Source organism: Engystomops pustulosus, chromosome 4 (genome assembly GCF_040894005.1).
Source record: "Engystomops pustulosus chromosome 4, aEngPut4.maternal, whole genome shotgun sequence".
Taxonomy (NCBI): domain Eukaryota; kingdom Metazoa; phylum Chordata; class Amphibia; order Anura; family Leptodactylidae; genus Engystomops; species Engystomops pustulosus.
In genome coordinates this window covers 179057485-179201663 of record NC_092414.1, presented here as the reverse complement: position 1 = coordinate 179201663, position 144179 = coordinate 179057485, and the positions used below count along the sequence as shown (strand labels likewise).

Genomic DNA, 144179 nt, shown 5'->3' with positions numbered 1-144179 from the left:
CCCATCTAAGGAACCGTACATTGCCGCACTGTACCACTCGTGCGTCTATTGCTGGCCTATAGGGGACGTATATATGGACGCAAGTTTGCAGCCGTACATATACGCCCCCCCCAACGGTCATGTGAACGTAGCCTTATACGGGTCCTACTCTGGCAGTGATCTTCCTGGGTGTTCCTTGCCTAAGGCACCCCTGGGAAACAGCTAGAAAGTAATAATATGTTGCCTCAATTCTGTCCGAGCCGCTCATAAAGAAGGCTCCCAAATGGGGAAAAACATTTATGTTGGCATGCTTTAATAGGGGCTAGAAGTAGTCATTTTGATACCATTCTAGTCAAGGAAGGGGGGTGGTTGATCTACCCCATTTCCTATTTCTTAAAGGAGTTTCCATATTACACACAACATAATAATAATAATAATAATAATAATATACTTTCTCTGCGTTTCACCTCTGGCCTCTGTTTATAGGGGCTGGTGTTAATGTCACAGCCGCGTACCTGCTACAGTCTAAAACTCCTGCTGTAGCAGAGCCATGTAGACAAATTGTCCCGGGTGGCAGCGCTGCTGCATGGGAGCGCAGAGAGGGAGATGAATATAAGTGGTGTTGTATTTTTACGGGCCCCCACACACAATATGTTAAACGTTTTTATTCCCCGACAATCCCTTTAAGAAAGAAGACTCCCACTTTATGCAGAACTTTCACCTGATGTGTATATCACACTCTTCTTTGTTTTTATACATTATGCATTGAAGTGCAGCCTTTGCTTAATAAAGGCTCTATCTTGATTTTTTTTTTGTATCTTTTTATTGCTCTTTGCTTTACTAATAATCCCATGATGCCTCAGCACAGCCTCACTTTAAGGGTGAGCTGGTGCCGGTGCTTAGTTTCGTTAGTGTTATAAACCGCGGTATCGCGGTTTTAACACTTTTTAAACTTTATAGCAGAAGCTGCTTCGGCGCTGCACGCGACGATCGTGCGCACGCAGCGCCGAAGCAGTTTCTGCTATAAAGTTTAAAAAGTGTTAAAACCGCGATACCGCGGTTTATAACACTAACGAAACTAAGCACCGGCTGGTGCTGGTGCTCGGTGTTTACAGCTTACACCGACGATTTGAAATGGTAGGTTTCCTTTAAGAGTCCTGGACAGTGAATAGCGTAGGGAACATTTTCTTGCTTCCCCCCAACAAAATTGGTTGCCATAAAAGGAATTGGGGTGTTAAAGTAAACCATTTACATTGTCCATATTCCTTTGATTACTTTTAGGGTATTCTAGTATTTTAATGCGTACAGGGACCTTCCAATGGCCTCCTGATGGCAGATGTCATATGAAACAAGTATTGGGCAGCTGGGTGTCTACATGCTTGAATGCTACATCTTCTCGGACTATACATAGATGTGTGTGTTTGTTTAGATGACAGCTTCTGTAAATAGGGCTATGTTCACACACCCACATAAGTCTTTTCCATTGCTGGAAGGGAACCAACTGAGTCTAAAATATCACTTTAACTATGGGTCTATAGGGATGTCCTTCTTTTTTACCAGGCAAAAAAAAAGTGAAGGTCATTTTCGTCTTGGAGTTTTGTGGGATTCTGATTTGGAGGGTCTGTATAAAGTACATCTGAAGACATAAGTTTTAAGGTGTATTGGGGCTCCTCCACGAAACTAAAGGGGAATTTGAAGTCGCATATATCATAAATTTATGATATTTAAGATTTAAGAGTACAAGGAATTCTGCTTAAAGGGACTTTCCTACTTGATAAAACTCTGTCTAGTACAAGTTTGTCAAAGTGAGAGCTTCTGTCATAGGACATTCTTTTCCTAAAAGAGGTGCCTAGATAACAGCCTGTGATCTCTTAAAGAAAATCCACTATTCCTTGTAGGTGGAGACAGGGAAGACTGACAATACGGCAGTAGGTGACATTGGACAAGACAGTAAGATGCACACAGTCTCTGCCATAGCCAAAGAGGAACACGCTGAGGACCCTTCAAGTAACCGTCTGCATTTTGATAGAGGTAAAGAGCTTTTTGTACCTGTATATCTGGCACTTCGCATATTTGCTTTATTAAAGGTTTGTAATCTTTCCCTGCCATATATTGTTATATTGTTCGCATTTTTTCAACATTTTATTATATAATTTTAATAATAATTAGAATTTTGAGGTTTCTAGTATATATAATCTTCTGTGTGTCTCCTGACGCGCACATAACCAAGATAATAGGCGCCACATGTAATACTTCCCCAGATCCTATAGTCTTTAAAGGGAAACTGTCACCAGGGTGCTATAGATAAGGTACTGTATATACCAAATATGTTTTTTTTTTTTTAAATGTTTGTGTTATACGGCGTTTAAAAGTAAAGTATGTGAAACTTTACCTGGCTCCCTGCCAGATGTCTCAGCCGAGTCTCGGAGAGGAAAAGGACAACTTCCATCTGCTCTGCAATATATTCACTGCTCTCTACCTCACTCCTGGCTCCTGCCCCTTTGGACCCTTGGTATCAGAGACGGCAACATAGGCTGGTGGGTCACAAAATCACTTGTTATAAGAAAGAGATTCTATATATCCTTATTTTAAAGGAGGTCAAATGAGGCTGACAGAGAATCCTCATTCTAATAACATGTGAACCACGGTATGTTACTGCCTTAGATTTCAAGGGCCAAATCAATAAAATCTAGAAGTTCTTTTTTTAACATGACCTGGTCATATATCACTAGTAGATATTATTTAGTTAGGTTGCAGAACTGTATGTAATTATGAATTGTAATGATAATTATCAGATGCTGCCAAAGCTGGAGGAGATGCAGGAATGCCCGAAATAGAAGACAGCGAGCCAGCCAAACCAGACGTGGTCCCCACCGGTGAGTCTGCAGAGGCCAGGATGGGGCTTTAGTGATTCAGTGTGTCCTGAGTCTTACTATTATTACGTCTTATGTAGTTGAGAAGAAGGCAGATGGTGCACTGGTAGACGAAATTGGGGAGTCTGAGAAACAACCCTCTTTACAACCGGACTCCATTGCAAACACTCAAGGTAAGTGATTTTCACTCTAGCGTATATAGGGTATTGTGTATGGTAAAGTGTGAGGAGCCCCTCTACATAAGTCCTAATAAAAGGGTTTTCACGAAAAAAGTAGGAATTATTCACCTATGATCCTACCCCACACCTGATAATATAGTGATGAGCAGGGCTGAGGAGTCGGGCTCAATTACTCTTCGACAACACAAGCATATAATAAATTATAAAAATTTGCTTTAAATGTCTGTTCTACTCCTAATTTAAGGATTTAGGCCAGAGGTGAGCAACCTTTATTGGTCCAAGGGCCATACTGTAATACTTCCTAACTTTAACCGGGCCGAGCCCTCTCCATAGCCGGTAAGTGTCTGCTGCATATTGCAGCAAAGGCTTACCGGTAACACCCGCGATCGGTGCCGGCAAAGCTGCCGGCGGCTTCAAACAGATCCGTCATGGTTGCTTCGGGTCTCGCGAAGACCCGAAGCTACTTCGGGTTAACCCATTCATTACAATGTGCTATCAGCACATTGTAATGTATGAGGAGTAAAATTCCCATATACTGCCATACTGTAGTATGGCAGTATATAGTAGGATCGATCAGACAACCTAGGGTTAAAGTACCCTAGGGCAGTGGTGGCGAACCTATGGCACTGGTGCCGGAGGTGGCACTCGGAGCCCTCTCTGTGGGCACCCAGGCGATCACCAGAGAGGACTCTAGGTATCTTCCTGCAGTCCCAGACAGCCCAGGACTTGCTGTGCACAGAGCTATTTTAAAGTGACAGCTCTACCTGGGACTACTAGAGGAGTAGGAAGGTGTGGACAGATCTGGATTATCATTGTAGCTGTGACAGAACAGGGAGTATAAATCACTAATTACATTTCTGTGTTGGCACTTTGCGATAAACAAGTTGGTCTTGGTTGTAGTTTGGGCACTCGGTCTCTAAAAGGTTCGCCATCACTGCCCTAGGGAGTCTGAAAAATAGTAAAAATTAAAATTAAAAAAAAGTAAAAAAAATTATAATAACCTAAAAATTCAAATCACCCCCCTTTCCCTAGAACTGATATAAATATAAATAAACAGTAAAAATCATAAACACATTAGGTATCGCCGCGTCCGAAAATGCCTGATCTATCAAAATATAATAACGGTTTTTCATTGCGTTTAACACTGTAACGGAAAATCACGTCCAAAGTCAAAACTGGCACTTTTTTGCCATTTAAAAAAAAAATTTAAAATTCAATAAAAAGTGATCAAAAGGTCGTACAGTCCTAAAAATAATATCATTGAAAACATCATCAAAAGTCGCAAAAGATGACACCACCCTCAACTCCAAACAACGAAGTATGGAAAAGTTATAAGCACAAGAAGACGGCAAAATAAAAAAAAAATTTTTGTTCATGAGGTTTTAATTTTTGTAAATGTATGAAAACATTATAAAACCTATACAAATTTGGTATCCCTGTAATCGTACTGACCCAAAGAATAAATTAGATGCGTCATTTGTGGCGTGAAGTGAAAGCCGTAAGATCCAAGCCCACAAGAATACGACACAAATGCGTTTTTTCACCAATTTCACTGCATTTGGAATTTTTTTCCCGCTTCCCAGTACATGGCATGGAATATTCAATGCGATCACTATGAAGTGCAATTTGTTACGCAAAAACGAGCCATCACATAGCTTTTTACGTGTAAAAATAAAAAAGTTATAGATTTTTGAAGGTGGGGAGTGAAAAATGGAAATGAAAAAACGGGAAAGGGCCCGGTCCTTAACCGGTTAAGGAGCCACATAGTAACCAGCACCCTTGTTGCACCAACAACCACAGTGCAGCACAAGATGCCAACCCAGAAATCATAAATACAATAGTAAAGCAATAAATATCACCCCAGCATCAGGCCCCAGAGCAGAGCTGTGCTAGGAGATAGAAAGGACCTGACCCCTGGGTCGCTCTTCTCTGTGTCCTTATTTGCATATAACCAGTGTCAGGAGTCAGGACCCCAAATGGAGCGGGAGGAGAGGATTCAGGAGCAGTGAGGATTTCTCAGCTTTGCTCACTGATTCCCGGCCTACTGAACCAATGATCTGCCATCAGTTGTGGAATCACTCATAAGACTGTGTGTCAGCAGAGTGCAGACTGCAACTCATAGCTTGACAGGCTGCATGTGAATGTGCGTCATCTTCTAAGCTTTTAGTTGAGATGAATGTGGCTGCACTTTATGTACATGCTCAGTGATGAAGCTCCAACACTACAGATCATAGGAATAAGGCGCCGGTAAGGAACGGCGGCATTCATCTCAGTAATTCTAGTGACCAGTAAAACACGACTGTGGAGTAAGAGTTGAAGTTGGGGAAATTGAGGAGTGGTGATGAGGCTTTGCTGTAGCCAGTCTCAGGGTCAGGTATGTTATAAATGCAGAGACCAGGACTGCAGCAATCGCTGCACAGGTCCATGCTAGGGCACCAGAGACAAAGCCTACTATTGGGACCCCCTTTAAAGTATTTGGACATAGTATAGGAACCCCTCTGCTGGTAAATATGTAAATGAATGATTGTTGGATATGTTAGTAACTTGTACACAGGGTCATGTCGATCACTCACTATAGGGCAGGAATAGGGCTACATGCACACGAATGTATGCCTGCCGGGCGGGCATACGTCTGCCGCGATGGAGAGGAGGAGGGGAGACCCTCCTTTTTTCTCCATAGTGATTAATTGTCCACGGCCTGTAACAAGGGGAAATATAGGTTATGTCCTATCACGTATGGAGTGGTATGGTGCCGCACATGTGGCTCTGTGCGCCCATTGCCGTGTATGGGGGGGGGCATATGTACGGCCACAAGCCACCGGCCGTACGCATGCTCCCCTGACAGTTGTGGTCATGGGGCTTAAGTAAAGCTGATGTATTTTCTGTGAAGTTTGTTTTCTTGTGGAAGGATCCGATCCTATCACTATTCCTGCAAATAATCGCATTCCTCATTACACAACAATTCTGCAGTGTGTACATGTGCTTTTCCTCTGTTAATCCTCCTGCAAATGTATGAATAGGCTTATAACTGGATTTTAACATTCCCATTGTCAGTATGTGCCTTTACATCTTTTGACACTCTCCCATATTAGCTGAGAAGAATATATTGGGGAAGCAGGAATACCTATTTACAAAGACTATGTGATTTGGGCAGGGGCAGCTCTAAGGGGCAGAGCTGTAATTTGTCTTTTTATCCCCGTAATAGCTAAATATCTCCCACCTGGTGCCAAGAAAGACTCCGCATCCCCAGCAGAGGACAACGCTATTCACTTCGGACAGCTGCCACCGAAGCCAATCCCCAAAGAGCCTAAATCCATGATATTCCCAAATATTAAGCAGAGTGAGTATGAAGTGGCATAAAAGTGTTAGATGAAGTGGCAACAAAAACAGCATAGTTTACAGAGATTTATCATTGTTCCCTACTAGTATTATTATACCACCGGTTTTATCATGGTCATTTTTCAGTATTGTCGCCCATGGCAAGTGCTTTCTATCTTATAGTATAAAGGTGATGTATGGGGAGAATAAGAGAGTATGTGCAAGACTATGGAGCGCTAACCATTGAGGCAGATGGACGAGCTGCCATCCTGTGGTCTGATCCGGTATTACAATTGCGTAACCTAGATTGCACAAATACCAATACACAAAATGGGTCAAATGTATCTCCTTTCAATATCCTGTCACACATTTCCTTCTTTTGTAATTTTATATACACGTAATACACAAAGTTGTTATTATGTAGAGAAATGGCCCAGTAGAAATTCTCAGTATTTTTTTTTTTGCTGCTGTTTAAAAAGTCAATATATTTTGTTAAAGGGCACTAACTTGCTGATCGGTGGGGGTTTCGGTGATGAGACCCCCACAGATCACAAGAACATGGGATCCCACGTACCTCAGTCGGACCCCTCTTTGCTCCTGGAGAGTAATGGAGCAGACGGCCGTGCATGACCGCTCTGCTTCATCATCTCTATGGAGCCGACAGAGATTTCTGAGCGTGGCGCTCTGCAATTTCCGTCAGCTCCATTGAGATGTATGGAGCAGAACAGTCATGCGCAGAACTCTCCTGGAGTAAAGAGGGGTCAAACTGAGGTACCTAGGACCCCATTGGACCCCTCGTTCTTGTGATTTGTCCATGAGACCCCCTCCGATCAGCAAGTTTTAAACAACATTTTATTTGTCTCACATTTGTACATATAATGAAATAAAACATCCATGAAAATGTTCACTAAATACCCGACCCTTTTTTATTTTTATAGCCATCTGACCTTTATCTGGGTTGTCCCGGAACCAATTTATTATATTTCTATGTAGTGAACATCTGATATCTCCTTTTATTATGTATAAAAATGGGTTTTCTCATGAACACTCGTCATGACCCTTGATTGGATAAAGAATGAGAATGCAGGTCCCCCTATAAGTTAAAGCCACAGTCACACTTGTACATTCTTTGTGTTTTTGGGGTCACTCCTCTATAGAGACATGCCATCAGTATAATGCTAGACCGCTGGTCCTTCCCTCTGTACTTAGGCTCAGTATAATCCCCTCTCCCTTATGGCTACGCATGTAGCACCTGTTTTGAATTAATTGATTAAACCTTTGGCCTCTTAATAATTTACGTCCATGGAAATAATATATGAAGTGTGGAGTTACCCTGTGGATTGATGGAAACTGATGCCATGTTTACCACTCCTCTTATAGAGGTGATATCTGTATTTGAGGGTTATTGCCAACAATGGGACATTCTGGCATGGCTCTCTCATAGGGCAATGGAGGATTGTCATTTAAGGAGCAAATCAGTTGTCTAATTGAAATTAAGAGACAAAGTAAATCACACAAAGTAGCTTACCCTATATATTGCGTAAAGGCATTTAAATGGCATTTACCCAAAAAATGTTACCATGCAAAGCTGCATATAGTGTTAGGCCCTTGAGCGCTGTTTATTGTTAGTAGTAGTAGGTATGTGAAAAATGAATGTATACCCTGGGTTATAGCATATCACAGGGTCATTTCCTGACACTGCTGTGCTCTGTGCATTGACCTGTCAGGTTTTCTACAGGTTATTGAAGTATAGCTGCCACACCGCACCTTTTCCTGATCTCTGACACCCCACCATGACTTATACCAAAGATTTGCGTCAGATGAACCTTCACTGTTACAATATCATTGTAATTCTTCTCCCAGTGATACTTCTCATCCCTTTTCCAATAAGCAGCCTGTCTCTATATGTATGTAACTTTTCCTAGCTGTGACAGGGTCTTGCTGATTTGCTTCTTAAATTAAATCTACCATCAAAATCCATCATGATAAACCAGGGACACTTACTCATAGATCCAGGCACTGTGACTGTGGTAATCTTCTTATATGTGTTATCCATGGCCTCCTTCCTTCTAAAATCAACTTTTAAAATTATGCTAAAGAGCCAGTAGGGCTGGTGGGGGGGCTCCTCCTTGGTGTAGCTTCACAGAACCTGCAGAGGCTGCCTGTGAAGCTGCAGCACAGAGGGGCTCAAGTAACGCCTCTTCCTGCCCCCTTCTGGCTCCTAATATAATACAAGTTGATTTTAGAAGAAAGGAGGCCATTGATTAGAAATATAAGAAGATTACCACAGTCACAGTGTCTGGATCTATGAGAAGTGTCCCTGGTTTATCATGATGGATTTTTATGGTAGATTTTAAAAGGACCTTTTGCCTCTCCTGACAAATATGTAGTAAAATAGAATTATTTCCATTGAAATAAGAATGATGACTCCTCTGTGTTATGATATTCTTCTGTTATTCCTCCTATATCCACTGTTCTCAGGGGTGTGACTCCTCTAGGTGGCATTGGTGTATATTTTTTTAAAAAGAAGTCAATTCTAGGAGGAATAACAGAGAAATGGCATAACATGGTTAGAAGAAAATATGTTCCAGAATAGTTACTTAAAGGGAAATGCCCAGGCCTGTCTTGAGACGTCGTTGGTCCTACTTGCAGCTGTTCAGGGTCATTCTTGACTATTTTAGAATATGAATGAAGTTTGTCATGTATTTTCTGCATTCTCATGATTATATTATTAATACTGTGGTTGTATGAACCATTTTTAATATATGTCTTTATCTGATTATCACTTGGATATAGACTCGTGGGATTGCCAGAAGGCTAAGGAGGAGATTTATTAGCAGCGTCTGAGAGAAGAAATGTTCCAGTTGCCCATGGCAACCAATCAGAGCTTAGATTTTATTTTACTACGGCAATTTATAAAATTAAAGTGAGGTCTGATTGGTTGCTATGGGCAACTAGAATAGTTCTGCTCTGACGCTTTCGATCGACATCATATGTGTTAAGGCTGTGCTTTTGCCATGGATTTGCAGGATCAAAACCACAGTATGAAGACCAAGTTTACTGTATGTCTCCCTTTTCAGCTAAAGACCCAGGGTGGCCCTCCCCCGAAATATTCTCAGATGCTTTCACATGCCAATCCTATGCATCCTTTGCATAGTAGAGGTTGAAATCTGTAGCAGTGTAGCTGATGTTTGTGTCTCTCACATGTGTATTAGGAGGATGCAGCATGTCAGATACTTGTGTAGCTGATGTGTGTTTCTCCCACATGTGTATAGCAGAACATGTCGGGTACTTGTGTAGCTGATGTCTGTGTCTCCCACATGTCGGGTACTTGTGTAGCTGATGTCTGTGTCTCTCACATGTGTATAGCAGAACATGTCAGGTACTTGTGTAGCTGCTGTCTGTGTCTCACACATGTGTATGGAAGGACAGAGCATGTCGGCAGATAAAGCACACATACTACCAATGCGTTACTATACATTACACACAGACATGAGCAAGGCAGTGATATGTTGTGCGCGAACGAGGAGACCCCTCCCCCCTTAAGTGAGCCGATGGATCACTTAACCCTGCCCCTAAGAGGCTCACCACACCGCCTTTAACCCGATACAATCGGGTTAAAAGTGGTGTGAAGTGGGGGTACTTGCTGGCTTGCGGCTCCCTATTATATATTTAATAGGGAGCTGTTCAGGAGCCAGAAGAACCGGCCCTTCTTAGTAAGCGGATCCTAATGAGCTAGCTCATTAAGAAGAGCCAGAATTCCAACTCTAGAGCAGGGGGAGGAGAGGGGAAGGGTAACAGGAGCCTCTACCTGAGTGAAGTTGGCCCCCCCACCTTGTTCAAATCAAACAAAATTGGTGTCAAACGTTTGTGCTACGTTTGTGCTGGTTTGTGCAGCAGAAATTTTTGTTTGTGCCGCTATCGTTTTCGAGATTTTAATGAAAGTTTCCAGAGGTCATCAGAGGTCAACCAGCCCCCCCACATTGCCCAAATCAAACAAAACTGGTGCCGAACAATTCTGCTACGTTTGTGCTGGTTTGTGCTGCGCAAATTTTTGTTTGTGCTGCTTTTGTTTTGAATATATGAACAAAAATTGAAAGTTCAAAAGTTCAGCCAGCCCCCCCACATTAACCGAATCAAACAAAACGGGTGTCAAACGTTAGTGCTACGTTTGTGCTGGTTTGTGCAGCAAAAATTTTCGTTTGTGCTGCTATCATTTTTAATATATTCATACTTTTTTGCAGAGGTCATCAGAGTTCATTTCTTCCAAAGTACAATGTGTTTGCTAGCTCCCCCTGGTGATCAAACCAGGGAAGTGTCACTAAGTTTGTTTTTTACCAGTTCATCCTAAACACCTCAAACACCTGAACATACCTTAAAAATTATAGCAGCACAAACAAAAATTTTTGCAGCACAAACCAGCACAAACGTAGCACTAACGTTTGACACCAGTTTTGTTTGATTCCGTTAATGTGGGGGGGCTGCTTGACCTTTTGAACTTTCATTTTTTGTTCATATATTCAAAACAAAAGCAGCACAAACAAAAATTTGCGCAGCACAAACCAGCACAAACGTAGCAGAATTGTTCAGTCCCAGTTTTGTTTGATTTGGGCAATGTGGGGGGGCTGGTTGACCTCTGATGACCTCTGGAAACTTTCATTAAAATCTTAAAAACGATAGCGGCACAAACAAAAATTTCTGCTGCACAAACCAGCACAAACGTAGCACAAACGTTTGACACCAATTTTGTTTGATTTGAACAAGGTGGGGGGGCCAACTTCACTCAGGTGGAGCCTCTCTCCATGTGCCCAGCATCATTTACATAATAAAGAAAATATTATTTTAAAGGGAACCTGTCACCAGGAGACCCATTTTTAGCACTCCCCCAGTCCCCACAGAGCATAGTACATACACTGCCAAAGTGTTTTTGTATTAAAAATAGGTTTTACAGAAAAAAAGATATGTTATATTGTACCTTTCATTAGCATGTGCTGTGTGACTAGGCAGTTGCCAAATGGGAGGGGCTGGAAAGGAGCAGCCCCCCCCCCACCCTTGGGGAACAGCTTCTCCATGACCTTTTGAAATATATGAAAACACCCATCACTGGGCTTAGCGACGCCCCCTGCTCCTCTACAGCCAATCCCGAGTGAGGGGAGTTATTCATATATTTGAAAAGGTCACATGTTTCCCAAGGGGGGGGGGACTGCTCCTTTCCAGTACCTCCCATTAGGCAACTGCCTAGTCACACAGCAGATGCTAATGAAAGGTACAATATAACATATCTTTTTTTCTGTAAAACCTATTTTTTATACAAAAACACTTTGGCAGTGTATGTACTATGCTCTGGGGGGTGCTAAAAATGGGTCTCCTGGTGACAGGTTCCCTTTAAAATGATTCATCTATGAATGAACTAGATAAAGGGTGGGATGGATCCTTCGGAGCTGCTCCAACAGGTAGAGGTGACATAATTGGTTACAATGACCTGATGACAGGTGTCATTTAACTATTTACAGACGGTGCTTGGATAGTCTGATCTCTACAGGGTGTGAATAGATGGAGTGACATCAATTAAGGAGTTGTGATGCTAATTCATGACAAAATTATTATTTAGTGACAGTTTCATGTACAGGCAGTCCCCGGGTTATGTACAAGATAGGGTCCGGAGGTTTGTTCTTAAGTTGAATTTGTATGCAAGTCGAAACTGTATATTTTATAATTGTAGATCCAGACAAAAAAAATTTTGGCCCCTGTGACATTTGGAGTTTAAACATTTTTTGCTGTAATGGGACCAAGGATTATCAATAAAGCTTCATTACAGACACCTTACAGCTGATCATTGTAGTCTGGGACTATAGTAAAGCATTCAGAGACTTCACCAGAGGTCAGAGGGGTCTGTCTGTAACTATGGGTTGTCTGTAAGTCGGGTGTCCTCAAGTAGGGGACCACCTGTACTGGTAACATGAAGCTGTTACTAAATAATAATTTTGTTGTGAATTATTGTCATAATTCCTTAATTGATTAAGCCAGCCGCATCATAGACATTTCCTGGCCCCACTGCTGAATTGCAACCTTACAGAGCTTAATGGTCAAGGGAAAAATTGGGTGCGGAAAGAGTTAATCATTCGGTAGTAGATGGAGCTCAGAAGGCTTTCTCCTACACTGCTCAGTACAGGAGAAAGAGCAGAAAAAAAGCCACAGAGAAGCCGCTACACTTAATGAATTATATTACAACGGTTACTGTTTTCATCTGCTCTATTCACTTCTGAAATAAAATGAATTCAAATGTTTAGTTATGCTTTTAGTATGATTGATTTTGGAAAAAAGATGAGATTCCTGACCTCTCTTGGGTGTCGCCTGCACAGTACAGGTGACCAGCGTCCTGTATCCTATGAATGGTTTATCTTGTCCTGATGATGTAAATGTTGCAGCTTTTTGCCTCCTGCATCTACAAGACAACATCCATGGTCCTCGTAGGATTACACTTGGATACACTCCTGCCCGCGAAGGAGGAGATGAAGCTGCTAACATTGTATTGACTCCATTATAGATCTCCTCCTCATCTTATAGCGTTGCCTTTCTTTTTCTCTTTGCCGTGCCTTGATCCCATTATCAATATTTTGGGGGGACTTCTGATTTATTTTGTGTAATTTTATTCTTTGATTAAAGTTTCTGAATACTATGATCATGGATTCTGCTCCCTTTTCATCCTGTATCAGGCCATTTTCTCTTCCTAATATGATAAAGCTGCTGTGGATCTCCTGTCCTTGTCTTTGCTGGCTAATTTCTAGGTCTCGGTATTGTAGTAGATCTTGAAATGACCCAGTCTGTGGGATAAAAGTCCTTTCCTGTCTATACTGATGTTTCCTAATTTTCTCACATTTTCCTTCCTTCTCTCCCTCTCTTCTATCCCTTCCTGCTCCTTCCCACTCCCGACTTCCCAGGTCGGTTTTTTGATGAGAATGAGTCCCCTGTAGATGCGCAACATGGTTCTAAAGTGGCAGATTATAACGGGGATGATGGTAACGTGGGTGAGTACGAGGCAGACAAGCAGGCAGAGCTGGCCTACAATGAGGAAGAGGATGGTGATGGGGGAGAAGAAGACGTACAAGGTGAGCGTGGGCTCTGCCTGCGTCAAATTATCCCCATGTTGTATACAATCCAGCTCTGGATTATCCGAGTCTCGTGACTCCGTTCACCAGGAGTGGCTGCTATTTATAACCATTTCACAGCTATGGCTTTCAATACATTTATTGCTGGAGACGTTAATAACTATGGGGTGTTGTGCTCCGTTCTGCATGCCCGACTTCTGTGCATGAATTCTGCTCCATAGGCTTGATTTTATGAGCTGCGCAGCTATTTAGTATCAGACTGCATGTATTTCATTCCGTATTTGCTGAGCTACATATGTTGCTTTTTACTCACTTCGGCGTGGAGGGTTCATCTGCTTCGTAGTGTTACATTCATTTTATCTTTCTTAGCATGGGGACTTCTGCTTTTGTTGCTAATCGTGTTACATAATTGTTGCTCATGTTTTTTTGGGACAGTACTTAAACATATTCTAAGGTTGCTAGCATGTGGATCTGATTTTGCTATGAGATTTCCTTGCCCAGCACATTGTGACTTTGTGGAGGTGGGATGGTGATGTTAAAGGACATCTTTAAGGACATCTTTAAAAATGATGCAAATGAGTCGGAGGGGCTACAGGCTCTATTAACACCTACGAAGCCCAAAGCCCCTCTGGCTCATTTACATAATTTTAAGCCTCTTTTATAAGAAACTATAGAGCATAAGAAACTAAAAGAAGAACATATCATGTAAGTGTGCTTCGTTTACAGTCCTTGATCTTGATGGTAGATGTACATTTTCCAGCTAAGGCCGCGTTCACATGTGACGTTTGCTTTGCATTTTGAAACGCAACAGCTCCTTCACGTTGTGTTTCCATCGCATTTACCAAGTGCAAGTAGAATGCCTCGTGTGAATGCGGCCTAAAGGAACCTGGCAGGAAGAAATGAGATGTTAAACAACCCACGTGTCCTTGTGGACTTCTCCAATCTAAGCACTATCTGAGAGTATGGTATATTAAAAAAGTATAAAACAGAAACACTTACACTTATGTTTTAATTATGTTTATTTTTACTGCTCCTGGTTTGGTGAAGGTGAAGTAATATACCCCACCTTCAGAGACAGAGCTAAAATGCATGCACAGTGAAGGCAGTTCTTACCTCCCTGGTTTCATGAGAGTTTTGTGCTGGTACCAGAAGTGCTAGAAATGAGTCTGATGTGGCTCATAATATTTGTTTTTTAAACCTGGCTGATTTTAGGTGGAACACTCCAGTCCTCACAAATTAATTGAATAATACAAGGGCGGTTCAATAAGTACTCGTGTTTGACTACAGAGGGCGTTCCTGAGGGAAGTTGGTGTTATCATTGTGTGCTACCATCTATCAAACGACGGCAAAACAAATTGCAGACTCATTGATTGGTTAGTTTGGATTTGGCAGCCATTTGAGAGACGTGTTTCGTGATTTTCTCTAAGATGGAAAAAGCGCAGTATCGTGGGTAATTCACTTTTTGTTTTTGGATGGGGGAAAAAAATGCGAGAAGATAAAGAAAAGTTTGATGCTGTTTATGGGGACACTTCACATTTATGACCACGGTTAGATATTGGTTCAATGAATTTAAATGTGGGAGAACCAGGACGCCCGGCAGGCGTGGTTACCGAGGAAATCGTTCAAAAACTCCACGACATGATACTCGCTGATCGCCGAACGAAAGTTACCGATGTCGCAGAGGCCGTAGGTGTGTCGACCGGAACGGCAAATAATATTTTACATGATAAGTTAGCGACCACAGTTGGCGAAAAAGAAGGTGCTGTTTCAACACGATAACGCACCACCGCATTCATCCGGAGTTGTCGCCGTCAAACTGTGAATTGCATTATGAATTGCTGCCGCACCCCCCGTATTCACCAGATTTGGCTCCCTGCGACTTTTTCTTGTTCCCTAACATGAAGAAATGGCTTGCTGGAAAAAAATTTAGCTCAAACGAGGAAGTCATCGTTGAGACAGAGGCTTATTTTGGAGAGTTCAACAAATCCTATTTTTTGGAGGGGTCAAAAAAAATGGCAGGACCGTTGGGAGAAGTGTATCTTTCTAAAAGGGGACTTTGTTGAAAAATAAATAAAAATTTAAAAAAATGGTGTCTTCATTTCTAACATGGGTACTTATTGAGCTGTCCTCGTACATTGTGCGTGGCCTTAAGGGAGGAGCAGGACTCATTTTCTGTGTATTCTCAGAACCCGGAGTCCTGCTCCTCCCTTCATGCCCTGTGCAAGATATAATTAATTGAATCCACTGTGACTGGAGCGTTCCTTTTTAGTAGTAGTATATAAAGTGCTTGCACATATACAGTAAATATAGGTCATTTAAGTTTAGTTTCATAGGGATCCGACTCTCAAAATCTCCACATATTAGGGTAGGAAGAGTTTAGGTTCTATTGAACAATATTGTGGTGAATTTGTCCAACCTGATGAGTTCTGCCTGAGCCCAAACTTGGACAAACCAATCAAGAAAGCATGTATTGACTGAGAAGACTAAGATGCTCTGAGATAAGGAGCACCTAAAAACCAAAGAACACTCCTGTAACATGTTGAAAGAATTATAGGGATGGAAGAAAAAAAATATACAACATGGAGGTAGAATATTGGCAGCCCCACCTAGGGCCCGGTAAAGAGTAGTTGACCTATCCAACCACTAACCAAAGGTGAACAGAAAGAAGTCTGTCCCTAGTTTTAGCAGAAATGCCACATCCTGAATGCTGTGTGTGAATAAGATAACAGACAAGACATGGCTTGTGCACTTATCTAAAAATCCCTTTCCTGAGAGTAATAATTGCCTTAAAAATCTTTAAGGAAACTATTTCCTTAGGACGTGTGTTGGGTTTCTTAGCTCAGAAGTTTTCTGCTAGCTTGAGTTTGTCCTGCTTCACTCACGTTCTGAACAATGTTCGGCTCATGCTACAGGAAACCTTGTTTTAGATCATTGTTGGTAAGGGACGGTCCCCATACTCTATACATAGTTTTCCTCTGTGGTGTTATTTGGAGATCTAATAGTGTTAGATGTAGTATTAGAGTAAGATGAGCTGAGCAGATTATACTTTGTGTCATTTCTACATGTAGAATGTTGTAGAGAAGTAGGAGCTGAGCAGATTGTACATAGTGTCCTCTCTGCAGGCAGCATGTTATAGAGCAGGAGAAGCTGAGCAGATTAGTGATGTGACGTCTAGCCGGCTCTTTTATGTAAATGACTGGAGTCTGCTTCCTGCAGTGAGCTGATGGTTCGCTTAACCCCTTCCCTATCGATCTTACCACACCCCCATTAACCCGATACAATCAGGTTAAAAGCGGTGTGGAGTCTGGGGACTGGCTGGACTGTGGCTTCATATTATACATATAATAGGGAGCCGTTCAGGAGTCAGAAGAGCCTAATGATGCAACTCACTAAGAAGAGCTGTAATTCCCAACACTAGAGCAGATTGTATATAGTGTCCCATCTGCAGGCAGCATATTATAGAGCAGGAGGAGCAGAGCAGACTGTGCATAGTGTTCTATCTGCAGGCAGCATGTTATAGAGCTGGAGGAGCAGAGCAGATTGTACATAGTATCTTATCTGTGTTCATTCTCCTAGACGAAAGGTAGTCATAGAGTAGGCCCAACCACTTGATTCCGGAGGTTTAAATGACAATATAACTAATTTATAATTTTAGTTAGGACAATATGTAAATACCATTTTGATCCGCAGAGGGTAGTTTCCTTCATCTCTGTACACATCCAATGCTCCTGTGCAGTAGTTAGTGGTTATGCAAGTGACCAAAGAAACATGGATATCACTTGCTTCAATAAGCCCAAACTCATGTGCATGCTACCTTTCTTATATGGGTCACTGTATTTTATTGCATGTATAATCCCAGTCTTCTGCTACCAGGAAATAACACTTTCCTTTCTTACTGTAGATGATGAAAATGATGGACAAGTTGACGCAGCCGAATACAGAAAAGATCATTTTGGTGAGACCCTGTAACCCGTGGCCTGGAAATATAGAAGAATGGAATCAAACGTGCCAAGTGCTGGGGTCTTACTCTAGTCTATCATTTGTACTGTAAGAGGAGGCTCAAAGACCAGGACCAGATGATGATCATAATGGTGCAGGGGAGGATCGGACCTCTTCTATAGTTACTTGCCCCTTTCTTTGTCGGACGGGGCATTAGGAGGCTCTCGTAGGGCTCCACCTACAGAGGCCGTCACACAGTCCACTTGTGGCTGTAGAAGTTGAGCCTCCTCCTTGATTGACTCTTTAATCATCTTCTCCCTTGGGGCTGTAAATAGGAACTTTTTTCTGGAAATATTGTTCTGGATTCAGTTCCCACTTAGTGAATTTATAAACTGCCCAAAAAATGCCTGGACGTTGATGACTGTAATGTACATAGATATTTCACCTGTGGAGGATCCGCTGCACATATGATTACAGTGTTGGATACATTAGGATTTGTACACTCCCAGAACATTCAATGTCTCCTATGGATTCTGACTTTCTGCTCCAGGTCACCATATCCTCGGGTTTCTATAACCGGTTCTATGTGAATGAACGGGCTGTGTCTTGGAAAAGTTTCTGAAGAAGGGTCCAATCTTCCCTAGTGTAAGCAGTGCAGCCAAGTACCAGTTTCTCTGCAAATATATTTATAAAATCTTTGTATTTTGTATGTAATATGTGTAAATAGACTCATGCACTGTAATATGTGACACGTAGGACGGTCAAGCAGATCCTGCACCTTCAAATGGAGTCCAGATCACGCACCGTACTCTACATATCATGAAACATTACTAGGGTTTCTTAGGGTTTTACTGTTGGCTGATTCAACACAGATGCCCACTGATGGACTGTCCGCTCCGACCCTATTACTGCTTGTATGTATAGTAAACGTTTTTTGTATTCACCCAAGGGGGTCCGATGGCACAAGTAAGTGTGGTAATTTTTTTTTTTTAAGCAGACATCGCATACAGCCTTAATTTACTCCAGTCCATGAATAGAAACTGATTTAGAAATCCTATACTTAAAATGGAATCAAATTGGTTGGATGTGACGTTGCTCCTCTTAGTGGACATGGACCACTGAGTGCCCGGCTTGCCATTGGCACCCGTAAAATGGAGTGGCACTTATTGTCCACATACAATGATCAGTCACTTACATTATTCAAAAAGTTTGAAAAGTTTTGTATTTATTACAGCTGGTCATTTACTCCATAGATTTAGTCTGGATTTCCGTGGTAGGGAAAGGAAAGACTTAATTTAAAAAAAAAAAAAAAATTTCCTACACTCTCTATATTGGGATGTAAAAAAAAAAACTGAGATGTGTGAGTACCGTAGTTATCAGGAAGTTAACTGGTGCTCAGTGGAGCCATCTACAGGCCTGAGTCTACACTACAACTCACTTCACCTCTTGGGATATTTTAAGCCCTTTAAATATTTCAATACCTCACATAATAATTGGTTTGCAGGAAATATTTAGGTACAGGAAACGCGCAAGGAACATGGCCGCGTCATTGTAGGCTCGAGCACAAGGACACTTTCTTATATGCAAATATTGAAGGAAGCAAAGACTAAATCATCTGCCCTGTTTTATTGGAGTTGGTTTGACTCCTGTATCTAACATTTGATTATTGTCTATCATTCCCTATTGTAATAAATGTTCTTCCTGTATTGTTTGGAGGAAAGATGAGTGACAAGAAATAAAGGCCTCTAATTTTTTTTTTTTTTTTTTTATGAACCCTTTTAAAAAAAAACAAAAGTAAAATTATTTACTTGCCCTGTATTCCAATTCCCATCCTTTAATGTCATTTTTAAGCCTCATGCACATGACCCTATGGGGCCGGTGATGTGGCCGCATAATTTGTATATCACCGCCCCCATAGAGGCCTATGGCACCCGCTCTTGGTCCGTGGAGCACATGTCCACCTGTACTGTGACCTAACTGGAAACAGAGGGGCTGCTGCAACAGAATTGGGAGTGATTCTAAGAGGTGAGGTTTTTTTTAATGTTAGTCTTTATTGCCCCTTGTAAAAGTTCTAAAATGAGTTGGACATCCACCTTTTCACATGGTGCAATTGCGGTCATTGTAATTGTCACACAACTTTTCCTGAAATGTGTACAAGAACTGTTTGAATAGTGTCTTAGAATGGCAGGATTTTTTTTTTTTTTTTTAATGTTACTTTTTCAGGGACTCGGATGTGATCATGTGTATACTGTTTTTCGGGTCCCTGACAATGCCTATTTTAAAATGACATATTCCTTCTGTTAATTTCATATTTCCAAAACAAGAACATTTCTTATCGGTTGTTTTAACATTTGTATATTTTGTGTGGGAGTGTATGAGCTGCCTTTTGGGGCATTTGGTTGAGTCTACGACTTGCCCTGATACCTGTGTCCTTGTCCTGCAGTGTGGGAGAGAAACCTGTCTGGGACGTTCATAATAAAGGTAGTAAAAGGTTCTTGGTGTGTGTCTATTATTCTAGGGCATCAATTCCTGTAAACTTTGCTTTTGTTTCTCCTAGAACCAGAGGTGGACTGTGTTGTTGCACTGGCCTAGGGCAGTGGTGGAGAACTTATTGCACGGATGCCAGAAGTGACACTCGGAGACATCTCTGTGGGCATTCAGGCCGTCACCCCAGCACAGCTTTTTCTAGACTGGTTGAGTGAATCACAGCCTCCTCCTGCAGTCCTGGGTAGTTGCAAGAGGAGCGCAGAGGTGTGGACAGGCCTTGATTATCATTGAAGATCCTCCTCCACAATTCTTTCTGTTCAAAGGGACCCTAGAGGGAAGCTACAATTATAATCCGAATCCCCCCTTCTCCTTTCTGTCGTATTGGTGCCCTCAAAATGCCAATACGATTGAAAGCTGTGGCAGAGCAGGGAGCTACAAGATGCTGATTAAATTGCTGTGTTGGCACTTTGTGTTAAATAAGTGGGTTTTTGGCTGTAGTTTCGGCACTTCAGCCTCTAAAAGGTTCACTGGCTTAGGGTCTAGAAAGGGAGAGTAGCAAAGGTATCTTCTATCCATCATAAAGATGATGGTCCTTGACTGTAGACCTCTGCTTGAAGTCAAGTGGATTGTGTCCATATTATTATTTTTTTTTTAATAAGTCTCTTCCCTTCTCCTCAGGCTAGACCAGAAAAGCCTTAAATGTCTTTATAGATATGGCCGTATCTACGTGAGCTGCAACAAACGCCTCAGATTCCCAACGGGTGTTATAAAGATAACGCTCTGAGTGTTGTTGTATCCAGTACTCCTATAGAAGCAAGTGAGAGTTGCAGAATGAGCTTAGATTATTAAAGGGAGCCTGTCATCAGAAATTGGCCTAATAAACCACTACAAGTATATTGTCGATCAGTTGAACAGCTTCTAAATCATGTTTCTCTCTTGCCTCAGTGTGGTGGCATCATCTAGAAAATCAACTTTGAATTAAAAGTCAGGAAGGCGGAGAGTTTAACACTGAAGTCAAGCTCTCCATGCCTCGGAACACCACCTCATACACCAGATTTAAGGACATCTGGTCAATGATGCCCATGGACGCAGGACCATAATTCCAGTGAAGAGGGCATTCTAAAGCATGGAAAGTTTCACTTTGGTGTTAAACTCTCGTCCTCCTCGTTGACTACACAAAACCAATTTACATAATTATAATAGTGGTTTATTAGGCCAATTTCTGATGACAGGTTCCCTAACATTTTGTTTTAATACATTGTGAATTAAACATACTTTGAGAATGCAGTAGCGACACCGATGCAGAAAAATATCATCTTTAATCCATGAACTGAGCGGTTTTGCTGAAAAACTGTTATAAAATTAAGATAATGAGGGAGTAGAGACAGGTGCAAGGGTCTGTCTTGTAACTTTGAGACATTTGTAGGATATACTGTGGATATGTCTGAAATGTCCCCTTTATTAATTGGGTTTTCCTGGAATGCAGAAAAAACCTAGTGGGGGGTCAGGAATAATAATAATAAAAAATTATAATGCAATCTTAAATTTAAACAAACAGAAAAAGAGGATACGACATGCCAAATATGATAGTAAAAAGTAATTTTTATTAATTGCAAAATTCATTAAAATGTCGTATAAAATAGCATCTCAGAAGAGACGTAAAATATGACGCACAACAAAGTATACTGTCCATACAATAGTATATTAGCAAACAGTGTAAACAACGATAAACTGCAATGCAACATGTATACTATTGACAACATATTGCCTATATCGGCCTGTAGTTAAACTACAGTATCGTGCCTTAGTAAATGGTTACAAAGTTAAATATTGCATGACATGTAATGATTGGACATACTACCTGGCGTGCCTCTAGCCCCCAACGCGCGTTTCAACCCGCCTGGTCTTTCTCAAGGGGTAGTGTTAATGCACACGCTCCAGGATTATATGTACCTGGGGGCCAATCAGCCGCCAGATTCAAATTAGGGGTCCACGTTCACCTGTGTGTGTGGCGCATGGTCCACCTATCGGCCCCACGTCATCGGCGGGGACGGGCCCGTGACGTCAGAGGGGCAGAGCCTAAGTTAATTTTGCAATTAATAAAAATTACTTTTTACTATCATATTTGGCATGTCGTATCCTCTTTTTCTGTTTGTTTAAATTTTGCATGCATACCCAAGAGGGCAGCCATAGCGTTCCTTGTGCTATTTTTTCAGTAATGGATTAGCTGAGTCTTGTTTGATCAGTTTACTGTTAATCCGTATATGGTACATCTACTTGATTTTTGATTATAATGCAATCTACTCCGGCTCCCACATCCCTCTGGTCCATACAACAGTGTATTACATGGACAGACACTATGGGGCAGATTTACTTACCTGGTCAATTCGCGATCCAGCGGTGCGTTCTCTGTGGTGGATTCGGGTCTTCCGGCAATTCACTAAGGCAGTTCCTCCGACGTCCATCAGGTGTCGCTGCTGCGCTGAGGTCCGCCGGAGTGCACGATCCATTGCTGGGTGAAAGTAAGTGCGTGTCCAGCGAACCTTTTTTTTTTTTTTTTTTTTTTTTTATGCGGCTGTTTCTCCAAATCTGTTGGGTTTTCGTACGGCCACGCCCCCCGATTACCGTTGCGTGCCTGCCGATGCGCCACAATCCCATCGCATGCATCGAAATCCTGGGGCAATACAGGGAAAATCTGCACAAAACGGAAAAATTTGGTTAGCCCGTCACAAAAACGCAAATCGGGCCCTTAGTAAATGACCCCCTATATTTCCCTTGCTGCATCCTGCATTTATTTATCTGCTTAAAAACGGCCCAAAAACTGATTCAAACCGCCATGTGTGCCATCGGCCTTAGGCCCCAAGGAGACGAACGTATGGCACCCGGTTGTGGTGTGCACCATGACCGATCCAGAAGGCGGCATGGAAAAATTTTATTATGGTGTATTATTATTACATTACATTATACATTATTATGTATTATGGTGCCGGAAGCTCTGCCCTCAAAAGAGAATGGAGGTGGCCTCTCCACCTGGTTGTACGCTCGCCCAGGCAAGTATCCATTTGTGTGCATGAGGCCTTATCTTTAGGCTACTAGCTGAAGACGGAACCCGGGTGTAGGAGGGAAGGGGGAGTGAGCGCTCCTTACCACTCCCATCTCTATTGAAAGATGAGCAGCAACCCGGCCGAATTAATCAAATGCATGAATGTATTTTCCATTGAAAACAAAGCTGATAGCCGTGAAATAAAAAAAAAAATGTTGCGGTACATTGAGCACACGGCCAGAATATACAGTTATGTGCATGTAACCTTAGGCCTGTGTGTCATTGGGGTGTGAGGTCCGCTGCTGCACTGATAATTAGAGTTGAGAGGACTTCATGTTCTGGTTCGGTGTTTGGCCGCTGGACCCAGATGTAATGCCGGATTGGCAATCTGTCAAAAGAGCGCTGCTAGCCATGGCTATGGAGTTCCCGTGGCCATTCATAGCCATGGCTAGTTGCTAGGGGCATTAATTTCGCCATTGTTTGGGTCGAGCAGCCGAACCAGGATATGAAGTCTGCTCATCTCTAATGATGACTGTACAATAGACTGCCCCTGGCAGAAATACTCTAGTCCAGTGATGGCGAACCTTCTAGAGTGCCCAAACTACAACCAAAATCCACTTATTTACCATTAAGTGCCAACACAACATTTTTAGCAGTAACTTATAGCTACCTGTTCTTCCTCATCTTTCAATCAGTCCCCTGAGGCCACCAATACAGTTGAAAGAAGGAGGGCAAATGCAGACTCTCGTTGTAGCTTCTCTCCAGGGTCTCACTGTAGAGAAGAATGGTGTTTCCAGCAGGATAAGCTCCAAAGACATTGCACTTCTGTCAACACATTCTCACTTTTCCAGCAGTTCCAAAAAGCCAATGAAATGTCACTTAAAAACATCACTTAATTTTCTTAGGACTGCAGGTGGATTTGGTCCTATTTGGTTAAATCTGACCTGGAGCGATGGTCTGAGTGCCCACAGAAATGGCTCTGAGTGCCACCTCTGGCACCCGTGCCATAGGTTCGCTACCACTGCTCTAGTCCTTGGCTTGGGCAATCATCTCATACACAGATCCATGTGTATGAGCCCATAGAAATGAATTTATCCATGTTCTATTGGCTGATTCAATCTTTTTTTTTTTTTTTTTTTTTTATATATGGCGCCATCCTATTCCACAGCGCTGTACAGATCATCAGGGACATGTACAAAGAATATTAGACATTACAGGGCAATAACTTGCTCAAATAAAACAACGAGTGCCTGGCTCCTAAGAGCTAACAATCAATGTTTTGTTCAACGGCCTTTCATTGAGTTTGAAGGGAGAGAAAATCTGTGCCAAAATACACAGGTACATGGTACCAAAGCTGTTGTATCCGCTAGGCATGTGCAGGTAGTCAGTCCCTCAGCAGGTCCTATGTGTGTCCCAGGTTTTCACTATACATTTTATTCATTGCAAAGCAAGTTATAGCTTGTTCTCACACATTTCAATATATTTACATGATGCCAGGATACGACTTGTAGTAGCCAATGTCTTCTCATGTAAAGAGGGTTAATGCTTACATCTGAGACCAGGACAAACGTAATATATATTGACTTGTGGTGAATCCTGGTTATTGTCTAACAATGACCGCACACATCTGAAAATAAAAAATATTTGGTTGCAGACAGTTCCTCAAATCTGTGGGGTGTGAACCAGTAACACTACATAGACTTTATGGAGGTGATTTTTTACTTGCTTGGAGGTGCATAGTGTGTACAGGTGCCTAATATGGACCTATGGGCATGTGTGATAGATAGATTAGATGGATTAGATAGATAGATTTTTAAAACATGTATACAAATTTTAAATTTTTTTATTTTTATTCAAGACTGGATGTTTTACGTAGACCTTTAGTTGTGTGATAAATACGACGTTTATTTACTGACTGATAATATGATGCCAATGTGGTAACACTCGCCGTGCCAGTGCTAACACTATAGGGCACAAGACATGGGCTATGCCCCTCCTGTGCCAGACCCTTAGCTGGTTCCTCTCAGGTGCTGAGATATTAGTACAAGGTGTATGTGGGCAGCAGGACATTGTGGAGCCGGCTCCATCCCTTCCCTCAGACTGTACACAGCTCCCTCCTCCCTCCACATTCCCTCCGCCCCCCTCCCTACTCGCAGTCTGGCCGCGCATGCGCACTGCCTTGTATCCGGGTACTGCGTTCCCTCGGTCGGCGGGAAATGGCGCCCGGGATTTAGCTGCCGCGGTCGGGAGATACGGAGGACACCGGGCCCGGGAAGGCGGAGAACTAGTCAGCAACACCCGGTGATTTTATTGCTTCTTACCCGGAACCCACCGGGACACTCCAGGTGAGGATCAGGAAAGGCTATGGATGGGAAGAGGCCTTCAGGGGAGGGAGGCCTGGGGAGGTTCGGTGTGTGTACACACATAGCCGCCTCCTTCTCCGGTGCGGTATCTGTGTGACTGGCGTGTGCGACCACCGCGCTGTGTACACGGGACATGTTGTGTGTATGTGCGATGTATATAGATGGAGCTGAGTATTGTGTACAGTGCTATGGGGAGGCGGGGGCTGTGTGCACCTGGATACATGGAGTATTGGCGGCTGCGATGTTATGTACCTGTACGTGTATAGTATAGGGGGCTGCTGGTGGTATGTACCTGTAGGTGTATAGTATGGGGGGTCGGGGGTGTATTATTATAAGGGGGTTGGCGGTTGTATTCTCCAGGATGTGTGTAGTATTGGTTGTTGGCAGTGTTATGCACCTGAGTGTATATAGTATGGTGGCGTGTAGTTGTATAGGTGGCTGGTGGTGGTATGTACCTGTAGGTATATAGTATGGGGGGGGGGGTGTAGTATTGGTGGCTGGTGTTATGTACTTTGATGTCTATAGTATTCGAGTGTGTGGGGTATTTAGTCTTTGGTCGTTTTATGTACCTGGATGTATATAGCGTTGCTGGTGTTATGTACCTGGATGTATAAAGTATTGGGGTGGGGGAAGGTTGTAGTATTGGTGGAGGAGGGTAGTAGTAATGTAGGTGGTTGGCAATGTTATGTACCTGGATGTACATAGAATTGGGGGTGTAGTAGTATTGGTGGTTGGTAGTGTTATGTGCCTGGATGTATATAGTATTTGGGGGGGGGGGAGGTTGTAGTATTGGTGGAGGGGGGACGTAGTAGTGTAGATGGTTGCCAGTGTTATGTACCTGGATGTACATAGTATTGGGGGTGAGGGGGGGGGGGGTGTAGTAGCAGCAGCAGTAGTAGTATTGGTGGTTGGCGATGTTGTGTACCTGGTTGTATGTAGTATTGGTGGAGGGGAGTAGTAGTAGTATAGGTGGTTGGGGTTTTAGTATAGTGTGGAAGTTTAGCTGGTTCTATACAGTAATGGCTGGGGTTTGCACCTGAATGTATATAGCATTGTACATAGATTTGGAGGTGGGGGTTGAATAGATGTGCATAACCGCTCCCCCTATATACAGCTGTGTGTGTCTATCTAGATGTATATTGGTGGGGGTTGTGTGTACCTGGATGTATATAGTAGTATTGGTGGTGGTCATTGGTATTTAGTACCCTGATATATAGTGGTTGGGGGTGCAATGTACTGGGATGTATATAACAGTGATATAAGCTTGTAGATGTATACAACTTTCTGTGTATACCTAGATGTATGTTAGTGGGTTTGGTAGTGGGGTCTTGCTTAGATGTATAGTGGTGGTCAGGGATTGCACCTGGATGTATAGCGTACTGTAAATTGTTGTTTTATTTTTTGTTTATTTTGGGGGGTGCTAGTGTGCATAGATTTATGTGCAAACAGGTCTGTGATATATATTTTAGTGGTGGGATTGTACTCGTGTGAGTATATAGTAGTGTACATAGTTTGCAGTGTGTGGGGTGTATTTTTCTGGATGTATATAGTAGTGTAAATAGCGGGGGGGGGGGGGGGGGGGTAGTTTACCTGTATGTATATGTGTGTGTATATAGTAGTGCACATAGTATTGGAGGGGGTGTTTGTTTACCAAGCTGTATAGTGGTGTTCCCCTGTCTGTGTTTTGTACACATGGGCAGGGGGTGTGTAGCACATATTATACATTTACAACAACTTGCAGTACTATTTACTCTTCCCTGGACAATAACTGCTGGAGGGAGGGCACGTAGTGGTCATATCCATAGGAATGCATTAGATTAGCGTTGTGTACATTACACTTCATGTTATGTCTATATGGAGTCTCCTTTTAGTGAAACTCTGTTATTGTCCTGTTTATGATCTGACTCTTCCCAGCAAGACCTCCGGGAGAATAGTGCGGGCACAGCAGGCAGACAGCGCCACCTGTGTCCACTGACAGGCTGCGGGGCAGTCACAGATCCCCTCTGTATAGAGGAGGCAGTGCTGGTAATAGCCCGCACAATGGTGTTATCCAAATTGGATAATCCCTTTCTTTCAGGAGTTCTATGGTTTAAAGGAGTTGTGACACATATGTCCAATGCACAAGTTTAGGAGGGAATCTGATTGGTGGGGGTTTAATCTATGAGACCCACATTGTGTAGTACATTGGCACTGCAGTTATCTATTGTTCCACTTCTGTGATGGAAGAAAACAATGGAAATAACCAGGTGTGAATGAAGCCTTAATGAGGCAGGGGAAGTGAATGAGTGCAGATGTGTAAATCCTTTCACCTGTGATGACCTTGAGGTCTTCTGGAGTCGGAGGTTAGTATACACTGATTTGTAAAGCCCTACGGAATTTTAGGTTCTATATAAATAAATATTATTATTGTTATTATACACAGATTAATCACAATATATTTTTTTTAATCAAAGGTGGTGTTCACACGCTGAATTTGTTTAGAACCGCACCTCATAGGGTGATGCCACACATGGTGTTTTCGTCTGTTTTTAAGCATGTGTTTTCAGTCCTTTTAAAAGGTTGTGTATTTAAAACGCATCTGTTTTTCACTGTTTAAGGTGTTTGGCTTCTTACAACCTCTTTATTAAGATAATTGGGAAGAACTATCAAAAACAGACTGAAAACGCATGCTTAAAAATGTCATCGGTGGCATCAACTGTAGGCAGCAGGGAGGAGCTTAGCTGATTGCACGTGCTTTACCCCTTCACGATCCATGGCGGATATATTAAAAGTTCAAATCACCCCCCTTTCCCTAGAACTGATAAAAAATCTAATAAACAGTAAGGTATCGCCGGCTCCCAAAATGCTCGATCTATCAAAATATAAAAACAATTACGGCCGGCACGGCAAATGGCGCCCAAATGTCCAAAACGCAACTTTAACACCTTTTTACATGACATAAAAAATGTAATAAAAAAATTATCAAAATGTCGCACAGTCCTCAAAATTGTAGCAATGAAAACGTCGGCTCATTTCACAAAAAATGGGGTTAAGAGGTTAAAGCGGAAGGGACCACGTGTTTGCCAGTGTTTACAATTAGGTCTGCACAAGATCCTTTTTGGGGTCCATAAGCTCGCCACACAAATAACAAAATAGAATGTCTAAAAGTTTACCCCCCTTCTCTCCTACAATAAGGGTGATGTCACACATGGCGTTTTTAGCACGTTTTTGGGCCGTTTTTAGTGAATGCTTTTTCAGATCGTAAAAACCGCATGCACTAACTAAAAACGGCCCCAAAACAATCTAAAAACGCCATTTGTGACATCACCCTAATATGTATAAAATTTCCGGGGAAAAAAAGGGATTTAAGATGCCCATGCTCCACCCAACAAATTGGATTTGCAATAAAAATAAAATATCCAAAAAAAACCTATGCTTGTCAGAATGTGGTGATACAAAGAAATAGCTTTTTTTTTTACCAAGTTTTTGAGAAGTTTCCTTTTTTTTTTTTTTTTATTTAGAAGTGATTATAGCAATAATAGTGACCCATAGGGCGCATTCACACCCAGTGTTTGTGTTGCGTTATGAAACTCAAGTGCTGCAAGTGGAGGGGCTTTACCCCATAACAGATGCGTTTTTAATGAAAGGCTTGCGATCCAAGCCGTGCATTGTTTATATGAATAATATATGGAGCTTGTTTCCGATTGCAAGTTTAACAATGAAAATGTTTCCTCAAAGTTTTTTTATTGCACTTCAAATTGGGACACAATTGTTGCGTGTGAATGCAGCCATTGGATCAAGTTGATGGAGGATGCATTTAGCAATTGCAACATTTTATTAATTTTTTTTTGTCCTGTGTTTCTCTTGTTTCATCGATTCTTGGCCTCTGGTGTTTGGCAAACCCTCTGAAAAGGCGCAGTTGCGTTTCGCACATATTTGTAGGCTTCTTTTACTTCACTTGCAGAGGGCCATGGTGCCGCTAGGAAGTACAATGTGTCCTTCAGAAAACACGCCCTACTATGACTCTGTACATGGAAAAAGTTATGCTTTAGGAAAGTGGGAAGTTAAAAGTAAAATGGAAACAAAAGGTTTCTTGGTGCTAAAATTCATAGAGGTGGGGGGGGGAAATAGCAGGAATACCTACTTCTAATTCCAGGAACCGTGACTTTATATTAGTTATTCATGGCCTCCTTCCTTCTAAAATCAACTTTTATCATTACGCTAATGAGCCGTAAGTGCTCCTGTGCATTACCAGAGCCCCTCCATTCTGCAGTTTTGCCGGCTTTTACTCTCTTGCCTTGCTCCCTGTCCACTTCCCCCTTCCAATTCCTGCTCTGATCTCGGCAGTATGGAACACACAGTGGGAGGGGGCAGTGCTCCTGCACAGTGAAACAGCATGTGAAGCCTGAGCACAGAGGGGGCCTGGTAACACCCCCAGAGCCCTCCTGTCTAAAGTTGATTTTAGAAGGAAGGCTGCCATAGATAATAACTACTAGTAGATCACCACAGTCACGGTGCCCAGATCCCTGATAAGTGTCCCTGGTTTGTCATGGTAGATTTTCTTAAAGGTTTCTTTGTTGGCGATTGAGTACTGTTCACACCTCTGATGTCAATAGAAAATGACATTGTCGGCTTGGCCACAGGGCGGTGCGTGAGGCCTTACAGTATAGTTGTGTGTCCTGTTCAGTGGGACACCTTCCCCTATGTCTTCAGTATATCCTGCTTGTCCATCTCCCAGTAGTGAGGTTGGGTCCCTTCCTGCGTTGGAGCCAATATCAAATTTTCACTAATCTGAACAATCTCAAAACTATCTGCAGGGCCGAATTAATCCCATTACAGCTAAGCCGCGTAACGTAAAAGGTTTTTTTTTTTTTAAAACAAATTGTTGTGTTGTACTAATACTCACAACCTGAAACCACATGAATCGGTTCCGTTCCAGCACAGAAGGTGCTACTCTGCAAATGATGTGCACCCCCTTTAATAATTTGAAGAAATGAATTTAAAATTAAAGCACCAGACCTCTAAAAGAAGAATTTTGTATGAACATAGAAATAAGATCTATTAAAATAGAAAAAAAGATCTAGATTTTTGGAGCATGGTTCCTGCCTCTGACTAAATCTGACACCTCTTCAGTGTACGTTATGTCATGTATAACACTGATTTAAATACATTGCCCCAAATATTAGTGCGGGCACAAGATTGGGATTAATAAAGTGTAGGATAACAGTAGCTCTCTTGTTTTGTGTGAAGATGGTGGGTGCCATTGACAATTAGGCCATGATATTGTGTAAGTCATGGGGACCTGTCAGTCAGTGCTGACCAGCTTGTCGTTCATTGGGTTCCTCTCTTGACGTTGGGGAATGATGACACCCAGTTGATTTATTCATACATTTTTAGGAGGATGAACAGATATGACACTCCACGCAGCTCACAGTCCGTGTTCTGTTTTGGTGAAGACAAATTCGGCCCGACCTTGCTCCAATTTGTACAGACACTTAGGAGCTCTATGGATGTGTATAGCCCATCAGCTTTATAAAAGTGAATTTGCCCCCTATTGTGTGTATCCTGACTAGTAAAAAGAAGGATTGCAGGTGTTGGTAGCAGATCCCCTCTGCACATCCTTTAATGGCAGGAGTGTGGCAGCGGGCGGCCAACTAGAGCAGGTGATGTGTGGGATGTGGACTGAGCGCCAGTCTGGGTCGACAGGTTTTCCTTCTCTTGTAGCAGAATAATAGTAATTTCGAGCATCATTTTGTGGAGCTTATAGTAAACATGGAGGTTACTTCCAGATCCCTGTAAGCCCTGTAAGAGTAATAAATGAGTCTCTTGTCCCCTTAGCCACATCACTGGTAAAATTTGTGTAGGGAACTTCCGTGCTCTCCAGACCTTGCTTACTTTGTCATTTTAGGGAAAATTCAGTTTTTATCATTACAGGCGGTCCCCGACTTAGACTGACCTCTGGTAAAGCTCTCTGGGTGCTTTAGTCCCAGGCTGCGATTATCAGCTGCAAGGTGTCTGTAATTAAGTCTTATTCCTTGTTCCCATGACAACATAAAACTTTTAAGATTGAATCATCATAGAAACAAAAAAAGAATTTTTTGCCTGGAGCTACAATTATAAAATATACAGTTCCGACTTGCATATAAATTTAACTTTGGAATAAACCTAAAGAGCCTATCCTGTACATAACTTGGGGGCTGCCTATATTGCCCTTTAGCTTTGTGACTCGGTGACAGGGCCGTGTTTGGGTGGGTGTGATTACACTGGGATTTTATCATCACATCTATAGATATGTTTCTTTTAGTAAAAAGTTTGTGTTCTATCATTCCTCTGTTTATCCTCCTGGAAATGTAATAAATCACCCCCGATATGTAACCATCTACTTGTTCATAAGGTAAATCCATACAGGGTGTCACCACAAGGGCTTAGCGGCTGGTGTGGGACTGTTAAGGCCCACTTATTAATAAAGAGGCGTATTGTTAACAGCAGGACTCTCTCACTTGTTCTATTCTCATGATATCGCTTTTCTCGGCTGCTTGTTTTGTATATGGTTGAGTGATTTATTGTATTGCATGAATAGACACCTTATTGTTAAAGGGGTTCCGTCGGGTCCATAATGTTTCCAAAACCAACAATGGTGTCATGTTAGGGCATTTATTGGATCAGAGACTCTTTTTGTCCACGCACCTGACCATTTACAGCCATGATGTTGAAGGGGCAGGGCCTGGCATTGATTCAATAACTTTCTTGCTTCGCATGATACATTGACGGTCATGTGTATTCTCCTTTCTCACAGCTTTTATGTGGCGCTCATAAAGATGAGGCTAAGGACGCGGAAGGGGTCTCCGCGCAGCAGTCACGGACCTGCCGGACGCACTGCACGTACTAAGAGGAAGCACTCAGAAGAGGAGGAGGAAGAGGAGAGCTCCCCACTGGCAGAAAAGTTGTCCAAGCCAGACACTGGTCTGCTGTCCACCATCAAAAATTTCATCAAAGGCAGCACGACAAAGGTAAGTCCAACTCAGCATGTCAGGGTTCAGGGGAAAATCTTGATTAGTCCAAAGTGACGCATTACCGCTTCCTTTTAAACAATGTGTTTCTTTATTTCATCTTTTTAAATTGTCAAGCATTAGGTAGGAGTCAAGCCTACGCGTTTTGAGCACCTCCGTTTTTAAATCCTTGATGTTTTAAAAAGATGAAATAAAGAAACACATTGTTTTAAGGAAATGCCGCGGTAACTCGTTACTTTAGACCAGGGGTCTCAAACTCGCGGCAATATTTTGCGGCCCCCACCTGGTCCCGCTGCATGGAGGGGGCTCACGGGCTGAGCCCTCTCCATAGCCGGTAAGTCTTTTCTGCATATTGCAGCAAAGGCTTACCGGTAACACCCGCGATCGGTGCTAGCACCGATCGCGGGTGCTTTCACAGCGATGGCTGCCGACAAAGCTGCCGGCAGCCTCAAAAAGATAGCGGCGCATGGGCGCCGCCATCTTACCTGGGATCACCGCTCCCCGTGACGTCATCGGGGGGCGGAGATCCGTCTCCATGGTAGCCTCAGGTCTTCCGAAGACCCGAGGCTATTTCGTTTTAACCCCTTCATTACAATGTGCTGATAGCACATTGTAATGAATGAGGAGGAAAATCTCCATATACTGCCATACTGTAGTATGGCAGTATATGATAGGATCGATCAGACAACCTAGGGTTAAAGTACCCTAGGGAGTCTGAAAAATAGTATAAATAAAAATAAAAAAAAGTTTAAAAAAAAAAAATAATAATAAAAAAACCTAAAATTTCAAATCACCCCCCTTTCCCTAGAGCTGACATAAATATAAATAAACAGTAAAAATCATAAACATATCAGGTATCGACGCGTCCGAAAATGCCCGATCTATCAAAATATGATGACGGTTTTTCAGTGCGTTTAACCCCGTTACGGAAAATAGCGCCCAAATTCGAAAATGGCACTTTTTTGCCATTTTGAAAAATATAAAAAAATCTATAAAAAGTGATCAAAAGGTTGTACAGTCCTAAAAATGATATCATTGAACATATTATCAAATTTCGCAAAAAATGACAGCACCCACAGCTCCGTACACCAAAGTATGAAAAAGTTATTAGCGCCAGAATTTGGCAAAATAAAAAAAAATATTTTTGTACAGGAGGTTTTAATTTTTGTAAATGTATGAAAACATTATAAAACCTATACAAATTTGGTATCCCCTTAATCGTACCGACCCAAAAAATAAAGTAGACATGTCATTTGGGGTGCTCAGTGAAAGACGTAATATCCAATGGAGTGTCCCTGACTGGGCTCAGTGCGGTAGGAGCTTGGGACCCCTCGGTACACAGGACGCGTTCATAGAGAAAACACGTCTCCCAGCTTGGGGCTTTCCTTGCACTGGGAGACGCCGTGACATTTGAATCTGAATAATGATATTTTGTAAGCGCATTTTGTGTGGAAAACTTGATGCGGCCCAGCCTTACCCAGAATCTACCTCCAACGGCCCCCAGGTAAATTGAGTTTGAGACCCCTGCTTTAGACTAATCATGCATGTTTATAGGTTGTGTGTCTTGGAACAGCTATTTGTAAGCATGAGGTATGTTGATAAACTAAAAAGCATACTTAACTTGACAACTTATTTAATTTCTTTTTAAATTTTATTGTTAGGAGGATCGAGAGAACCCCGCCAAGAGAAGCAGAGTGGAGCGTGACCTCGATAACAACCTCATCACCTCAACTCCACGCACCGGTGACAAACCAAGCAAGCCCATTGCACGCGTCCGGCGGAAAAGTCAAGTTAATGGAGGTAAAGCCCAGGCCCCATTGCACCGTTACTAAAGTTCCTCTATATTGTTCTGAATCTTTTTCTTGTAGTAGGTCTCATTTTATATTTACATTTTACTGTCCTGTCTATTAGAAGCTGCGAGCTATGAGGTGACCCCTCCACATCTGAAGCAGAATGGAAAGCTGGACGATGCATCTGTTGCAACCAGCCCACCCAGGACCACACTGCTGGGGACCATTTTTTCTCCGGTCTTCAACTTTTTCTCACCAGCAAATAAAAATGGTAAGTGAATTATGTAAATACACTGGTGGTAGAGATAATATAGTAATTGCAACTCCACCTTGGCATAAAATGAACCAAATTGTGCAGTGTTTTCTAACCTTATTTAGCAGAACGCTAAAACCAAACTATCTGTATCTTAGGCACGTCTGGATCTGACTCTCCAGGACAAGCAGTGGAGGCTGAAGAGATAGTGAAACAATTAGAAATGGAGCAGGTGGATGAAATCAGTACCAGCACCACCACATCCACTAATGGGACATCCTATCCAAGTCAGGTGACACCTGTCCGTACAGGAGCCAATAGCTGGCTAGAGGCCAGTGATGATTCCCCTGAGCGCGAAATCCCGGCGTTAACAGGTTGGTGACCTTTTATATATGTAATATATTTTGGTGTGAAAAGCACAGAATTATTTTTTTTTTGCATTAGAAAAAAACTGTCTGCACTACATTTATAGAGTTCTAGTTTTCTGGCGGTCCTACGACTAGTTCGACAAAAGGACAGTGGTCTTGTGCCAAAAAGTTCAGTGCATCAAAAATACCGCTGACCCGACAACATTTTGTCCTAGTTTTCTAGCGTAAAGTAAGGCATCTAGTAGGAAGTGCACAGTACGACAAGACAGTCTAGTACTATGACAGATTTCTCATCCAGTATCAGACACTTACATTAAGCTTTTGCAGCATTCCTCTGTCTTATCTTACAACAATTTGTATAAATCTGTCCCTTTATCTCACTGGAACCTATAGTCCTAAAATAGATGAGCATGAAGTCCTTTCTTTCTAGTGCCCATATGACTTGCTATATACATATTCTCCATCCATCTTTTATTTATTTGGTCTGTTGAATATAGAGAATTGAACATAATGTTTGTTGTTTCTTTTAGCGCCTGTGTCTCCAGATAGTGGTTATTCCTCGGCACATGCTGAAGCAGCATATGAAGAAGACTGGGAGGTGTTTGACCCGTGAGTTACATTTCTCTTGTGTGTTATAGCTTACATTTTATGCTCCTTAGCAAACCGCAAAAACACTTTGGACATTCTTCTACTGCTTGCGTTATTCTTTCATTATATATATTTTTTTTCTGTAAACATGACACAAAAAGGCGTTCTGATCAGTCTTTGTAGCAAATGTTTCTGCTTTAGTCTGTGTAGTTCTGCAGGTAACATTCTGCAAAGTCGAATTGTGTAGCCACAGACTAAAGGAGATTTAGTAATTTGAATGTCTGAAACGTGGCACAGGTTGTGAGTAGAAACCAGCATAAATATTTTGTACCATGTTTGTGTTAGAGAAAAGTCGGCCTTAAAGGTTTTGTGCCAAGCTTTTCCACAGGGTAGGGGATAATAAATTTGAAGGTGTCCAACTGCTGCAGACCTCCTGTAGTTCACAAGAACACACCCCAATCAAAATTGGGAAACGGGGATCCTGTTACTGAATATGATGGCGCTATATAAATAAAGATTATTACTATTCTTGCTGCTATGGCAGCACTAGACACAGCACTGTATTTTGCACTTTCCAGCACTCTAGTGGGCACATGCTAAACCTGGCCCTCCAATTAGTAAGAACACAACTCCCATTCTTCAGATTGCTGGGTTCCAGATGTCAGACCCCCAACTTTTAATATAGCTTCCTCCATCTAGTAGATATAGGGTAAAATCCATACTTCTATCAATTTTATATCAAAATTTCCAGTGCAAAGCTTTTCCAACAGGACGGCAATACATTCTTGAAAACTTTGTAGATCTTTTATGCAGCTATTCCATACTATATGGGGGGAAATAAATAATGCTCCTCTCCACTGTAGATACTATTTCATCAAGCACGTACCACCCCTGACTGAAGAGCAACTCAACAGGAAGCCAGCTCTCCCCTTAAAGACCAGGAGTACACCAGAGTTTTCCCTTGTCCTGGACCTGGTAAGTTTTAACTTGTATAAACTTACTTCATTGGCAATCTTTATTTTTGGAACCTGGTTTAACATATTTTTTTTTCCCCCAGGATGAGACACTGGTTCACTGCAGCCTCAATGAGCTGGAAGACGCAGCCCTGACATTTCCAGTCCTCTTCCAAGATGTCATTTACCAGGTGGGAGTCTCCTTTGACTTAGGGTTTTCAACCTACAGAAGCTTACAGTAGAAGTAGCTGCTGAAATAAGTGAAACAGATAATAATGTAGGTTTTTGAATTTTGGGAAATGAATAAAAGCTGAAGACATTTAATAAAAATTTTTTTTTTTTTTTCTGTATTAGGTTTACGTGCGGTTAAGGCCTTTCTTTCGTGAGTTCTTAGAACGTATGTCTCAGATTTATGAGGTAAGTTATTTTCTTTTAAAAATATATTTAATCCTATAATCCAATCCAATAATTTAAGCACTATAAAGAATTTCCCTACTAAATATTAAAAAAGAAATTAAAAAGATACTGTAATTTCTATGCTTGGTTCAGAATGTCAGAAAAGACAACATACGCAGATCGGTGTAGATGTATTAATGTGTTTGTGTTTAGACCAGTGCAGAGGAGAGTTGGACAGTTCTGTACTGCGGCAGATTAACCCCTTATCGGGTGCGGGTACATGGAGAGGGCTGAGCCCTCTCCATAGCCGGTGAGTCTTTGCTGCATATTGGAGCAAAGACTTACCGGTGTCAACCGCTATAGGTGCTAGCGTGGGCGCCGCCAGCTTGGTGACTATTGACGCTCCCTGTGACGTCATCGGGGAGTGACGATCGGTCGCCATGACAGCCTGGGTCTTCCGGACACCCGAGGCTGTCTCGTTTTAACCCATTCATTACAATGTGCGATTTGCACATTTTAATGAATGAGGTGGAATATCCCCATATACTGCCATACTGTAGTATGATCAATCAGACAACCTAGGGTTAAAGTACCCTAGGGGGTCTGAAAAACGGTGAAAGTAAAAATAAAAAAAAGTTAAAAAAAAAAAAAACCTCATTTCCCTAGAACTGCTATAAACAGTAAAAATCATAAACACATTGGGTATCGCCGTGTCCGAAAATGCCTGATCTATCAAAATATCAAATATAAAAATATATCAAAATATAATAGTGGTTTTATACTGTATTTAACCTTGTAACGGAAGATAGCGCCCAAAGTACAGAGTCATACTCTGTACTTCCTATTAGTTGGTCTAGTTTGCGGCACACTATTGGTTTTTCTGGTGACTGGGCCATTTTCTGAAAAGCTATACTGAGGACTCGCCCTTCTTCAGATGTGTCTGGAAAACTATCATAAGCCTTCAATAAATATGCTGCACGGCATTTCCGGTGAAGATTACTGCAGTGTTTTGGCGTAGACTGACTGATACATCTCCATAGTCTCACATCCAAATCTATTGATGTCCTGTTTTCACTCACTGTTATGGTCCTAAAATTTAAGGCTACTGTGAGAAAGCACTTCTCAGAACATTCTGAATATTTTTTTTATTATAGAGTCCCTCTTTTGTTGAAATATTTTATTCTTGTATTTCCCAGATAATCCTTTTTACGGCCTCAAAGAAAGTCTATGCAGACAAATTACTGAATATTTTGGATCCCAAAAAGCGGCTGGTCAGGTAGGCTCACTCTTCAAGCAGCAGAATTATTGATTGCTCTATGATGTCCATTGCGACTCTCTGAAACTGATATATCTCCTTGTTCCTCAGACACAGACTGTTTCGAGAGCACTGTGTATGTGTCCAAGGGAATTATATTAAAGACCTGAACATCCTGGGGAGGGATCTTTCTAAAACAATCATCATTGATAACTCACCACAAGCCTTTGCATACCAGGTACATATCATTTATTGTGTGCATATATTTGAATAATGTGAGAATAATATTGATTATGTTGGGTTCTGAATCCTAATATCTGAAACTTTGTTCTGTTCTTCCAGCTTTCGAACGGTATTCCCATTGAGAGTTGGTTTATGGATAAAAATGACAAGGAGCTGCTGAAGCTTGTCCCGTTCCTGGAGAAGCTTGTAGAACTGGTAAGCCTGACCCTTCTGTATATACAGGTTTGAAGACTAGTTCGGCACACACAGGCACAGAGGACAATGATTTTGGATGAGTTTATACTGTGGAAACTCGGTGCAAGGTGTGGAGAAGTTTTTTCGCACTTCCAGGCTACCAGCAGGTTTTCTGGTCACCTGCAGAGACATTTATTCTATACAAGTTCTTCTTCATTGCTCCTTCCTGCATCATAGAGATGCAGATTAGGAAATTTGTAAACTCCTCACACTGTTTGTTGCAAATTTTGATTTTTATTATACAAACTTTCAAAAGTGACGTTTCGGTCAAGCAATTGTCCTTCATCAGACTGTTTGCACAAGAATATAGGAATGCTGTTTGCATATAGCAAAATTGGGGCAGTCATGCTGGAATGGCGGTCTCCGCCGCTATTTGGAAAAGGCGCTTCAATTGCTTGACCGATACATCACGTTTGGAAGTTTGTATAATAAAAATCAAAATTTGCAACACAAATAGTGTGACTGGAGTTTACAAATTTCCTATACTTTAAGGGATTAGGACCCTCTCCAGAGCACCTGCATATCCCACGGATTTTAGTGTGCAGCAGAAATCCTTTCTCTACTCTTAAGAGATACAGATTACAATCCACATTACACCTAACTACAATATAATACAACTGAGTTTAAAAGGGATGTCCCAGAATGGAGAATCCACACACCCTATGGAGGATATAAAAACCCCACATTCCCCCAGCAATTGGACATTTATCACCTATTCACGGGTTAGGTAATACGTATTGAATATAGAACAGCCCCTATAATATGGACAATTAAGCTAGACGGACACGAGATGATTCCTGGCTGTGGAGAATGGATGCTAACATCCATTATTCATGATTGATCTGCATTCCTTTGGCATCTGTTTTTCATGTAACAATGTATACATATAATTTCTATATAATTTCATGAATTATATAGTTAATTCTAACTAGGATATGTGCTACTATGTTTTTTAATTATTTACAGTATTGCATATAATGCAGCAATGTGTCCATCGAGGAAAAAAAGAAAATTGCCACATTGGTTTTTCACTGTCCTATGCATTTAGCCTTAACCTTGTCTGATAAGTGTGTGAATGGCTAAAGAATAACTATTAAATGCAATATTTTCTGTTTTCTTATGCAGAATGAGGATGTGCGGCCTCACATCAGAGACAGATTTCGCTTACATGACTGTTTGCCGCCAGATTAGAGGGACAATGAAGTACCTGCAGGATCCCCTGACCACAGGGGTGGGGCAGCTTTCAGATGCCTGCAGGGGAGCAAAGCTGCACAAACCACGGGACTGAAGCATACATGTACACAACCATTTGCCATAACTGCTGAAGGCATTTCTTTACTTTGCTGTCAAAAAAAGTAAAAAAAATTGAAAAAAATAATTATATATGGGGGGTAAAAAAAAAAAAAAGGAACGGTTTCACCGTGACGTGTTGTGACTGGTTTGGTGGCACATCACTGGGCAGCTTGGCCTCCTCCCAGGAATTGTTATGTCTCCGAGAGAATCCCTGCTGTCGGTGAGCTGCAGATCGCATCCTGTCCGCTGTTGAATAGTTTGTCCGTGTCAGCAGGAACAGAGTATTTTTTTCTTTTCCCCTCAATTTTCGGATTATACCGCCTACACAGTGATCCTGATTAGTGTAGATTATTCATTATCCATTCCGTGTATTTCAGTCGCTTCAATCTGTTCTAGTAGCCAAATTTTATTTTTTATTTTTGTATGATATGTTTGGCTGTTCCCTATCCTCTGCTTGCATAATGTGCTTTTTTTTTTTTGTTTTATAGTTATAATTCAATTCTTTAAGGTTCAATCCATGTAAGCTCCATTTAGAAATACATATATGTTTTATATTTTATGTGTAATCCATTCTAGTACCTTTTTAAAAAGATAAAAGCTTTTAAAAGGCAAAGTAGAGAGAGAGAGGAAACGTGGAGGTCTGTACAGAAGGTGTGGTGCCTGCCGTGCAGGATAGAAGGGGATGTATATCCTGCCACTAGGCCAGGGGTAGCCTCTCTGTCTGCACCGCAGATCCGTACACCCATCACACACACACATATAAATATATATATAATTACGTTGTCACATGTATCCGCGCAGCCTCTCCCTCCTATACGTATCCATCCACAGCTCTGGTACTGATGCAGCTAATATAAATATGGTGGGTGCTCTGTCCTGCAGGGAAGAAGTGCAGAAGTTGTGGGTGCAAGGTCGCTTGCCGTTTCTGGCGGGTGCACCGTGTTTCAGTGGTGCACTCGCCGTGTAAAGAAAGAAGAGAAGGCACTTTTTTTCCTTTTCATTTTTTTTTTCTCCTCCTTTTTCTAAAAAATAAAGAGAAAAAAAAGGTTTGTATTTTGTAAGCTTGTTCAGAGAGTACAGTATTGGAAATGAAAGCTCTACAGAGGAGGCTGTTCATCCTTTTTTTTGTTTCTATGTATATTACCTGTTTAACTGTATGCCATTTTATTGTATAAATTTACACATGGATTCATTTTCAAGTCACTCCTTAAAGTAAGGAGTTTTTTTTAGTAAGTTTTTAGGAAAACATTTAATTTTTGTATTTTTGATTTTAAAGAAAAAGCATGAGTTCTGTCATATTTTCAGTGTATTAATGAAGATTTTAACCTTTCTTCTTTGTGGCTGTTTTTATTCCTTATGGGGTCTCTGTGTGTTCTTCATGCAATCTCATTTGTTCAGTTTTCCTCTTGTAAAGTAGATGGCGTTTCGGCTGCACAAAAAAAAAATGCAGATTTTTGGTGTTTGTATTCATCCCATATTGTTTGCGCAGTTTTTTTTTTTTCCACCAAAAAAAACGATTTTCTAATCTACTTCTTACCCAGTTAGTTGCCTAGCAACATTTTATAATAAATGGACGGCATACAGATGTCGTCCGTGCATTGGACTTTTTTATTTTTTTTTCTGGGCGGATCCATTGACTTATTGAGGTCCGTGGTCTGCATGTGAGGAAAAAAAAATAGTGCATGCTGCAGCTGCAAGTTTTTGCTCACTGTCTGCATATCTGTAAAAGATGGATGTGTGAACAGGCCCATAGGCATCAATGGCATCTGCAAGGAATAGCCTGTTATCGGAACAATGACCTCATTACTTGGCAAACCAATTTGATTTAGATATTACTTTAACAAAGGTTTAGAGCAGGGGTCCCCAAACTTTTTACGTAGGGGGCCGTTCACTGTCCCCCTCAGACCGTTGGAGGGCCGCACTTAAGTTTAAAAATAAATAGCGGTACATGTGACCGCATCCATAATACACTCAATTAATAATTTAATATACTGCACCCCCCTTAAGAAATATTTTATATATATTGGCCCAATTAATTAATACCTCTTTCCATTAATCATTGAATATGCCTCCCCCCATTAATTACTAGACTGACGCTCATAATTATTTCCTACACCACCACCATGCGCAGCATGCTCAGTGTCTTACTTTACACAGTGTAATACATCTGTATTACACTGTGTAATGTGAAGAAGAGCTTGAACAAGTGATCAATGGATCACTTGTTCAAGCTAACCTGTAAAAGTTAATAAAAATGTTTAAAACATTACAAAAAATAATTTTTTAATAAAAATAATTAAATGAAGTTAGAGTCCCCTAAACACAAATATTCCCTATACACATGCAATAAAGTGAAAAAAACACAAAATCGCCAAAAAACCCCACATATTTGGTATCGCCGCGTCCGTAACAATCCGTACAATAACTCAGAAACATTATTGGACCCGCTCGGTGAACGCCGTAAAAACAAAACCCGAAAAACACGCCAAAAATGTACATTTTTCATTAAATCTCTACACAAAAATGTTCTAAAAAGTGATCAAAAAAAGTTATGTGCGCAAAAATGGTACCACTGAAAAGAACAACTCAACACGTAAAAAATAAGCCCTAAACTAGCTCTGTCAACCAAAAAATATTAAAGTTACGTCTCCGAAAAGATGGCAATGCAAAAACAAATGAGATTTCCTCTATATTAGTTTTTATCCAGTAAAATTGTAAAAATAAATGAAAAACTATATAAATGAGGTATCACCGTAATCGTAATCCCCTATAGAATAAAGATAATATAGTATTTTTAGTGTACAGTCTATGACCCCCAAAAATACGAAAAGAAAGTAAACCAAAATTGACAATTTTCTTTTCACCCATACATTCAAGAGTTAATAAAATCTCATCAATAAGCTAATGACCCACTAAAATGAAGTATTTGTAAAGTGCATCTCATGTCGCAGAAAATAAGCCCTTTTATGTCCAAATTGCCAAAAAAATTAAGATTGTATAGCCAATAAAAATTGACAATGCATAATCTGCTCTGAATGGCGCAGCTCCCTTCGATGCCCTGGCGTGTGCCCATACAATACCACCACATATGGGGTATTGTTATACACGGGAGAGATTGGGCATCAAATTTTGTGGAGCGTTTTGGTATTTTATCCACTGAGAATTTGTACATTTTTTGAAAATGTAGCCAAAAAAATTTTACTTTCAAAATTGCATCCGATTTTGTTTTAACCCCTGTAAAACAATTAAAGGGTTAACAAACTTCATAAAAGTTGTTTCACGTACGTTGAGGGGCGTAGTTTCTATAATGGGGTAATTTATGGGGTTTACTTTTATTTAGGTCTCTCAAAGTGATTTGAAACCTGAGCAGGTCCCTCAATAGCAGGATTTTGCGTTTTTATGAAAATGTGAAAAATCGCACCTAACGTTCAAAGGCCCATAACATCCTACAAAAATAAGAGTATGCATAAAAAAACCATGTCCACATAAATTAGACATTTAGTGAATGTTAGTTATTACGTTTTTTTGCGGTTATGACTATGTATGGAAAAAGTAGAACATTTTGAAGTTCAAAAATCTAAAATTTTTCCAAATTTTCACCAAATATCTGATTTTCTCATAAATAAATGCAAAACATACCACCAAAATTTTTCAAATAACCTGACACAGGGCAGATTTGAAAAAATGGGCCGGGTCAAGAAGGTGAAAAGTGGCTTCAGCGTTAAGGGGTTAAAACACAATATATGGTACGTCAGATGATACATCAGATAAAAAAATGCAATAAGGTACAATATTATGGTATGCATACCAGTGTATAACACCTTATTAGATATCAGGCTGGGCTAAAAAGGGGCACAAATGGCACTATAGGGCCCAAGTGCGCATCTGTGCCTTTGATAAAAAATACAAATGAAGATATAATCATGTACCGTGGAGTTTGCTCTTGCACGCAGGTGGATAGCTCATGTATACCGATGGGTTATAAATAGAGATGAGCGAACATACTCGTCCGAGCTTGATGCTCGTTCGAGCATTGGCGTACTCGAAACTGCTCGTTGCTCGGACGAATACTTCGCCCGCTCGAGAAAATGGCAGCTCCCGCCGTTTTGCTTTTTGGCGGCCAGAAACAGAGCCAATCACAAGCCAGGAGACTCTGCACTCCACCCAGCATGACGTGGTACCCTTACACGTCGATAGCAGTGGTTGGCTGGCCAGATCAGGTGACCCTGGGATAGACTAGCCGCTGCCCGCGCTGCTCGGATCATTCTGTGTCTGGATGCCGCTAGGGAGAGAGCTGCTGCTGGTCAGGGAAAGCGTTAGGGTGTTCTATTAGAATAGTGTTAGGCAGGAGTGATTCTCCAAGAACCCAACAGCCCTTCTTAGGGCTACAATAACGTTATACTTATTGCTTGCTGGCACTAGTAGTGCAGCTAGTACCATATTGTGAGGAATTTGCAGGGGGACTTGCTACCGTTGTGTTTAGCTCTTAGTGACACACATATCCACCTCAAACACCAAAGTGGGAAAATTTATTAGGGGTTTGAGTAGAATTAGGCAGAGTCTGCTGATTTATTTTTTTTTTAGCTGTATTTCATTTTATAGCTCAAACTCATCTTGCAAAGCACAAAATCCAGTTGTGTGCTGTCAGTGTAGGTTAGAAACTAGCCATAGCAATAGGATAGCATCGTTTTGTTAAAAAAACTAAAAAAAAATAAACACAAATTATTTTTTTTTCAAGTTTACACTTTAATTTGGAAAATGTTTAACCCGAGGGCTAGGGGTAGAGGATGAGGGCGGGGACGTGGGCGTCCAACTACTGCAGGGGTCAGAGGCCGTGGTCCTGGGCGGGGTGAAACACCACCTGCTGATGGGGGAGCAGGGGAACGCCGCAGAGGTACACTCCCTAGGTTCATCATGTCTCAAGTTACTGGGACTCGCGGTAGAGCACTGTTGAGGCCAGAACAGTGCGAAGAGGTGACGTCGTGGATTGCGGACAATGCTTCTAGCCATTTGTCAACCAGTCAGTCTTCCACGCAGTCCACCCATGTCACCGAAATCGGCACTCCTCCAGCTTCACCTCAGCCTCCTTCCCCCCAGTCTGCCCCCTCCCGCCAAAATTTGGCATTTGAACCGGCATACTCTGAGGAACTGTTTTCTGGACCCTTCCCACAGTCACAAACCACTTGTCCTGCTGCTGCTGAGCTATTTTCCGATGCCCAGGTTTTCCACCAGTCGCAGTCTGTGGGTGATGATGACATTATTCACGTAGTGGAAGAAGTGTGTAAAGAGGTGTCGGACGATGAGGAGACACGGTTGTCAGACAGTGGTGAAGTTGTTGTCAGGGCAGGAAGTCCGAGGGGGGAGCAGACTGAGGGATCGGAGGATGATGAGGTGACAGACCCAAGCTGGGTTGATAGGCCGGGTGAACACAGTGCTTCTGAGACGGAGGAGAGTCCTCGACCAGAACAGGTTGGAAGAGGCAGTGGTGGGGCCAGACAGAGAGGCAGGGCCAGAGCTGGTGCATCAGCGCCAAATGTTGCCCGTAGTCAAGCTCCCGTGGCGAGGGCTAGATTTTCAGAAGTCTGGAGGTTCTTTAAAGAAACACCGGATGACCGACGGACTGTGGTGTGCAACCTTTGCCAAACCAGGATCAGCAGGGGTTCCACCACTACTAGCTTAACTACCACCAGTATGCGCAGGCATATGAATGCTAAACACCCCACTCAATGGCACCAAGCCCGTTCACCTCCGGCCGGGCACACCACTGCTCCTTCCCCTGTGTCATCTGCTAGTCAGCCCCCTGCCCAGGACCCCGGCCCAAACACCTCCCGTGCGAAAACCCCATCTTCGCCTCCACGATCCTCCACAGCATCCACCAGCGTTCAGCTCTCCATACCCCAGACGCTGGAGCGCAAAAGGAGGTATAGCGCAACCCACCCACACGCCCAAGCCCTCAACGTCCACATCTCCAAGTTGCTTAGCCTGGAGATGCTGCCCTATAGGCGGGTAGAGACCGAGACCTTTCAAAACCTCATGGCGGCGGCCGCCCCTCGGTATTCGGTCCCCAGCCGCCACTACTTTTCCCGATGTGCCGTCCCAGCCCTGCACAAGCACGTGTCAGAGAACATCATCCGTGCCCTGACCAACGCCGTTTCTGACAAGGTCCACCTGACCACGGACACGTGGACGAGTGCTGCCGGGCAGGGCCACTATATATCGCTGACAGCACATTGGGTTAACTTGGTGGAGGCTGGGACCGAGTCTGACCCTGGGGCTGGTCATATACTGCCGACGCCGAGGATTGCGGGGCCTACCTCGGTCCAGGTCTCAAAGGCCTACTATGCCTCCTCCTCCTCTCACCCCTCCTCCACCTCCTCCTCCGAACTACCATCTGTGGACATGGCGCCATCAGTCGCTAGCTCTAGGCACAGCAGCAGTGCCGTCGCTAAGCGACAGCAGGCGGTGCTCAAACTGCTGAGCCTAGGCGATAAAAGGCACACCGCCCAAGAGTTATTACAGGGCATCACGGCGCAGACTGATCTGTGGCTGGCACCGCTGAACCTGAAGCCAGGCATGGTTGTGTGTGACAACGGCCGTAACCTGGTGGCAGCTCTGCAACTCGGCAGACTGACACATGTGCCATGCCTGGCCCATGTGTTAAATCTCATAGTTCAGCGTTTCCTCAAGACATACCCCAATCTGTCTGATTTGCTCACGAAGGTGCGCCGCATCTGTGCGCATTTCAGGAAGTCCAGCACAGATGCTGCCACTCTCAGGGCAGCGCAGCGCCGCCTCCAACTGCCCGCTCACCGACTGTTGTGCGACGTGCCCACGAGGTGGAATTCAACACTAACCATGTTATCCAGAGTTTACCAGCAGCGCAGAGCGATTGTAGACTGCCAGATGTCAACTTCCACCAGAACTGGTAGTCAGGTCAGTCAGCTTCCTCAAGTCTACAATGAGGAGTGGACGTGGATGTCTGATATCTGTCAGGTGCTGAGTAACTTTGAGGAGTCAACACAGATGGTCAGTGGCGATGCCGCCATCATCAGCCTCACCATCCCGCTGCTTGGCCTGTTGAAAAACTCTCTGGTCAGCATGAAGTCGGAAGCTTTAAACTCGTCACAAGAGACGGGGGAAGAAGATTCCCTTGTTGATAGCCAAAGCACCCTTAAGTCTGTTTCTCAGCGCATATCGGAGGAGGTGGAGGTGGAGGAGGATGAGGAGGAAGAGGATGAGAATGTTGGCGAGACAGAAGAGGGGACCATTGTTCAGTCCTTCACTGTTCAGCGTGTATGGGCAGAAGAAGAGGAGTTGGAGGAGTTGGAGGAGGAGGAAATGGACAGTCAGGCCAGTGAGGGGAGTGAATTCTTACGCGTTGGTACTCTGGCGCATATGGCAGATTTCATGCTAGGCTGCCTATCCCGTGACCCTCGCGTTCAAAGAATTTATTCCAGCACCGATTACTGGGTGTTCACTCTCCTGGACCCACGGTACAAGCAAAATCTTTCCACTCTCATCCCTGGAGAGGAAAGGAGTGTGAGAATGCATGAATACCAGCAGGCCCTGGTGCACAAGCTGAAACAGTATTTCCCTTCTGACAGCGCTAGCGGTAGAGGGTGTACTTCTGCGGGACAAGTAGCGAGGGAGAGTAGGCGACCAGGCAGCTTGTCCAGCACTGGCAGGGGTACGCTTTACAAGGCTTTTGCCAGCTTTATGTCACCCCAGCAAGACACTGTCACCTGTCCCCAGTCTCGGCAGAGTAGGGCTGATCTTTACAGAAAGATGGTGAGGGAGTACGTAGCTGACCATACCATTGTCCTAAATGATCACACAGCTCCCTACAACTACTGGGTTTCAAAGCTGGACATGTGGCACGAACTGGCGCTGTACGCCTTGGAGGTTCTTGCCTGCCCTGCCGCTAGCGTGTTGTCCGAGCGGGTTTTCAGTGCAGCTGGTGGCATCATCACCGATAAGCGTACACGCCTGTCGACTGACAGCGCTGACAGGCTGACGCTTATCAAGATGAATAAAGCCTGGATTTCTCCGCATTTCCATTCTCCACCAGGTGAAAGAAGCTGAACCTGAATAATGTATGCACTCCTCCTCCTCATTGTCCTCCTTCTCCTCCTCTTTGTACACTAAAGCAGAGGAAACTGGCTATTTTTTTGCCAGGGCCAACTGGCTCTGGCTATAGTACTCTATGTATTTAATTTTTCTGGAGGGCCAACTACCCTGTCCTCTGTTTTAAACAATTTTTGGGAGTGCCACATACAGGCTCTCAATCTATGTAATTTTTCTGGAGGACCAGCTACCTGCTCCTCTGGTTTGAAAACTTTTTTGGACTGCCACATACAGGCACTATGCAAATTAAATTGTCTCCATAGCAGCCTCCACACGTCGTCTTTTTAGCTGCCTTCACACGTTGTCTCCATTGCTACCTCCACACGTCATCGCCATAGCTGCCTCCAAAAGTAGTCCATATAGCTGCCTCAATACATGGTCCCCTTATCAAACGAGCTGTGTCAGGCAGAATTTTGGATTGTTTTCATGGCTTCCATGTTAACTTTGTCACCACCCTGCTGTGTAATCCACAAAATATACTGGCAAACTTTTATCATTTACCAATATTATTTCAGCGCTTCTTGCGCATCTGTTTACATTCCCCTCACCCGCCAGAACCCAAACTTATAAGAACGCTACTACACTTGATCTTATACAAAAGGTTCTTAGAAGTGCTGTTTGGGGAGTAGCCTAGAGACAGGGGCTTGGATTGGCGAAAGCTCGCCTGGCAGCGGAGCGCCAGCTCCATCCCAAAATCCAACTAACATAGTTTTAACTGCAGCACCTTTAATCTACTACTAGTTCACCGCCTCCATACATGGTCCCCTTATCAAATGAGCTGTGTCAGGCAGAATTTTGGGTTGTTTTCATGGCTTCCTCATCAAACTTGTTAACTTTGTCGCCACCCTGCTGTGTAATCCACAAAATATACTGGCAAACTTTTATCATTTACCGATATTATTTCAGCGCTTCTTGCGCATCTGTTTACATTCCCCTCACCCGCCAGAACCCAAACTTATAAGAACGCTACTACACTTGATCTTATACAAAAGGTTCTTAGAAGTGCTGTTTGGGGAGTAGCCTAGAGACAGGGGCTTGGATTGGCGAAAGCTCGCCTGGCAGCGGAGCGCCAGCTCCATCCCAAGATCCAACTAACATAGTTTTAACTGCAGCACCTTTAATCTACTACTAGTTCACTGCCTCCATACATGGTCCCCTTATCAAACGAGCTGTGTCAGGCAGAATTTTGGGTTGTTTTCATGGCTTCCTCATCAAACTTGTTAACTTTGTCGCCACCCTGCTGTGTAATCCACAAAATATACTGGCAAACTTTTATCATTTACCGATATTATTTGAGCGCTTCTTGCTCACCTCCTTTGGTTCCTCTCTGCCACCCATTGGTTTTAAGCGTGAGTCCATTTGGGGTATGTTGCCACTGACTATGCCGCTGCCTCTGCATAGTCCCCTATAGTGTCAGGGTCAATTATTGGATGTTTTAAATGCTATCTAGCCTCATTCGGTCACTCTGTCATTGCCATGCTGTTGCCCATACTTTTGGCATAATGGTGCGATTAAGCAGCCTCAGAGGCATCCATGCATGCTGCCCCTGCTGTTTCCTGTCCATTTCCGTGGTGTTTCCATCCTTTTCTGAGGTTCCCAGGTGCTTGGCCAAGCTTCCCTGTGCAGATCCTTGGTCCCCTTGAAAAATGCTCGAGTCTCCCATTGACTTCAATGGGGCTCGTTATTCGAGACGAGCACTCGAGCATCGGGAAAAGTTTGTCTCGAATAACGAGTACCCGAGCATTTTAGTGCTCGCTCATCTCTAGTTATAAACCTTTTAACTTTTTCCAATGGAGTTCAGAGTGATATGGTGGTTTTGTCCCAATAATGTTCACTGAAGATGTAACTTATATATTTCTTAAGAGATACTGTAAACAAGGGTGTCTGTCCATATTTCATACATTAAATCTGTCCAGGTTTCTGGTCACTCGTGACCAGTGTCACACTCACGGTTTCCCCGTAAACTCGGATGTCGCGTCACTCGTGACCAGTGTCGCACTCACGGTTTCACCGTAAAACTGATGTGTCCTCTTTAGACTCGGATGCCACGTCGGACGGACTTGGCAGTGATGCGAGGATGGGAACCGTCTCTGCGTCCTTGGAGTGGATGTGCGCATGCGCCAATGTACTGCACTCCGTCTGATTGTTCCAGCTGCTGGTCGTCTCTGGGTTGACTGGGTAAAGAGATGAATCTTTTTTTGGAGGATGTGTGACCGCTCCTATTATCTTAGCTGTAGTAATAGTGCTCTATATAACTATTACTATCTCCACGGTATCTGTTCTTGTTATATATCACTAGATGCGTTTCAGAGCTCTGCTTGGCTCTTTCTTCAGTAGCTTAGTAAGAAAGTGGACTGGCTGCAATGCCTGTTATATACAAAAATCTTCTGCAAAAACCCGGCCTGGATCTGAAGTGTATGTTTGTTCCACAATTGCCATCTGCTTAACCAGAGAGTAAGCTTTAGACAAAATAAGAATAAGTCAAATACACAAGTCCATAAAAATGAATGTATGAAAAACCAGATTAAAATACAGAAATAAAATATTTAAAATACAAAACCAAATATGTATAAGCTAATAAGTTTATGACCTATAGATGGTAGGCTTATCGCCGTTTCACCATATTTCATCTTACACATACAAATTGGTCAATTTATTTGAGCATGTTCCAACATAGTTCAGCATACAATCCTATATGTTACCATCTATTTAATATATGGTCATAGAACACTAAACTATTGGACCAATGTGAGGACCTATGTAATATATGGTCATAGAACACTAATTATTGAAAGGTGCTGCTGCTCCTCCTACTTTTACTCCATTCCTGGTTTGGGCATCAAAAACTGCATCTGAAAAACTGAACGTGTGACATCACCCTTAGGGCACTTTCACGTTGCACCTGAATTGGTATGGGGGGGGGGGTACACTGAATACGAGTGAAATTGTATGTTACACATATAATGAATTTGTTGATACCCTGGCCTGAAGCAGGTTTAATGCACAGTTTGTAAATGGCAGTGAAGAACCTCAGTCTTGCTCCAGTCCTTCGGAGTGTAACTAAATTGCACATGAGTATGAGGTGAGAACAGTAAACTTTGTGATATACTTTAGTAAAGAAATCTGTTCCTGTGTCCTCTGCCTTTCTTCCTTATTTAAAGGAGTTTTCCCACGAATCCACAGGTTAGGGCCTAACTTGCTGAGCTGCGGGGATCTCAGTGATGAGACCCCCACTGATCACGAAAATGAGGAGGCCAATGGGGTCCCACTTACCTCAGTCGGACCCCTCAGCACTCCCAGAGAGTAATGGAGCAGACGGATGCACATGACAGTTCTGCTCCATACATGTCAATGGAGCTGACAGAGATCGCCGAGCGTCTTACCGGAGCTCCTCCATGCTGCAGATTCACAGGCTGTTACAGTGTGCAAGGAACTCTGTGTACTTAAACCTCATGTTCTGCAGCGAGATTACAAAATGCAGGGGGAGGGGGATAGAGAGGTTAGAAGAAACAGGGCTCTGTTATCACGACTAGGTGCCCTTCAGACTCATTAGCATAATTTAAGAAGTTGATTTTAGTAGAAAGGAGGTCAAGGATAACAAATATAAGAATATCACCACAGTACCAGGATCTAAGAGTAGATGTTCTTAGTTAATCCATGCTAGATAGATGGTGGTAGGTGGTAGATTTCCTTCAACCTGTAGAAAAACATGGTTCTAGCCCAGTCCTGTAGTATAGTCACTGGCCACTAGATGTCAGCACAAGCAAACTATGCAAAATGCACAATTATTCAAAAGAAAATACAAGGCAATCTATACTATGTGACTGGAGAAGAGCAGAAAAAGGCACAGAGAAGTTTCTGTCACCAGGAATGACGCTATGCTGATTTAAAAAATGCCTTTGTCAGCATTCTGAACAGGTGAATGACATTTGTGGAGCAGGTTTCCCCTTCAAAATCAAATTCACTCGTTCTGTTCATGTCTTTCACCTGTTCAATTGACAAAACTGCACCTAAAACCAACAGTTTTAACTGCAACATGTGAACGCACCCTTAGAAGCCGACACCAGTTCTCCTTTAATATAAGCCCGGTCTGTAACGGGATTATATAGGGTGAGGAACCAACCCAGTAGCATGTATATAAGCCAGACTTGGGGATTTGTGGGTTGAGATAAAATAGCAACACATATTAGATTTTATATTTAATTGCCTTAAGGGCACACTAGACAAAACAATATATACAATTACACAGAGTACAAAATACAAGGTAGCACTACAAGAAACAGCAGTTTAGTAAGTTTGTTACCTTGTGTGTGGTGAGCCTATTGGAACCTGATAATCCACACGTTAAGATCCTTCTCTGCTCTTGATGTTACAATGGTTCCCAGAAAAAAGACAAGGTGCATTCAGAGGTGCCTGATTATATCAGGTGGAGTCCCACCTCTGCCCACCCAACAGGAGGCGTCAGGGGTCCCTCCTAACTGGTATTACAACCAGAGCCCTGGAGAAGCCATAGCTTCTCAAGAGGAAGTCGTAAGTTCCGGTATCATTGGATCCGGGTGAATCCGTGGATTGCATTTATACCAAACCTAACCCATTTGCTATGGTCCTATCCAGAAATATTGATATCTCTGGACCCAAGTGTTCTAGAGCGCCAGAAATTGGACTCTTGTGATTTCCTGAAAATAACCAATCCAAAAATGTATTTGTTCCTCTGGTGAGATGGACCATAACTCTATAACTGTTCCTATTCAACTTAGTGGATTAAGAGGTTTTTATGGCCCTTTGTCTGTATAAAGTGGTGGGGGATGCCTGGAGACGATTCAGCTGTAGAGGTCCTTTGAAGCTACAACTCCTGGAGTAATTCTAATCAACCTAGCTCAATTATGGCCAATTAAGCTGAGGCTGGGGGAAAGTCACATTTATCACAAGCAGCATGGGGAGAGTTAGAAGCTACGACAGATAAGTTATTTATCTGGGGAAGCACAGCAGATCTAGTATGTTATTGAATAGCAGAGATGCAGGAGAGCTGACTATGTCATTATGTGTAATGGGCTTCTAATGGATCTCATCTCTCTCTGTGTCAGTTATTACTACAATGTTTAGAAGCCAGATAAAAGTATATATAAACCACATTGTCTGCTCCCAGAACTAGATGGATTATAATGTGTCTGCTTAGAGAGTCCCTGCCCACACCCTGGTATTTTGCACTGAGCAGCCTAGGGAGTGATAGGAGCTAAAACAGCAATAAAAATGAGTAAATTGGGATGTAAAGGCTTATGATCTTTATTGTGTTAAAGGAAACCTAGCATTTGATTTTATGCATTATGAACCAAACATACCTTAAGAATGCCGTAGCTGCACTGATGCAGGATCATATCTTGGTTAATCCCTGAGTTGACTGGCTTTGCTGAAAAAACAATAACATTTAGGACCTTGGGGAAGTAAAAGAAAATACACGGCAGGGTATATTGTGCAATGTTTTTGTGATGGTAAAAAAAATGAGGACGCCTTACACAGTTCCGTACACCAAAGTGTGAAAAAGTTATTGTTAGAATAGGGCAAAACAAGGAAAAGTTTTCTGTACAAAAGGTTTTAATTTTAAACTCTATCAAAACCTACATAAATTTGGTATCCTTGCGATCATAACCACCCAACCCGACGCCCATTTCGAGCGCACAGTAAAGCCATAAAAACAAAGCCCACAAGACTATCTGCTGTAACCAATAACTGCATAATTTTGCAAGTTACAGCAATGCCTGGTTGTAGCCTCACACTGGGGATAGTGGTAAGTGGGATGGATCCTACAACTCCCTATATTATGGTAAAAACTGGGTACTGGGTCCTGAGTGTATTACTCCCTTGCTCTGCCATAGACGCCAATTCAATTCTCTGAGCTAGATGGTTCAGAAGAGCTGGGAGAACAGACCGATTCAGAGAAGGCCGCTTTATAATATGGTTGATTTGGGCGGCAATGGCCCAACGGGATCATCGGGCTCCAGGCACCCACCTGAAATGCCCAAATTATAATCCGCCATTGGCAGTTAGGAACTATGGTCTGCATATAACAATAAAATGATACTCTTGTCAATGAGTAAAAGAATGACATTTTCTTGAATGACATTTTCTAAGAACATTAGATATAATATGTATTGGATAAGCTGCATAGCAACGTGATTCTAAAATATGCAGCCCAAAATATATTAGTAATTAGAACAAGTGACAGCTTCTGTTAAACACATTCCTGAGGGGTAACCTGTCAGGTTCTAGTATTACTAGTGCTCTACACTCCACTGGTTCTTGCTAAATTAACGGGTCTGTAATTGATCTGCTTGTTGCTACAACACTATTGTATCTCCGTATGATGATTACAGGGCATAGCTGTGGTTTTCTAGTTTCCAGCCAACCCATAAACACAGAGAAATGGTTATATTTAAACATTTGAGGTTTTTAGTGCTTTCTTAGATGGGGTTTTCCGGAAATACTATCTGCAGAATAGGTTGGTTATTGATACTTGGCCCCCACATTGATCATCTGCTTGGAGCCATATAGAAAGAAAGCAGTGACCCATGAGATGGTTTTATACCCCTGCAGTGATCAGATACCAGCATTGCCAATAGTATTAAAAGATATAATAACAGTTCAGCATTCAAGGTATATATTGTACCATCTTGCATCCTCTTTTCGTGCCCCCATCCTTTATAAAACGACCTACATAACAGGCGGATTCAGTCCAAAAAATACATTCAGGCGTTACATCACTATAATATGACACTGGGCACATGCTTATAGCATCTTAAGAAGAACCTACACCCATTCAATCCTCATACATCTGTTCCTGCTCTCAATACACATGTACACAAGAGCCGTTTCAGGACCTTTGAAGGTCCTCCAGGGCTCCTGAAACCACAGATTGAAATCAGGCAGAAATCAGTTTGAAATCTCCATTCCCCCAAGAAGTTTGATTCTAGTACCATATGTAGGACGTGATTTCCAGACTTGTAAGCCCCCCCCCCCCATGGAGAGCCTAATGCTTGTTATGGTGGCCCCCCTAGAAAGATCTGGAGTTCTCATGGAGTCCTCCATGAGATCACTTAAGCCTACTAAATTGAAGGATACCATAAATAAATAACTAATAAATCTTATACTGTCTGAATTCTATATTTGGGTAATAGTTCGGAATGTTGACCCAGGTATGAACTTAGCCTAAACTGCTCTTAGAGAAACAACCAAGGCACTTGTACTCTAATGGTGAAAATGGTTACTTTTAACTCATTGTCAAACATCTAAGAACCTTAACAATTTCAATAAATGTTGTTTATCTAAAGCCGTCCTCCACAGGACAGCGTTGTTTTTTTTTAGAAGTGATATAATCTTTCATCTCATCTGGTAATCCGACCTGTTCTTCTCATGGTCAATATGAGCCGGGGGACTGACTGCATCTTTCTGGTGTCATCTCTCCAAGGCACTTGAAAAGATTTATTATTTATGATCCTGTGATGGTGTTTTACAACAGATACAACACAGATATTTCCAGGTACACCTCACATATTTCTGCTACTGAACCTCCAAGGTCTACTACAAGATGTTATGGGAGAAGATAACTTCAGGTGGGTCGTCCAAAGCATGCGTCTAGGCTGTCCTAGGAGAAGGTGAGTAACCAGAATTTAGGAATATTTGTAGTTGCCGGATACTTGGGGACAGTAGGTGGAAACAAAGTTTTAGTTTTTTGAAGTTAAGTCTTACTATATTCATATTGGCTTTGTTGCCTTTTGCAATTTGCTTAAAGGGGTATGTTTATCTGGGCATTGACATTTAATTGAATACATCTGTCATATACATGCATTTCTTCAGTTGGGTGTTATTACATAAAATGTACTAGGGTGACAATAATTTAGCATAAATGTAGTTATGTAAAAACAAGATTGTTGTCCTTGGATACGACCACCACTGCTGGAGGGATTGCACAAAGAAACAAATAGTTTTTGCATATGAAATGGCCGGGAGTTACTGCATGTCCCACAGCCGTCCTGTGGTGATGACCCCACAGGGCAGGGCTCAATAGCACATGTCTGCCAGGGGGCCAGGGTGGTCGTATCCAAGGGAGCTTTGTTGTTTCTAAGGGACACCACAGATTCAATTTTGGAAATTATCTTTACACTGGTATATTTTTTTTAAATAGCATTCAGTTGAAGAAATATATATATATGGCAGATGAATTATAATAAATGTGAATGCCCAAATGATAATACCCCTTTAAACTAATAATCAATATTACAAAATCAAATATTGTAAAAGAATATCTCATAAACTAATAAGGAATCTTTGCGATGTAACAATACAAAGTGTTGATCTGTTCCAGTCTGTGGTATAGACTATAGCCAGCTATATCAGATTGGTGGGGATCTGACAGCTTCATCATTGCTCACATTGAGGCCAGACACTATGGGTACTATACTTTCAGGGGGGAAGGTAGAGGGTGTTAGGGCTTTGCTCTTTGGAAGTAAATAAGGCAAACTGTAATACAGAGTACTACAGCTACTAAAAGTATAGAAAGTGCAGTAGGAATGGGGTCCGGCAAACAATGAAGAGGCTGTCTGATGTCTGTCCCTAGGCGATTGTTTAAAGCCCCCAGCCTCAATCTCCTTCAGCACTGAATTATTATAGAAGAATAACTTATGTCACGGAGGGACCAATCTTTGAATAAAGAATATAAAATTGATCGGAAATGTATGGAATACTATGGTATATAAACCCTCTATACAGAGCATATGGAAATGTACAGGAGGTATCCCTTCAAGATCCAGAGTCAATTTCAGAAATCTGCATTTCTAAAAATGTATCACAAAAGTAGACAGTGGGGGACATGTATCATTATTTCTGCTAGTCAAATTGTCTAATTTTTGCGACTTTTGTCCTTTTTTGCAACTTTTTTGCGACTTTTTTACTCTTTCGTTTTTCAAGTACGCCTTGGCTACACCTTGTGTTTGCCTTATGTATCATTGTTTCCCAGATGTTCCGTGCAACTTTTCACTTATGTATCACTTTTTTGGCTTATTTTTGTGACTTTTTAGGCGCACATCTGCACCTGGTCCGGGGCAGGTGCAAAGAAAGGATTTTTTTCATGGACCCTATTTTAATATGTAAATTGGAATTATTTCACACACTTTAAATGTTTAAAATTTTGCACAGTAACCTGTTTTTTTAAAATTCAGAAATTTTTGTATTTACAATTTTTTTAAATGTATTAGTTACTTCTAAGGGTGAGGTCACACGTAGCGTTTTAATTGAGCTTTAATTGCATTTTGAAACTAATTACAACAGCTGAGGAGAGGTGATTTGCCTTATTACATTACTGTTAACATTTGCTTTTACAAAACACAATATAAACAGAATGTTAACGCATGTGTTTACATTGCATTTACTATGCGTTTTGTAAAGGCAGATGTTAACAGAAATGTAATAATGCAAATCACCTATCTTCAGCTGTTGTAATTGGTTTCAAAATGCAATTAAAACCGTGTGACCTCACCCTTAGAAGTAACTAAACATTTAAAAAAATTGTAAATGCAAAAATTTCTGAATTTTAAAATTTCCAAAATTTGCGCCTGCCAGGATAGGAAAATCTGAAAATGTATCACAAGTAAAAAGACATGATCATACACAAGGTGCAAAAAAGAGCCAAAGGTGTCAAAAATTCACCACTGAGAGACAACACTATGATATATGTCCCCCAGTGTGTGTTGTTAGTAGCAGCAGGACTGTGAAATGTGCATTTATATTTCAGGATCATAACTAAACTTGGAGCACTAGTGAAGTGTTCTCTGATCCTTTGTCCTTTGATCTCTGCATTCAAACATTTTCTCAGACCATTCCTTCTGCTGTAATATCCAACTAGAAGCCTTCAACATCTCTTACTCAGAGGGGAGGACCTGTGCTGTGAGATCTAACAAAGGACTGCACCAAGTCCAGCCACAATCCTGGAATACAAATGCATTTTTTACAGTCTTGTTGCTACTAAAAACTCACACAAAGGTAGAGTGGCACAGATCTCCAGGGCCAATACCTGACACTGTCCACAGCGTTGTGGAACGGTAGAAGGGGAAACTCCAGCATCACAAACGGTAAGTTGATTAAAAGTCCATTTTATTAGAAAAAAAGAATATAAAATTGTTACAGCATGAGGTCAGAGGAACTGACGCGTTTCGGACGATGACCGTCCTTAGTCGTAGCATAAAACATAGTGACCAGAGCAGACAATATATAGTAGATGGGGAAGTCAACACCTTCATTTGGCTCCACCCCACTTCCGTTTGAAAAGGTAACAGGTGATGTCAGGGGAAACAGCATGAATGTGAATAAAAGGAAAGGGAGGAATGCGTCAATACAAATAGAGCAGATCACTTTTATAGTTGAGCCCTAGGGGTGATCGTGTGCGTAGTGCCAATATCCAAAAAGCTTCCCGGGACAGAAGTTTCTTGAACCAATCCCCACCTCTACGTGGGCGTGGTATTCTTTCTATGGGAACGATATGTAAACTGGTAAGATCTCCTGCATGTGTGGATCTAAAATGTTTAGATAAACCTGAAATGTTTTTATTTATGGTTAAATCCTGTCTGACAAGAGAGTCATTGCAGTGTTTGTAAATTCTTTTTTTCAATTTGCGTGTGGTACATCCAATGTATTGTAACTTGCATGTGTTACATGTAGCCACGTAAATGACATGGTCGCTTTCGGAATTAAGATGGGTGGCAATATTATAGGTTTTGGATGTGACCGCAGTTGAAAAATGTGAGGTTTTGTCGATGTATTTGCAGGAACTACACCTGGGGAAACCACATTTAGTACTGCCTTTATGTTTAAGCCAATTTTGGGTAGTAGGTTTAGAAACAAATAGGTTGGGAGATAATATTTTGGCTAAAGAGGGAGCATTTTTTGAGACAAACCTGACCCCACTTTTCAATATTTCGGATGAAATGTCATCTTGAAATAAGATGGGGAGGTGCCGTCGGACAATATGGACTATATCATTGTACCTATTGTTATAAGTGGTACTAAATGTAAGTTTAGGAGTATTGATCTTACGTTCTCTCTTTTTTTGGGGATGTAAGAAATTGCTTCTTGATTCTGTATTTAGTTTATGTAAAGTATTGTTTACATTGTTCCCGGTGTAACCCCGAGTGTGGAGTCTTTGGCAAATGTTATTGGACGACACTTGAAAAAGTTCATCCGAAGAGCAAATGCGTTTGGCCCTTATTAATTCACCTTTTGGTAAATTTTTTATGACATGGGGTGGGTGATTGCTGGTGGCAAAGAGAAGTGTGTTGCCTGATGTAGATTTACGAAAAAGATCTGTAGAAATCTGTCCTGTGGATATGTTACCTGTTAGTAGGATGTCTAGAAAAGGTATGGTAAGTTTGGCTGTGGTGTATGTGAAATTAAGATTGTATGTATTGTTATTCATGTAATTTACAAAATTCACAATGTCACTAGCCGGACCTGTCCAGATTAACAGGTAGTCATCGATATAGCGCCCCAGCCAACCAATGCATGTGCGGTAAATATTGTTGGAATTGTAAATCATATTCTCCTCGAACCACGACATGTAGAGGTTGGCTAGGGTGGGGGAAAATTTAGACCCCATGGGGCACCCCTGTTTTTGAAAGAAGAATTTACAATCAAACATAAAAAAGTTGCTAGTTAAAAGAAAAAACAAAACGTCCAATATGTAGTAGATCGTGGTTTCTGAAAAAATGATGGATTCAATTGCTAAATGGTGAGGGATGGAAGTGTACAGTCCTACTACATCACAGGTTAGCCATAAATTGTTCCCTGTCCAAGTGACATGTTCCATGGCTTGGAGGACTGTAGTGCTGTCCTTGATGTACCCCGGGGTGCGTTTCACAAAGGGTTGGAGAATAGTATCCAACCAAGAAGATAGCTTTTCCAGAAGGGAACCAACTCTGGAAATGATGGGTCTGAACGGTGGGGGAAAAAGATTTTTGTGCGTTTTTGGTAACGCGTAGAGGATAGGGATATTTGGGAAATCAGTTGTATGGTTAAAACCAGAGTCCTTCTAACAAATGTAATGTGTGCTGGAAAAAAAGCATCTCACCTAAAAATGTCCCCATAATACTCTTGTCACCTGTATAGATGGCCCTAAGATTTTCTTATTTATTATCTTCTTTTCATAAAGGAAATCTCAGAATTTTCAATGGAGCATGTGTGGTCCCTTCTTCTGCTGGGACTTCTGTCAGGTAAGAATATATACCTTAGCTGATATAATGATTTTATTGGTTTACAAATGGATGTTTTTACGCTATCTTCGCCAGTTTCTGATTAGGGGAGCCTGGCGTAAGTGTAGTGTGGGCTTCATCATTGGTACCCAGAAAATCTACCCAGAACAGTGTACTAAACACAAAACTGAGAATTGTACATCTGCAAGTGATATTTTAATTTATGTCACTTTATAAAGGTCTCATCGTATATCCAGAAACCTCCACAGGAGACCCGTCAGTTGCCCCAGGGCCCCCATATTGGCCTCCTCGTACCACTCAGGACTTGGTGTCGCTATTGCGGGGAGCGGACCCTCGCTGTACAGTGAGTGGGCAAACAACCTCATCTGCATTTAAAAGCTTACGACAACTCCTGGGACTTGTGCCTCAGATGATCACAAGTGGAAATCCCACAAATTGGCTTTATGGAGCGTTAAACACCCTCCTAAATGCAAGCGGCCCCCAAGGTAAGCGGCGCAAAGAACATTTATTTGTTAGTATTGCAAAAGGTGAAGACCATTTGTGAGAAATTTCAGCAGTACAAGAATAATGGGAATCAGAAACTGTACAAAAATCTAATCTTAGCTAAACTTTTGTAAATGTTCTGCAGGTCCAGTAATGAAAGAGTCCTGCATCTCTATCATCCATCGCCCATTAATTCACTTGCTTGGGTTTAAAAACAATTACCATATTTTTCGGACTATAAGGCGCACAAAAAATCCTTTGATTTTCTCAGAAATCAAAGGTGCACCTTATAGTCCAGTGCGCCTTATATATGAACCGTACTTACTGACAACAGCTGCCTTGAACTGTGCACAGGTCTGCCACCTGCTGGTCATTCATCCTTATAATCAGGTGCGCCTTATAATCCGGTGCGTCTTATAGTCCGAAAAATACCATTTTTCGATATATATATCGATGATATATATCATTTCTCCCCTCTTCTTTACAGATATGGCCAGGAGAATGCTGTAACCCATGCAGCTGAATTTTTCTCCACACAGCCTTAATATTGTCTTAATATTGTGCATTAATATGTTAATACTCTCCTGACAAAAACTGGGGCAGGAAGGGGATGGGTGTATGTCTAGAAACCTGTATATCATAAATCTCAGTTAAGGGAGCAGAAGGGAAGAATTTATGATACTCAGTCTTCCAGACTTCAAAGTGAGCCATTGAACCTATGTTGTACGGGTCTTGTTGCAACTGCAGCTAACACATTTGCTAGCCCTGGCGACAGCGGCCCCCTACCATCTGCCATTTATAGCACTAGTGTCCTGCTATGTGGTAAAATTCCCTTTGGGCCCGCCAGCCAACAGAAATATCTGAACCCACCTCTGCATGGGCTATATTGGCGCCCCTGTAAATGTTAATACTTCTAAGTAATGTAAGTCCTTACTGTGTTACCGTATCTATCCTAATCCGAACATAAGCCCTAGTTATAAGGGGGCAATTTCAAGCGAATATATATATTGGAGATTTTAAATTGTGCAAGTGCCACAGAACCAGACATAACCAGAGATACTAAGAACCTGTTAAATTTCCAGTGAGGAGTGTAATTTCCATGTACAGTTCCCACTCCTGACTGTAATTTTAACTGTTGATCTCTGTGTATGAAGGCAGCATGGAGAAGGAGGAGGGAGCTGTACGGAAGAGGGAGCTGACAGATGCAGTGGTTACAAGGAAAGTGCCATTGCTAGAGAAATTGGGGGCAATGAAAGGCAATAGAGTCCAATAAGGGTTTGGAAACTTATGATGATGTTTTACAAGATGAATAAATTTGTTGCTTTTGTTCAGATATCCCATGAAAATAAGCCATAATCCAATTTTCAGAGTAAAAAATAACAGAGAAATGGAGAAATGCGGTAGTAAAAATATTATTTCTGAGCCAGAAGAACTTAACCTGCCCATCTTGTCCATCTTTCATAATTGCTTTATTAATTTAAACTGTTTATCAAAATCTCTCTAAAATACCCTTTTCTCTCTTTCAGGAGATCTGAAGCATCTTTTGTTATGGTAAATAACCAATTTGAAGAACTGTAGGATTTACTTTATTTTATGAAGTATATCTAGACAGGGAGGGGATGAAAGGGGATGAGGAGTGAACTAATGCTTAGCTTTTATTTGTTAATTTTTTATCTACCTATGTTCTGTATTAAAAGTGGTGAATGCACAGCACATTAACCCCACTGCAGAGTATCTGTCTTTGTCAGGTTACAGGGATAATATTATTACTGAGGTGTCCACTGGGTAAATATTTTGCTTCTATGAGAGATTTATCAGAAGTGTCTGAGAGCAGAACTGTTCTAGTTGCTTATGGCAACCAATCAGAGCTCAGCTTTCATTTCCCCACAGCAGTTCCCACAGCAGAAAGGTGAGCCCCAATTGGTGGTCTTGGGAAACTAGAACAGTTCTGCTCTGAGACACTTCTGATAAATCTCCCCCATTATGTATTTGGTTGCTCCAACGTTTCCATAATGGAGCAAGCAACTGATCCCCACTGAAGTGCAGCAGACGCCTGTGTCAGTAAATAGCAGGCCATTACTGGATGCAGGTGTGCAGAGACAATAGCAGGGAAGGAGGCAGCCATCTTTGTAATAGAGAAGTTTCAGATCTCGGTCCCTGCTGTACTGCGCTCTGTCACCACGTCCTTTCCCTTGCCAAAGCTCCCAGCACGAGCAGCGGTATGAGGGCAGGAGGTGGCGTCATTGAGTGATGCAGGTCACATCCATTTAGACGGCCGCAGCCGAAATTGCTACCACAGAGGCTATGTCCCTTACTGACCTGAAGAAATAAGATGTTTCCCTCTACTCTGTAATGGGGGTTATCTGCAGGATTAGTTGTTTGCTCCAGTAGGACTCAGACCAGGGCGGGCGCTAGGACTTGGTATACCTGGGCAAGTTCTGGGGCCCAGAGCTGCTGGGGGGGGGCACATAAGGCTGTACATAAGGATTCCATAGGGGGTAAGGGGCTGTATCTAATGGGATGTGAGAGGGGCTTTATATAAAATAACCAGGGGGCTGTTTGGTATGATAAACTAGGGAATATTCTAGGGAACAGAGGACTATTTTAGTTTCCGAATTTTTAATGCCGCCACATGAGTGCACTGTAAAGGGACCCACTGAGGCTCTGGTGCCCAGGGGCCTACTGACACCTGGAGCCGACCCTGACTCAGACGCGGGTTTCTGACATCAGTATACTATCCTTTTTGTGAATGGCATAGTGACTCATCTCTGTGGGGCTGTCCACGGGTCCGTATTTTTCCCAGATGTGCTTACCGTGTAAAAAAATGGCATCATGCATTGTTTTTTCTCTCTTCTTTTCAAGTCTCTTTTTTACAGAATAATTTTACATTTTTAAAGATAACATGTAAATATAATATTTATACACATATGGGCACATTTACCAAGGGTCCGTCGGACGCATTTACGTCGGGTTTCCCGAATATTTCCCCTGAATTGCACAGGGGTTTTTGGCGCCCGGGATCGGATTGTGGTGCGTTGGCGCCGGCTTTCATTCAACACAAATCGGGGGGGGGTGATTCGGACAAACCGTGGAATATAAAATTCAAATTGTGTCGCAAGATCAGCTCTCACATACACCAGGAAGAAGATGGTGAACCCCGGCAGACATGAGCGGGGAAGCTACACATTCAAGAAATTGGGCGCACGCTGTAAGTGAATTGCGGCAGCTCCGAATCCTCGTCGGACATTACGGATCGGCGGACGCAACGGGACGGGTAAGTAAATGTGCCCCATAGTATTATTTTTTCTCACATGCATACCACGGAAATCCATAGAAGTATATGGATCTGCAAAAAAAACTAATAACACAAGGATGACATCCATATGAGGACCGGTTTTTCTCAAATGTTGCTGCACACGTCCGCATTTTTTGTGGATTTGCAATGGACTCGCCCGTCTGAATGCATCCTTATTGAAACAGTGGTGCAAACAAATACATAGAGACAAAATATTTACCCAGGAGATGCCTTAGTAATAATACTATCCCTGTAACCTGATTTAAAAAAGGAAATCTGTGATGTGCATTAAGCAGTTTTAGTACAGAACATCTATAGATCCAACACCAAAGGATGAATTATTAAAATTAACAAATTTTTTGTTTTCGTTCACTTACTACTCATCCACTCTCACTTGCCCTCCCTGTCTAGATGCTGTATACTTGTACATGTCGGTGGTGCACACCCGGAGGGGTCAACATTGACCTGAAGTGCTATACTTATCTCATGAAGGCTTTCAGTGACATTTCCTTTAATTTTATCCATGACATTAATAATCATTTTGCAAATGTATTTGTGGTTATTGCATCTAAGACATTCATTTGTGTTTTATTGTAGGGGTATATCTCACAACTTGAGCTGGGGATTTGTTGACTTGCCACTTGTTACACCACCTTCTGGTCAATCCCAGTTTCTTGGCCTCTCCATGAAATCTGACCTCCCAACCTTCTTGAAAATCTGCTCTGATAGCTTGTTCCCTGCATTAAAGAATGTCTGTAACTCTATGTACCATTCCATTGGCGAGAGCCTGCAATCCCTGTGTCTGGTGATCACAACTTCTCCATCTCAAGTGGGCACTCAATTCTGTACAATGTTCTTCACATCACTGTCGGATCTTCTTAGGGACCCCTGCAATACTACCAAGACGAGTAAAGCCGTTAGATCCATCACTGTCAATTGTGCTTATGCAACATGGTATAATTCCAGCACAGTGTCACCTTCTGATGTGTCTACATGTAGTGAAAGTGATGGACAGCAGTTTATAAGCTCAGTGTGTGGAGATCAGAAGCTTCTACAACAACTCGCCAGCCAGTCCGCTAATAGCTGGCTTCTAGGATATTGTTCATACTATAGCAATCCAGACAATATGTGCCACTACGTTTCCTGGCAAGGCAATGTTGTCTCAGCTTTCTCCGTTGCCTATTGCTGGCTATATGATCAAGATCAGTTAACATCCTTTCTCTGCTCAAATCCAGATTTATTGGCTCAACTTAAAGAAAATGTGGACAATCAATGGCTTGACCCAAGCTGCCCGACTGCACCACCAACAAATATAGTCCCTACTGTACAGGGACTCTGCAACTATGACCAGTGGTATCTGGAAGTGGTAAACCCTTCTGTGGTGGCGTTCTGTGCAGAAACAGATGAGGATGCGTTTACTCAGTATGTTTGTTCATCTCCTGTGATTCTCCAGAAATTGCTCATTGACACATTTAATTCATGGGTTGCCACTCTTTGTCAATATGTTATACCAAGTCCTCCAACAAATGAGTGTAACTATACACTGTGGTACAAGATGGACAATGGAACTCTGCAACTACTTGTTGATCCAACTACAGTTGCTCATTGTAGCCAAGTAGATGAGAACCAGTTTTTATTGTATGTTTGTACCAATCCATCTTTGTTGTCTACCTTGACCAAAGCCATAGACAATAGTTGGGTTCTACAGTTCTGTATTGATCACATGTGTAATTACTCGACATGGAATTCCAGTACTCCTGATCCTTCAGCCGTAGACTTATGTTGGCATGTTGACCAAGAAAACCTAACATCTTACCTTTGTAGCCACCAAAAGGTTCTCCAGAACATTGGACTGAATGGTACCTCAAATATCTCCTGTCCTGGAAATACCACTAGCAATTACAACTGTAGTTACGACCGTTGGAATCTGTCGGTAGTAAAACCTTCAATCTTAGGTTACTGTGCAGAAGAAGATACACAGAACTTTCAGACATACATCTGTGGGAACTCATATTTTGTTTCATTACTTAAAAATAACTCAGAAATGAGCTGGGTATTAGCATTATGTAATATATCGTTATACAGTAACATCTCCAATTGTACGGATACCCTCCTTAACTTACATTTACAGTCTTGTCCTAACTGCAACAGAACTGAACTAGAAAAGTTATTTCTTTCAGTCTGCAATAACTCAAATCTAGTTCCGGTTCTGGCTCACCTCTGGAATTCATCAGCACTTCTAACCCAGTTTATTGTGTGGAATCTTTGTAATTCTTCCTCCTGGGGGGTGGTGACTCCTTCACCCTTTTTACTGTCGTACTGTTGGACATATGACAATAAAACTGTCTCAAATTTTTTATGTAATAATTTTCAGTTCTATGACAAGTTGTTACCAGATATCAATATTCTAGAAACTCCTATCTGTGACCCGAGTAAGACATGTCGGTACTCAACATGGAATTTAACAAATCCGCAGATTTCCTTGGTAAAATATTGTGCTGACTGGGATACTCAGGCCTTCATGCTGTATTTTTGTAGCAATAGCACAATTGTGAATTTTTTGAGTGAAAACTTAAATTTGACTTGGATTAAATTATCCTGTTTAGGATCCAATACATTGAATGGCTGCAATTATGAGGATTGGATCCCTGATACTAAAGGATGGATGGGACGAGTAGGCTTCTCTACTGTGTATTTATGCAGCAAAAATGATACGCTGGGCTTTATGATGAATGTGTGTAATAATTTGCGGATCCTGAGCGCCATGAGTGAAGGTCCTGCACTTACATGGACACTGAATATCTGTTACAAGTTATCTACGTCTAGTGTGTTAACACAGATGCTAATATGGGATGTATGCGACTATTCACAAACCATGACCTTCACCCCATATATGGTGGAATTCTGCTGGTCGTACGATGAGCAAAATTTCTTAAATTACCTTTGTTCCAATTTGACCTTTTACGCTCTTATCATATCTCAGCCACAAAACTTCTGGTTAAAGCCCACTTGTACGCCCCTTATCCCTACATCAGCAAGCGGAGCTCTGAATTATTCCATTGTCCAATGTCACAACCAATATTTGAATCCAACCAATCTGGACATTTCTCTGATAACGTTTTGTGCTACGTATGATCAAGGTATGTTCCTTAATGCATTCTGTAACGCAACAGTATTCCAACAAGAAAATGGAAGCTGTTCATGGGGTAATAAGTTATGTTCTTACCACAGTTGGCATGGGGCCTATGTTCATCCAGTTGTTGTGAAGGCTTGTTGGGCATCTGATCAGCTAAACTTTATGATGGGTGTGTGCTTAGACTCATCACTTTTTACTCAGTTGTCACAATACGCTGCCAATTCATGGCTCACACCAGTATGTGGAACCCAAAGTGAAAACCAGTTGGAGAACGTAGTTAATGCCCTGTGTAGATACAAGGACTGGGGGAATGTATCTTTTGTTCCTGTCTCTATAGTAGCATTCTGCAGCACTTACAATCATGAGATATTCAGACTTGATATCTGTGACGGTCAACAGGAGGCAATTTGCAACAATACCATTGAACAATGGCGGGATCAAAACCATGACTGTAGTTATGCCACGTGGGAAATCGGCTCCATTGATATCAACAAGATTCTAACGTGTTGGATCCTGGAAAAAGAAAACTTCACTACTCATGTGTGTACACAGCCGAATTTGCTTTCAAAGCTTTCCAGTGACTCAAGGAACTCATGGGTAGCTTATGTGTGTATGATTTTCAGTACATGGAATCAGACAGATACCTGTCTATCAGACAATGATAAAAGGCAGCTACAGTGGAACTGCAGTGTTGACCTCAGTGTCGTATGTCCAGTAAATGGGCTCACGTTGCTCAGTTTTCTCCCTATCGGTATCTGCTACTTACAGAATGCAGGTCTCAATGTGTCCACTCCCAGTATCACCGCAATGTACACCCAAGCTGTGGACACCACCATAGTCCTCCTCCTTCTTCTAGAAGATATGCAGATACTTAATTTATCAAACACTTCTGGGATACGAACTCAGATTCTTCAAACTATACTCAACGCGATCTCTCAAGAAACATTGCAAAAGAAACAGAAGACAGAACTTTTACAGATATTTGGGGTTGGTTCTCTTATTTTTTTAATACAATTTCATATATTGAAGAATCTGGGATTTAGTTGATAATAAGCAAAAGGGATGATATTTTAAAGTAGGTTAAAGGGGTATTCTCATCTGGGCATTCACATTCCACGTTCCATTAATCTGCCATATATAAACATTTCTTCAATTAGATGTTATTAAAAAAAATTTACCAGTGTGAAGATAATTTCTCATAAATGTAGTGATATGGTCCCTTAAAAACAAGACTAACTCCTTGGATACGGCCACCTTTGCTGGAGAGATTGCACAAAGAAACAAAAGTTTTTGGTATATGAAATATCCGGGAGTTACTGTATGTCCCACAGCCGTCCTGTGGTATATATTGCAGAATCCAGGTGATCAGGCAGGACTCTATAGCGCAAGTCGGGCCACAGCTGCCAAAATGCGAGGTGGTCGTATCCGAGGAAGCTATCTTGTTTCTAAGGGACAACATGACTACATTTATGAGCAATTATCTTCACACAGGAAATTTTTTTTAATAACATTTAATTGAAGAAATGTTTACATATGGCAAATGAATTAAATTAAATGTAAATGCCCAGATGGGAATACCCCTTTAAGCACATTATCTGCTAAATTTAGATTTTAGGTGGAAATAAATTCACAGCTTAGAGATGGATTAACCTAATCATACATCACTCTAAGTAAATGATTATGGTCCTGTGTGTATTTATTGCTTGACTAGACAATATCACTTTAATTTAGACAAATTCAAACTAAAATATAAATTATTCTTTTATTACTGAGTTGAAGTCAGATTTTTGCCAAAATTTACCATACCTCAGAATCAAGACAGGCATACCCATAACATTGGCTAAATCTAACAATGTTGGTAGACCTGGATCTAATGTATATTGAAGTCTGGTTTCTCCCTGACACAGGTTTGGGGATTTTGGATACATCCATTTGACCTCATGAAATAGGTATCATCTACCTAGAGATAATGGTTGCTCTATGAACCAGTCAGTCTGCTGCATCTTATAAAAGAAACAATCAGTGACACTTCTCCTAAAGACCATCTCTTTAATAAGACCAGATCAGATCTCAATGCAATTTTAGTAGTCTTCTGTTTTCACTAGCTATGAAGGATGGTAGATTCTGTGTAGGACCAGTGTATGAAAAAGTATATTTTTATGTTATTTATCTTCTTACAGAATACATTGCTTCTCCTCGTAGAAGAAGAACAATCACCATCTGGTTTCTGGGCCATTGTTGAGGTTGGATTTTCTGTTGCCATTGACTAGTATATAAAGATAACACTTGCTCATGTAGATACCAAACCTTCATATATTCTTTCTACCAACAGGCATTTTTTAATCTTACAGTGTCTGAATTAAAAGTGTGCATCTCCTCTCTCCAACCCAAATCTGCCCAAAAATTTATGAGAATCCTGACACAGAACTTGACATCCTTACAGGTATTGTCCAATTTGCTGATTGTTCCATTACAAAACAATGGTAACTACTGTATATAGTCCATGTTTACAACTTAATTTAATAGTGTGATTTTTTTTTTTTAGATTATCAATGAGTGGAAGTCTGGGCTCTTTTATACTTGCCAGGTTTTTTGTGGGGTTGATCCATAAATGGATGTCATGTTTTCTTGATACCCCACAATAATACAAGCTAAGGCTTTGGGTCTGTAGTGTCAAGCAATCACCTCTAAACATAGAAAAAAAAGATAGACAAGGACATTTTTGTGGGTTTTTTTTTGCTATAAATTAAAATTTTTTATTCTACTTTCACCAGCCAAATCGCTATTAAACCACAAAAAGTACCTTATATGGCCGGTTGCCTGTGTGCTAGACTAGTCTTTATAAAGGGCCAACGCTGCCTGCAGCCAGAAAAATTAAAATGCATTGTAATATGCATAAGCAATCTTCTGTTGGGTAAAATATTTAAAATAATACATTTTGCAATCGTTTTTTTGGTTTTAATGGCACTCACTTTTTGGGTAAAATTATTTTGCCTATTTATATGAGTTTAGCAACACTGTATTAGTATTTTCATGTTTTACCACTTAAACAAAAGTAATCAGTTTAAAACTTTATTGTCATATTTTGACCCTCCTGTGTAGCTGTATAAGGACTCTCATTCTGTTGTTTGTTTGTTTGTATTGTATTGTATTGTATTGTATTGTATTGTATTGTATTGTATTGTTTGTATTGTTACTATTTTTCAGACATAAAATTTTGATTCCTTTTTATTATTTTTTTAAATCTGATTTTAGCAAAAAGCTGTGCCTCAGGCATTTAGATTTTCTGTATGGTGCTTACTATACAACATGTTTTTACTTTATTCTAGTGAAAGGACATTTACTGTAATTGCAACATTTTGAAATATTTATTTAGATATAAAATGGCAAAAGGGTGAATTGAAGTTTTTTTTTTACAGACCACTGACTATAAAAATTGTAGATTCACACCAAAGGCATCAAAACTACACATGTGGAATTATATACTTAACAATAAAGTGTGAAACAACTGAAAACTTGTCTTACATTCTAGGTCTTCAAAGTAGCCACCTTTTGCTATGATTACTGCTTTGCACACTCTTGGCATTCTCTTGATGAGCTTCAAGAGGTAGTCACCAGAAAAGGTTTTCATATTACAGGTTTGCCTATCAGGTTTAATAAGTGGGATTTCTTGCCTTATAAATTGGATTGGGACCATCAGTTGTGTTGTGCAGAAGTCTGGTGGATACACAGCTGATATAGAATAGACTGTTAGAATGTGTATTATGGCTAGAAAAAATCAGCAGCTCAGATTAGAGGTCACTGCCTCAGGTCACTGCCGCACAGAGGTCTAGCAGCAGACACATCTCTACAACAACTGGTAAGAGGAGACTGTGTGCAGCAGCCTTCATGGTAAAATAGCTGCTAGGAAACCACTGCTAAGGACAGGCAACCAGCACAAGAGACTTGTTTGGGCTAAAGAACACAAGGAATGGAAATTAGACCAGTGGAAATCTGATCTTTGGTCTGATGAGTCCAAACTTTGGTCCCAACCACTGTGTTTTTGTGCTAAGCAGAAAAGGTGATTGGACTCTACATGCCTGGTTCGCACCGTGAAGCATAGAGGTAGAGGTGTGATGGTGTGGGGGGCTTTGCTGGTGACACTGTTTGAGTTTTATTCAAAATTGAAGGTATACTGAACCAGCATGGTTACCACAGCATCTTGCAGCGGCATGCTATTCCATCCAGTTTACGTTTAGTTGGACCATCATTTATTTTTAAACAGGACAATGACACCAAACACACCTCCAGGCTGTGTAAGTGCTGTTTCACCAAGAAGGAGAGTGATGGGGTGATGGGGTCACCAGACCTGAACCCAAACGAGATGGTTTGGGGTGAGCTGGACCACAGAGTGAAGGGAAAAGGGCCAACAAGTGCTAAGCATCTCTGGGAACTCCTTCAAGACTGTTAGAAGACCATTTTAGGAGACTACCTCTTGAAGCTCATCAAGAGAAGCCAAGAGTGTGCAAAGCAGTAATCAAAGCAAAAGGTGGCTACTTTAAAGAACCTAGAATATGAGACACGTTTTCAGTTGTTTCACACTTTTTTGCATATAATTCCACAAGTGTTAATTTGTAGTTTTGATGCCTTCAGTGTAAATCTATCATTTTTATAGTCATAAAAATACTAACAATTCTTTGAATGAGGTGTGTCTGCACTGTATATATACCTTTTAGGTGTTACCCACATATAGATTTTGAGCCCTTTCTCCTTGTACCAGTTCTGTCTAGTTTTGAGTCTTTTGTGCCTGTTTTATGTAAATCATGTGAACCCATTTTAAATGTACAGCCCTTGGAATTACTGACACTCTATAAATAAATATTAATAATGTAATATTCACATTTCCTCCAGGTTTCGGATGACTACTTTTCCATGATTGTGTCCACACTTCTCTTAGTCCAGGTGCCCACTGAGTCTCTTCTCTTCTGTGATGTTGTCCCCTTTTTACATTACCTAGAACCAGATGAGCTTTTAATGCTTCTCCCTCCACTGCAAGACAACATGAAAGTGTAAGTTTCAGAACTCAAAATGCACATAAACAGATTCTCATTTAAATTATTGCCATGTTAATTTTTTTATCAACTGCAGCCATAGCATTTTCACTGGGATCAGAGTTGGGGGAGCTGGGAGAAAAATGTACTCATCCTTCTAACATCCAGACAGCAGAAATTATCCACACTGTTTAGGCCACACGGACACAGTTGTGTGCCATCCATGGTCTGCATAAAAGTAATACTTCACTCCTCAACCTGTTTTTATAGACCTTATTGCCTGTTGAAGTGAATGAGTCTGTGAAACCAATGGAGAAAAAAAACTGGCAGATGTTTTGCCATCTATAAGAATCAGCCATAGTTGTGTGCATTTATCCTTATTCTAATTTTATACATTGAATCAAAACAATTAAAGACTTTTCTTCCTGAAATTATTGCTGTGTCGGAATAGGCTTTCCCTCTATGCTCGCCTATAGAGGTCTAATAGATAAGGAGAAGCTGATAAAGTTTGCATTGATTTAACTCCTTACATAACTATATAACAAGGATTACAATTTTCATCTACATTATTAATTTCTGAAATAAAAAAAATAGCTTTAAAGGAAATCTATCATCATAATCATACATCATATAGCAGCTTTCCCTTTAACAATAGTGGTATTGTTGGTTTTATCCTCCATATAGGCTTGAGATCCTGAGTGTCTATGTTGGATCTCTGTCTACTGAGCAACAAGATGTCCTGGGGTTCTGGCTTCGTAGATCTACAATATTTCAGAATTTTACCAAAATGGATGATATGTTTATACAACAAGTAGGAAATCTTCTTCCCCTATTTTCATTGGATGTGTTTTGGCAGCTTAGTTCACAACAGGTAAGAGGCAATGACTGATAATATCTGAATAAAAGGACTGCTAAATATAGCTAGAAATTGCATGTTTTGGCTGAACCTACTGATATTTGGAAGCTGAAGTACAATGTTCTGGTCCATTTAAAGGAAATCAAGCATGATAAATCAGGATTTAGGCACCATTACTGTGGTAATTTTCCTATATTTGTTATACATGTTATCTATTACTTTCTTCTAAAATCAACTTTTAAAATGATGCTAATGAGCCAGTCTGGTTTTGGGGGGGCGTTACCAGAGCTTCTCCATGCTGCAGATTCACAGGCTGTTGCACTGTGCCTCTGTAAAAAAATATGGTCATGGCAGTGGGACAATGGGAGCCCCAGTGGAGATAAGCATAAGTTGTTTTTTTTACCGTCCCCCCAGGCCTCCTGTATATTTTTTTAAATACCCTGACAACTCCTTTAAGTTTTCCAGGATGGGAAAAGGAAAACTATGCCTCCAGTACTACCTTACATAAGGCAGCTCCTTTTTCAAGATCCTGAAAATCTGTCCTGCGAAGGCTTTATCCATGAGGGGAATTAATTACTTACCAGTTTTCTCTTTATCTTGAAGCACATTTTTTGTGTGTATGAATGAAATAAAGTCTCTGGGAAGATTCTTCCATTGAAAATGTTTTCCATGAATCTGGAAAACCCCGAGGGAGCCGGAGTAAAAAATAAAAAGAACACATACTCACTCTACTTTATTTCAATTGTGGTATCACCGGCTCTCCTTCATCCGATGAGTGTCCTTATCTGACATGGGAAGTCACTTCCAGAGACTTTTCTTCCTATGTTGTCCCTTGGTCCAAGGAAGCCACTCATTGGATGAAGACGGTATCGGGATGAGGAGCGGGTAAGTATGTGTTGTTTTTTTTCCTTATCTCAGTCCCAGGTCACCTGGGGGTTTAACAGAAGAAAAATATTGGAAAAGTGTCATGGAATAATGATGATGATACTCTTCTATCAGGTGGTGAACATTCTCCCGTCCCTTCCGGCAGATTTATCTTCTCCATACCAGAGGATTGTTGCAACCAAAGTGTTGCAAGCCCCAAATATAACGTTGCAGGATGTGGACTTGTGAGTACTATAGGGTGATGCTATGATTGCTTACTGAATATACATGTTATAGACATGTTTTTTTATTCACAGGATGGGAAGATGTGTATGTCAGGCTGATGTTCTGGAACTGAAACGGTATGAGCAGAATATCAATATCTCCTCAGCATTGAGAAGAAACCTCTTTCAGTGTATAAGAAGAGGAGATCTCTTCCCTGACTCCATGGTGAAGTTTCATAAATGAACACAAAAAACATATCTACTGCACTGTACAATTACTGTTCAGGATATCTATTCTTTTCCATCTAAATCTGTCTTCCTCAGGTCTCTTAGAAAAAATATAAAGAACAGATACATACAGTAAAGACCACCACTCGGTGGTAATGGGTGGTAACCTGAAAGAAACTGTTGAATAAATTAGCAACTTTATTTTCTTTATTCACCCTTTTTGATGGTGAGATTTTCCAAAAAGTAGCACACCAGGCTCAATGGTTACAGTGCACATTGCACTTCATAGATAAAAAATATCAAATTTACAGATTATTTTGTAACAACTGTGTTGGTACCTTCCTCTGTCCATGGAACGCGGCTGAGGAGGTGCTGATTATGTCTTTATTGAACACTGTCACTGGCTTGCTGGATTGATTAGCACCCACACCTATTTCTCTCCTTCAGCTTGGCTCTAGTTATCGACAGGCTCTACCTCTACTTACATTATTCCTTAGCGTCTCTATTTTATCCTGATATCCATGATCTGATCCAACCATTGTTGGGGTAGGGGCTCTGATATCACATAACGGTACCTGCTGTAGAGGCTCCTTATCAAGTTCCAGACCTTTCTTGTGATTCTGACCTCTGTCACCTGCTATTCTGACTTTTTGGCTTATGTTTTGACTACTCTCTGCTCTTGTGATTAGACACTGCATATGTCTCGACCTGGCTCAGCTAACTCCTCTGATTTGTTTGTATTGTCTTTTCGTCAATTTGTGTTTTGCAGCATGGTGCAAGAAGTGAATGTGTCCTAGTTGTCTATTCCACTAGGGCAGTGGTGGCGAACCAATGGCACGGGTGCCAGAGGTGGCACTCAGAGCCAGGACAGAGTTCATCAAATATGACCAAATACACCAAATCTTCCTGCAGTCCCAGGCAACTAAAGAGATGCTCTCAGCGCTATTTTAAAGCAACCATTTCATTGGCTGTTTGGAACTGTGGGAAAAGTGAGAAGGTGTGGACTGGGCTGCATTATCTTTGGAGGTCATCTCGCTGGACCCACAATTCTTCCTCTCCAGAATGAGACCCTGGAGAGAAGCTTTAATGAGCGTCTGAATTTTCCCTCCTTCTTTCAACTGTATTGGTTGCCTCAGGGGTCAATATGATTGAAAGATGTGGAAGAACAGGTATAAATTACTGCTTAAAATGTTGTGTTGGCACCTCATGGTAAATAAGTGGATTTTGGTTGTAGTTTGGGCACTCGGTCTCCAAAAGGTTCGCCATCACTGCACTAGGGGTTCCGAGGCAATCAGGGATGGACAGCTTGAAAGTGGCTTTAGCGTTAGGGCCCACTGTATTTGTCTTTTGTTTCTATCTGTTTCCATAATCAAAAGAAAACGCACATAAATTAGTATTTCGGAACATATGGATAACCCATGACAATGATTGTTCCTTTTTCGAATAGCAGTTCTTGATTATCTGTTTTTATTGTTGTTATCTACATAGATGATGGAATTTCTATTTGGTGATCTGCAATCTCAGAACCTGGGAAATTTCACATTGGAATCAGTCCCCAGTCTTTCTGTGATGATACTTTCTCTGGGACACCATTTCCTACAAGGTCTACGCCCAGAACAACTTCTACCTGTCTTTTCTGATTTGGCCTCAGTGACACTGACATTGGCCCAGGTAATACTGCTTAAAGGGGTAGGCAAATTTCAGCAATAAATTGTTTGCATAATGAAAAGTTAAACAATTTTCCAAAATACTTTCTGTATTGATTTATCACAGTTTTCTAGATATCTGCTTGCTGACATTCAACAAGAAGTTTTAGTGCTTGGTCATATGATATCACACAGGTGCATGGCTTGTTATATTCCTGGTCATGTGATGTCATCACAGGTGCACGGTTCGTTATATCCCTGGTCATGTGATGTCACACCAATGCACGGCTCGTTACATATACCTAGTCATGTGATGTCACATACCTGTCATATACCTGTGTGACATCACATGACCAGGGATAGATTTCTACAGGAAGTAAACAATGAAGCTTCCTATTGAATGACAGCAAGCAGAGATCTAGAAAACTGTGAGGAATTGATACAGAAAATATACTGGAAAATTGTATTCATACTAAGCAAAAGTGTTCTGTCTGCACCTGTATAAATATCAGCAGAGCATCTCGCTACATGAGAGCCTCCATAGCAGGAGCCTAACAGACCCTGTAATTCAATACTAGAAACATATATTGCTTATATATTGTAAATTGTTTGCATTTAGCTTTTTGTTAACCATTTATTTCTGCATCTATTTTAGGCCAGGGAATTGGTTCAGAAAGTCCTATATCCAGGAAATGTGAGTTTAAGTCTTTGTTTCCCTTTCCTTTATTTACAAATCCCCAAAACCTCCCCCCGAAAGATCTAGAAATGCTTTCATAAGGGACTGAGCAGCAATATCGGATACATCCCATGGAAAATAGTGCCCAATAAAGCAGATCCTGCCTCTAGGAGGGAAGTTCCCTGTCCTCTTCTTTCCAGGTGGGGTAGTCTCTAGTGATTTAAGGGTGCGGGGGTGCTTGGGTGCTTTTAAGGGTACTTGGCTGTTTCTGTGACTCCCATGGAAGTGAATAAAGATGGACAAGTGCATCTATTAATTATAAATATGTAAATATGCAATGTATAATGTGGAGGAGCAAGAATATCTTTAGACTATCAAAGTATACCGTCTATGTCATACAAATTAGTAGTATGCCTAATAGCAATGCATTTTTTAAAGAAAATATCCCTCCCTTAGACTACTCATCCACTTAGAGGTCCTGCCATATCAAATGCCATGCATAACCTCATGGTTCCTGGCGACAATCACTTTGACTCAACTACCACATGCACATGCAACTTTAGAAATGTGAATACAAGTATGAAGCATATTCTCTGCTTTTATCACACATTGGGGCACATTTGCTAAGGGCTGTGCTTCTAATGCAAACTGCTTGCACCGTTATGTGGCGCAGCGGCATTATGCATCATGCAACACAAATTAGGGGGCGTTCCGGTGCTCAGTCGGACCGTACCCCAGATAAAACATGTAAGTCCGACAGAATTGTATTGCACGCCCCATGTTAACCCCTTAACGCTCTGCGCCGTAGCTCTAGAGTTATAAGGGATGTATGAAGAGGGCTCACGGGCTGAGTCCTCTTCATACAGAGGTGGGGGTTGTTGCATATTGCAGCAAACCCCCACCGCTATTAACCCTTTCAACGCCGCCGGCAAAGTCACTGGCAGCGTTTAAAAGACGGCGGCGCGCGGGCGCCGCCATCTTTATTACGATCGCCGCGCCCCCGAACGTCATCGGGGGCGGGGGGGGGGGGGCGATCGGTTGCCATGGTAGCCTCGGGTCTTCGTTTGACCCGAGACTATCTGGCATCTGCAGATTCGTTACAATGAGCCAGTGGCTCATTGTAATGAATATGCTGCAAAAATGCCAAATATTGCAATACAGAAGTATTGCAGTATATGGTAGGAGCAATCTGACTATCTAGGGTTAATGTACCCTAGATGCTCTAAAAAATAGTGAAAATAAAATTAAAAAAAAAGTTTAAAAAAAAAAAAATTAATAAAAAATTAAAAGTTCAAATCACCCCCCTTTCCCTAGAACTGATATAAAACATAATAAACAGTAAAAATCACAAAAATATTAGGTATCGCCGCAAACAGAAAAAAAGTGGTGCAGTCTGTCGGCCCAGTTCAGGGAGCGCCACATTCATGAAGAACGAGCGCCAGACATCATGAATCTGACGCACCTTGCAATATACACAGACACGCCACACTTAGTGCAGTTTGCCCCATTCTTAGTAAATGTGCCCCAATATCTTACGATTAAGCCATTGGTGATAATTCCCAGATAACCCCTTTCTCTGCTGGAGTTGTCCAGGTCGATATTACATCGGGCTACGAAGAGCTGAATTTTTAGCTCATATAAGTCGGCTGTCCTGATCGGCCCAGGAGCTGTTCTTTTAGATCCGCAAGGAGTGAGATTCCATTTCCATAGAACCGCACTCACATTTCATGTGAATTGGATTGAAGACTACAGTACATGCCGTATTAGCCCACATCTGTGACTCACCTCATCACTATTCATATCACTACCTTTAATTGAACACACATAGCCATGTTCCAGATAAGTGAAGGTTGTTAGACAAGTATTGAGATGTTCCTCAAGCTTAGGTTGATTCACTGTTTAGGTGTCTGTTTGATGATCTACGTATATATAATGTATTATATTCCTTATATAAAGCATATGTTCTGAGTAAAACTTGAGATTCCACACAGGTCTCAGATGAGGTGCTGTCACACATGGGTTCCTTGGTGTTGGGGATCAGTCCTGCGCTTCTTCATCAGTTATCAGAAAATCAGCTCACAAAGCTGATGCCTGCCCTGACCAGCAATGCAGATATACTAACCCCTGCTCAGACTATGGCCGTCTTCAGGACATTGTGGGTATGTGAAAATGGTCATTTCTATTAATACTTTTGTAAAGTGCCAAAAATATATGTGTTCTGAAAGGTTCGTGATTTTTGACATGTGCCATTTTTGTGATTTTTAAGGTTTTTTTTGACCTGTTGTGACACATTTTGTGATACATTATTGCTGCTGTAATTTCCCTCTGGGGATATAAAAAAAGGGTTTTTGTATTGTATTGTGGAACATATAAATTACTATGTTCTCTTTGGGTGTGCATTTGTCACATGCAGGCATCATGGAACATTTCTCAAAAACTTAATGACCTGGGTCCTCTCCTACCATCATTACCACTAGTAATGTTACGTGCAAAGAGCAAAGAAATACTGTCTAACCTGTCTAATCTGAGCTCCATGCCCAGAGTGAAATGGAACCGGCAACAGGTAAGGCACTGATCAAAATCAGTCATGATAAACCAGGAACACTTACTCATAGATCCAGATACTGTGACTGTGGTAATCTTCTTATATATTTGTTATAATTGTTATTTGTCTTCCTTCTAAAATCAACTTTTATGTTAATGAGTCTGAAAGGCTCTCTGAAATCTTTCCAAAGCCTGTAATAGCTTCACAGGCTATTACAATGAGCAGCGGAGGTCTCCCCTCCCACTGCAATTCTTGCTGCTGCTATATTAAACAGGCAAAGGGAAAGAGCAGGGGGAACAGGAGACATGTTCTGCTCATTGTAACAGCCTGTGAAGCTAGAGCACAGAGGGGTTCTGATAACACCCCCAGGAGCCCTTAAGTCTTATTAGCATAATTTAAAAGTTGATTTTAGAATGAAGGAGGATAACATGGATAACAATTATAAGCAGATTATCACAGCCTTGGATCTATGAGTAAGTGTCCCTGGATTCTGATGGTAGATTTTCTTTAATTATCTGTAGCTTTGTTGTAATATGATATATATTACACACATATATATGGTTTATTAATCTACAAGATACAAAATTACATCAGTAAATGTAAATGAAAAACATAAATTGTCTTCTTCCTGTACAAGGCGTTGCTGCTGATCCGACAGGTTGCACAGATGATTCCTGTTTCAGATGAAGTCAGGTAGGTTTGCCTATCCCATCCTGTATAACATTCCTTGGATCTCTTTAGCCTCCTGCATGTCAGTGACATGAAGACATTTCACCTAATACATGGCCAATTTGCTTAGAAGTAATACCAGTAGTAATTTGGCAATAATGACAAATACCGGTAATAGATAATAAGGACTATTCTGTTGCATCTGTTATATCTGTTGTGTGTCTGTAATCCAGGTAAGTTCTCAATTATCCTTCATTATGGCTTTTAGGTCTTCAGTAAATTCAGTGACTGTAACCAGTTGTGATTCCCTGAGAAAACTTCTGCAGAATAACACCATACAAGTTATAGAGCAATTCCGGAATATCATCAGTTCATTGCCGCACCATGTGGTGAGTGGATATATAGGACGCATATCTCTAAATTGGCTTTTCAGTAATCAGAAAATGTGAAAATTAACATATGATATGTACAGGATTCATTAGTCCTGACTATCTGGCATGTATGTGACCGATATCATCACATCTGATATAACTGTTTCATGTATCTCTGTAGATCCGCTGTGCGCTGGATACAGTGATCACACCATCCCTAACACTTCTGAAGAGTTTAAGTCCACAAATGATTGCTGAGATTCAGTAAGTCTACTTATAAGTCTAGTAAGTCTAGTTATGGGAAGAGTATGTGGCAGGACGGTTGAGGATATGTGGTGGCAATTTTTTGCTTTGTTGGGATTTAAAGTACAATTACCTTATTTTTTGGACTATAAGGCGCACAAAAAATCCTTTGATTTTCTCAGAAATCAAAGGTGCGCCTTATAGTCCAGTGCGCCTTATATATGAACCATACTTACAGACAACAGCTGCCTTGAACTGTGCCCAGGTCTGCCACCTGCTGGTCATTCATCCTTATAATCAGGTGCGCCTTATAATCAGGTGCGCCTTATATATGAACCTAGACGTTTTAGCAGGCATTTATTGATGGTGCGCCTTATAATCCGGTGCGCATTTAGTCTGAAAAACACGGTAATATCAGAGCTACATTATCATAATCATTTATGGGCTGTAAGCTAAGATTGGTGACTTATGTATCTCAAAGGAAATTTACCGTAGGTTTTTAACTTTATTAACCATTCATGCTGCTCGGTAGCCCCCAGCAGTGTGAAAATGAGAGTATGATTATTAAAAGTTTTAATAAAATGGTTAAAGGACATCACTAGTTTATCGGTCTTAGTCTGTCCTATAATGTAAATAAAACAAGATTTTGGAAAACAAAAGATCAGGCTAGTTGTTCAGAAATGACGGCGCAATGAGAGAAGGGAAGGAATGGGAGTCCAGTATTCCTTATAGTCACAAATTGTCTAAGAAGCTTTTCCCTCTGCATCAACGTCTTTCAGGTATTCAATGTAGATGTGGGACAGTACCTTAAGTCTGGTAAGCGATGTAATAACAAGGTAAGATCATCAGGTTCTCCATGTGTCACTGGCTCTGCGATGTTCACGTGGATCCCATGTTTCCACTTGCGGTATGCAGCGGGCGGCTGTGTGAGTTACTATTTCCTCCAGATGGAAACTCGATCGCAGCCCTTTTGGTTCCGCTTTACTCCGTAGTGGTCCGTATAGGAAAGAAAGGGATACGGAAAAATAGTGCAGCAGAGCTTCTATTTAGTGAAGAAAATGTTTTAATATTATACTCACAAATATAGATAAAAAACAGGCCTTAAAAATAAATTGTGGTGCACGTTCGGCGTCAATACCCGACTCGAGTTTCGCCAGTAGCGGCTTCTTCCGGGGTGGCCGTCGTGCACAAGTTAGGATTTTTTTATAGTTACCTATACCACACCCTTCCTTAAAGGGGAAGAGACATATATTACTATATACTCTGTGTAGTTACCTATACCACACCCTTCCTTAAAGGGAAAGAGACATATATTACTATATACTCTGTGTAGTTACCTATACCACACCCTTCTTTAAAGGGGAAGAGACATATATTACTATATACTCTGTGTAGTTACCTATACCACACCCTTCCTTAAAGGGGAAGAGACATATATTACTATATACTCTGTGTAGTTACCTATACCACACCCTTCCTTAAAGGGGAAGAGACATATATTACTATATCCTCTGTGTAGTTACCTATGCCACACCCTTCCTTAAAGGGGAAGAGACATATATTACTATATCCTCTGTGTAGTTACCTATACCACACCCTTCCTTAAAGGGGAAGAGACATATATTCCTATATACTCTGTGTAAACCATTTTCGGAATTTCTATACCATTATGTGTAAAGTGTCAAATGCTAAATATATTGATAAAGTGTCAGTGCAGAATATATTAATACAATAGTGCAACAGACAAAAAAATATATATAAAAATGTATAAAAAAGTATAAAACTTCTTGTAATGAAAGAACCTTATTTAGTTAAAGGAAACACTTAATTTCAAGGTCGGCATTAAGACCATATGGAGATAGTGTTTTTAGTTGGAAAATCCAGAAAGTTTCTCGCTGATTTATCTTTTTTTCTATATCCTCTCCTCTCCAATGAGGAGATATGTGTTCTATAGCCATAAATGCGATCCCTTTGGGATTCTTATCATGGACTTTTGCAAAGTGTGCGGATAGAGAATGGTCAGTTTTTCCTTTTTTAATATTTCTGAGATGTTCTCCTATTCGAGTTTTAAGCTTTCTTACTGTCCGGACAGGCACATATACCTGAAAGACGTTGATGCAGAGGGAAAAGCTTCTTAGACAATTTGTCCTATAATGTAACCTTGTTACCTCTATGGCAGTGATGGCGAACCTTTTAGCAGCCGAGTGCCCAAACGGTAACCCAAACACCCCCTTATTTATCGCGGGTTGCCACCAAAAATTAAAGCAGTAACTTATTGCTCCCTGTTTTTCAACAACTTTCAATCATATTGGCCTCCTGAGGACAGCAACACAGTAGAAAGATGAAAAATTTGCATTATTCTTGCTTCTTTCCAGTGTCCCTCTGCACACAGAGAATCTTTGGGCCAGCAGGAAGTCCTCCAAAGATAATTTGGCCCTGTCTACCCATTCTCCCTCTTCCTACAGTCTCAATTAGTGAAGTATCACTTTAAGATTCTTCGAGTCCTGACTTGTGCGCTGGGGCGATGGCCCAGGTGCCCAAAGAAAGGGCTCAGAGTGACGCCTCTGGCACCCGTGCCATAAGTTCGCCACCACTGCCCTAGGGGATGCTGAGCCAAATCATTCTTTCACACATTCGTTTCATTTTTGAAGATGTATTAAAACCCAATAAAACCTGTATAGATTTGGTATCACTGCGATCATACCGAACCAAATAATAAAGTAGAGATGTTATTTGGAGCGCACAGTTAAAGTCGTAAAAACTGAGCCCACAAGAAGATGGCGCAAATGTATTTTTTAGTAGACGGAAAAATGAAAAAGTTATGGATTTTTGAAGGTGGAGAGCAAGAAATGAGCGAATAAACCCTGCGTCCTTAAGGGGTTAAAAGTAAAGTTAAAATTTACTTTTAACTTTATTTATATAAAGCACCAGTGCTTTAGGGGGTATCACCAGAGCCCCTCCGGGCTCCCTTACACTCCCACTGAAGCAAAAACACCACAAAGCACCTGTCCCGTGCTTCATTTAAATAAAGTTCTAAGTTAATTTTATAAGTTAATCATCGTCTTAAAACATCTAATAAACATATCCCCATACGTTGCTGGGAGCTACCCTGCATCCTGAATTGTTAAGAGTTAAAAATCTGTGGTAGCTTTCCTTTAAGTGTGTTGTAGTATTATTCATTCCTTGTTTAGCACTATTATTATATTATCTATGAAGTTGTTACTTAGTTGCTGAACAGTGATATATTGGGGCACATTTATTTACCCGGTCCCTGCGCGATCCCCGATCCAGAGTGTCCGACGAGGATAGATCGTGCACCCGATATCCTGCATGTGTTGCTTCCCCGCTCAGGTCCGCCGGAGTTCACCTTCTTCTTCCCGGTGCATGTAAGTGCTTGGCTTGCGACACAAATTTAAATGTTAAATCCCACGCGTAGTCTGAATCCGTCAGATTATCCGACTGCCCACCCTCCCCGGCACGATCCCCAAAAAGTCGGGAAAACCGCCGAAAATGCGGGACCCTTAGTAAATAAGCCCCATTATGAGCACAACATGTTGCCATTATTTAAGCAGTGTAAAGAAAGTGTAAAGAAATCCCTACACTGCTTACAGTATATTGTTTTTGCAGTATATTGTAGAGCAATGCTAGTCAAATATAATGTGCTGGTTTTATTTGAACAACATATGAAATTGTTCTGTGGCCACTGAACTGTATGCTACTTGAGGCATTATATGATATATATATTTATATACTATATGATATTTATCCATTTGTGGATGCTAATAAAAGTACCATAAAGGGCACCATGCAGAGTTTTGTGTGCCCATATTAAAGGGGTTTTTCCACAAAGAAAAATACTTAAATATACTCAGAATAACAAAATAACACATTCTCTAATTCCCTGTTATAACAAAAATACAGCAATTCACAGATATAATTCCAACCTGTATCCATCAGTCCCGCTCTACACAATTTCGGTGGTCCATGGATCCGACCTTATATCTTCTGACTATGTTGGGGCTTGACAGATTCTTCTCACAATAGCTTCTCATGTCTGCACACTGTGGTGCTCTCTGCCTCCAGCCCATCGCACCTCCATTACAAGACCAACTCAGACGCAGGCACTTCCTGCTGCAAGCAGCGTGCAGAGTTTAATCTACAAGCTACAGATAAGATAAGGTCTTTATCCAGAGGCACTTGGTGTGTGTTATAGCTGAAATGCAGTAGAGTTGACAGTGTGTGTTATAGCTGAGATGTAGCAGAGCTGAGAGTGTCATTGTGTGTTATATCAATCTCATGGATCTCATCTCTCTTTTTCTATGTGTCATATACTATTAATGTATGTTCAGAAACTAAATGAAAATGTATATACACATGTAACCTGATAATCTAAGCACATTGTCAGCACACTGTATCTCATAGCACAGAGGGAACATGAAGTGTCTGCTCAAACTCACACTCACACTCTGGAATATTACACTGACCATCACTGAGTGATAGGAACTAAAACAGCAATAAAACAGAGTAAAATTGTATAGTAAGGGTTTACAAATGATCTTTATTGTGTAAACATCACTAGGGGAATAAAATTTGAGAACTTTATTGGCAAACCCCTTTAATGAGTATCTTTTATTTTGTTTTCAATTTATCTCTTCTTGTCTTTTTCAGGCCCAGTGTTGTATCACTTCTTCCAGCCAAGAGCTGTAGATACGTACTACATATACTGAAATCAGAGCCTCAGTTTGTGGCAGACTTACCTCAGCAGCGCCGTTTTGGGATGCTTGACGCACTGATACGTTGTTTGGTGAGTGGACTTATATATGTGGTCTGCAGACCACTAAATTACAGATATACATTTATGTAAGAGCAAATCATTCTTTCTTTGCAGAATTCAGCAGGGGCTACTTCTCCTCGGGCACAATTTATTCTTCTTGGTGTCTTAGCTCCACTTCTCAAAGGCTCGGCCTATCTCACATTGTCCCAGGGAATGATGCTACACAATGTTGAACGCCTGACAAATTATTGCTATCCTCAAGAAACAAAGTCACCGTTATCCCAGCTACTCCAAGACTCACAGGGATTCGGGTATGTTATATACACAAAAACTGAACAAGTTCAGTCTGGAGGTCTTTATTTGTCTTCTTGTCTGCTCTATGGCCTATTAGGATCTCTGATAGGCCACATGATCTTTCTCTATCATGTACAACATCGTACCCCTTACATATATCTATAACACTCTGAGATGGAAAGGAATGAGCATAGCGATCCAAAAGTCGGTAGCAGGCCATCATGATATCAGGATTAAGGGCCTTCAGCACAACATGCTGTGGACCTGGGAGCCAACCTGTTTGTCTGTGGATTGAGAAGATCTATTCCTTTTTAATCCAAAGAAGGACTAAGTGAACTCCACCTTTTCAGGGCAGCCATCAGGAAATTCGGGGCCCCATACAGCAAAAGTGTCTGGGCCCCAACACACCCCAAAACCGAACAAGCCTCCTGCCCCCCGCAGTGACCTTTCACAAACAGGGTTTGAGGCCTGTTGCTACGACAAGGCACACTCTTCTGGTAGATTGCCAATAGGAGTCATACTTTTGGTCAAGTATATTTATTATAGTGCAAATATGGCATCAAAAACTAAAGCATGGTGAACAGTAAACATATAAAAGTGTTTAACAGACAACATATAACAAATATAACATTATAAAGTGCAATTGCTAGGGCCGCCACTATCTTTTAATGTTTTAATAAAGAATTGTGTTAATTACCAGTGGGGGTGCTCCAGTGCACCTAAGGGCTCTTTACGTCACCCTGCCACCAGTCCTGAGGTAATCTGAAGTCCTGGTACCTGTGCCTGCTCAGCAACCTCTGTGAATCACTGCATAAGGGTCAGGACTTCATATTTCCTCAGAACCAATGGGAAGGAAAAGAAGGAGCGTTCATTGCATGCCCCAAGGAAACCTAAAGTCTCCTTCCATCAGTCACATTAAATTACAAAGCACATGTTACTACTTGCAGAGCAATGCATTTGATGCATTTTGCCCAAATAATTTCAATGGCAAACATATCATCAGAAAGCGGCCTCTGACTGCGTTCACACTCTGCACTTGAATTACATTTAGGAAGGCAATTCCAGTGCAGTGCGGTGTTCCTAAATGCAATGTGTGAACACAAACATCAGGAACCTAAATGTGGCCACTAACCCTAAGCCAACTATACCCAGCCTGACTAATTGTGCCCCCCATTACCAGCGGGTTGTATGTATACAGAGGCGCAGCAGTGACATCACAACCAGCAGCCGCGGCAGGTCCTGGCTGTGGTCAGTGTAACACTTACAGGCTGCAGGCAGAGGCTGCACAGGGGGCGCTATGGTGGTGATGTCACTGCTGTATCTTTGCATACATACAGACCGGGGCGGTTGGGGGGTACAATCAGATGGGGAGACACTGTGTAACACCAGCAATTACTGTAAATCCAACAACTCACACACTCACATGACGTCTATAGTTGAAGGAATTCTCTTTAATTTCTCTATCCTTCTATCTGGAGGATACATCGGCTTCTAGCAGCCAGATCTCTGCTCTAAAGGTTAAGAAACACAAAAAGTTAAGTTCCTCCTTTTGTCATCATCTCACCCACCTTCTTATGACAAATGTAATAATGTTATGTTCTTCCCCTAGAGATCACAATTATTCTCCTATAGTGGATATACTCTTGACCCCACATACCCACAATTCTTGCAGAGCAATGCCCCCCCCCCAAGTAGTGAAGGTGCATGTCACCCTGCACCCCCACATTACAACCATGTCACCCTGCACCCCCACATTACACCCATGTCACCCTGAACCCCACATTACATCCATGTCACCCTGCACCCCCACATTACACCCATGTCACCCTGCACCCCCACATTACATCCATGTCACCCTGCACCCCCACATTACATCCATGTCACCCTGCACCCCAACATTACACCCATGTCACTCTGCACCCCCACATTACACCCATGTCACCCTGCACCCCCACATTACATCCATGTCACCCTGCACCCCTCATTACATCCATGTCACCCTGCACCCCTCATTACATCCATGTCACCCTGAACCCCTCATTACATCCATGTCACTCTGAACCCCACATTACATCCATCTCACCCTGCACCCCCACATTACATCCATATTACCCTGCACCCCACATTACACCCATGTCACTCTGCACCCCACATTACATCCATGTCACCCTGCACCCCACATTACATCCATGTCACCCTGCACCCCACATTACATCCATGTCACCCTGCATCCCCACATTACATCCATGTCACCCTGCACCCCCACATTACATCCATGTCACCCTGCACCCCCACATTACATCCATGTCACCCTGCACCCCACATTACATCCATGTCACCCTGCATCTCCCATTACATCCATGTCACTCTGAACCCCACATTACATTCATGTCACCCTGCAACCCCACATACATGTCACACTGCACCCCTCATTACATCCATGTCACCCTGCAACCCCACATTACATCCATGTCACCCTGCACCCCCACATTACATCCATGTCACCCTGCAACCCCACATACATGTCACTCTTAACCCCACATTACATCCATGTCACCCTGCACCCCACATTACATCCATGTCACCCTGCACCCTCACATTACATCCATGTCACCCTGCACCCCCACATTACATCCATGTCACTCTGCGCCCCCACATTACATCCATGTCAGCCTGCACCCCACATTTCATCCATGTCACCCTGCACCCCACATTACATCCATGTCACCCTGCACCCCCACATTACATCCATGTCACCCTGAACCCCACATTACATCCATGTCACCCTGAACCCCCACAATACATCCATGTCACCCTGCACCCCCACATTACATGCATGTCACCCTGCACCCCCACATTACATGCATGTCACCCTGCACCCCCACATTACATCCATGTCACCCTGCACCCCCACATTACACCCATGTCACCCTGCACCCCACATTACATGCATGTCACCCTGCACCCCCACATTACATGCATGTCACCCTGCACCCCCACATTACATGCATGTCACCCTGCACCCCCACATTACATCCATGTCACCCTGCACCTCACATTACATCCATGTCACCCTGCACCCCACATTACATCCATGTCACCCTGCACCCCCACATTACATCCATGTCACCCTGCACCCCACATTACATCCATGTCACCCTGCACCCCCACATTACATCCATGTCACTCTGAACCCCACATTACATCCATGTCACCCTGCACCCCCACATTACATCCATGTCACTCTGAACCCCACATTACATCCATGTCACCCTGCACCCCCACATTACATCCATGTCACTCTGCGCCCCCACATTACATCCATGTCAGCCTGCACCCCACATTTCATCCATGTCACCCTGCACCCCACATTACATCCATGTCACCCTGCACCCCCACATTACATCCATGTCACCCTGAACCCCACATTACATCCATGTCACCCTGAACCCCACATTACATCCATGTCACCCTGAACCCCCACAATACATCCATGTCACCCTGCACCCCCACATTACATGCATGTCACCCTGCACCCCCACATTACATGCATGTCACCCTGCACCCCCACATTACATCCATGTCACCCTGAACCCCCACATTACACCCATGTCACCCTGCACCCCCACATTACATCCATGTCACCCTGCACCCCACATTACATCCATGTCACCCTGCACCCCACATTACATCCATGTCACCCTGCACCCCCACATTACATCCATGTCACCCTGCACCCCCACATTACATCCATGTCACCCTGCACCCCCACATTACATCCATGTCACCCTGCACCCTCACATTACATCCATGTCACCCTGCACCCCACATTACATCCATATCACCCTGCACCCCCACATTACATCCATGTCACCCTGCACCTCACATAACATCCATGTCACCCTGCACCCCACATTACATCCATGTCACCCTGCACCCCCACATAACATCCATGTCACCCTGCACCCCCACATTACACCCATGTCACCCTGCACCCTCACATTACATCCATGTCACCCTGCACCTCACATAACATCCATATCACCCTGCACCCCACATTACATCCATGTCACCCTGCACCCCCACATAACATCCATGTCACCCTGCACCCCACATTACATCCATGTCACCCTGCACCCCACATTACATCCATGTCACCCTGCACCCCCACATAACATCCATGTCACCCTGCACCTCACATTACATCCATGTCACCCTGCACCCCCACATTACATCCATGTCACCCTGCACCCCACATTACATCCATGTCACCCTGCACCCCCACATTACATCCATGTCACCCTGCACCCCACATTACATCCATGTCACCCTGCACCCCCACATAACATCCATGTCACCCTGCACCTCACATAACATCCATGTCACCCTGCACCCCACATTACATCCATATCACCCTGCACCCTCACATTACATCCATGTCACCCTGCACCCCCACATAACATCCATGTCACCCTGCACCCCACATTACATCCATATCACCCTGCACCCTCACATTACATCCATGTCACCCTGCACCCCCACATAACATCCATGTCACCCTGCACCTCACATTACATCCATGTCACCCTGCACCCCACATTACATCCATGTCACCCTGCACCCCCACATTACATCCATGTCACCCTGCACCCCACATTACATCCATGTCACCCTGCACCCCCACATTACATCCATGTCACCCTGCACCCTCACATTACATCCATGTCACCCTGCACCCCACATTACATCCATGTCACCCTGCAACCCCACATTACATCCATGTCACCCTGCACCCCACATTACATCCATGTCACCCTGCACCCCCACATTACATCCATGTCACCCTGCAACCCCACATTACATCCATGTCACCCTGCAACCCCACATACATGTCACACTGTACCCCCACATTACATCCATGTCACAATGTACTCCTACATTACATACATCCACATTTCCCCCTTGCACCCCCACATTACATGCAGATTACACTGCACCCCCACATCCCCCTTGCACCCCTTCATTACATGTATATTACACTGCACCCCCACATCCCCCCTTGCACCCCTACATTGCATGCATATTACACTGCACCCCCACATCCCACCTTGCATGTAATGTAGGGGGGCAAGGGCGGATGTGGGGGTGCAGTGTAATATGCATGTAATGTAGGGGGGCAAGGGGGGATGTGGGGGTGCAGTGTAATATGCATGTAATTTAGGGGTGCAAGGGGAAATGTGGGGGTGCAGTGTAATATGCATGTAATGAAGGGGTGCAAGGGGGAATGTGGGGGTGCAGTGTAAAATGCATGTAATGTAGGGGTGCATTACACTGCCCCCTTTCACCCCTACATTACATGCAGGTTACACTGCACCCCCACATCCCCCCTTGCACCCCTATATTACATACAGGTGCAGTATAACTTCACATACCCCAGGGCAGCTCTATCCGAGGACATGCTGAGTGGCTCCTCCCCGTCACATGGTAATGACCTCATCAAAGGTCCTTTACCATTGTACATTGTACAGTGTGCAGGAGCCTGTGGGGAAAGTGAAGATGCGCCCTGTGCCTGGTCCCCGCAGCCCACCCCAACCACCCCCCCGGAACCCCGCCCCCCCATCCCGCGGGGGGGGGGGGGGGGGGGGCTTCGGTGCCGATTTTTTTTTTTTTTTTTTTTATCTTTTAATGAAAAAAAAGTCCGACACTGCCCGGGCCCCCCCCTAGTGTCTTAGAGTCCGGGCCCCATAGGGCAGTACCAGTTGTACTGCCCTATCGGCGGCCCTGCACCTTTTATTTGCTTGCATCATATTATCAAGAAGCAGCGGCACAGACAGCTATGTGAAGGAGTTGCACAGACTCTACAACAGCAAAATGATTGAATGATGACTTTTCAGAAAACGGCTTGGTTTTGCTTTTAGGAAACAAAAAAAAGGAAATCTCCAAGGATGCTTCACTATGTTATTTGTCTTTTAGGTATTTCATCCACCATCTAGACACATATTGTAAATGCCCAGCCTACTATTACATTGTCCATGTTCAGAAAGATTTTAACTACCAATTTAATATTGAAATTGAGGTGTGCGGTCATTTATCTTTATTTTCATTTAAGGTCTTCAACTCTTTGGAAATCTCAGATACTGGAACGTTTAGACAGACTGGTTCCTTTGCTGCCAATTACTTCCCTACAGTCTCTCAAAACAGTAAGTACCAGGCTATTTATATGAAGACCTTATGTTTTTAAATTCTTCTCAACTCTTGAAAGCTGATTGTCCAGCTTAAGACAATGGGCCAGATTTACTTACCCGACCCAGTCACGAACTCCAATTTGGACCATCAAAATCAAGTATGATAAACCAGGGACACTAACTGTGGTAATATTCTTATATTTGTTATCAATGTCCTCCTTCCTACTAAAATCAACTTTTATAATTATGCTGTTACCAGAGCCCCTCCGTGATGGGCTCTGTGCAGGAGCACTTATCCCCTCCCACTGTGTGAAATAACAGCAGACAATGGGAGAGGTAAGTGCTGAGGGAGCAAGAAGAAGGGAGAGACGTGTTGCCCCCAGAGCCCTTCTGGCTCATTAGCATAATTGTAAACATTGATAAATATAGGAAGATTACCATAATTGGTAAATTAATGGTAATTTAGAAGAAACATTGTAAATGGCAATTGTAAACTAGCTTGGTCTTGTCTGGTCTGGTCGAACCCATTTCATATAACTGTATTCAGTTGTGTAATATTATGTTTGTTTGAATTTCATTTGTACAGAATGAGAGATAAGACCAGTTTGGCCATTAAGGTCAACATCATAGTTTGTACGACTTATCTATAATATCCCTTCTTATATCTAGGCTGCACTTTCTAGCCAGTGGTTATCTCAGATGTTATCTAAAGAACGAATTTGGAGGAAGTCAGCGCTGGGTACGACCTGCAGGAAGAGTGAAACGGCAGATCAGCAAGTGGAGGCCATGCAGAAACTACGCACATTGTTTCAACGTTTGCACTTGGCTCGCTCCATGCCAAAGAGTTCAGGTGAGAACGAGCAGGATTAAGTAGGGCATGACTAGATTTAATGTTTCCTTGCAGTACATTTGTTAAAAGACTGACTATGGGTAAGTTCACATCTCCATCTAATTGCAATGGGCTTCTTTTACTATAATGGGTAAGGAATATGGAGATAAGTTTTTTAGGGCAAGAGAAAGAAAACTATGCCTCAGTGCTACCGTAAAGGGAACCTGTCATTAGCAAGTGCCCTAATAAACAACTACAGGCGATCCCCTACTTAAGGACACCCGACTTACAGACAACCCATAGTTACAGACAGACCCCTCTGACCTCTAGTGAAGCTTTCTGAATGCTTTACTATAGTCCCAGACTGCAATAATCGGCTGTAAGGTGTCTGTAATGAAGCTTTATTGATAAACCTTGGTCCTATTACAGCAAATAATGTTTAAACTCCAATTGTCACTGGGGCCAACATTTTTTTTGTCTGGATCTACAATTATAAAATATACAGTTTCGACTTACATACAAATTCAACTTAAGAACAAACCTCCGTACCCTATCTTGTACGTAACCCGGGGACTTCCTGTACCAGTACATTGTCAAGCAGCTAGCTAGTCTTCTAGTTTTTGTTTCTTTCATGGACCATGGTGGTGGCATCATCCGGAAAATCAACTTTAAAGTGAGATGTAAATTGGGTGTATAAAGTCAAGGAGGCGGAGAGTTTAACACTGAAGACAAGATGGAGATTTCTGAACGCCTCCTCCTCTGAGATTGACATCATGCCTCAAACTTCAGGAGATCCATATAGTGATGTCTCTGGATGTAGGACCATCAATTACAGTAAAGGGAAGAGAGTTTGACTTCAAAGTTGAAATCTCAGCCTTCTTGACTTTATACAACTAATTTGTATGTCATTTCAAAGTTGATTTTCTAGATGATGCCACCACATTGGGTCATGGAAGAAACATGATTTGGAAGATGTTCAGCTGCTTGACAACATACTAGTAGTGGTTTATAAGTTCAATTTCTGCAGACGGGTTCCCTTTAAATTTTGCACCTGCCTCTAATGTCTAACTTTATGTCTTTAATATCTGACTAAAGCCTTGTGACATAAAATACGAAAATAGCCAAACCAGTAAGTCTTTTCCAAGAGGAATAGCCTCCCGATTGTTCCCATGTCTTTGGAGCTGGTCAGTGAATTATAAGGAATTGGTTTAGGTAAGTGAGAAGCCATAGACGTGGGTCAGGAAGGAATTCATTCCAATTAGAGAGAAAGACTTTGCCTTTTGGTGAAGCATTTTTACTTTTTTCAAGAACACAAAAGGTGGATTTTTTCACTGCCAACAGGGCATTATTGTTGTATAGGGGGCAAATTACTGCTGTGGAGGAACATGAAGAATACAATCTGAATTGGACATCCACCAACATTTATGAATCCACCCACCTTCATGTATCTAACTTTAGGCTTCATGCACATGAACATATGCTGTTTCTGGTCCACAATCAATGACCGTGATCCCTATTACCCTGCCTGTCTGTCCAGGGCTGGCGCCAGCACTCGGCATACCTGGGCCCAGAGCTGCTAGGGGGCCAACATAAGGCTGTACATAAGGCAGTGGTGGCAAACCTATAGCATGGTTGCCAGAGGTGGCACTCAGAGCCCTTTCTGTGGGAACCCAGGCCTTCACCCCAGCACAGAATTTGCCAGACAGAAGTTTCCTCCTGTGGTCCAAGACAGCGCAGGACTGCTGTACTCAGTGCTATTGTAAAGCGACACATCCTTGGCTGCCAGGACTACAGGAGGAGCAAGAAGGTGTGTACAGAGATGGATTATCGTTGGAACTCCTGCTCTGGGTCCCCTGATCCTTCCTTTACAGGGGACCTGGTAGGGAAGCTACAATCCCAAATTCTCCATGATCTTTCTATTGTATTGGTGTTCTCAGGATGCCAATACAATTATAACTGGTGATACAGCAGGGGTAAAGGGTGTGAGGGGGCATATATAAAATAACCATGAGGAGGGGGCTGTTTAGGATGATAAATTAGGGAATATTTCAGGGAACAGTGAGTTTCTGAATTTTGAATGCTGCCACATGAGTTCACTGCAAAGGCGCCCACTGAGTCTCTGTCGCCCAGGGGCCTACTGAAAGGTTAATTATTTCGACTACAACTCACTTGTATGGCCTCACACATCAAAGGGGCCTATTGAAACCTGGAGTCGACCCTGTGTATGTCAAATCCTGCCCTGGCCGCAAAGACAGGGAGGAATAGGACCTAGTATATATTTTGTGGGCTGGCTAGGCAACTCATGCCAACTGTGGACATGAACCCATAGACAGTGGGCCTCTAAGATAAAGGCTAGCACCCAGCCCTAAAATATGTTTGTGTGTATGAAGCCTTACACTGAATTATAATTTCTCTTCCTTCACCAGTGTATTCTCCTGCATGCAGCATGCTTCGTGGTAGCATTGTCTCAGCTTGGGGTATAGAAGCTCTCCTGAGAATGACTTCAGAAAATTTTATGGACTGCCTTGAAGAAATGGGTCAAGATCCTGACATCCCAGACAGTGAGCTGGCTCCGTTATTGAATAAAGTACTAGAGGTAGGAATCAGAAGTTTTTCTATATGAGGCTTGAGATACACATAGATACACATAGCTGGCTGTATTCTGTCTACAGATAGCTGGCCCACTGTCCGTTCTTCCTAACAATGTCCTCATGAGACTTGGTCGTTTGGCGACTAAGATTGATGTGCAGCAAGTGAAGGTGGTTTCATTGGGAGATCTACAAGTCATGGAGGCTTTTGGACAACAGCAAGAATGGACAATAACTCAGGTATAAAAAACATGTTGACTTATTATTCATGAAATATGTATCGAACTGTAGAATATTCATTGGCCTCCAGAATATTCTTTATCCCAATGTTTTCTCATTTCCTAATCTCCACAGATAAATACAATAGCCAGCGGATTTATGAAGGCTAATAATGTCACCGCCAAGGATCTCAATGCAGTGCACTTGGTGACGCTTGGATATGTAATTTGTGGTTTACTTGAGATAGACATCAAACAGATCAAGCCAGTGGAATTTTGGTACTTTTGTTTTCATTCCTAGTATTATAATCAGAAATCGGAGACCAGAGATAATTCCTGTTTTCTTCCCATTGTCTCGGCTGTAGCTCAGCTGTGATGTATCTAGGACAACTTGCTCTTAGCTGCACTGAACTACAGTTTGAGGCACTTGTGCGGCTCTGCACTGGTAGTGACATGTTTGGACCAGTCAGTGGTTGGACAGAAGATATTTTTCGTGAGATTGGATCTGTAGCCGGTGAGATTCATTTCCATGTGCATTTGTATTTAGTTGTAATCATATAAGGGGTGAGGAAGGCTAAGTTCTCTTGTTCTCTATAGTACTAAAAGGAATGAAATGGGAGATAGAAATTTGGTGGTTTGCATCTTTTTATACTACATTTGAGCAAAATGATTGACGGAAACTGAATTTTATGAGGCCTTCGTGAGTACCCAGGATGTAGTGGTGTAAAAGGTGAAGCCAAAAGCCTCAAATTGAACAACTTTAAACTCAAGATGGGAATTTAGTATATAGGTTAGACCTGGTAGAGATTTTAGCTGTAGTCTCTGCCAGTTTTTTGTCAGAAAGTATAGTAAATTCAGCTGGCTGGGGAATTTACAAATGTGCCCGTCTCTCCATGCTTTCTGTACCATGAAGCCTAAAATGGCAACCAACAACATATCCCAATTACAGACAAAATTATTGGTAATGGGGCTAGTTACATGCCTTGTCCGCAAGAAATTCTGTATAGACGAGTGCTACTAACCTCACCTCCGTGTCCTAGTCCATGTCCTTTGGCACAACAAGCTGTTGTATGACTACTGGTAAAAATATGTTTATCTATTAGATTAATTAAATATTAGTTTATATATACCATGGTGTATATGTACATATAGCAAATATACAAGGGAAAAGTGCCTGGCGCCCACACCAGATGGGATCATAACATACTTTGTGTCACTACTTGAGCTGCACACTTGAGATTTATGTGTAGCTCAGTGAAAAAACAAATGTAAAATATGTGCAAGAAGTCCTCTCATCCCTAGTAATGAGCGGGGAATGTATTCTGCCATATTTAAAATTGGAGTAAGTTTTTATCTCTTTAGATGAGGTGATTTATAGTGAAACCTTTAGTACAGTGATGGCGAAGCTTTTAGAGATCGAGTGCCCAAAATGAGACCCCAAAAGTGCCAACACGGCAATTTAGGCAGTAACAAACGTATTGCTACCAGAATCTTTGAGCTCCAATCCGACACCTTTTCACTCTTCGGACAGGACCAAGCAGCACAGGATGGGTCACTTTAAAATAGCAGGGCACTACTTGGACCGCCTGAGAATGCAGGAAGGTGCCATGTCTGGCAAACTCTAATGATAATGTTGATTTTGTTGTATTTCTCTGACAGCTGGACTGCAGGATATGGAGCTTTCTTCCCTGGTCCTAGAGCAGATCCGAGGTCTTACACCTCTTGCAATATCTCTCATCCCTCCTCAAAAGTTTGCAGTAAGTATTATCACTGCCAGTCAGCTTGTCTTACTACATCTTACATATTCATCCAGATTCTGTGAGACTTTACTACATCATTCACTTTATTCCTCTAGGTATCATTCTCATCACAGCAATTACAATTGTTCTCTTGGTCTCAGGCCAAAGCAGTCACACAACAACAAAGTAAGCTGCTGGATAGTGAGCAGATGAAAGCTCTCGCCTTTGCTCTTATAGAAGACAGTGGAAACCAGACATACAGAGGTATTAAGGGGCATAAAATGTGCAGAGATGCAGATGGAGAGTGTCCTGCAACTTATGATTTTGATCTCCAGTATTCTCATTCGCAGGATAGGGCCTAACTTGCTGATCAGTGGGGGTCTCAGTGATGAGACCCCCACAGATCCTGAAAACGAGGGTTCCAATGGTGTCCCACGTACCTCCGTCCGAACCCCCGTCGCTAAGTCAGACTAATGGAGCAGACGGCGCTTGAAAATTTCCGTCATCTCCATAGAGATTAATGGAGTAGAACAGTCAGGCTTGGCCGTCTGCTCCATTACTCTGATGGAACGACAAGGGGTCTAACGGAGGACCCCTCGTTTCGTGATCTGTGACCCCTGAGACCCCCACTGATCAGCAAGTTAGGCCCTATCCCAGTGATGGCGAACCTTTGAGAGACCGAGTGCCCAAACTGCAAACCAAAGCCAACATTTCTATCACGAGGTGCCAACACAGAAATTTAGCCCAATGGGTCCACAATACCACCTAACAATAAGACAAATAATACTGCCATATGATGATGCCACCTTTGCAACCACATAAATAGCATCATTCTGGTAATAAAGACTATAGAAAGGCCAATGTTACCCATAGTACTGCTATACTATGCTATACAAATATAGTGATGAATATCATATTACTGTCATTCAGTGAGGAATATTACCGCCATATACTGAGTAACATTACTATTCTGACTCAATAACCTGGCTGTAAGCAGGTGTTTATAGATAGTCTTATATCTTTGTTTTAACCAGTACTTACACCGAAATCACTTTTTGTCAGATAGTGTCAACTCCATCGAAAGAAGCATGTAGGAAGATTCCAGCTTTATTTAGTGCAGAAATCTTGAAGAAATGCTGGTTACAACGGTGTGAAAAGGATATAATTTGCCAGGGTAGCAGAGACATTCAGATATACACTTTTCCTGACAAAGATGGCTGCATACATGAGGGAGAGGGGAGGAGTTACAATACTGCAGCTAGGGGACAGGAAGACAGGAGGGTCAAAAGGCAAAGCAGTACAACACATATACATGTCAATGAATAGAAACAAGTCCTGGGACATGACACTCCCCGTCTGAAATCTTAAGATTTCATAATATACCAACATTGAAAGAATGTCGTATGAGTCCATAGGTTCTTCTTAAAACCTGTAAACAAGAGAAAAAACAACATGCAAACAATATCAATAAGTCCAAATCTTGAGGTTGAAGATTTGTAATCCTGATGCAAAACTGTGAAGAAGTTCAAGTAAACCCATCTTCGGATTGGGGAAGACGCAATCAGCAAAACTTCCACCAACCCACACTGTAATCCACAGGTGATATCATAGTCTATGGCGGTATGCTCCCCGCCATAAGCTGAGTGGGTATCCAAGTCACTCATGTAGCTTCTTCTTTTGGTAGCAGAAGCACTAGCTCATGGATAGGACGGAAGAAAACCTTTGCGGAACCTCCCTTCGTTACCTTGACTTCCACTTTGCGAATCTTTCCATCGTCGCTAGGCATGACTTTAGTGATGAGACCCATGGGCCATTCATTACGATGAGCTTCTTTATCCTTTAATAGAACAAGATCGCCTTCCTGGAGGTTAGGTTTTGAAGTCTGCCACTTTTGACGGCTTTGAAGCATATGTAGGTACTCTCTCTTCCACCTATGCCAAAACACATTAGACAGATGTTGGACCTGTTTCCACTGGCGTCTGTAGATGTCACTGTGGTCAAAGGTGCCTGGAGGAATATCAGGAGTTCCGATCTTCTGAGTAAGAAGTGTTGCAGGAGTAAGAATGATTGGAGAATCAGGGTCTGAGGAAACTGGAACTAAAGGCCTTGCGTTGATTATGGCTGATACTTCAGCAAGGAAAGTGACCAATGTCTCATGAGTAAGCAAAGAAGACTTGCTGTCCATTAGCATTGATTCAAGTATCCTGCGTGCAATTCCAATCATGCGTTCCCAGGATCCTCCCATATGGGATGAATGTGGAGGGTTAAACACCCAAGTACATCTATTGTTGGTCAAGAAGTTTTCCAATTGTAGTTCCTTGCAAGCTCCCACAAAGTTGGAACCGCAGTCGGACCTTAACTGTTTGACGGGTCCACGAATGGAGAAGAATCTTCTAAGGGCATTGATGAAGCAAGAGGTATCCATGCATTCAATTACTTCAATGTGTACTGCTCGAATGCTGAGACAAGTAAACAGTACTGCCCATCGCTTGCTATTTGCAGCTCCACCACGGGTTCTACGAGTAACTACTGGCCATGGACCAAAGACATCGACCCCAACATAAGTAAATGGTGGATCAGTACTTAGACGGTCTGCTGGTAGGCTTGCCATTTGCTGCTGTTGCTGTCTTCCTCTTAACTTGTGACACTTAACACATTTGTGGAGTACAGAGGAAATACATCTCTTCATGCCCACAATCCAGAAACCAGCTGACCTGATGACACCTTCAGTAAACTGCCTGCCTTGGTGCTGTACTAGCTCATGATGGTGTCTGATCAGCAATGTAGCAATATAATGTCCACCTGGTATTATGATAGGATTTTGTTCCTTGTTAAGCAGGTCAGATCTCTCTATCCGGCCGCCCACTCTCAGTAGCTGGTGGTGATCGAGCACTGGATTGAGTTTGTAGAGTGCACTACTCTTGGACAAACTGATGTTTTTTGAGATAAAATTTATCTCCTGATGATACACTTCTTGTTGAACACAACAGATGATGACTTGTTCAGCATGTTCAAGGTCTGAAGCAGTAGGGTGTTCCTTACACATATGCCACCCATGACACTGTGATGGTGTGTCCTTAGCAAAGCAGCGAGAGATGTGAACCAATCTGGCAATAGCTCGCACAATGGATGACCAAGTTGAGAAACGCTCGAAGCGATGTGACTTCAGCTTGACTTTTGAAGTTACAGACGTGTACAACGTGGAGGCTGTGGGCCTGATTTCCTTATCAGACTCAGGATCAATTAGCTCAAAGACATCATTGGATGGAGTCAGACAAGTTTCCTCACACAGAAACTTTGGAGGAGATAACCACATGTGATCTAAAAGACGTGCAATTGGTGCAGGTCTTGTTCCTCGATCAGCAGGGTTAAGTTCCGTGGAGATATACTGCCACTGTTCAGGCATAGAAAAGCTCCTGATGCGTTCTACTCGGTTGCTGACATACATGTAAAACTGTTTAGTCTGGTTATGTATATAACCGAGCACAACTTTGCTGTCCGTGTAAAATGTAAACGAATCAATTGAAATGTCTATTTCGTCTCGTATTACTTCAGCAATTTCAACTGCTAGCACGGCTGCGCAAAGCTCAAGTCTCGGTATAGAGTGTGCGGGTTTTGGAGTAAGTTTTGCCTTACCTACGACGAATCCGCAATGTGTCTCATTGCTGGCTCCTGTGGTCTTCAGATAGGCTACTGCAGCTATGGCTTCCACTGATGCATCAGAGAAGATGTGGACTTCCCTTCTGATGGCTGTTGAAAGAGAGCTGGTTGAATAACAACGTGGAACTTGGAGTTGCTCTAACACTTCCAGAGACCTTTTCCATTTTTCCCACCTTAGTTGTTTCTCAATAGGTAGCGGAGAGTCCCAGTCCGTATTTTCAGTGGTAAGTTGTCTTAGCAGTATCTTGCCTTGGATGGTGATGGGCGCAATGAACCCAAGAGGATCATAAATACTGTTCACAACAGATAAAACTCCTCTCTTGGTGAAGGGTTTATCACAAGCAGACACTTGGAAAGTAAAAGTATCTTGTTCAATGTTCCAGAGCAACCCTAGGCTGCGCACAGGAGGAGCGTCAGAACCAAGATCAAGACTCTTCAAGTTGATGGCATGGTCTTCTGAGGGAAAGGCTTTCATTACCTCATGGTTAGTGGAGATGATCTTGTGAAGTCTGAGATTTGCTGCAGACAGCATCTCTTGTGTTCTGGTAAGAAGATCAACTGCCTCTTCACTTGTGGGTAAAGACTTAAGTCCATCATCAACATAGAAATTCCTCTCAACAAACTGACGAGCATCAGAACCATACTCCTCCTCACCTTGTTGGGCTGTCCTTCTGAGTCCATAGATTGCTACAGCAGGAGATGGGCTGTTGCCGAAGACATGCACCTTCATTCGATAATCTATGACTTCCTTGTTGACGTCGTTGTCCTTGTGCCAAAGAAACCGAAGATAGTTTCTGTTGTCTTCTTTAACAATGAAGCAATGGAACATCTGTTGAATGTCAGCCATTATTGCAACAGGTTCTTGTCTGAAGCGCATTAGGACCCCTAGAAGACTGTTGTTGAGGTTAGGACCAGTGAGGAGCATATTGTTGAGAGACACTCCCTCAAACTGTGCGCTAGAATCAAACACCACTCTGATTTGGTCTGGTTTCCGAGGGTGATACACACCAAATGATGGCAGGTACCAACATTCTTCTCCTTCCTTTAGTGGCGGTGCAGGTTCTGCATGGTCTCTATCAAACACCTTCTGCATAAAGTCTACAAAGTGCTTTTCCATCTCTGGCTTTCTCTTTAAGGTACGCTTTAAAGAAGAAAATCTTGAGGCTGCTTGCTGCAGATTGTTTGGTAGTTTTGTTCTTGGAGTACGGAAAGGTAAAGGTGCTACCCAGCTGTTGGAATCATTTTGAGTAAATTCCTTATCCATTACTTTGAGAAATTCTTTATCTTCTCTAGCAGGTGCCAACTTGTTGTCATCACTTGTGGTGTTAAACACTGTAGATCCAAGGCTATCATCCCATGGAAGGCAAATGTTCATGTCATCTTGCTGATCATGCTGCCCCTTACAGTTACTCATCTTTTCTTTCACCTGGTAATGACATGGGCATGGCTGAAAATAAGTGCTGCGACCATTTGGCAATATATGAGTCTTAAATGAGGATATCTTGGTAGGCCTTTTCATTCGGTCAATGCAGACGTTGCCTATAATAACCCAGCCTAAGTCAAGGCGCTGGGCAAATGGTGCATCATGTGGACCGTTGATTTGCTGACGTATTTTGTGCACTCTGAGAATGTCTCTTCCCAGTAAAAGCAGGATCTCTGCATTTTTGTCCAGAGCTGGTATTTCACTGGCTATGGTCCTTAGATGAGGGTGATGGAGAGCAGCTTCTGGTGTAGGGATCTCCTGTCTGTTTGATGGTATCTGGTTGCATTCAACAAGTGTGGGCAAAGGTACCTCTAGATTTCCCATTAGAGAAGCTACTACAAGTCCACTGGCTCTTCTCCCTGAAACCTCTGTAATGCCACTACAAGTGCCCAAGGTATATGGGTAAGCATCCCCCTTTAGGTTAAACAGATCGAAAAGTTCTGACCTTGCAAGTGATCGGTTGCTCTGGTCGTCCAGGATGGCATACACCTTTAAAGTCTTTTCTGGCTGACCATTTGGGTACACCTTGACCAGGCATATCCTTGCGCAGGACTTGTCACAAAGATCTTCTCCGCAGACTTCTGTACATGAAGAGGATACTGTAACAGGCCTTGCTGCTTGATCTGTGTTCTCCCCGCCATGCTTTGCTGGAGGAGGGAGATCTGTAGATGGTGTAGGGCTGGACTGAGAGGGGTGAAGAGCTTGTACGTGGTTCTCACTGTCACATTCTATGCACTTTATAGTGGATTTACAGTCCTTAGCAACATGTTCAGTGGAAGCACAACATCGGAAACATATTCCAAACTTCTTTAGCAGCTCCTTGCGTTCTTGAAGTGGCTTCTTTCTGAAGCCAATACACTTCTTGAGAGGATGTGGCTTCTTATGAATAGGGCATAGGCGATTGGGGTTCTCAATCTTTTCACCTTGGTTGATCTTACAGCCAAGCTCCTCAGAAGCTGATGAGGTAGTGGGAAGAACATCAGTCTTTTTTACTGACACTGGACCTCTGTGTTTTCTGTACTCGGAGTGTGGGCTGTCATATTTAGAAGGTGGTGAACTGAGGCCGCTGGACTCACCGTAGAAAAAGCTTGGGTCATTCTTGGACTCTGCAATGTTGCTGACAAACTGACAGAAGTAGTCAAATGGAGGAAAACAGACTTCATTCTCTCTTTTGTATCTTGACCCAACTGTAGCCCATTTTTCTTGAATGTTAAGTGGCAGTTTGGCAACTATTTGGTTTACCCCACGAGAAGTATCCAGGTAGCTGAGACCAGGTAGGTGAGGGTCTGTCTTGGCTAGTTGGAGCTCTGAAAGTAGGTCACTAAGCTCTTGAAATTTTTGGTTGTCCTTGCCAGATAGCCTTGAGAAACTTTGCAACCGTTTGAAGAGAGCACTCTCAATTGCTTCAGGACTGCCGTAGGTTCGCTCTAGTCTCTCCCAGGCAGCTATAAGACCTGCTGCAGGATTACCAATGTGAACAGACCTGAGTCTCTTAATACGTTCTGTGGACTGTGGGCCCAGCCATCGGATCAACAGATCTAGCTCTTCAGCAGCAGTGATGCCGAGGTCACTAATTGCAGATTTGAAGGCACATTTCCAGCCTCTGTAGTTCTCAGGCTGGTCATCAAACCTTGTCAGTCCGGTCTTAGTAAGTTCACGGCGTAACATGTATCTTGCAAACTCTGACATGTCTGTTCGTTCTGAGCTTGGACAAGGAAATGCTGGCTGGGTAACGTTGGTCACATTGTTCTCGGCGTTCTGGCTAAGAAACACTGGTGTAAATGAGGCTGCATAGGCGTTTAGCCCAGGAGGTGGCTTATTGTCCGTAAGCTTAGCTGTGGCTTGGTATGATGCAAGGCCATTGTTAGGGTTTGGCGTTCTAGCTTGTTGAGCGTGCTGGGGTGTAAGGCCGTGGTGATTTATGTAGAGTGAAGAATAAGGATGATGAACAGGCAGAGTGTTGTACTGACCTTGACATTGGGATATTGCAGGAGGAATTATGTGTTGTCGCTGTGAAGACATATCTGCTCTGTCAGGAACAGTAGTAGCAATCTGGGGTTCACTGCTTTGGCTTAACACATAGTCTCTAGTACGCTTGAGAGGATCCTCTGCATCCATTCCGCTCAAGGCAACACTGTCTCTTTCACTCCCACTGGCTGCTTCTTCCAGAACTTTCACCCTTGCCATGGCTGTAGCATGCTCGCATTGTTTCTGAAGAGCTTCTATTTCTGCCTTTCTTCTTGCTGCGTCTGCTTCCATTTCAGCTTTCTTTTGCGCAAAGGTGGCCTGAACCTTAGTCGCCTCGGCTTCTGCACGCGCCTTTATAAGCTGCTCACTGAGTGTTGAATATTTTGAAGATCGCGACCTAGACGTGCGTTTAGAACGTCTTGTGGACTCAGAAGTACAAGATGTTGTTTCTTGAAGTTGCACAATTCTTGCCCTTGTTTTTGACAAAGCTTCATATATTAAGCCGTCTCGTTCAGCATTAAGATGCTGGAAGTTTTGCAGTTCTTCCAGACTATCTTGTGTATTGATTCTTTTCAGAATGTTTTCATATTCTTGACACTTCAGCATGTAATGCTCATGCATAGTGGACAGTGTCTCTAGGGCTCCCTCTAGAGGCAATACATTATGTTCAGGCAAGGAAATGGTGAAGACATGTGCCTGTAAATTTTTCCACAGTTTCATAATGTCTGATGAAAGTTCATGCTGGAGGCTTTCAAGGTTCTCTCTAACCTTCCATGTAGGCTTAACAGAGCGTTTGTCCTTATCACTGGACAGCAGACTGGGATCCATGCCTCCTTGTACTGAGTGTCCCTCAGCCATGATGATGGAGTACACACAGGATGGATTACTCTGAGGAGGGATGGCTGCTATGACTGTAGCTGAGTCTCTGTCCCACGGCTGGGACTGGCAGTCTATGATCCTTTTCACTATTCTGACTCAATAACCTGGCTGTAAGCAGGTGTTTATAGATAGTCTTATATCTTTGTTTTAACCAGTACTTACACCGAAATCACTTTTTGTCAGATAGTGTCAACTCCATCGAAAGAAGCATGTAGGAAGATTCCAGCTTTATTTAGTGCAGAAATCTTGAAGAAATGCTGGTTACAACGGTGTGAAAAGGATATAATTTGCCAGGGTAGCAGAGACATTCAGATATACACTTTTCCTGACAAAGATGGCTGCATACATGAGGGAGAGGGGAGGAGTTACAATACTGCAGCTAGGGGACAGGAAGACAGGAGGGTCAAAAGGCAAAGCAGTACAACACATATACATGTCAATGAATAGAAACAAGTCCTGGGACATGACAATTACCCCCATACAGTGACAGTGAGTAGATGCAGGGACTAGGGGACTGTGATAAGTTAGCTTGCTCATGGACCAAATATTGCCATCTTTACCCCCTTTTTGTTTTTGCATTTCCATATTTTACTCCCCACCGTGAAAGAGCTCTGTGTAAAAAATTGCAATTCATAGTGATGGTATTTAATATCCAATTCCCTGTACTGGGAAGTGGTAAAAAATTCCAAATGCAGTAAAATTGGTTAAAAAAATGCCTTTGTGACATATTCTTATGGGCTTTGATTTTACAGTTTCCACTGTGCACCCCAAACGACATGTCTACTTTTTTCTGTAGGTCAGTACGATCACAGGTACAATATATTTACATGGGTTTAATAATGTTTGTATACATTTACAAAAATTAAAACCTCATGTACTAAAAAAAAAAAAAGTCATTTTGCCATCTTCTGGTGCGAATTTTTTGGGCGCTTTTTCATACTTTGGTGTACGGAGCTGTGTGTGGAGTAATTTTTTGTGATATGAGATGCGCTTTCAGTGCTACCATTTTGAGGACTGTACAACCATTTGGCCACTTTTCATAACATTTTATTACATGTTGCAAAATGGCAAAAAAGTGGCATTTTGGGAGGTGGTTTGTACGGCAAAGTGGTTGTTGCGGGGTGGATGCACAGGTGGATTTGGGATCACCCATAAGACTGCTGTCTGTGGCCACATATACACTTGCCTCAGCCCTCATCACCTGCACCACACTGCCAGTAATGCAGCTTAGCACCCGGTTACATTTTACATAGGGTGCTTACTGTGGGGTTGTCCTGGCTTCACTGGACGCCTTGTGCAGGTGATGAGCACTTCAGATACATGCAATGTGGCCACAGACAGCAGTCAAACAGGGGGATTTGGGACACTAAACCACAAGTATGTATAGCTGGTTTAGTGTCACCTGCCAGGACCTCTGTAAGTGTGCACAACTCTGTGTGAGCAGCCCCAGCAGCTCCTGACCTGATCAATGCTCTGCTCTGCTGCTGTCAGCTCTGTTCTGTGAGCTGCCTCACTCCGTTCTCTTCCACTGTTTCCCGGGCTGAAGAGGAGGAGGGGCGGGCACTGACACTGATCGGCTGCTCTTGTCTCACTAAGGCATCACTAGTGAGAGCAGAGCCGATCAGCTTCAGGCTGCCGGAGCTCCGACTTTGATGAGACCGAGGAGATGGTACGCGTGCCTGCAGAGAGGGCTCTGCGTGCCCTCTCTGGCACGCGTGCCATAGGTTCGCCACCGCTGCCCTATCCCATGGATAGGGACTAACTTTTGTTTGCGTGAAAACCCCTTTAACTCTTCTTCCTTTCCATTATTGTCCTCTCTGTATTCACCATTAACCAGTTTGCTCATCCAAACAAATACAAGAGATATTTTGGGAAATAGTAACGTAGGAGAAAAAAGGAGACCCTTTTATTTCTTACTTTACTTTCTTATCCATTCTTACTTATTTATTTAATGACAAATGAAATAGAATGAGATAATTCTGATGCCGGTGTCACATTTCCTTTCTTGTTACAATGTTCACTTTTCTTTTCAGCAGGAAAATCCCAGGCCGGTCACTGCTCATACTACCCTCTACTCCATGTCAGCGCTCTGCTTCCAGTTCTACATGTCATATACATGGTCAAACCTTTGTTGTCTTCAGTCCCATAAATCGGAAACCATAGCATTTACTGTGTGATCCTCCATCATAATAATTGCTCTCCTGTTCTGCGTGACATGAAGAATCTATGGACCAGGGGTGATATCTGCAGTAGACTTTATGGGAATTAACCGAAAACAAGTGATTGTCTGCTCCAGAAACCCAAATGTCCTACTGTCCAGCTCATAAAATGGGGGTGGGTATTGCTGTACTGGACCCTCTATTATCACCGTGTAGACCCAGCAGTGGACTTTGTGGTGGAGTGGTTTGATCCAATAACTATTGCTAAGTAATTTATAGAGGGTTATCTGGGCTAAGTAGGAGAAATATGCAGTAAACCCAAGACTCTTATGGGCCAGTCTAACCTGGAAAGTCATTAAATCTCAATGCATGCTTTATCACTCACATGTGTTACGTCTTTATGTACATACATGTGTGCCGAATAAATTTGTTAATACATCCTTGAAGGTCCAGTCATCCGCTCAGCCTGACCATGCACGTGGCTGTACACAAATGGTAAGAAGCAGTAATAGGACCGCCATCTAAGTGCTGGGTGCCACTGTTTTTAGGAGAAAAATTTCGCTCAACAGGAAGTGTCCCCAGAAGTTTGATCGCATCTGGTCCAGATGGTGCGTGAATCCCCATACAGCCTAATAATCACTTCTCTCCATAATGAAGGAGACAGAGTGTTCTGGTATGTGTGTTGTGTGTGTGTATGACTGATTGTCTATGTGTCAAGAGTTATTTATGTTTTAACAAGACGTCTGGCTACACTATTCTGCTGTCAGTTATTGTGTGATATCCCTCAGTTAATTTTGGGACGTAGTAAGACCCTGATTGTTACCACTGGATGTTATTTCATAATCCTGCATTATGGGGAACAAAATATGTAACAGACAATCTTGGTCTTTGGTTCTGTTTATTGTTATTTGTTTAAAATTTCAAAAAATTGCAAAAATAAATACTTTAAAAAAAAGGAGAAAAATTTCACTGCAAGACCTTAAATTATCCCGAATAATAGTAAACTCTCATTTTCCCTAGTTGGGTGCAAAGTTTCATTGATTATGTTATCTCCGGCTGTTTCTTTTCAGTAATGTTATATTATACCCCATTTTAACACCAGACCGGAATGGGTCACCTCTTAATATATTCGGCATGATCGGTAGAGGGAACATCAAACGCTGGTGCATTGGTGTTACTTTAGATACCCCAACAGAAAATAATCAATTGAATGAAAAATGTAGGCAGCACAATAACTCAAAAAATCTTAAAACTTAACTTTTACTTCCATAGTAAAATATGGCAAATTACTACTAGACACAGCACATGCTAGGTATATCAGTAAAGCAGCCAGGTAGACATTACCACTCGCTTGTTACCCTGATGAATGTATCGTATGACTTTTATGGGCTAGTCTGGGCAAGGTGTGGGCACAGTCCTTATGAGGACGAGCGTTAATATACTGGGGGGGGGGGGGGATAGTGACAGCATGTGTATGCATGTGTATGAGTATATTTTGCTTGATCCGTCATGTACCCAAGTGACATTTGGTAATACCGATCCATTTACTATTTGCACTGATTTTTATCTGCACAGATTGTTGTGAAAAATATTATACCTAGTTTGTAAAAGTTACGTTTTAAGATTTTTTTTGAGTGATTGTGCTGCCTACACAAAGTTAAGATCTCCCATGTTGAAAGGAAAATCTCCACTATTGAGATTAAAAAAAAAAACCATAAGCAAAAATAAATTTAAATGAGAAAACATTCCAAAGTAAAACACAAACGTACAAAACCTTTTTAAGAATCAATTTTTATTTAATAAGGGGCAAAAAAGTCTTAAAACATAAACATATATTTTATATATCTGTATCTGTACACCTAGTAAAATAAGCTGAAATGTTAATATATTTCTTATAACTTATGTGATCTCTTCTACTGTCACTTATTTAATTCCCTTTTGTTGATGACATCCATCCATATATCCACTACCTTATACAAAACTTACTTCTTCATCCCTCTGCTGCTCCCGCACAGCTGCTCTGGTGGTCTCTTCTTGCTGGTTTTAATAATAACATGATTTTGGGTTCTATGTGACCCTTGTAGACAGTCATAGTGATGATGGGCATGTACATTTTAGCATGTCATTGTTACAAAACTGAAGGCAGGGACTGGAGGCAACCAATTTATATGCTGTGTATGAGCAGTGGGGAATAAAAATGTCAATTATATTTTGGGGGGTTGAGTAAGGGGACAGTGTTCAAGTGTTTTAAAGGGTTTGTCTGACTTTGGCAAAGATCAGGCAGGTCAGATGGGGTGGTTAGTTTTAAAAAAAGAAAGCTGTACTCACCTCCTCCGTTGCTCCCAGGGTCCCGTCTCGCTGGTCCATGCTCCTGTAAACAAACAGGGGCGCAGAAGCTCTGCTGAGTTTGGTTTCCGCCCCGGCCAAGGTAGCCGGCCAGGCCCTCCCATCCCTACTCCCAGCGTCGTGTCATGATATTCCGGGTCGGACCGGATGCCGAACTCAGGTTTGTTTACAGGGGCATGGACCAGCAAGAGAGCGGCGCAGGACCCTGGGAGTGACGGAGGAGCTGAGTACAGCTTTCTTGTTTTAAAACTTATTTCCCCTGCCCGCCTGCCTGATTTTTGACAGAGTCGGACAACCCCTTTAATTGTCACCCCCTAGCAGGAAAAACTATAAATGTCTCTTCTCTGACCCTAAATATCAACCATCGCTAGCACCTATGACAATTAGATGTAGAAGAGGGAATACTTACAGAGTAGCATCACAGTATTTTATATAAAGCATATTTCATTTAAAAAATGAAAGGGCCTGGCCTCCTCCGCCCCTTAATAGCCAGCCATCACTCACCTCATTTCCCCATCTACAATGACAATAAGAGTAGATGTCATAGAAGAGGGGGGAATGTAAAACTACACTCATCGGTGGTCACCGGTAAATGTAATTGTGGCGTTTTGTGTAACTTTATATGATGTATATATACAGTGTGACACTATACATATAGTATCATATCATCATCTCATATGTGCATGCAGTGTGTCTGGCATAGCCAGGCACATCCTTATGCCAAATATAAAAAAAAAAAAAAGGGTCTGGCCTCCTCCACCCCTTAATAGCCAGCCATCACTCACCTCATTTCCCCGTCTCCAATAACATGAGATGTCATAGAAGAGGGGGGAATGTAGAACTACACTCACCGGTGGTCACCGGTAAATGTAATTGTAGTGTGTTTAATATCTTATGAAGTATATATATAGGATAGCACTATATATATAGTATCATAGTATTGTATTCTTGGCATGTGGTGAGCCTGATACGGTCAGGCTCATCTAATGCCTCACACATGAAAACACACAGAAACGAACATACCTACCAACTTACCATCTGGCTAGATCCAGTGAAGAATATCTCCGACCTTGAAGTGGTGAAGTCTTGATCTTGATGTTTCTTGTCTTGATCTTCTGCGCTTGGTGGTCCACTTGATCTTGATGGTCTTCAGCTCTGGGGTCTTCTTGGGGCTTAGGAGGACAGCTCGCTCTGATGATGTTACAGAGCTGGTGCATGTTCCAGGGTTTTCCAGTTGACAAATGAAAACCCGGTGAATATGGCCTGCTGGTTTGCTGGTATTGGCCTTTGAGCCTCTGCTGCCTCCATCCGTTCGATGTTAAACGGTCTGAAGCCGCGCCTGATGTTGTTTGGCGGTAAGGAAAGTGTGTGCGGTGGGGGCACTCTAAGGGCTTGCACCGAGTCCCATTGAACATGCTGGAAAAACCTATGGGCTCTGATGTTTCCATTGACTCCTAAGCGCTTGGCTGGATCTTCCCGGAGGAGCTAAAAAAGAAATAAATCTAATTTAGTGACTGTAAATTACTTCTGTTTGACCATCTAGGATCTGGAAACTATTACATATGTTGAGCGACAGTCTAGGAATGATTGGACCAGTGCCAGGAGGTATAGAGAGACAGCTATGAGGTGGTGGTGGTGGTGACCCATGTACACCCTTGTAACTAAACATTAGGCATAGATATATTCTCACCTTTTTAATGATGTTCTTCGCCTCCATGTTGGAGGCATTGAATAGTCCTCGATGGTATTTGGACTTGCCGGTGATCATGATGTTAAGGATTATGCCCAAGGCATACCAATCCACACCAGCATTGTACTCCTCCTCAGCCAGCATCTCAGGAGCCATGAAGCCAGGAGTCCCAGCATATCCACTGACTGTCCGGTCTCCATAGATGTTCTCAAGTGCCAGACCGAAGTCGGCAATCTTTATATGGCCCGTTTCAGTCACCAAGATGTTAGATGGTTTGAGATCTCTGAAATAAAAAAAAAAGATAAGTCAGTTTTCATCCACTGAATGAAGACATCTCATGAATCTGTCACTAGTGAGACGGTCACCATCAAGTGTCTTCTAAATCATACACATGGACATTGATCTCAACGGCCCAACAAAGATTTAGAGAAGCAATCTAATATTTTATTAGCATCGGCCCCATTTTTAAACTACACAGGGAATGGTGTATCCCAGGCATCAGATGATACTGATGACCTAACCTATAAATAAATCACCTACATGTGTCTAAACTGCAGAACCCCTTTAATACCATTAAATACATTCACAGTAGATCAGTCTATTATGTAAAAAAAAATAATGAAAAAACATAAGAATGTACTTACCGGTGGACAATACCCTTAGAATGCAGATGTTGAATCCCACACACAAGTTCTGCGGCATAGAATCTGGCAAGAAGGAAAGAAAGGACAATAGTATCAAGAGGATGGAGAGAAAGTCGTGAGACATACATAGCACAAAGCAGACAGGCAGAACATCTGACCAGATCATATTATGCGCAGACAGATTCAAGAGCCCATGTAGTGGGTATATATTGTAGACCTTGTGGTGACCTATGGAACCTTAAAATTTGCCTCTAGAAGCAGACAGTAAAAAAAACGTTTTCTAATTATGAGCTGGTGTATTAATTTATATCAATTTGGGACCTGTATGACTGTTTGATCATTTTATATTCAAATATTAATGGATGGAAAAGTGGGAAAAAAGTGGCGTTTTGGACATTTGGGCGCTATTTTCCGTTACAGTGTTCACGGCCATGAATAATCTTTTTTATATTTTGACAGAAGGGGCATTTTGGGACGTGGTGATACCTATCATGTTTATGATTTTAACTGTTTATTTATTTTTATATGTGTTCTAGGGAAGGGGGTAATATAAACTTTAAAAAAAAATGTTTACCATTATTTCAGACCCTCTAGGGTACTTTAACCCTGCAGAGTCTGATTGCTAATACAATGCAGTGCAATACTACTGTATTGCAGTATATAGAAATTTTACTGCTGATCTCTAATAGCCTATTATAGTACGTGATCACGGTATGGAGTGTTTACACATGGAAATTAACATAAAGATTTGATTTTTTTGCAGCAGATCCACAGTAAAGTCAATGGGGGTCCCAATCTCTCTCAGTGGGAGAGGAGGCTTCCTCTGTGAATCTGTAGCAAATCCTGCAAAAAAATCTGTGGTAACTTTAATGCTTGTGAATACTTTACCGTGCACTGGCGATGTCAAAAGGCCCCTTCCGCTGCAGGAGTTGATGGAAATCTCCGCAGTTCATGTACTCCATTCCAAGAAGCAGGAGCCCCTTGGTCTGAAATGCAAATTGTCCATGGACAAGGAAGGGGCTGCCAGATGCAAGGTGTAACACGTGCCGCTCCACCATCGCGCGCTCCTCTCCCTCCACAAGCAGGTCGCTCTTGGCGATGACTTTCACAGCAAATTTCTGGCGAGTATCGATGTTTTCAGCCAGAACCACCTAGAAAGACACTGACGTCAGTAACTTTAACATATTATACGGGAACAAGAAGCAGAAAACGTCAATATTCTTTTAGGGCATATTCACACAAAGCTGTGTGTTGCAGTTTACTCCACTACACAAAAATGGTGCAGGTTTTCAAAAATTAAGCTGGAAATTTTTCCATTGCTTTTGCAGAAATTTAGCTATGTCTCTGCCACTATGTGTGAATATAGGCTTAAAATTTTGGTAGCCTCATCCATATACTAATAGTGATAGAATTCTCAGCATGTGAACATGAACTTAGCGAGGGGCATTTATTAATTTTGGCACAGGAACCGTGCTACATTTGTCAGTGGGATGTAAGTTTGTGACTCAAGGAATTAATGAATTGGCGCACGGAATAAAAGGTTTAGAACTCCCTAGACTTGCTTTTAGCTGCTCTCTTTTCTCACCACAAATTGTGCCGAAAAGTAGAAGAGCCAGAAAACTGTTGGATTTACAAGCGGCGCCAAAATTTTGGGCCCAAAAACAGAACGAGAGTGTTGGAAAACATTGATATTTATGTGACACTTCATAGGACGCAAGAAGCGCAGAAAGGAATAAAAAAAACACCACCAGTTTTCCATTGGAAGGCCATAATAAATAATAAATGCGTGTTCACACATTGAGGATTGTATCAGGATTTACAAGTGGATTATATTATTGTTGTAACCAGACCACGTTGGGACCTCAATAGCTCATGGTTATGTCTGCACTGTTACAGGTCTGTAGGAACCTGATGAGCGCAGTCACATGCACAGTATACCCTGGTTACAAAATTGTTCCCCTGCATTGAGAAGAACTTGAGAAGGGAAAGCGTTTACCAGCCAAAAGAGCCAAGTGATGCTCTACATCCAATAAAAAAAAGCGAAAAAATTGCAGCACTCCAGAAATGTGAACAAAATCAAGTGGACTTTATTCCCAAGCTGTTGGGAATCATTTTGTTTCTGGAATGTTGCCATCTCATATCTATCAATCTATTAATGTAAAAAAGGAGTCACTAATGTGTAGGTCTTTAACCCCTTTGGGCCTATTATGGCCTCTAGGATGCGGCCCCATTTTTTTTTTTAAACCATTTTATTTATTTTTAAACAAAAATACATATACACTGAGAGATGTTAATACAGTGTTATACATATTTTAGCAGTTCTAAGTACAATGTGTTGAGTGTATATGGTTAATTACCTCGTATCGCATTGCATTGTTATGTAATTATGGTACAACCGAATATTCTTTCTCATATGAGAATATTAGCATTTCTAGAACTGGTGTATAATGTATAGAAAGTAACACTTAAGAACAGTCAAAAACAGACCATTTAACAGTTAAATCTGCCCTGTGTCACTATAAGTGGTTATAGCTTTGAAACGCTATAATATATCCAGGATTGTACTGGGGTTGGGGTTGGGGGGGAGCAATGGGGGGGGGAGGAATGTTTGTTGGGATTTGTCTTCAATGCTGTAAATGGAAAAAGTGATGGAGTTGTTTCAATAAAAAGGATCTGATTTAAAAAAAATAATATATCCAGGAGATTTTGAGATTGTTTTCTCGTGACACATTGTACTTCAAATTAGTTTAAAAATTTGGATGATATCTTTTGTGTTTAGTTATGGAAAAAAAAAACAAATTTGGAAAAAATTTGGAAAAAAAAAATATTTTCAAAGTTCTAAATTCTCTACTTTTGATGCAGATAGTCATAGAACCCAAATACATTCAGAACTTACATTTCCTAAATGTCTGCTCTATGCTGGCATGTATTTTTAAGATTCCATATATTTTACTAGAATGTTATGAGGCTCAGAATTTAGGTGCCATTTTTCAAATTTTTAGGAAAATCACCAAAACCCGTATTTTAGATGGACCTGCTCAACTTCTAATTGACTGTGAGAGGCTTAAATAATAGTGGGACTCATAAATTACCCCATTACGGAAACTACACCCCTCAGCGTATGAAAAAAACACTTTTAAGAAGTTTGTTAACCTTTTAGGTGTTTTATAGGGGTTAAAACAAAATGGAGGTGCGGTCTACAAATTGTAATATTTTTTGACATTACATTCATTTTGGGTGGAGTACACTCATCCCCCATATGTGGTGGTAACCTGCTGTATGGGCACACGGCCGGGCATAGAATGGATGGAGATCCAGAGCAGATTTGCATTGTCAAATTGTACATTTGTATAATTTTTTAATGTGGACCTATAGGGGCTTATTTTTTTTTGCCACATGAGATGCACTTTTCTGGTACATAATTTTGGGGCATCTATAGCTAATTGGTGAGATTTTATCAACTCTGTTGGTGGAGGAAATGAAAATCATCAATTTTTAGGAAGATTTTTTTTGGCCGTTTACCATACCATAAAAATAGTATATTATTTTTATTCTATGGGTCGCCACGATTATGAAAATACCTTATTTACCATATATAGGTTTTTTTTTATGTTTTTCCCATTTTTACTGGATAAAAAGTAATTAGGCAAAAATGTTGTCAAATTTAGCATCATCCAACTTCCATATGCACAACTTTTTATTTTCGGCTGATGAATCTGGTTAGGGGCTTATTTTTTGCGAGAAAAATTGTTCTTTTTAGTGGTCTTATTTTAGAGTGCGTAACATGTTTTTAATCACTTTTTAGAGCATTTGCAATCGGAGCAATCGGATCGCGTGTGTTACAGCGTGGTGACAGCTGTAATAGATAGCTGACAGCCGCTGCTTCTGGTGCCGGCTCCGTTCATGAGCCGGTGCCAGAAGCGGGACGTTATAGAACGTCCCTGTGCGGGAAGTATCAATGCATATCTAATATATAAAGCTGGATGTATGTGTGTATGGATGTCCGCTAAATGAATTTGTACCGTCGCTTTACAATCACCAAATTTTGCACAGCCGCTCTCTGTGACTCAGGGAATGTCATAGACTCCGTTTTGTGCCGAAATTTTCACCCTGCGCTTTCCAAAATTCACTTATTAACCACCATATACAGGAGCCAGTGTCTGCTGCTGCTGTGACAGTTGGAAGCAGAGCCGTGATTGGTTGTGGTTCTGCCACAGGTCATTAATATGAGCTCTGAGCTCAGCTGTAATTTTATAAACAGCTGTGGTAAAATTAAACCTGAGCTCTGATTGGTTGACAGGGGCTCTCAGACACTTCTGATAAATCTCCCCATAGACAAAGTGACAGTCGGAGACAGAGACAGTCACTGGTATGAGAGTGTCAGAGACAGTCACTGGAATGAGAGAGTCAGAGACAGTCACTGGAATGATAGTGTTAGAGACAGTCACTTGAAAAAGAATGCCAGAGACAGTCACTGAAAGAGACTGCCAGAGATGGACAGTCACTGCAAGAGACGGCCAAAGACAGTCACTGAAAGAGACTGCCAGAGACCGAGATGGTCAGAAACAGAGAAGGTCAGAGACAGAGACGGTCAAAAAAGTTCATACAAAAGAGACGGTCAGTGACAGAGACCATCAGTGAAAGAGACGGTCAGATACAGAGATGGTCTGTTCTGATAGTCTGAGACAGTTTATAGATACATATAAAATATTTTTTGTTAACCCATTCTATTTTGTTATTGCAAAGAGCAGTTATTTACTATCCCGGGGAACGCCGGGAGCTACAGCTAGTATAGTATAAAAATTGAACTGTGAACAGTATCAGTCCATGCTGTATACTGCATTACAGAGCCTATACACTATGGAAGCTACACTATTGTATATAGCTACTGCAGTAGAACTGACTGTATACATTCACCATATGTATAGTCATCTATATAGTGTATACAGTGACTGTAACTTTATTGTAATTACATTATATATTGTATACATGCACTTTATACAGTGAACACCGTTGCTGTAACTTTACATTATATACTGTATACATATAGAATTTGTTACACTTCTAGACATGACGCATTTCTCTGCATTAGCTATATTCTAGTTAGGGTATATGGTAGGGTATAGGAAAGGGGGCGATATATATCGGAAGTGCCTCAGAGCAGAACTGTTCTAGTTGTTCACGGAAACCATTCAGAGCTCAGCTTTCATTTTCCTATTGCAGTTTAGAAAATGAAAGCTGAGCTCTGAATGGTTGCCATTAGCAATTTAAACAGTTTTGTTTACTGACCCTTCTAATAAATCTCCCCTATGTGTGTGTGTGTTAACAAGAATATATGTAGAGAAAAATTAAAAAAGGTGCGGTTGGGCTCCCATCCGTCCAACATTATTTCATCGGGGGACAGATTCAATACAGGCAGTCCCCTACTTAAGGACACCCGACTTACAGATGACCCCTAGTTAAAGACAGACCCCTCTGCCTGTGTCTGTAATGAAGCTTTATGGATAATCCTTGGTCCCATTACCGAAAAAAAATTTTGAAACCCCAATTGTCATTGGGGCAAAAAAAAAAATTGCCTCTAACTACAATTATATATAATATACAGTTTCGACTTGCCTCTAACTACAATTATATATATTATACAGTTTCGACTTACATACAAATTCAACTTAAGAACAAACCTTCAAAACCTATCTTGTATGTAACCCGGGGACTGTGTACATATCAGATAGCAATATTTCCTGGTTATTTAAATCGTTAAAGGGGTATTCCAGGAATCAGCATAATTCATATACAAGTGGGCACTCAAAATATAAGCTAATGTGTAATTAGTTGTTATTTAAAATTTTGCTCCGCTTAGGAGAAAATGCTGATGACAAAGACTGTAATGAAGAATTAAAATGTTACTGGCCCTTTAATCAGTCCATTAATTTCCTCCGCGCGGTCCGTCGCAGAAAAGAAGATGGCCGCTGGTCACATGTCCACATCACATGTCCTGTACCTGCCTGGGCAGGGTCATGTGATCACCACTACGTTTGGTTGTAGTCGGTTGGTTGCAGTGCATCCAGTATGGTCAGTGTTGTGGTGATGGCAGTTACACATCATTACTATGGTAACAGAGCAAGAAAACCTGTTACATCATCACTGTTAGCAGAGCATAAGAGGGAGGACCAGATACTGAGAACTAAAGGATCATGGAACTTGTAATTTCCAGCGGCGGCCATCTTGGTGATAACTCCACCTACTTTAGAGAGGCCATAAATTTTGTAAATCATAAAATCATATTATTTCAGCTCCGTTTTGTGACTAATGACACTGAGTATTGTTGTATTCATTTATTTATATCATCAAGGGTTTTTGTGTCAGACGTTCATATTCCCGGAATACCCCTTTAAGCAAATATAATTATGGAGGCTATAGTAATATTTTTTAATTTTTAGAATCTGGCATTAAGTCCAAATATATCATGTTTTTTTTTTATAAACACTGACAATATACTTTTTTATTCCCTTTTTCCTCATTATTTATTAAATCGCTTTAGACAACACAGAATAATGTAGTAAAGATAAACCTGTCTCTTAATTCATGTACTTATCTTGCGTGATAGCTAGACAGGGAATTATAAGTACGTTCACTTTCAGGTGACGCAAATCTATTGGCTTTTGGTTGGGTAATTTTAATGTAAATATGGCTATTTTTGATATGCTGTTTGAATTTACCCATTTGAGTACATGTGTTTAGTCACCTGAATGCGAACTTTTAAAATATTAAAATATTACATATTTTTTTACAAGTTTTTTAAGCAGCATAATGCTGGGGCAACACAATTTAGTTTGGACTCATTTACATTGTCTACCCGCTGTGCTAGTGTGAGTTGTAATAGATAGCTCTTATTGTTATGTTAATATTCTATATAAAAATAAAATCTTAAAAATAAAAAGTTAGTTTATACGGGGGAGCTGGGTGGCTATGCCTTTTTCCTGCCCCATTGAAGCCCCATTTTGGAAACCAAAATATTCAGTGCAAATGTAGTAGAAAAAGACATAAACCAGTGGTGCCAAAAAATAAGGCTTATCAGTGTGTAGCCCCATGGCACAGTTCTAGTGCTGTTCCTTGTCCTGAAACTGACACACAATAGGGCAAAAATTGCTAAAATTGCTAAAAAAGGAAGCGTCTGGCTCTGATTCCCTATACAAATGTTGAGGTTTTTAATGCTGATTTTATTTTTTATTGGAATCTAAGTGAAAAAAACTGTGTAAGTACTTAAACACTCGGCTGTGTGAATCACAGACTGTCCAGCTTCTGATTTCATGGACCAACCAGAATTCAGAGGACGGGACTCAGTGCATCAAAGTGGTATGTGATGTAAGGAGTCCCTGCTTTCCTTTCATCAATAGAAGCACAAAACTATAATCATGATTAAAGTGCGGCTCTACTATTCCTCAGTTAATCAGGGGTTCCTTGTATCATAAATCACTATGATGCATGGAGTCCTGTCCACAGCACAGAGGTTGGTCCTTGGAAACAGTACATGCCTACAAAATGGTAACTTTAGGACCCTATATTTCTCTTGAAAAATCACAAATAATGCAATACAAAATAGAATCAATCTTTTTTTTATCATAAAACCAAGTTGGTCATCAAGGCCTAAAAAAAGTTAAAATTACACATCACATAATTTTAAATACATAACAAAGAGAATAATACCGTAGTTATTGCACTATAGTATATTACAATCCAAGCAGAGTGGACAGGGGGCCCTAGGCAGATGCCCAGTTTTGCCACCCCCTAAAACTGGCCCTACCCCAAAGCTCAAGGTCTGTGACTCAAAGACTGACCACGGCCATGTGAATGGGCCCCAAAACACTTTTACAGCATAAGAATAATTTACTGCAACAATATAACGTTGACTGCATCAGTGAGATTTCTTACCATTCCAAAAGTCCCCCGGCCGAGCACATGATGGAAAGTTAATCTCTTGATGTTATCAGAGATTGTGCTGCCGGGGTAGGAAGGCCGAGCACCGCTGTCTCCTAGAAAGGGGCTGCCTGCAGAGCGCTCTTCACTGGAATCCAAGACGATGATCTCAACTTCTCCATGGCCTTTTTCTTCCTGGTCTTCATGATCTTCCTTCTTCCAGATGATCTTCCCTCCAGAGCCTAATCGCCTCTTCCTCCCAGGGCTCTTCCTCTTCGATGTCTTCTCCTCTTCGGATGAATCTTGTCCATCCCTTTTCCTCTTCTCTCCTCCTCTCCCAATCTCCTCTTCCTCCATTTTTGATTGCTGCTTCTCAAAGCCGCTGTACATCCAATGTCTCCGCCAACTGTCACTACAACTGTCACCTGCCGATCCAGGCTCAAGACCCACATTGCCGCATGCCACTGGTCATGTGACTGAGCAATAACATCCACATATATGTGCAATATAGATACATGGAATATCATTGCTGCTCTATCAAATATGTAGACATTTAGATTTTATAATCCAAACTAGTTTAATATGTATTTTGGATATTTATTATAACAACTTGGACTCCCAGGGACAGGGCACGTTTTTTTCAAGCCAGAGATACATATTTGGGCCTATGTTTATCCTACTTTTTAAGCCCTTTAGTCTCAGCAGCAAATGACCATAGATATTTTGGCCTCAGAGCTGTAGATGAAGGGCAATGACGCTGTCTAGAGATGGTTCCATGGGGTAGCAGGTGTCAGCTTTAACATACAGGTCACTAGTGTTTACCCCTTAATTGCCTGGTTAATCATGATTGGGGAATCGAAGGTGTTACTTACACCATTACATAGGGGGGCAAAAAGTAGTGAATACTGTAATCCCAAAGACACAATTTTGCTGTGTGAATCCATCCATATAAAATACAAAAGGGATTTGGCTAATTCCCATTTTATGGTGTTGATGCGTGTCACCGATAATCCTGTGCCTATCAATGCTCCCAGGTCTGACATTTTTATGATGCTATTGGGTCTTTAAAAAATAAACAATTAATTAAATAACATTTATTTTGAACAATAAATTTGGATGAGAGGAATTGTGCCTCATTTTATGGACTGTACTGTACATGCAAGTTTTAATACACTCTACAGCTGAGAGTGAATGGACTCAAAGCCACTTTCCCATTCTGAATCCTTTGATGTTTATATAGAGTTGCGTCCAAGGGCGTTGCTAGGGGTATAAAAGATGGGGCACGGTCCCACGTGCACATATACCAAATACTAAGTAGAGGGTGGAACCCCACATACACACACAAGCGCACATGAAGAAATCAGTACTTATCATATATAGCTACAGGAGAGATCAATACCAACTACAGTGACCTGATGTGTCCTTAAACATGTCCTCGTTCCTTATCTTCTCCATTAGTTCAACCATCAATTTGTCTCTTCTTCCAGTCACACAACAATCCTGCAGCGTCTACCACACCGACATCTTATGTTCTTGCTTTCCCCTAACAATGTTATTCTTCTTCTACCACTAATACTGTACCCCAAATACTGTAATAGAGCTTGACCCACCCTTGAAATACTATTACCACACAAAGAGTGATCCAGTGGCTCATTGTAACGTATAGTGTGCAAAAAATGGCATATACTGCAATATAGTAATATTACAGTATACACTCACCGGCCACTTTATTAGGTACACCATGCTAGTAACGGGTTGGACCCCCTTTTGCCTTCAGAACTGCCTCAATTCTTCGTGGCATAGATTCAACAAGGTGCTGGAAGCATTCCTCAGAGATTTTGGTCCATATTGACATGATGGCATCACACAGTTGCCGCAGATTTGTTGGCTGCACATCCATGATGCGAATCTCCCGTTCCACCACATCCCAAAGATGCTCTATTGGATTGAGATCTGGTGACTGTGGAGGCCATTTGAGTACAGTGAGCTCATTGTCATGTTCAAGAAACCAGTCTTAGATGATTCCAGCTTTATGACATGGCGCATTATCCTGCTGAAAGTAGCCATCAGATGTTGGGTACATTGTGGTTATAAAGGGATAGACATGGTCAGCAACAATACTCAGGTAAGCTGTGGCGTTGCAACGATGCTCAATTGGTACCAAGGGGCCCAAAGAGTGCCAAGAAAATATTCCCCACACCATGACACCATCACCACCTGCCTGAACCGTTGATACAAGGCAGGATGGATCTATGCTTTCATGTTGTTGACGCCAAATTCTGACCCTACCATCCGAATGTCGCAGCAGAAATCGAGACTCATCAGACCAGGCAACGTTTTTCCAATCTTCTACTGTCCAATTTCGATGAGCTTGTGCAAATTATAGCCTCAGTTTCCTGTTCTTAGCTGAAAGGAGTGGCACCCGGTGTGGTCTTCTGCTGCTGTAGCCCATCTGCCTCAAAGTTTGATGTACTGTGCGTTCAGAGATGCTCTTCTGCCTACCTTGGTTGTAACGGGTGGCGATTTGAGTCACTGTTGCCTTTCTATCAGCTCGAACCAGTCTGCCCATTCTCCTCTGACCTCTGGCATCAACAAGGCATTTCCGCCCACAGAACTGCCGCTCACTGGATGTTTTTTCTTTTTCGGACCATTCTCTGTAAACCCTAGAGATGGTTGTGCGTGAAAATCCCAGTAGATCAGCAGTTTCTGAAATACTCAGACCAGCCCTTCTGGCACCAACAACCATGCCACGTTCAAAGGCCTCAAATCACCTTTCTTCCCCATACTGATGCTCGGTTTGAACTGCAGGAGATTGTCTTGACCATGTCTACATGCCTAAATGCATTGAGTTGCCGCCATGTGATTGGCTGATTAGAAATTAAGTGTTAACGAGCAGTTGGACAGGTGTACCTAATAAAGTGGCCGGTGAGTGTATGGTAGGTCCGATCAGACATCTAGGGTTAATGTACCCTAGAGGGTCTAAATAATAGTAAAAAAAAGTTTCCAAAAAAGTTAAAAAAAAAGTAAAAAACCTAAATGTTTAAATCACCCCCCGTCCCTAAAACTGATATGTAATAAGCAGTAAAAATCACAGACACAATAGGTATCGCCACATCCCACAATACTTGATCTATAAAAATATAAAAACTTTTTTTGCCGGCGGTGATCCCCATAACGGAAAATAGCACACAAATGTCCGAAATGTGACTTTTACTCCATTTTACATCACATAAAAATTGTAATAAAAAGTGATTAAAATGACACAAAACGCAGCACCATACACCAAAATATGAAAACGTTATTAGCGTCAGAAGATGGCAAAAATTTATTTTTTGTACACAATCGTTTAACTTTTGAAAATGTGTTAAAACGTAATAAAACCTGTATAAATTTGGTATCACCATGATCGTACCGAACCAAAGAATAAAGCAGAGGTGTTAGATCGTGACGCAATAGCAATTTTTTTCCAGTTTTTCCACATTTGACATTTTTTTCCAGCTTCCCAGTACACGGCATGGAATAATAAATAATGCAATGGAGAAGTAAAATAAGCCCTCACACAGCTCTGTACACAGAAACATGAAAAAGTTATGGATATTTGAAGGTAGAGAGCAAGAAATGAGCGAATGGTGGAACAGAGAGCTGCCAGCTCTCCATTCTACCACTGCACTCAACACTATCTGCATTCAGGGAATGTCGCTGGAGCAGAATAAAAATTGTATTGCGGAAATGGACATTCGGGGCACTGGCCAAAAATTCTTCTTTTCCGAAGGCTCTTCAGTACATTTCTGCACAGTGTGAATCACACACTGATCTCACATAGTGCTCAACAGACAATCTAAGGCTAAGTTCACATTACAGTTCAAATCTCAGTTCCTTACCTACAATAAAAAGGTAAAAAAGAGAGGCTTAACATATCAGTTAAAAATCCCATTGACATCAATGTACATTTTACATTATCCGGTATGGTCAGCTAGTAGAGATGGGCAAATTTGTTGAAATTCGGTTCGACCTGATTCGCCAAATTTTTTTTAAAAATTCAATTCGACCTGAATTGAATCATGACGAATCACGTAAAAAAAAAACAGTTATTTCCTGGCTGCAGAGAGCCTGTAGGGTGTTGTAGAACGTTGTGCCATGCTTAAATATGCATAGGGAGCGTGGTTTGGTCTTCAAACAATGCTGTGTTTTAGTATGACATGCACATGACAGCCGCAGCTCTTAGAATTGCTTCACTCTTCACTTCCATGTGCACTTACAGAGGCCAACTTCCCCAAATAAGCGAAGCGGGAACGCAGCCTGACAAGGTAACGTCTGTGCCAGCTCAAAAGGACCGAGCTGAGGGCCAAGATCCCACTATAACATCAAAGAGTGCACTCTTTTTACACTGACATCAGATGATTCCATAGATTACGACAGAACCTGTTCTGTTAAACGTGGATACATGTAGAAACCCCCCCCAAAAGAGTGCAGAGGGCGTCGGGTGTCGGCAGTAATTCTGCATTGACGTCACTGATCATTTTGCCCTTGGTCCATCAGTGTCTGCTTTCAATCGGTCAATAATCGATCATCAGTATTGCTAAAGCCAAAAACAAACAGGAGTGGATCCAAAACAGAGATGACCAGTAAATGGGATATTTGCATGTCCCCTGTCTATCAATACTGAGGCTTTTCATTCCTTCTGACAGATGAAACAAAGGGGGAAACTAAACATAGTGGCAACGCCATAGAGTGGTGGAGGGTGAAAACAGCCTTATGGAAATCACAGGGTGTTCCAAGGAGACAGCAGTGAGTTGGCAGCAGCATGAGTAGGCCACAGAGTGGCACAATGTGGAGGTGGCGGCAACCTGGTAAGCCACAGAGTGGCACAATGATACAGTGTGCAGGTGGTGTCAGCAGCAGCCCACAGAGTGGCACAATGATACAGTGTGGAGGTGGCGTCAGCAGCAGCCCATAGAGTGGCACCACAATACAGTGTGGAGGTGGCGTCAGCAGCAGGAGCCCAAAGAGTGGCATAATGATACAGTGTTGAGGTGGAGTCAGCAGCAGCAGTCCATAGAGTGGCACAATGATACAGTGTGGAGGTGGCATCAGCAGAAGGAGCCCACAGAGTGGCACTTTGATACTATGTGGAGCTGGCGGTAACCTGGTAAGCTACAGAGTGGCACAATGATAAAGTATAGAGGTGGTGTCAGCAGCAGGAGCCCAAAGAGTGGCACAATAATACAGTGTGGAGGTGGTGGCAACCTGGTAAGCCACAGAGTGGCACAATGATACAGTGTGGAGGTGGCGGACAATTCCAGTCCCTGGTAAAGATGGTAGGGGGTAGATGGAGCAACTGGCAGCAGATGTGTGGCATCAGGTGGGTGGCAGCATGAGAATAGTGGCTGAGGCATGAAGTTATAATCCAGACTCATTTCTCAACATTTGGGGGAGGGGTCATGGCTGATCTAATCTGATGCATAAGGCATTGATGATTTGAAATCCAGGCCGATCAAAGCTTGATTCATTTTGACAAAGGTCAGTCTCTCCACATTATGGGTGGACAAGCGGGTTCTCCTTGGGGTAATGATGGCCCCCGCCACACTGAACACCCGCTCTGATGCCACACTACTGGCCGGTCAGGACAGCTTCTCTACTGCAAACTCCACAAGTTGCCAAGCATCAAGTTTGGCTGCCCAGTAGTCCAGCAGATCCTCTACTTGGGGTGGTAAAGTGCTGTCCAAGTAGGCCACCACCTGCTGGTGCACGGTCTGCTTCATGTCCTGCTGCTGCTGGCGGCTACCCTCCTCACTAGGCGGGTGAAGGAAGTTGCTTATTAAGGACTCCAGACTTAAGCTGCTGCTAATGGAGCTGCTACTGCTCCTACTCCCTCATCTCCCCACAGCAGCCGTTGCAGTATGTGAGCGATCACTGCAAGTCATCCCTTTGCCGGATGTTGACTATTCAGCTGTCACTAGTTAGGCAAAGCAGCGTGCTGTGGGCCATCTGTGCAAGTGACTCTGAGGGACTCCTGGCCTCCATCTTTACTGTATACTGCCACTGTGCTTCTGGGTCATCTTCCTCGTCTTCTAACTCCTCCTGATGCTCCTGCTCCTCCTCTCTTGTCACCTGAGTGGAAAAACCACTAATTTCACCAGACTCTGCTTGTGCTCCAATGTCCTCCTCCTCCACTTCAGCCCCCACCGGACTCATGTGGCCATGAGATGTAGTCTCCACTTCTCTAGTGCCCTGACCAAACAGATTTTGCAGCATCAGTTCCAGGACATGAAGCAGTGGAATGACGTTATTCATCCTGCAGTCCTGGTGATAGATAACGTGGTAAATAATGTGGCTTCTTCAAAGGGCCTGAGCAAACGGCAGGTGTCACGCATGAGCTGCCAGTGGCAGGGGAGTACTCCGGTCCGCTTGCAACATCAAAAAATCATTGATGGCTTTTTTCTGTTCATACAGGCGGTCTAACATATGGAGGCTGGAATTCCAACGGGTGGAAACATTGCATATCAGACTATGTTGGGGAGGCCGTTCTGATGCTGCAACTCATCAGTGCTTGGCTTTGTAAGAATGGCTAAAGTGCATGCACAGTTTCCTGGCCATTGTTAGAATGTCTTGCAGATGGGTGAAAGACTTGAGGAACCTGTTGACAACCAGATTGAACATGTGCGCCATGCAGGGCGCATGGACCATCCCTCCTCAGTGCAGCGCGGAGACCACGGTCCTCCCATTGTCTGTCACAATGGTTCCGTTTTTCAGTTGTTGCGGAGAAAACCACAGATTGATTTCTTCTTTCATGACGCGGAGCAGTTCCTCCCCTGTGTGACTGCGTTCACCCAGGCAAACCAGGTGTAGAACTGCGTGACACCGCTGTGCCCTGCACATGTGGTATGATGGAGCAGCACTTAGACTTGTGGAGGTGGTGGTGGTGAAGGAGGAGGTGGACACTGGCACAGGAGCAGCAAGTTTAACAACGTGGAGGAGAAAGCGGCGTCTCTTGGAAGAAACCGATAAGCTCAAGGACTGGCCCACCTTCTGTTGTACATATTGGTGAAGGGCTGGCACTGCCTTTTTGGAAAAAAATTGCGGCTTGGAACTCTCCACCTCGGTTCGGCACAAGCCATTAGTTCTCTGAAGGGTGCAGAGTCTACAACTTGGAAAGGGAGAGACTGCAGTACCAACAATTTGGACAAGAGCACGGTCAGCTTCTGCACCTTAGGATGGCTGGACGCATACAGTTGTCTCTTTGTAATCGCCTCGCTCATCGACTGCTGGTGCCATGCATAGCAAAGAGCAGGAGCATCTGTAGTGGGAGATGATGTCAAAGACAAACAGCTCCCTTCGGCAGAGGTGCTGAAGCCTTGACTGGCTGAAACGGCATGTGTGCCACTAGGTGCTGCTGTTGCTGTGGCTGCAGGATGGACCACCACATCTGTTCCATGTTTCTCCCAGGCCATTGGATGGTGACGCTGCATGTGTTGGCGCAGGGCCGTGGTGCTAATGTTCTGCCCGCAGATACGACATATACCCACGGTTGGCTCCTCTGGTGTTTTAACAAAAAACAGCCACACCGCCGAGGTGGTGATTTTACTGCCAACACTCTGCACTGAGCGACTACTACCGCCGCTGCCTCGCTGAGCCCCTGCTTACTTGGACCTGCGAATCAGGATTTGTACCCCGCGGCCGTTTGGCTCCCGTCCTCGCAATGCTGCTACCCTGCTGACTCACGGCCACAGTAGCAACTTGCTGCCTGCTCCGCTGTCTGATGCGCAAGCTGACACTTCCTTAGCCCAACGATGATGAATCTCTTGCTACACCCGGCTCCCAAGTGCGATCAGCTACATCATCATCAATTTGCGTTTCCCTGTCACTGCTACTCTCCTCACCGGTGTCAGTATGCACAGTCTGCCTAATGCAGGAAGCAGTGGATGTCTGCCCCATCTCTTCACTGCCAAGCAGCTGCTGACTGTCCTCAAACACTTCGTCTGCGCTGAATATTGGCGCTGAGCCAAGGCCACCTAGTAGCTCTCTGGCTGAGGGAAATGAACAGGACAGAGGCAGGTTGAGGACAGGTGACGGCCGCTGACCTGCTTCTGGGCCATACCAACTAATTGTTGTATCTGACAAACCCACAGACTCTTGGCTGGGGTTATATTTGAGGAATTGGATGACCTAGTCAACCAATAAACAACCTTTGGGTTGTTGATCAACATACTGCCGATAGATGACAACGGCAGTTCTGGCCTCACAGTCACCCCTGCAGCGACGTCCCCTTACTGTGCTGCGACCCCTGCCTGCTCCACCTGCCACCTTTCTGTCTGACATAGTGGTTTATAAACTACGTGGATTTGACACATATTTCTTGCTCTCAACTTTAGCAACACAAAAGTATGGGAATTTGCGTTATCCACATATCCAACAACAGACACCCTGGGAGAGGAGCAAAAATCATTACAGCAGCTGTGTGGATATTGAACAGATTTCTTCCTAGTGGCTTCAGTAACAAAAAAAGAACTGCTATTTGGGGTATACAGATCCCCCTAAACGCACATCCTGGAATTGGAGCAGGGATCGCTACTGCACAGCACAGTAGCAGCAGCCAGACGCTACAGACAGCACATGCAGTGTAAAATGCCAGGATTGCAAATGGCCGACAATTTTATAGGGCTGTGAGCATGTGTGACATCACATAAGCTTGACGGTCGCTGATTATCTTACAGGTCTGCACATGTCATCGGGGCTGTTGCTTTCTCCTTCCCAGAGTTCTCTGCCCCATGTAACACGTTGTGCTCGAGACTTTGATTCCACTTAGTTCAGCCATCTCTATCAGCTAGGCATAGATCCGTTATTCATGCGTTCTTTGGAAAAGTCCTGCAGTCTCCGTTATTTTTTCTGTCCAAAAACATTTGGATAACAGATCCCTGCCTAAACAGAACATAACAGATGACATGAAATTTACATTGATGTCGATGGGATCTTTAAATGATACTTTAAATTACGTTCTTTCCTTTTTTTAATGGTGGTTTGAACAGTAGTGTGAACATAGCCTTAACACGTGATTACGGCCTCAGTTACACTACACACAACAGGAATAGCGTTCCAGTATTTTTTTTTTTTTTTTACATCTTTCACACACAGCTTTCTTTTTATAAAAATAAAGTCGAGAATAAAATAAAAGTGTTTTTTTTTTCTTTTTATCGCTGTAATACAGCCACACCCCTAACATCCGCTACTACGGGCATTTCTTCTCCGCACGTGTCTGTGTGTGAACAAGGCGGCTGGGGCGCTGAAGGAGCGTCGCGCGCGGCGCCGGCCGCAGCCACCACGTGACGCCTTCACGTGCAGCCGCCAAGATGGCGGAGCTCAGTGTCACACTGCCGGCTGCGCTGTCCCCTCCCTGCCTCTCTCCTGTCAGGCACAGGAAGTGGCTCCTCGCACCGGGCCAGTGTTCTGTAGTAGACGAAACGACTTCACCAGCATCAGTCGCCTATGCGAAGCTATATAGACGGCCTGGGAGGCGTAATATGGCGGCCAGCGTGGCGCTGGGTGGAGTGACGCACTTCCGGCGAGGGGCCCACTAGTCCTGGGAGCGCTGCGCGGTGAGTCAGTGAGAGCCGGAGCGGCAGCGGGAAGACATGGCGGAGACCGACAGCTGGGGTGAGAGCGCGGCGCACATTGCCTGACTGCGACGCTTGTGTATCCCCCTCCCTCCCGGGCCCTTCATATCTTTCCCCCAGGGGCCCCGGGTGTGCACGTGAGGCCCCGGCTCCTCCATATGTCTCCTTATCTCCCCCGTAGCACAGCGGCCTGCACATGTCATGTCACTGCCTCCACCTTCTAGTGACTTCTATCATGGCAGCTCCATGCACTGGGGGGCTCCATCCTGGCCCTGCCCTTGGAGGAGCTGTGTGAGGGCTGATGGCCGACTGAAGTGGAAGTTACAGGGGTCCACAAGGGAGTTTTTAATGGCACCCTAACTTTGGGTTATATGGTGTATGGGATGTATGGAAAGGCTTGTCTCCCTATAAAGTCCAGTGCTGACCCCTGTATAGGGGCTCTGGGACCTTAAGGTGCAGTGAACATTGGGCCAACAATGCAGTTGTTGGGTGTCAGCACCAAAACTTTTTTTTATAAGCGGTGAGTGTGGTTATGCAACTGGAGGGCAACCATAGAGGTGGAGTGTGCTGGCTATATGGATCAGCTCAGGCCAGGCAGCATGTTATAGAGCAGGAGCAGCGGAGCTAATTGTATATAGTTTCCTTTATGTAGGTGGCATGTTATAGAGCAGGAGAAGTTGAGAAGATGGGACATGCTGTCCTGTTTGCAGGACGTATCTATGTGCAAGTTTCATCATTTGTGGTGGTTATAAATAAATTATGGGCTACAGATTTATTTGAAGGAACCCTAGAAGTTTTTTTTTTTTTGACACCGCATTATCAGACTTCAATTAGACACTTAAAAAAATTTGCTAAAGACCCTTGGTATCACCTTAAACAAAAAAAAAAGCACATACTGGTGGTCTGGTCACAAACCCAATGCCCATTAAGATGGTATAAGATATGAGGGGAATTTACCATATGCAGCCATATCATGCGGATTATCTGATCTGCGGGCAGCCTCTTATAGAGCAAGAGGAGCTGAGCAGATTGTACATGGTGTCCTATCTGCGGGAGGTGGTGAGCAGGTTGTACTTGGTGTCTTATCTGCAGGCAGCATGTTATAGAGCAGGAGGAGCTGAGCAGGTTGTACATGGTGTCTTATCTGCAGGCAGCATGTTATAGAGCAGGAGGAGCTGAGCAGGTTGTACATGGTGTCTTATCTGCAGGCAGCATGTTATAGAGCAGGAGGAGCTGAGCAGGTTGTACATGGTGTCTTATCTGCAGGCAGCATGTTATAGAGCAGGAGGAGCTGAGCAGGTTGTACATGGTGTCTTATCTGCAGGCAGCATGTTATAGAGCAGGAGGAGCTGAGCAGGTTGTACATGGTGTCTTATCTGCAGGCAGCATGTTATAGAGCAGGAGGAGCTGAGCAGGTTGTACATGGTGTCTTATCTGCAGGCAGCATGTTATAGAGCAGGAGGAGCTGAGCAGGTTGTACATGGTGTCTTATCTGCAGGCAGCATGTTATAGAGCAGGAGGAGCTGAGCAGGTTGTACATGGTGTCTTATCTGCAGGCAGCATGTTATAGAGCAGGAGGAGCTGAGCAGGTTGTACATGGTGTCTTATCTGCAGGCAGCATGTTATAGAGCAGGAGGAGCTGAGCAGGTTGTACATGGTGTCTTATCTGCAGGCAGCATGTTATAGAGCAGGAGGAGCTGAGCAGGTTGTACATGGTGTCTTATCTGCAGGCAGCATGTTATAGAGCAGGAGGAGCTGAGCAGGTTGTACATGGTGTCTTATCTGCAGGCAGCATGTTATAGAGCAGGAGGAGCTGAGCAGGTTGTACATGGTGTCTTATCTGCAGGCAGCATGTTATAGAGCAGGAGGAGCTGAGCAGGTTGTACATGGTGTCTTATCTGCAGACAGCATGTTATAGAGCAGGAGGAGCTGAGCGGGTTGTGCATGGTGTCTTATCTGCAGGCGGGGTGTTTTCTAGCAACTTGTCTATTTATATTCTTGCTTCTGATCTTGGGTGTCCAGTGAGCAGTTTCTTAAAAGTGATTAGTGGCTTTAAATGTATTTGGATAGAGAGATTAATCACTTATGAATCCACTTGCCCATTAGCAATGATAATAAATTACGAAATGCTCTTGAACTTTTCCCATCAAACTGCTCAAATGCTCAATTCTTCTCTTGCTGTATAACCTGCTGCCTGTAGATGGGTTCCTTGAAACCTTGGCGTCCATATAGGATAGGTCAGATGATATTGGTGATGAATACAAGGGGTATCTGTGTCTAACACATTTAAATCCCTAGAAATGTTTACCACCTTTACTTGTGTTGGAATGTTGGTCTCCACAGTGTAATGTTTTCCATATTCTGCAATTGGGTAATGAAAATTGTTCTTCTCCAGTCTCTATTGGTTGGGGAGATGCCAAACCGCCCCCCCCCCCTGTGTTTCCTGACACCCCATTCATGACGGTGCGGTCTAATACTTCATGCGTCCAGCAGCTTCTCTCGCGATAGCAGCAGGTTGCTGATCGCACCACACCTTGTTCAATACTGGGGGTTAAGCTGGTGACCACAATCTTCCAAAACAGGATTTTACTGCATTTATAGTGGCTTGTAGAGGTCAGACTCTACATATATATGTGTATAGGTGACATCTTTGTACATTCACTCAGTATTCAGTTCACTTGGTTACAGTGAACTAATAGTTCCATATGTTCTTGGAAGTTGGCAGGGGGGGGGGGGGGGACTTAAAATGCATTAACTAAGTTAACAGTTCAGTCATCTGCCCAGCTCCTCCTGCTCTATAACTCTGTACATACTGTCCCATCTGTTCAGCTCCTCCTGCTCTATAACACTGTACATACTGTCCTATCTGCCCAGCTCCTCCTGCTCAATAATACTGTACATACTGTACTATCTGTTCAGCTCCTCCTGCTCTATAACACTGTACATACTGTCCTATCTGCCCAGCTCCTCCTGCTCAATAACACTGTACATACTGTACTATCTGTTCACCTCCTCCTGCTCTACAACACTGTACATACTGTCCTATCTGCCCAGCTCCTCCTGCTCTATAACACTGTACATACTGTCCTATCTGCCCAGCTCCCCCTGCTCTAGAACACTGTACATACTGTCCTATCTGCCCAGCTCCTCCTGCTCTATAACACTGTACATACTGTCCTATCTGCCCAGCTCCTCCTGCTCTATAACACTGTACATACTGTCCTATCTGTTCAGCTCCTCCTGCTCTATAACACTGTACATACTGTCCTATCTGTTCAGCTCCTCCTGCTCTATAACACTGTACATACTGTCCTATCTGCCCAGCTCCTCCTGCTCAATAACACTGTACATACTGTACTATCTGTTCACCTCCTCCTGCTCTACAACACTGTACATACTGTCCTATCTGCCCAGCTCCTCCTGCTCTATAACACTGTACATACTGTCCTATCTGCCCAGCTCCCCCTGCTCTAGAACACTGTACATACTGTCCTATCTGCCCAGCTCCCCCTGCTCTAGAACACTGTACATACTGTCCTATCTGCCCAGCTCCTCCTGCTCTATAACACTGTACATACTGTCCTATCTGCCCAGCTCCTCCTGCTCTATAACACTGTACATACTGTCCTATCTGTTCACCTCCTCCTGCTCTATAACACTGTACATACTGTCCTATCTGCCCAGCTCCCCCTGCTCTAGAACACTGTACATACTGTCCTATCTGCCCAGCTCCTCCTGCTCTATAACACTGTACATACTGTACTATCTGTTCAGCTCCTCCTGCTCTAGAACACTGTACATACTGTCCTATCTGCCCAGCTCCTCCTGCTCTATAACACTGTACATACTGTCCTATCTGTTCACCTCCTCCTGCTCTATAACACTGTACATACTGTCCTATCTGTTCACCTCCTCCTGCTCTATAACACTGTACATACTGTCCTATCTGCCCAGCTCCTCCTGCTCTATAACACTGTACATACTGTCCTATCTGCCCAGCTCCCCCTGCTCTAGAACACTGTACATACTGTCCTATCTGCCCAGCTCCTCCTGCTCTATAACACTGTACATACTGTCCTATCTGCCCAGCTCCCCCTGCTCTATAACACTGTACATACTGTCCTATCTGCCCAGCTCCTCCTGCTCTATAACACTGTACATACTGTACTATCTGTTCAGCTCCTCCTGCTCTATAACACTGTACATACTGTCCTATCTGTTCACCTCCTCCTGCTCTAGAACACTGTACATACTGTCCTATCTGCCCAGCTCCTCCTGCTCTATAACACTGTACATACTGTCCTATCTGCCCAGCTCCTCCTGCTCTATAACACTGTACATACTGTCCTATCTGTTCACCTCCTCCTGCTCTATAACACTGTACATACTGTCCTATCTGCCCAGCTCCTCCTGCTCTATAACACTGTACATACTGTCCTATCTGCCCAGCTCCCCCTGCTCTATAACACTGTACATACTGTCCTATCTGCCCAGCTCCCCCTGCTCTATAACACTGTACATACTGTCCTATCTGCCCAGCTCCTCCTGCTCTATAACACTGTACATACTGTCCTATCTGCCCAGCTCCTCCTGCTCTATAACACTGTACATACTGTCCTATCTGCCCAGCTCCCCCTGCTTTACAACACTGTACATACTGTCCTATCTGCCCAGCTCCTCCTGCTCTATAACACTGTACATACTGTCCTATCTGCCCAGCTCCTCCTGCTCTATAACTATGTACATACTGTCCTATCTGCCCAGCTCCTCCTGCTCTATAACTATGTACATACTGTCCTATCTACCCAGCTCCTCCTGCTCTATAACACTGTACATACTGTCCTATCTGCCCAGCTCCTCCTGCTCTATAACACTGTACATACTGTCCTATCTGCCCAGCTCCTCCTGCTCTATAACACTGTACATACTGTCCTATCTGCCCAGCTCCTCCTGCTCTATAACACTGTACATACTGTCCTATCTGCCCAGCTCCTCCTGCTCTATAACACTGTACATACTGTCCTATCTGCCCAGCTCCTCCTGCTCTATAACACTGTACATACTGTACTATCTGTTCACCTCCTCCTGCTCTGTACCAAGCTGCCTGTAGATAATCACCACATTCGTAACAACCCAACCTTATGCAGCTGTTGTGTACCCCCTACAGTGAATGAAAATAGGAAAATGCTTTGAGAGAACTTTTTAAATATTTTTTTTCTCGCTCTAGTTGTCTGGATAATCTGCTAATCTAAGGTTGTAGGGATGTATAGTGATCCCTGCACTGGGGCTTCCTTTACCTATGGGGACATCAAGGTTGGATCCTCTCAAGGAATTGCTTTATCAAGTTTCTGTCTCCTTCATAGTATTTCCCTTGTATTTACAGAGGCAGAAGACTTTGAGCCGGAAGAACCTGTTCCAAAAGGTGGTCCAATAACCGTAAAGGATCGCTGGGAGGGAGAAGATGAAGAGGAAGATGTTAAGGTGCGGAGTAACTACTAATATAAGAGAGTGGCACAAGTTTATAGAAAAGCCCTATTCACACATGTTAAAATTGCTCTGCAGCCACATACAAGAAGCAGTGACCTTATATCTGAGCTGGTACATTGCTTTGGGTAGTGTTAAGATCACAGGCTGACTATGATGTTGTTTTTTTTTTTACTATTTTCATGGGTATGTCCTAGAAAGTTGCAGGATCACTTTTTAGGAGAGGGATCAAAACTGCTGACTGTTTCCCTGTAATGTTGTGTCAGCGCAGGAAGGCCACAGGCAGTTCACACTACTGCACTGGATGAGTACACAACAGTCCAAAAGATGGTTAAGATCTCTGTATAACCCTTTTATAGGGATATTTCACTTGTTAGAGAAAAGGACATCTAAGTGTTGTAGCCACTATTAGCCTAAAAGTCAGATTAGGTTGCACCAGATTACTAGTGTCTGACACTAAGAGTCTAGTCCTACTTTATACCTCAATAATGGTGAACCTTTTAGAGGCTAAACACCAAAGTACAGCAAAAAATCAGCTGATTTATCACAGTCCCAATGTGGCACCAGCGTTTTGTTCCCTGCTATGCCACAGCTTTCAATTGTATTGGACACCGATACTTTTGAAAGAAGCCCAGTCTGCACCTCCTCACTCCTCCTGAAGCCCTGGAAGTGTTTGAAATCGCGCTGATCACAGTACATCGGGGGATATCGAGGACTGCAGGAGACGGCCTTGTTCACCTCAGGCAGCCATGCAATAGGTTTAGCACCACTGTTGTATTTTAACTCCTTCAGGACGCAGCCATTTTTGTAGCTTAAGGCTCAGTTCCAGTTTTTGGATTCTGACATGTCGCTTTATATGGTTATAACTTTTGAACTCTGTTACTTATCAAAGCGATTAGGAGATTGTTTATTTTCCTCAAATATTGTACTTCACTTTAGTGCTAAGTTTTTTGCTTTTATTTAAAAAAAAAAAAATAAATAAATAAAGATAAAAAGTAATGGATTTTTTTTTAATTTACCATTTTCAATATTTGAAATCATTGCGTTTTCTGGCAGATAGATTTACCATCTAAATAAGTTGCTGAATAACATTTTCCATATGTCTACTTTAAAAAATTCGGAAAATGCAAATGCCTGGATAATTTATTTTGATGTCACACGGCTTACAGATCGAATATCGATTTTCCGTATTTTCAGAATCTACTATTTTGGGGATGAATACTGTTTTTAATGAAATTTTAAATTTAACATTAAAACCCCACTACATAATCAACCCATTTTTAAATCTACACCCCTCAAACTATCAGAAACTTTTAGGAAGATTGTTAACTCCTTGAGATCTTCATAGTACAGTAATTAAATGAAAATGGAGGTGACATTTAGAATTGTCAAATTTTGTCGGTTATTTTTTAATTTAGCCCTAAAATTTAGTCATTTCCAAAGGATAAAAAGAGAAAACCCATCTTAGAATTTGTTATGCAATTTCTCCTTAATATAGAGAACCCCCACATGTGGCCGTTACTTTTTTTATGGGCGCACAACGAGGCGCAGAAGGGATGAAGCGCCCTGCAGCTGCCAGGATTTTAATTTCTTCATTGTCCCCTTTTGTAGGATTTAAAGGAAACCTACCACTTGAAGTGGCAGGTTTCCGATAGCAATACCGGGCACCAGCTCAGGGTGAGCTGGTGCCGGAGCTTATTTTCGTTAGTGTTTTAAACCGCGGTATCGCGGTTTAAAACACTTTTTAAACTTTATAGCCGGCGCAGGCAGGTACGCGCTCGGTGCTTACCGTGCGCGCGGCTACATAGGAAGTGAATGAGAGCCGCGTGCACGGTAAGCGCCGAGCGCGTACCTGCCTGCGCCGGCTATAACGTTTAAAAAGTGTTTTAAACCGCGATACCGCGGTTTAAAACACTAACTAAAATAAGCTCCGGCACCAGCTCAGCCTGAGCTGGTGCCCGGTATTGCCATCGGAAACCTGCCACTTCAAGTGGTAGGTTTCCTTTAAAATGTTTGCTTTTTCGTTATTGGGGCCACGTGACGGTATCTTTTCTGCAGGATGAGATGCTTTTTCCATTGTTACCATTTTGGGGTTGTTCCCCTATTGTTAAAAATGTATGAAATTTCAAAAAGCATTAACTCTGTACAGGATTTTTAAACGTTTTCTCTTTTTTTGGTGTTCACCATATAGCCTAATAATCATGTTATCTTTATTCTATGGGTCGATATGATTACGGGGATACCAGCCTTTGCTATTTCTTAAGTTTTACTAAATTTACCAAAAAACCCCTAATGTGGGGAAAAATGTTTAATTTTTGCATTGCCGTCTACGAAGTGGCATAAGTGTTACTTTTTTGGCTATGGAGCTTTTTGTGGGATAATTCAGAGACCCCTGTCAGGCAAGTTAAATGCCGCAGTCTTGCTGAACACTGCATTCTCACGGGTTTAACATCCCAGAACAGAGCCCACTCTGACCGCGGATGTTACGCTGGGATGTCAGCTACTGGCTTCAGCATCGAGCCGGCCTCAGCTCGGACGCAAAGTCACTGTGCTCGGTGTCCGATATATCGGACACTGTGTTAAGCAGTTAAAAGAACACTCCAGTGATGCATGGTGCAAGGCCTGAAGGGAGAAGCATGACAACTTTCTGGATGCTACATTGATGAGCAAAATGGACTTTATACTCGCCACCAGATATGTTATTTGCTCTTTTGCTATAATTTGCTTTTCTGCAAATATCCACATGAAAAAAAGTTAATGCTATATGTAACAGAGTTGTTCTCTTAAACAATTAATCTTGATTAGGCTGCCTGATTACTGCTAAAAATGCCAGGCTTTTTTTTTTTTTTTTTTTTTTTTTCTTCAGCAAATAATTTAAAGGGCTTTTCCTACAAAGACAAGATTCTTAAATATACACAGCATAACAAAATAACATTCTCTAATTCACTGTTGGTAACAAATACAGTATTTCACAGATATAATTCCAACTGGTTTATCAGTCCTGGTGTTTAAAATTTTTGTTCCCCTTTTAAAACTGTAAATCTTCTGACTCTGGTCGGATTCTTCCCATGAAGAGCCTCTTTTCTGCAGACTGCAGTGCTCTCTGCCTCCTGCCTCTCTCCCCTACATTACAAGACCAGCTCAGACAGACTCTGCAGGCTGCTGCTTGCCTGCAGGAAGAGACTTGTTACAAGCTATAGACAGATAACGTCTTTATAGCAGGGCTGAGTGTGAGTTAGTAGAGCTGAGTGTCATTGTGTTATATCCATTTCATGGATCTCATCATCACTCTAGTGTCAATATACTAGTAGAATGTTCAGAAGCTAAAGAAGTGTATATAAACATTGTACCCTGATAATTTAAGCACATTGCCAGCTCACAGCACTGCATGGATCATAATGTCTGTTTAGAGAGCCTTCAACCACACTCTGGAATTTTACACTGGCCATCACTGAGTGATATGAGCTAAAACAACAATAAAACTGAGTAAAATTGTAAAGTGGTTTAAAAATGATTATTGTATAAACATTACTAGGGGGTTAACAGTTTAGAACTTTCTTTCATGGATAAAACCCTCTTAACAAGTGAAAGTCAGTTCTATTTTTCTGAATTGATTATTTTCTGCAGGATGTAATAATACTCCCTATTTTAACCATCAAAAATGTCTTTTTGTTAAGCAAACTAACAAACCCCATTTCTAGGGAGCAATTGTAAAATCCTGCACACTGACTTCTGTTCCTGTTTTCATTTAGGATAACTGGGATGATGAGGAGGAAGCGGAAAATAAACAAGAGCCTCAAAAAATAGGTTAGTAGTCCGCGAAACCATGTAAGTGTCATGATCCAGGATTCTGCTAATCTGTCGGTATTTGTGGGACTGCAGATATTGTTTTTAGGAATCAATGACCAGTTGTCGTGATTAATCACCAATACAGGCAGTCCCCGGGTTACATAAAAGATCGGTTCTGTAGGTTTGTTCTTAAGTTGAATTTGTATGTAAGTCGGAACTGTAAATTTTATCATTGTAATCCCAGCCAGAACTTTTTTTGGTCTCTGCGACAATTGGAATTAAAATTTTGGATTGTCAGAGGAATCAATATTAATACTAAAGCTTAATTACTGACACATTTGATAACTGTTATAGCTGGTCATTGTAGCCTAGGACTAAAGTACAATAAATGACCAATATCCAGAGGTCCGTTTGTAACTAGAGGGTCGTATGTAAGTCGAGTGTTCTTAAGTAGGGGACCGCCTGTATAGGAAACTTGAAGGGGATATTGATATAATCTAACTTGTTTGATTTAGACTAAAAATAGAAATAGATTTGTGTGGTTTACAGCTATTTCTCCATCCCCATAGAACAGAAAGTTCCTGATAAGAAAAAATTACAGGAAAAAATAAAAGAAAAAGAAAAGGCTTCTAAAAAGAAACAAGAAGAACTTAAAAAGAGGGTAAGTCATGGGGAATCCTAATATTGTACAAAGGTTTGTTTTGAAAACCACTGTTTGTATGAAGGCTTCTAAAATTCTTATGTTTTTTTTTCCCTCTCTAGTTAGAGGAGCCTGAAGAACCTGTAAACTTGTCACCAGAGGAACAACTAGCAGAAAAGCTCAGGCTAAAAAAGCTACAAGAAGATGCAGATCTAGAGTTGGCTAAAGAAGCTTTTGGTGAGAGTTGTTGTAAATTTGTACAGAGCATCAATAGCCAGTGCCTTCTGGTGATATTAACTATGTTGGTGCTAGCAGCTTTTTGGCCAGTGATAAAATTGTAAAAAAAATTTTTCCCCCTTTCACACAGGTGTAGGAAGTGGTACTGGAATCGATGCCATGAATCCGTCATCAAGAGAGGACTTCACAGAATTTGGCAAACTGCTGAAGGAAAAGATCACACAGTATGAGAAATCCCTACACTACCCCACCTTCTTAGAAACACTTGTGAGAGAGATCTGTATTTCACGTGAGTATTGAGCCCTGTATGTTTTACCTTTTATTAGCAGGCACAGTAAATCTTTGAGGTTCCAATTGTTGTTGTGTCTTTTTTTTTTTTAGTGGAGCTTGAAGACCTGAAGAAGATATCCAATTCCTTAACAGTTCTCTGCAGTGAAAAACAGAAGCAAGAAAAAGTAAGTTTTGGGGTATCTGTATACAAAAGCAATTACAGCGGTAATGTGGCAGAAGGTTCTCCCGATAAAGTAAAAAAACAAACTGAAATATAGTTGTAATTTCTGAAATTCTGCAAATAGAATAGAAAACATTGCAATGTACTTCATTGACGGAATCTGTTGCCACCTTTTACAACATTAAACTGCACACCTTCTCAGCTAGGGTATGAAATGTCCCTTTCATACAATTATTTAACGTTTAATGTCTATTTCCATTGTATTAATCCATTTAGATGTATATTAACCAAGAGGAAGATACAAGAATTGTGTCTTTGTCTCAGAACCATTTTACCCCTGCCTTGGGGTGTAATCCAGAGCACATTGCCTTTTGGAATACATTGCAATCTGTGTGCTCTTGTAAATTTATTTTGTGAAATCTACCCCATTTACCAATATTTAAAAATAAAAAAAATTCTCAATTTTAAAATGAACTGCGAAAAGCAATTTTTGTCAGATGCATCTGAAGTGTTGGTGTCACTTCAGACACCCCTATCTTACGTTCAGTAGCACCTAAATATGTGCATTTTGGTGTCACATTAAAGGAAATCTACCATCAAAATAATTCAAGATAAACCAGAGGCACTTTCTCATATAACCAGGCACCTTGAGTGTGGTAATCTTATATTTTATACGTGGCCTCCTTCCTTCTAAAAGAAACTTTTACAATTATGTTACTGATTCCGAAAGGGGATTGCTAAAGCCCCTTCCCTGCCCAATGCAGTCTCACAGCAGCAGAGGAAGCTTCAGCGTTAGAGGGAGATTGTTCCTGCATAGTGTAACAGCCTGTTAATCGGCAGCATGGAGGGGCCCTGGTAACACCCCCAGGGTCCTTCAGGCTAATTAACATACATTGAGATATTTGGAGGGAGGGAGGCCATGGATAACAAATATAAGATTACCACAGTGGAAGGATCAAGGAGTAACTGTCCCTGGTCATGTTTGATCATTTCTTTTAAATCGGAAACTTTCACATCAGAAGCTATAGAGACGGGAACTGGTTCTTTATTTACAACTCGCATTCCTAAATAACTGTTTTGCTGGCTCTGTAGCTCACAGAACCCCAAGCTTGATGTGATCTAAAATATGATTCTTGGCTTTGACACAAAGCATGTTTCTAACCACTAGAACCTCCCTATGCAGCTTCTGAAGTTCACTTAGGGCAAAATATGACTCTTCTCGTTTTCACATGACTTGGGGATTCTTTAATAGGCAGAAGGTGAGATTCCATATAAGGTAAAATTCTAGAAAGGACATTTCATATTTCAGGTGCAGATTAATTCTATAACTTAACATTTATTTCATATTTAATGTGTAAGTTCAGTGCACCCCATGAGATCCTGCCCAACAGCATTGAATGCTAGCAGGACCTGCAAAAAAATCTTAGTACTTTGGCAAACACACCAGAAATTTGACTTAATTTGTGTTTTTTGTTTCTTTTTAGCAAAATAAAGCCAAGAAGAAGAAGAAAGGAGTGGTTCCTGGGGGAGGTCTGAAGGCCAACATGAAGAATGACCTGGCTGACTACGGCAACGCCGACGATGAATATGGAAGGGAGTTTGAGGATTTCATGTGACACTCATTCAATACTCACGACTCTGAATGTGAGTGTTTTCTCCCCTCTTCTGGACTCTGCCAAATGCTACAGTCAAAGAATTTAAACCCTTCACCCAGCCTGAAAGTCGGGATGGGTACATCTGGATACAATGGGGTTAATAGACCCCCCTTTACACCCTGCATATTTGCTCATGCACTATATTTCCTGGCCTGTGATCTCTTCCGCTCTGCAAGTGGCATAAATGTACACACTTGCCATGTTACAGAGTGGCCTGTGCTTCCCATCCACTCTCCTACACACATAAGAGGAACACCTCTGGTCTCCCAGTAAGCATCCTCTCTTTTCATTGGTCCCATTAGGTTTTACATGGCAGTTCCTGAGCTTTGTACTAAGCTCTGGCTTGTGCTGAGCCCAGCTCAGTGCTTTTTCATATGTTTGAAATAAAGACTTAAAACTACATGGAATTATCTTGAACTCTGCTACCATGCACATGCAGGAACCATCGCTGCCTCCAGTTCTGGGGTCATTTATTGGTTCTCGGAGAGAGAGACTTAAAATATCATTGTGAATCTGCGTGCCACGTGTGATGCCCATTTTGAGAGATCACAAATCGATGGGTCTTTTTAACATAATTTTTTTTTTTCTTTTGGGTGGCTTCATATTTATTTAGTAGTCAAAAGTTGCCGTGGTTATAAGATTGGTTAGATGCTTTCTGACTCTCGCTCAGAGGTGTGGGGTCCGACCCTTTTCTCTTAAATTCTGCTCACTTAACGGATGACGCTTTGCCAGCAGGTCCTTCCATGGGAGAATTGTTATATTAACAATGAGACTGCAATGTTTGTTTTATAAGACAACTAATTTAATAAATTCATCCTTGTGACAAGGTGCCTGCCGGGCTTTCTGGTGCAGTTACTGGGTTCTCTTCAGTTTATTAAAGGGGTTTTCCAGAATTCACACGGTGGCCAGAAAGTATTGGTCACTTCTCACATTTTAAGTTTTTCTACGATCAAGCGTTAAGAAACCTTGTTACTCCTTATTGGAGTAAAATAAAAAAATCTTCCACCAGGATGGAGGATTGTAAAACAAGCATACTTAAATGCTGGTGTGTGCCTCCTCTGGCAGGATCGGCTCTGCTTTTAGCTTATGTCCTTGTTATTACTAAAAAGCTTTAAAAATTATGCAAGTGAGCCATGAACAGCTGTGGGCTCAATAGCTTTTAATAAAGCCTTCTACAGCCTCTTGGGCTCATTTTTTGTAAAAACAAGGGCATAAGAAGCTAAAAGAAGAGTGGATTCTGCCAGAGGTGCACACACCAGTAAGTGTGCTTGGTTTACAATCCTTGATATTGGTGGCAGATGTCCTTCTAAAGGGGTTTTCCCACCAAACAAGTTAGGCCACAATCAGCAATTTGGTCCCCATCCTGTGGATAGGGCCCAACTTGTTTGGTGGGAAAACCCCTTTAAGGAAAGGTGTTTAAGTATCAGGGTTTTTTTCTAATTCGGTCAGCAGTTTTTGATGCTATTATTTATTTGAACTTTAAAGCTGTTCAGAGAACTAGATCATGAATTTCAGATTGTGAAGATTTTACATGCCAGTCTTCCATGGCCATTAACCTTTGCATTATGAATGATAGCTACTGATAACTGTGGTCTAGAGCTTAGATGCAATGTCAAATTTTGTTAGCCTTATTGCCATTTTTAGAACAAATATTGCATAAATCAGTAGCATAAGTAACTCAAACTTTGGAATATAACTTCTCACTTGCTGTGGCTCTTTTCATCCTTCCTGATATAAGTAGTTGCAGCAATAATCCTACTTTGTTACATCTTGATAGAAAAATGCTCCCCATTGTTCTAGATGTAACAGAAGTTGCAGAAGTCATAAACTACCCAAGCGGTGTTGTTTCCTTCAATGTACACATATTGGACTACTGATTTATACAAACAATAAGGTGTACAGGTAGAGCCTCGAAACCAAATGTCACACCGGTGTATCTTCATGTGCTGTGTAATCTCTGCTCTGAATTCTCATAGACTATTGAGGTCTTGATCATTACAAAATTTTCCTTAAAACTACATTGAAACCTGTTGCCCGTGAGCAAGTTTGCTCTGACACTTGTGGAATTTACCAGACCAAACCTAGAACTGAACTGTTGGACCAGACTCGCTTGTGGGCCAGCTGCCTTTAGGAAAGTTCCCTTTCCAGAGATATGTTTTCCTGAATAGAACAATGAAAACATTTCCTCTTTTGCAACCTTGTAAGGCAGTCCCCTTAACAATAGGCTTTCCGAAAGTCACGTCACGTGATGTGAGATGAAGCCAGAGACTCAAGATTAGAAGTGGTGTTGGAGCAGACCCTAAAAGTGAGGGGGATTTCGAGGGTAAGGCCTCCTTCACACAATAAGAACACTCATTGCACTCTGTCCCACTCGGTTTTGTCACACTTGCATTTTTCGTCCTGCACAGTGTTAAAATCTAATTTTGCTCTACTGTAGCAAAACGCACGCACACGTGGAAAATGCACCGTACAAGTCTATGAAGATGCATCCTCTTCAACTGCCACAGAAAAGATAGACCACAGTCCTGAGTCTTTTTCACGCGAGTTGTCTGCGTCTTAAAAAACGCATTGAAAACACTAAAAATGCACATGGATTAAACACATTGAACAAACTGTTCATCATAAAAAATAAGTTAACAATAG

The 144179-nt window shown here is 42.3% G+C and overlaps 5 protein-coding genes and 1 long non-coding RNA gene across 8 annotated transcripts in view; 5 read left to right on the top strand and 1 right to left on the bottom strand.

Moving 5' to 3' along the window:
• The window catches only part of GOLM2 (golgi membrane protein 2), a 34363-nt gene extending 14472 nt beyond the window's left edge, over positions 1 to 19891 (top strand). Inside the window, exons 5-10 of one of the 2 annotated variants that reach the window (XM_072148777.1) lie at positions 1878 to 2010; positions 2775 to 2855; positions 2933 to 3025; positions 6237 to 6371; positions 13291 to 13458; positions 17360 to 19891. In XM_072148777.1, the coding sequence (XP_072004878.1) occupies positions 1878 to 2010; positions 2775 to 2855; positions 2933 to 3025; positions 6237 to 6371; positions 13291 to 13458; positions 17360 to 17427 (678 nt within the window). In that variant the 3' untranslated portion in view covers positions 17428 to 19891. The remainder of the gene's footprint in view (positions 1 to 1877; positions 2011 to 2774; positions 2856 to 2932; positions 3026 to 6236; positions 6372 to 13290; positions 13459 to 17359) is intronic. The other variant, XM_072148778.1, reaches the window with a different exon arrangement.
• Positions 19892 to 25138: 5247 nt separating this feature from the next.
• Positions 25139 to 40982, top strand: CTDSPL2 (CTD small phosphatase like 2). The gene is made up of 13 exons (XM_072148776.1): positions 25139 to 25272; positions 32066 to 32279; positions 33941 to 34079; positions 34191 to 34340; positions 34481 to 34696; positions 35221 to 35299; positions 36142 to 36253; positions 36336 to 36422; positions 36586 to 36648; positions 37824 to 37903; positions 37994 to 38120; positions 38225 to 38320; positions 39485 to 40982. Exons 2-13 carry the CDS (start codon positions 32088 to 32090, stop codon positions 39548 to 39550), a joined length of 1407 nt encoding a protein of 468 aa, XP_072004877.1. The 5' UTR covers positions 25139 to 25272; positions 32066 to 32087; the 3' UTR covers positions 39551 to 40982.
• A 30908-nt stretch (positions 40983 to 71890) lies between these two features.
• LOC140125714 (uncharacterized) lies at positions 71891 to 73927 on the top strand. The gene is made up of 3 exons (XR_011854709.1): positions 71891 to 71992; positions 72659 to 72845; positions 73830 to 73927. It is a non-coding gene; the product is annotated as an uncharacterized lncRNA (long non-coding RNA).
• A 100-nt stretch (positions 73928 to 74027) lies between these two features.
• Positions 74028 to 107676, top strand: LOC140125713 (stereocilin-like). The gene is made up of 19 exons (XM_072144565.1): positions 74028 to 74144; positions 75635 to 75817; positions 76448 to 76486; positions 78460 to 78627; positions 78882 to 79031; positions 79651 to 79706; positions 79951 to 80071; positions 80235 to 80317; positions 84965 to 85100; positions 85185 to 85381; positions 91474 to 91564; positions 92219 to 92399; positions 94805 to 94974; positions 95051 to 95206; positions 95321 to 95463; positions 95550 to 95698; positions 96844 to 96941; positions 97040 to 97187; positions 106950 to 107676. Exons 1-19 carry the CDS (start codon positions 74142 to 74144, stop codon positions 107060 to 107062), a joined length of 2385 nt encoding a protein of 794 aa, XP_072000666.1. The 5' UTR covers positions 74028 to 74141; the 3' UTR covers positions 107063 to 107676.
• Positions 107677 to 108866: 1190 nt separating this feature from the next.
• Positions 108867 to 120086, bottom strand: LOC140125712 (protein kinase C delta type-like). The gene is made up of 5 exons (XM_072144564.1): positions 119685 to 120086; positions 112641 to 112903; positions 111753 to 111815; positions 111109 to 111391; positions 108867 to 110903 (listed from the first exon to the last, which is right to left on the bottom strand). Exons 1-5 carry the CDS (start codon positions 120057 to 120059, stop codon positions 110619 to 110621), a joined length of 1269 nt encoding a protein of 422 aa, XP_072000665.1. The 5' UTR covers positions 120060 to 120086; the 3' UTR covers positions 108867 to 110618.
• An 8914-nt stretch (positions 120087 to 129000) lies between these two features.
• EIF3J (eukaryotic translation initiation factor 3 subunit J) lies at positions 129001 to 142366 on the top strand. Of its 2 annotated transcripts, none has more exons than XM_072148775.1 (8): positions 129001 to 129320; positions 134664 to 134761; positions 138517 to 138568; positions 139119 to 139214; positions 139316 to 139430; positions 139561 to 139719; positions 139812 to 139885; positions 141366 to 142366. In XM_072148775.1, the coding sequence occupies exons 2-8, from the start codon at positions 134742 to 134744 to the stop codon at positions 141495 to 141497; spliced, it is 648 nt and encodes a 215-aa protein (XP_072004876.1). In that variant the 5' UTR covers positions 129001 to 129320; positions 134664 to 134741; the 3' UTR covers positions 141498 to 142366. The 2 variants fall into 2 exon arrangements, with proteins under 2 accessions (XP_072004876.1, XP_072004875.1); XM_072148774.1 differs by having other exon boundaries at positions 129004 to 129320; positions 138517 to 138571; positions 139123 to 139214.
• Positions 142367 to 144179: the final 1813 nt, after the last annotated feature.

Bases quoted from the DNA above. Each gene is read 5' to 3' on its own strand.
- CTDSPL2 (XM_072148776.1), top strand. From the start codon at position 32,088: ATGAGGCTAAGGACGCGGAAGGGGTCTCCGCGCAGCAGTCACGGACCT. The intron at 34,080-34,190 runs GTAAAGCCCAGG...CCTGTCTATTAG, and splicing joins GAAAAGTCAAGTTAATGGAG to AAGCTGCGAGCTATGAGGTG. The intron at 34,697-35,220 runs GTTGGTGACCTT...TGTTTCTTTTAG, and splicing joins CGAAATCCCGGCGTTAACAG to CGCCTGTGTCTCCAGATAGT.
- LOC140125713 (XM_072144565.1), top strand. The intron at 94,975-95,050 runs GTAGGAATCAGA...TTCTGTCTACAG, and splicing joins TATTGAATAAAGTACTAGAG to ATAGCTGGCCCACTGTCCGT. The intron at 95,464-95,549 runs GTACTTTTGTTT...TCTCGGCTGTAG, and splicing joins ATCAAGCCAGTGGAATTTTG to CTCAGCTGTGATGTATCTAG.
- LOC140125712 (XM_072144564.1), bottom strand. From the start codon at position 120,059: ATGTACAGCGGCTTTGAGAAGCAGCAATCAAAAATGGAGGAAGAGGAG. The intron at 112,904-119,684 runs GTAAGAAATCTC...GTGTCTTTCTAG, and splicing joins GCCGGGGGACTTTTGGAATG to GTGGTTCTGGCTGAAAACAT. The intron at 111,816-112,640 runs GTAAAGTATTCA...CCTTCTTGCCAG, and splicing joins TTTGACATCGCCAGTGCACG to ATTCTATGCCGCAGAACTTG.
- EIF3J (XM_072148774.1), top strand. From the start codon at position 129,299: ATGGCGGAGACCGACAGCTGGG. The intron at 138,572-139,122 runs GTTAGTAGTCCG...CCATCCCCATAG, and splicing joins ACAAGAGCCTCAAAAAATAG to AACAGAAAGTTCCTGATAAG. The intron at 139,431-139,560 runs GTGAGAGTTGTT...CCTTTCACACAG, and splicing joins GTTGGCTAAAGAAGCTTTTG to GTGTAGGAAGTGGTACTGGA.